This window comes from Mastigoproctus giganteus, chromosome 1 (assembly GCF_048544385.1).
Source record: "Mastigoproctus giganteus isolate SK-2022 chromosome 1, ASM4854438v1, whole genome shotgun sequence".
NCBI lineage: Eukaryota > Metazoa > Arthropoda > Arachnida > Uropygi > Thelyphonidae > Mastigoproctus > Mastigoproctus giganteus.
Window position 1 is genome coordinate 38550169 of NC_143575.1, and position 144179 is coordinate 38694347.

General features: G+C 37.3%; 1 protein-coding gene across 1 annotated transcript; it reads left to right on the top strand.

Annotated features, from left to right (window-relative positions):
* Positions 1-11351: 11351 nt before the first annotated feature.
* Positions 11352-117559, top strand: LOC150090716 (protein white-like). Its single transcript, XM_090370106.1, has 7 exons — positions 11352-11448; positions 36935-37170; positions 45707-45778; positions 65786-65884; positions 74925-75163; positions 96925-97027; positions 117458-117559. The coding sequence occupies exons 1-7, from the start codon at positions 11352-11354 to the stop codon at positions 117557-117559; spliced, it is 948 nt and encodes a 315-aa protein (XP_090226232.1).
* The last annotated feature ends 26620 nt before the right edge of the window (positions 117560-144179 follow it).

Consider the following 144179-nt stretch of genomic DNA (forward strand, 5'->3'; position numbering starts at 1 on the left):
ACTCCCACGTTCGAATTGAAGTCATCTAGATGCGTAGGATGTCCAGGAGCATTATCTAATAGAAGCAAAATATTGAAAGGAATGTCGTTGTCTTTACAATATTTTTCAACCTCGGGAATGAAGCAGCATTTAAACCAATCCTCAAAGAGAGATATTGTTATCCATGCTCTCTAGTTCGATCGAAAATGCACGGATAGAGTGGCTTTATTAATGTCCTTAAATGCATGATGATTTCTCGTTGTAATCTCCCGCTGCATAAGCCTCAAGCAAGAGCGTGTCCCTATCTTTTGATGCCCTGAAACCTGGCATTGTATTTTCCTCTTTGGCAATGTATGTTCGATCTGGCATTTTTTTCCAATACAGAACAGTCTCTTCAACGTAAAAAAATTGCTGCGCTGAATAGCTGCCTTTATCAATAATTTTTTCCAACACATCACAAAATTTCTCTGCAACTGCAGAATCGGCACTGGCGACTTCGCCTCATACTTTAACGTTGTGGAAACCAGCGCGATGCTTGAACCTATTAAACCATCCGTTGTTTGCCACGAACTTGGGTTGGGGTTCTCCGTACTTAACCTTAATATCTTTATAAATACTTGTTGCTTTTATTTGAATAGCCATTGGACTCAGGGGCACTCGCTTCTGAATCTGATTTTCCATCCATATTATGAACAGCTGTTCCATCTTCGATATAGCACCTGTACGCTGTTTTGTAATCACTGTTGAACTTAAGTGTGTTGATCCTTTAACATGTTCTTTTATACATGCACTGCCCTTTTAAATAGTATTCAAGCAATATGGCCTTAGTTGCTAATGCTCCTAAATAACAACACCACCACCAACAACAATAGTATTCACTGTTGAAGCAGCGATACCGAATTCCCTTGCAATAGATGACAAACTTTGTCCTGCTTCGTAATTCTTAATCATTTTCATCATTTCTAAATCAATTTTGTTTCGTTTCCAGGCACTCTCACCACTTGCACTTTCCGTTGGTCGCTTTTCCTTCATCAATTTAAGACGTAAATAGGAATGAAGAGAAGTTTCTGAAAATTTGTTTTTTATATGATTGAAGATTTCATTGAAGGGGAACACATTTCACAATAATAGCTTAAAATCCACACAATCGCAGTTATCGGTATTATCGCAAATGCAATAAGATCGAGTTTACTACCCGTTTATAATTAGATGCATTAACAGAAAAGCTCAAAAAATCGGAAAGTGCAAATTGTTTTTATTGTTTTTTGGTGGTGATCTCCAGAAACGTGCTTTAGAAAAACATCACAAAGGCGTTCAAAATTGATACTTATAACGGGAACATATGATAACGATGAAAGGGTAGTGCAATTTCCATTATAGATATGACCTTTTAGAGAGATAAACAGCTTAGTAATATAACGAAATTTTCAACTTCCAAGGACTTGGAACGAATTACAAAAAAAAAACAAAACAAAACAAAACAAAAAAAAAAAAAAAAACAGTGTTATTGGGTTCAAATTACGATATTTTCACGATACCTCCATTTATTCCTACGGGATGCAAAATACGTTTCCACGAATTTTTTAAGTTTGCACTGGCCGGCAAAAACTTACGTAAAGTCGAATTTCCGTAAGTCGAGTATTACGTTAGTCTGGTAGTTCCTGTATATGATATCAATATTCTTTTTTGCATCCAGTTTCTTGGTCACTGCATCATAGTAACCTCTCAGATTGGCTAGACAAGACTGCCCCTTAACAAATCTGTGCTGTAACTGCAGTATACCGCATTCCTGCCCAGATGGCGCTGTATTACTTTAGTGACTCAATTATTTTTCCTGGAACAAACGTTAAGTTAAAGATCAGTAATTACACATATCACCTTTTGATCCCCTTTATAAAATGGATATACATTCTCGGAAGGAGGCCAGGGCAGTACCTGGAATTCTTCCTCATGTTCCGCGAACCAGTCTTGAACAATCTGGGCGGTGTGGCATGGCGCATTGTCCTGCCGAAAGATGGCACTGCCAGAGGGGAAGACTGTTGCCATGAAAGGGTGTACCTGGTCAGCAATGATGTTTAGGTAGTAGTAGTAGTAGTAGTACAATTGCCCCTCTCAACATGAATTGCTGAGGAGGCTTCCATCCTCAGTGGGTTGATAATAGCTGCAGTTTAACTTTTTAGTAATACAATTAATGAGATTCTTCAACCCTGGGAGCCTAAGCAGGCTGCTTTTGATGTTTAGGTACAAAGTACAAAGTGTGAGGGTCAAACGGCACCGGGAATTTCTCCCATCTCCGCGAGTGTTCGCTGTATCGAGGGACAGTACTCTGTCAAGACCAGAGATTTAAAAGTGTGTGGATCATGTGTTGTGTAGTATGTTATGCCCATTGTTCTTCTGGCCTATTGGCTGTCGAGCCCCTGATGGGACCCGACGTTGTCCATACTGTGCCAACGAGGAGGCCGGCGAGGTGTACCTTGAAATTTATTATACTCTGGCAGGTCCCACTGCCTAATTTCCAGGGATTTCAGCAGCTGGGTCCTAAAAAAAAAAAAAGAAGTTAATTGCGGTGGTATTGTTGCAAGATCGCTATTAAGAGATAGTATGTGGGGTTTGTTCGCTGAAATAACCATGAGTTGTATGCTAAAATGATAAGTTCTAGAGGCCTAATGGAGCGGGCAATAATTTTGGTATTTATTTAAATTTGGATTTGTGGGGATTTTGTGGTGTATAGTCAAGAGAAGGGTAGGGAGACTGAAGGCTGGGGGAAAAGAAAGAGAAGTGAGGGGCCGATAGGGTAGATGGCCCCTGCAATCAGTGGGGCATGCCCATACCTCACCAGAGGGAAAGAGGGGATGGCAAGAGGAGGAGAAGACAACAAGCCATCTCCTCCCCCGCCAAGGAATAGGAGTGAAAGCAGGCTGGTCAAAGTTACCAGCTCAGATCGCCATTTGGCTAGGTGGCAGCAATGTGCTGCAGTCATTTCTCTAAGTCCTTGCATGGTGGTCTTGTTGTCTTGATCAGGTTGTCAATGCCTTTGCTGGATGGGGTTGTCACAGTGTGATTTCTTTTTTTTTGAGTTGGTCACTTCCAGGTCAGGTCCAGTTACCTTATTCACGTCATGTTGATGTGTTGAATGAGATTGTCACGTCAAGTGGATACATCTGTGGGTTGTCATAGAGATTGTCACTTCAGGTAGACTCAGTTGTGAGGTTTAATTCCGTGGTTGTTTTACCCTGGTGTCAGTTCATCATCTGGGTCGGTTTCCGTGGTTGTGTAAACTTTCTGCTGGTCTGCACGGCATGGTTGTTTACTGCAGTGGTTGAGGCTGTCGGAGTGTCCTTCTTGTGAAGAGGTCCTGGGCCAGCTGCGCGAACGCCTTCTGTGTGTCAACTTCAGTTATGGCGAGGTCTTCTTGATTATGGAGGTTAAGCTGTGTTCTAGTGATGAACTTGCAATAGAGGTCCTCGTATAGTGGGCAACTGTACATTAGGTGCTCCCACGTTTCATGTTCACCACAGAGGCAAAAACGGCATATCACTCAGTCCAAATCCTTGTAGTTTGTCTCTAATGGCCCTGTGTCCCATCAACAGGTAGGTGGTGTAGAGTCCTGGTGAGAGCCATGGTGGATAATCCGGGTATTCCAGCCGTATGTTGGGTAGAAATTTTCTAGTTATTGCATCTTTGCTGGAGGTCTCCCAGTGGGCTTGCCAAGTTTGTTAGAGGTAAGCAGAGGGACGGTTCCTTTTTACTTTGGGATCATTTGACAGATCTGTGGTGTAGTCGAGGCATGTTGCCGTTCTGCCTTTGGTCAGTTGATAGAGTAGCCCATGCTTAACAATCTCCAGGTCCAGAGGGAGGGATCCCGTTAGGGTCTGGAGTGCATGGGTACTTACAGTGTTACATGCTCTCGAGATGGTTATGAGTATGTGTCGCTGCGTAGTCTCTGATTTTTACCGGTTCACCGCAGTGGTAGCCTTGCGATACCATATTCCAGCATGTTTAGGTAGGTGGTAGACGTCAGAGTGCCCAGCACATGGATGACTGGACTCAGGGTATCCCAGCAGATCATCGCCCAAAGCATGACGCTGCCGCCACTGGCTTGTTTTCATCCCACTGTGCATCCAGGTGCCATCACTTCCCCAGGTAAATGATGCAGACGTACCCGGCTGTCCACATGGTGCAACAGGATACGTGATTCATTGGACCAGACGACCTTCTTCCAATCACTCAAGGTCCAGTTTCGATGCTCGCTTGCCCATTATAGGCACTGTCACTGGTGAATCATGGTTAGCATGGGCATTCAGAGTGGCCCGTGGCTACTCAGCCCCAGTTTCAGCAGGGTTTGATGTACTGTGTGTTGTGACACATTACTCCCGTTACCAGCATTCCAGTTACGGGCGAGTTGTGCCACAGTCACCCTTCCGTTGCCACATACCATCCAGGAGAGCCTTCGCTCACATCGAGCATTGATGAGCCGTGGTCGTCCAACACCTAGCTAGCAGTTCATGGGTTCCCCCTCCTTGGATCACTTTCGGTAGGTACTAACCATGGCTTACCATGAGCATCCCACCAGCCTTGCCATTTCGTATGTGCTCTGACGCAGTCATGTGGCCATTACAATTTGGCCTTTGTCAAATTCGCTTAAAGTCCGCTGCCTTTCCCATTTGAAGAACAAGAGTAACACTGATTAACGGAGCCTGTATCAGGTGTTTTCCATACCATGTCCCGATCCGTGCATGATCCATAATTCATCTGCAGTTGTTCGATTTGCATAACAACTCGCTGGTCATAATTTTGGCTCATCAGTGTACCTATTTAGTTTGTCAGCAATCTGAGCAGGGTCATCAACAGAACCCATTGACATGAAGTGGCCAAAGTGATTCAATCCCTACTTTTTATTGTTAATATAAGCATAGAAGTCTTTGTTGCTTTTCTTTGTATTCTTTGCTAGAGACTTCTCATAATCTGCCTTACCTTGCCTAACCTCCTTTTGTGACTTGATTACAGACTAATTTATATCTACTAACCTGGTCCTGTTCCATATGTGATAAGTGGAACAAGACCAGCGTATGTGTGCCAAGGGCAAAGATTGATGACATTGTAGAGCAGATATCATCTTTTAATGGCACAAAGAGTGATATTGTTGTACACTTTGGCACTAATGATATTAAGAGTAGGAGACCGGCTGAATTACTTAACAAGTACAGGTCAATGTTGAAAAAAAGGAGTGAGTTAGGGTTGAATGTGGAAGTGTCAGCAATTCTGCCCAAACACGATAGGAGGGAGTATATGATGAGAGCCTTGTCGATCAGTTTGGCCTTGGAGAGATTGTGCAAGGCCCAAGGTGTAGAATTTTTCTCAGCCTGGTCTGTGCTTGTTAACAGGAGAGACTGCTTCTACAGGGATGGGATGGGTCGGAAAACTGCTATCTTGGGGGATACACGGACTAATAGATTAACAGTAGCCGTTGGCAGAGAAGAAATTGATTCTTGCACTGCTTCTGTTGAAATGCAATTGAGCAGCAGCCTGGACAGCAAGGTAATGGGGATTTCCAGGATTGCTGGGAGTCATATTGGAACAAGTAAATACATGGATTGTGTTGGGGTAACTAAGAGTAGAAACAGGTGCATGTACACCAATGCTAGGAGTATAGTTAATAAATTTGATGAGCTTGAAGTGCTAGTCAAGACATCAAAATAGATATTGTTGGGATATAAGAGATGTGGTGTCACAGAGACATAAGCGGTGCAGAATTTGAATTTGAGGAATACTATGTGTACAGAAAGGATAGACAGGACAGGAAGGGAGCAGGGGGTTATGCTGTTAGTTACAAATCACATAAAATCTAAGGAAGTGCATTCAATTGATGTTGGTGGACAATGCAATGTTGAGTCTGTTTGGTGTGACATAAGCACTGGGAAAGGAAAAATGAGAGTAGGTGTGTGTTATAGGCCTAATGAATCTGATGAGTATAATGAGCAATTATGCAGAGAAATAGAGTGAGCTAGTAAATCAGAGTGTCTTATAATGGGGATTTTAATTTCCCAGTGATTGACTGGAATTTATGGGTTAGTCACTCGCACACACTAGCAAGGCTTTTGTGGATGTATTGGATGATTGTTTTCTACAGCAGCATGTTCGGGAGGCAACTACAGGGAGTAATACTCTTGATCTGATTATCTCTAGTGATTCTTCATGCATTAAGAATCTGCAGATAAAGGAACCACTAAGTGGCAGTGATCACAGTGTGCTGAAGTGGGATTTACTCAAAGAGGTAACTTCCATCAGAGGTAAAAGGAAGGTTTTTGCTTTTGCAAGGGTGACTATGGTGGTCTGAGACAGTATTTAAATTCTATGCGGTGGGACCAACTGAAGATGTTACGAACAGCAAATTCAAAATGGGAAGCATTCAAAGAATTAATCTTGGAAGCTACTAGGCTTTTCATACCAACTAAGAAATACTGTTCAAGAATTAGGCCTAAATGGATGTAAGATGAACTAATTAGACATGTGGCAGAGAAGAAAAATGCATGGGAGGTCGCCGTAGCCTAGTGGTCAGGCGTGCAGGTGCCTAAGCATACGTGCCTTGAGTGACCGGGGTTCAAGCCTGTGACTATTGAATACGGTGCTGTTTCTTGTATTCAATCTATCATGTGAACTCCTCTGACCGTTTGGTCATCCCGGAGTATAAACAGAAAATTTATTTATTATATATAAATTAACAGGTGACACAGAAGTCTATGATAGATATAAGCTAGTCTGTAATCAAGTTACAAAGGAGGTTAGGCAGGCAAAGGCAGATTAAGAGAAATCTTTGGCAAAAGATGCAAAGAAAAACAGCAAAGCGTTCTTTACTTATGTAAACTCTAGAAGGAAGGGGATGAATCAGATTGGTCCACTTGATATCGATGGTTCAACTGTTAATGATCCTGCTCAGGTAGCTAACAAGCTAAATGAATATTTTGCATCTACATTCACACATGAGGAGTTATTAAGGAAGGAAAATGCCAGAAGTTTATCAAATTGTACCAGGGTGCTTAATGAATTTGTAATAACTGAGAGCAAAGTGAAGGATAAATTGTCGAAGTTAAACATAAGAAAGGCACCTGGGGGTGGATGGAATCTATCCACTTATATTAAAGGAGGCAGCAAAGGAAGTAAGCAAACCCTTAGCCATAATTATTGAGAGCTTCCTTGACTCAGAGAAGGTACTTAAGGACTGGAAATGTGCAAATGTGTCCCCAAACCACAAAGGAGGATCAAAGGGAGACACAGGCAATTACAGACCTGTTAGTTTAATTTCTATTCCAGGGAAATTAACGGAGGCACTGGTTAAAGAAGCATTGCAGAATCATCTAGTCAAGACTTCAGTTATAGCTCGGACACAGCATGTGTTTGTTAAGGGGAAGTCTTGTCTGACAAATTTGATTGGATACTATGATGTAGTCACAAAGGAACTGGATGTAAAGAATAATTTTGATATAATTTATTTGGGTCTTAGAAAGGCTTTTGATACTGTTGCACATGGAACACTCCTGCACAAATTGGAGCAGTGTGGTATTGGAGGCAAATTGCTGCTATGGATAAAAGGATGGCTGAGTGGGAGAAAGTAGAGAGTGGTAATCAATGGACACTGCTCTTCGTGGATTAATGTTATTAGTGCAGTCCCCCAGGGTTCAGTGTTGGGTCTATTGTTGTTTTCTGTATTCATTAATGATACTGATGATGGTATATCAAGCTTAATGTCCAAGGTTGCAGACAATACGAAGGTCGGCAGGGTTATTAATGACACTAATGACAGTACACTGCTGCAACTGTATCTAGAAAAGTTGAGCAGATGGTCTGAGAGCTGGCAACTGAAGTTTAACATTGGCAAATGTAAAGTACTGCATATGGAAAGCAGTAACCCCAGAGTAACGTATCAACTGTGTGGTACTACACTGACAGCAGTAGAGAGTGAAAAGGACCTGGGGGTAATTGTGTAGGTAGATATGAAGTTTTCTGAGCAGTGTGGACGGTCTGCAAGAATAGCTCATGGTGTCTTGTTAATGATGTACAGGAATTTTCTAACAGGGATAAGAAGGTGATTATCCCCTTGTATAAGCAACGGTCAGGCCACACCTTGGGTACAGTATACAGGTCTGGAGGCCTCATTTTAAGAAGGATGTCGAGCTGTTGGAACGAGTATAGAGAAGGGCAACTAGATTAGTGAATGGAACGAAGTGTTGCTCTTACGAAGAAAGGCTTAAATTTTGCAGATTAGTGTCTGGAGACCAGGCACCTGCGAGGTGATCTGGAGATGTATAAAGCCTTGAATGGTTTGAGCATGCTCAATTCTGATGGGATTCTTCCTCTTGCTCAGAATAATCACCTGAGAGGTCATAAATTCAAATTGAGGAAAAACAGTTGTACGTTAGATGTGCTGAAGTTTGCCTTTAGCCAGCGGGTGGTTGATTGCTGGAACAAACTTCCATCTCTCGTTGTAGAAGCTTAAACAGATTCAAGGTAGAACTAGACAAACATTTGGAGTAAGTGGGTGGGTGAAACGAGAAGGGGGTGGTGTTTTTTTTTTTTTGGCTGATTCTATATAAGCTTGCTTTTTTGCATCATGTGCTAATGCTACCTTAGGCTTCCATATATCACCTGATAATTTATATGCATTCCATGCACTTTTCTTCTGTGCCGTGGTCTCAGTAGTTCTGTGTATCTTGGAAACTCCTCTGATGGTGTGGTCATCCTGGAGCATAAACAGAAAATGTATTTATTTTTAATATTATGAACTTCACTAAGATCGCATTCAGAAGGTTTGACTGATTGATATTTGAATAACATTGTAATTGTCTCGATCAGTATGATATGTTATACGATATTAATTTATTTCAGTATTTTTTTTTTCTTACTATAGTGATATGTTAATAAAATTCTATAGAAATTTTTAACTTTTTCGAATTTCTTCCCTCCCAAATGTGGGTCCCTTGGCCACTCCTAGTGTGACTATGGGGAAACGAAGGATTCTACTCCTCTTCGAGAATTCATAATTGTTGATAATAAATAGAAGACACTTCTCCGATTTCGTGTATCGAGGTGCTGCGGGTGCAACCGGTTGTCACGGCTAAAGGCGGCTGCAATGATATATCAGGTGGTCATAATGTTTTGGCTCACGAGTATAGGATATTGACGTAGTAGTAGTGGCATGTGATGCAAGAAAGCCAGTGTATGAGCTTATGCAGCATCAGCAAAAAAAAAAAAAAAAAAAAATCACACCATTCCCTCCAAATGTCTGTCCAGTTCCTCCTTAAATTTATTTAACCTATCAACTTCCACAACGACAGATGGAAGTTTGTTCCAGCAATTAACCACCCGCTGGCTAAAGGCAAATTTCCACCCGTCTATTCTACATCTGTCTTTTCCTTAATTTGAATTTATGCCCCCTTAGGTTCGTAATCTGAACAAGTGGAAGGATCCCATCAGAATTCAGCGTGCTCAGCCCATTCAAGGCCTTATACACCTCAATCAGATCTCCACGCAGGTGCCTAGTCTCCAGCCATTGCAATTTGCAGAACTTAAGCCCCTCTTTGTAAGAGGATCCCTTCATTCCCCTCACCAATCTTGTTGCCCTTCTCTGTACACGCTCAAGAAAACCTACATACTTCCTAAAATGAGGCCTCCAGACCTGTACGCAGTCCTCAAGGCGTGGCCCGACCATTGCCTTATACAGAGGGACAATCACCTCCTTTTCCTCCCTTTTCCATGTCTCATAGTCTTAGTTGCTTTGGTGTTTAACCTTAACCTAACACCTAATCCATGCTTTGAAAAAATTTCCTAGATAATCAGTGCCGAATACTGTCTGGCATTTTACAACATGAAAAAATTTCCCTTTTATTATTATTATTATTATTAGCTATATGGTGCAAGGAAGCCTGAGGCTTATATTACACTAGCCAAAAAAAAAAAAAAAAAATTTCAATAATCCCTAGAGAGAGAGAGAGACAGAGTCAGAAGTAGAAGGGAATCTGGGACCCTGGGTGTGCCAAGCCCATACTCACCATATGTGAGCACCTGGGGTTGTCCCGAAACTGAGGCTTAAGCCATATCCACACCTGAGCATTCTGATATAACATTTACAAGAACTGTACGACAAGTTCTCAAGTGTGGTCGGTGAAACTATACCACGCCCCCTGCCTCCCCATTCAATTTGCTCTGTAATCTATCTGCATTTTTATCGTTTTTTTTTTTTTTAACGAAACTTTAATGGATGTTATATAAATATGCTAGAATGAACAGCAATTGGCAGTTTTGAGTCGAACAATACTTTTGAAAATTTAAACGCAGATGTTCTCAACAGTTCTTTAATAATTTTTTTACAGTGAAGTTAAATAATTAAAATGGAGTGGAGCAATGAAATAACTTTTCATTTCACTGAACTGTTCACATAACTTTTCATTGAACTGTATAAAGGCTTAATGAACTGTAAAGAACACCATATTTTACTTTTACACCATACAACTGATTGATCACAAGCACGTACTTTTGAATTCTCACAGTGTTAAAACACTTCATGATTATAGTGTGCATAGTGTTAGGGGAAGGTACCTTTGGTCGTTTCCCACATCTGCACCACATGCATTCTGTGGAGCCAAACAGTATCACTCTGAAAGCTAGAAAAAGTGTTATGTGAAGTATTGTGTTGGGTTCTGTTATCTGTTCTGGCTTTTGGCCTTAGGGCCCCTGGTGGGACCCCACGTTTCCCGTGCACACACACACACACACACATACACACACACACCACTAGGAAGTAGCCAGGCTACCTATAATTCTCTGGCTAGTCTCCACCAGGATTGCCTGAGCTTCCTGGACAGAGACCAAGTAAAATAAAAAATAAAAAAATTGCGTGTGTACCCTATATGTATAAAAGATGTTTTATGTGTAAACATCTTTGGCGACACCTACTAAATTTTGAACAGCTAGAACAGAAATCACGAACAATGTAATTTACGCTCACACCTGCTACTTACTCCAACGATCAATGTTAGTGATAAATAGGATACATACACCCGGTGCTTACTCTACTGAATCAATGTTTGGAAGAGGTTAGGCCAATAGCTTAATTACCCATCTGATTGTAGCCATTTGTTGAATTGTATGATTGCAGCAATACAAATATTTATATTGTTATCATACTGTCATGTTACTCTGCCATGGTTTGTTGAAAATTACACATGCAGTGCTAATGAGATCTGCAAGAAATGACAGCATCCACACATAATATGCTATTGAAACTATGGCTTGGCTCAGGATCTCAACGAATACAAATGCGAGATGGTAACGCTGCACATTTCCATTTTGCAGTGAGGAAGCAGATGCTGTCAGAGATGACATTTGTCAAGATTTATGATGACAATGAAGAGCTCATTGTAGATCGTAAATTGTGTGAATCGGACTTGGATATTCACAAAACAATTGAAATATGTAAGATGATGGGTCAAGACAATGATGATGGTGACCCTGACGAAGCATGAGGAAGCATGTAACGTGTCTGTGAGAAGACCCCCTTTGAAACTTTTGCAATTATTCAAACAGCAAGTTAAATGAGGATCTAAAGCTTGCCACGCTCAATCGACTTGGCGAAATTGCAAAGAAATGTGATAACTTGATGACCAACAAGGACTTCTGCAACTTAATAAGAATGGTCAATTACAAGCAAAAGATTCTACTCATTCATGTAAAATGGAGTCTGTTATCTCCCAGTTGTGAACCGATTCAAATATTCTTGACCAGCCCAGTTGGTTGTGGAAAAACATTTATGATTCGCCTCTTGATGGAAATATACAACCACTTTTGTAAAAAAAACAATACCGTAATGCATACATTACATACGCTTCAACTGGCAAGGCTGAAGCGCATGTAATGATCTTTGATGGGTTTTTTTTTTTTTTTTTTTTTTGTTAGCATATCGGCTTCTGTGGCCATAATGCACCTCCCAAAGTTTTTGCATTTTACTCTGATCCAAGCCCGAGGCGGGATTTGAACCTGCGACCTTTGGGTCGCCAGGCAGGCACTTTACCCACCTGGCTAGCCTGGTCGGCAATCTTTGATGTGCTCAGAGCTGGTTTATGCTAGCTCTGAGCATATCCACGATCACTGCCCTCAAGATATCCATTTCTCTGGTTACCAAAAGGTTTCTGCCACAAGTGGCAATGGTTGGCCCAAAGCCACCAAAGTGGTATGCCCCAAATCATAAACTTTTTTCTGCAACCAGCTGGTTTGCGTCAGCTCTGAGCACATCCATGATCACCTCCCATGATCCTTTGCATGATCTTGCTGGTGAATCATAAATGGAAAAATGTTTATGATTTGCCTCTTGACGGAAATGTACAACTACTTCAGTAATACAGACGGGTACTGTAACACCTACATTACATGTGCTCCAACTGGTAAGGCTGCCGTTGCGATAGGCGGAACTGCTGTGCACATTGCCCTTAAGATAATCATTTCTCTGGTTACCAAAAGGTTTCTGCTGTGGGTAGCAATGGTTAGTCCAAAGCCACCTAAGTGGTATGCCCTGAATCGTAAACATTTCTCTGCAACCAGCTGGTTTATGCTAGCTGTGAGCACATCCAAAATCACCTCCCATGAACCTTTGCACTATCTCTTTGCGTGAAAGTAAAAAAAAAAAAAAAAAAAATTAAATAATAAAATAAATAAATAAATAAAAAAGGAATAATAAATAAATAACATAAAAGATAAAAATTAAATAAATTAAAATAAAATTAAAAGAAAAAAAAAACAGTATTATAGGGGATGTACACTGAAAGGGCAGAATTCATGGGATATCTGGTTCATGGCCAACGTGATGCTGTCACCCCTCTTGCTAGTGGACGAACACGCTGCTTGGCAGGTATATAGGTACACTGCATCACTGGATTCATGTAGACGGTAATTCGATGTCAGCATGGATAAACATCATGAGTTAACCAACTTTGAAAGAGGGATGATAGTGGGTGCCCGACACACTGGTTACTCTATAATAAATAAAAAAACTTGTTATGGAGTGAATTTATAGCCACTTTTGTACTTTTTGTACATAATCATGTACAAAATTATTTCTACATAATCAAAGAATATACGGCTGAAACAGCATATTACAACTTTTTGAGTGACATTTTTATGATCAGCTTAGTCAAAAGTAGCTTATTTTAAAATATATTACTGAAAAAAAATTATTAACGTTTAATAACAACAAAAAAAAATAAATAACCCTTTAGGGCCAACTTGATTATAAGAATGAAATAATTTATATTATTTGGCGCTACTTGATAGCGCCAATCATACCAACCATTTGTGGTCTTCCAAATCTTTGTATCGGCAGCAGATTCAGTGTTACGATAGTTCCCCACCCTGCAGTACTTGTACAGGGAACTTCAGTCCTGTGTAAGTTACCAAAGTGTGGGTTTCATCAACTTAGGGGTGCTGCTATTCTGTTCAAATTTTATTTCATTTTTTCATCAATTTTATTTCATCCATTTCATAAATTTTATTTTAATCTTTGAGATTAAATGTATTGAAACATATATTAATTTAGAATGAGAAATTGTTGAAGTTAAATGTAAGAAAGGCACCTGGTGTGGATGGGATCTATCCAGTTATATTAAAGGAGGCAGCATAGGAAGTAAGCAAACCCTTAGCCATAATTATGAGAGCATCCTTGGATTCAGGGGAAGTCCCCACAGACTGGAGATGTGCAGATGTATCCTCAATTCATAAAGGGGGGATCAAAGGGTGACACAAGTAATTACAGACCTGTTAGTTTAACTTCTGTTCCGGGGAAAATAATGGAGTCACTGGTTAAAGAAGTATTGCAGGATCATCTGGACAAGACCTTAGTTATAGTTCAGACAGATCATGGGTTTGTTAAGGGGATATCTTGTCTGACCAGTTAGATTGGATACTACAATATAGTCACAAAGGAACTGGATGCCAAAAATAATTTTAATATCATATACAGTCTGGATATGGATAAAAGGATGGTCGAGTACAAGAAGACAGAGAGTGGTAATCAATGAATACTGCTCATCGTGGACTAATGTTATTATTATCATTATTAGCCATATGGTTCAAGGAAGTCTGAGCTTATGCTGCACCAGCCAAAAAAAAATTCCCGAGTTACCCTGAGAGAGAGAAAGAGAGAGTGAGACGTAGAATGGCATCACCAAGAAAGAGAAGAATGATGATATCCAGCTCAGGATCCTGGGTGTGAATTTGACATTATGTGATTGATGTAAAATTCGCATATATAGTATTCAGAGTCAAAATTCATGAACTTAATATTAAATTCATTATAGTTCATTATTTACATAATATATATAGACAACTGAGTCCTGCCTTAGGAAAATACTGAAAATTCCAGAAATAATTATTTCCTTTATTCAGGCAGTTTCAATATTGGAGAAGGCACAGTTTCGCTCCCAAAATATGTTATCCTCCTTTTTAATAGACCTCTGTAGTTTAAAAGCCATTAATGAGAATTATGATCAATATATCATATATCATAGCATAATGTATCGTAGTATTTCCATAATATACTACTTTAATCATTATTGAGAGAGTTAATGCAGTTAAATGAAAACTATTAACTGTGATTTTGAAATTACCCAATCTGCAAAGTAAATTTTTATCATATACTGTACTTGAATTTTATTTAATAAAATTCATATGTGAACTTCAAGGGGTTGTGGCTTCAGGGATTCTTAATTAAGCCAAAGATCACTAATTTTTTTTTTTATAACATAATTATAATGTTTTCCTTTTTAATATGTAATATTTTGTTTCTTTTTCCCCATTTTATTAATATAAATAAAAATAAATAAATTTATATATATTATTTATGTATTATGTGAGTTGTTATGAAAAAGTTTGGAGTTTGACTTTGACCTGAAATTACAATGCCATAGCAAGTTGCAATTTATGTGTTAGTGTGACATTGTTAATGTGAGACTAAGACACTGATAAATATGTAAGTAACCTATGTTAATTTTAATCAAGCTAAACATTTATGACTAGTTGACATGAAATGAGTACAAGAGGATTGTTTTAACTGGTATGACAGTTGAATCATGTCAACTCGCCATGAGTGTCCCATTTTTTTTGTTTTATAAATCTGGCCACCCTATTATAGGTCTAATGATTGTGATAAGTATACCAAACAGCTATACAGAGAAATAGTGGGCAAGCAAATAAGAATGTCTCATAATGGAGGATTTTAACTATCCAGATTTGACTGAAATTTGTGGGTTGGTTACTCTTACACTAGCAAGGCCTTTGTGGATTTCTTCAATGATTGTTTTCTACCACAGCATCTTAGAGAGGCAACAAGAGGAATTAATGCTCTTGATTTGGTTATCAGCAGTGATTCTTTATGCATTAAGAATCTGCAGGTAAAAACCTACTGGGTGGCAGCAGCGATAACAGTGTACTGATGTGGAATTTAATTAAAGATTTAATTTAATTTAATTAACTACTCTCAAGGGTAAAGGAAAATTCTTTTGCTTTCATAAGAGTGATGTGACTACGGTAGTCTCAGACAATTTTTAAATTCTGTGCATTGGGACCAATTGATGATGTTACCAACAGCAAATTCTAAATGGTTAGTATTCAGGGAAGTAATCAAAGAAGCTACTAAGCTTTTTATACCAACGAAGAAATACTGTTCAAGGTTTAGACCTAAATGGATGTCAGATGAAGTATTGAGACACATGGCAGAGAAGAAAAGTGAATGGGATATATATAAATTATCAGGTGATACAGAAGCCTATGGTCGATATAAATTAGTCTGTAATGAAGTCAAAAAGGAGGATAGGCAAGCTAAAGCAGATTATGAGACGTCTCTGGCAAAGAACACAAAGAAAAACAGCAAAGGCTTCTGTGCTTATATTAACAGTAGAAGGAAGGGGTTGAATCATATTGGGCCACATGATGTCGACGGGTTAACTATTTCTGACTCTGCTCAGGTTACGGACAAATTGAATGGACATTGTGCATCTACACATGAGGAATTCTTTGGGGAAGGGGATGCCAGAAGTTTATCAAATTCTAATGAGGAGCTAAATGACTTTGTGATAACTGAAAGGAAAGTCATGCAGAAAATGTATAATGACTATTACGTATGAATATTATGTTTAAGCAAACTGTTAGCCATAATTATGAGAGCATCCTTGGATTCAGGGGAGGAACCTGTGGATAGGAGATCTATGAATATATTCATAAAGGGAGATCAAAATGCGACACGATTAATTGCAGACCTGTTAGCTTAACATCTGTTCCAGGAAAAATAATAGAATCACTGGTTAAAGAAGTCATGCAGAACCATCTGGACAAGCATGCAATTATACTGCAATCGCAGCATGGATTTGTTAAGGGGCAGTCTTGTTTACCCACTCTGATAGGTTACTACAATGCAGTGACCAAGGACTTGAATGCAAAAAATAATTTTGCCATCATATACTTTGATTTCAGGAAGGCTTTTGATACTGTCGCAAATAAAAGACTGCTGTACAAACTGGAGCAATGTGGCATTAAGGTAGGGCAAGTAACTACTATGTATAAAGGGATGGTTAAGTGGAAGAAGATAGAAAGTGGTTTATTAATGGGCACTGCTCTTCGTAGACTAATGTTATTAGTGGAATTCCCCAGGGCTCAGTGCTGGGCCCATTGTTGTTTTCAATATTTATCAATGATATTGATGAATATCATTGATAAATATCAGGCTGAATGTAAGTAGGTCTGGAGGCCTCTCTTTAGGAAGGATGTTGATTTGCTGGAATGGTTGTAGAGAAGGGCAACCAGATTGGTGAAGGGTACAAAAGGGTGCTCCTACCTAGAAAGGCTTCAGTTCTGCAAATTGCAGCGTCTCGAGACTAGGCACCTGCAGGTAGATCTGACTGATGTGTTTAAAGCCTTTGAATGGATTGAGTAAGCTGAAAGTTAATGGCATTCTTCCACTTGCTGCTGAGACTACTCACATGAGGGGGCATAAATTCAAGTTGAGTAAGGATGGTTGCAGGATAGATGTGTGGAAGTTTGCCTTCAGCCAGCGGGTGGTTGATTGTTGGAACTGGCTTTCATCTATTGTTGTGGAAGTGGATGGTTTGAATAAATTCAAGGACGAACTAGAGAAATTCTTGGAGGGTATGGATGGGTGGATCATGTGTATTTTTTTTTTTTTTTTGCTGATGTTAGATGGGTGGTACCACACTTGGTGGTGGAGACTGAATGAGACCTAGAGGTAATTGTACATTCCAACATGATATATAAGCTTGTTTTTTTTGCATTATTTGCCATCACTACTACTACTGCTACTTCTACTACTACTACTACTGTGAACAGCTCTTATAGGGTTTCCACCATAAAATGTATAATGAATTTATTATAGGAGAAAACAGGATGGACATAAAGACTTCTAAAGAGGTAACAGCATCCCACAGTAGTTTCAAAATGTAGAAATGTGAGGCGGTCACCCAATCAGAGGGTAACATCTTGAGCATATGTGAATTTTTAATGTAAAAAAGAAATGAAGAAATATAATGAATAAGTTGAGATTGTTTGAATACTTTAAACTAGTAAAAAATTTTAAAATTCTTTACCTTAGTAAGCAAACATTGAAGTTCTGAATGCAATCATATTTATGGAGTTTTGGAAAAAAACATTAATAGAAAATAATAATAATTATTATTAAATTATTTGTAGATATATAAATTAAGAGTTTTTTAATGATTTATAATTTACCCATCCAAAAATACAATATAATTTGTATTATTTTCAGTAATATCATATGTAATTTTATAATCCAAAAATTTTTGAACTGTTTGGAGAACTAATCTCTTATACATTCAAATGGAATCCTTGAGAGAGAGAGAGAGAGAGAGAGAGAGAGAGAGAGAGAGAGAGAGAGAGAGAGACTAAACTGATTTGGTGTCTGGCCATTATCTGATGAAATGAGAATACTATTAAAACAGCTGATATGATGACGTTACTACATCTCTCTCTCTCTCTCTCTCTCTCCCCCACTCAAGGATTCCATTTGAATGTATAAGAGATTAGTTCTCCAAACAGTTCAAAAATTTTTGAACTCAAGGATTCCATTTGAATGTATAAGAGATTAGTTCTCCAAACAGTTCAAAAATTTTTGAACTGTTTGGAGAACTAATCTCTTATACATTCAAATGGAATCCTTGAGAGAGAGAGAGAGAGAGAGAGAGAGAGAGATGTAGTAACGTCATCATATCAGCTGTTTTGATGGTATTCTCATTTCATCAGATAATGGCCAGACACCAAATCAGTTTAGTCTCTCTCTCTCTCTCTCTCTCTCTCTCTCTCTCTCTCTCTCTCTCTCTGTCCACCACCCTTTCTGCTTTTCTCTCTCCCTGTATCAAACTGCTAACTTTTTTTTTTTTTTTTTTTTTATCAGCACTCATTTAATTTGAACCCTATCACATTGTCCTGGAACAATTTCATGGTTTTTAGAAGGGATCATCCAGAGAAATGGTTTTCACGGTTATTTGCAAACACAGCACCACAGCACAAAAGGATAATAAAAGGAGGTAGGTACACTATTTACTGAGGGGGAAAAATTTAAATTCTAGTCATTTTGCCATTCTGTTATTTGCATTATTAGGCTTAGTTTCAATATTTTTAATTTTGGAAAGATGTCAGTACAGTAAAATCTCATTTTTCAGAATGCATTGGGATCAAGTTTTCATCCATAAAAATGGGTTTATGTAAGAAGTAAAACTGACACTCAAATACGTTATGTGAATAATGATAATAAGAAATAAAATATTCTTCAGTTTCAATTTTTCTCATTTATTAACGAATTAGCATATACAGATAACCCTCATATAACACGGTAGTTACGTTCCTATAAAATCTTGTGTAGTGCGAAACTGTGTTATACGGACTAAGAATTAGTACAAAAATGGGGGGGGCTACATTTCAAAAGCTAACAAAACCTCCAATGCCATTTCCACCAAATCCCTTTTGTCAGCTTCATTTTCTGCCAGTAATTCTTGAATATCTTCAGTAGTCATATCATCAAAACCTTCCTCTCCTACTGACTTAACAAGTTCTACAATCCCACTGATTCCATTTTCTGCTGGTTTGACCATATTTCCTGAATGAACTGACTCTGGTCAGTTCATTCAGGAAATATGGTCAGGATATTCTGGCCATACATTTTTCCAACACACATTTAATGGTGACGGTTTTACTTTTTGAGTGATAAAGCTATGATTCCGATAGTAATAAAACTTTGAAATCTAGATTTTTTCACTTTAGTTTTTTACAGCTGGCACAAAACAATTTAGAAACCATTCTTTAAATAAATTGGCAGTTACCCAAGCTTTTTTATTTGCTTTCCAATATAACACATTTTTATTTACACCTTCCATTGCACGAGGATTAGAGGATCCATAAACTAGCATAGGTTTTATCATGTAATCTCCTGATGCATTACTGCACATAAAAACCAATACACATATTTTAGAGGTGACAAAACGAGTCAAAGGAACTGCGGAGTGAGCAGTGCCTATTTGTACTGCTACAACAAGACCTAGAAAAATTAGGCAGATGGGCTGAGAAGTGACAATTGAGATTTCACATTGATAAATATGAGGTATTGCATATAGTAATAATATTTGCCATATGTCCAAGGAAGCCACAGGCTTTTGTTGCCCTGACCAGAAAAAAACAAAAAAAAACAAAAACAAGTATCTAAGAAAATGCAAATTATGTGCTTCCCTCCTCACATAGGTAACTATCCAGTTGACCTTTGAATTTATTCAAACTGTCAGCCTCAACTACCTGCAAAGGCAACTTAAAAGAAAGCTTCCTACAATGTAGTCTAACCCTCTTCCCCAGTAATTTGAATTTATAGCCTCTAGTTCTGGTATACTTTATAACATTGAAAATTGTGCCTTCATTCATTTCACTAACCCCTCTCAAAGCCTTATAAATTGCAATCAGGTCACCTCTGAGGTGCCTAGTTGCCAAGCTCTGTAGCCCACATATCAGTGTCTTTATTCATATGGTCACCCTTTTGCCAATCTCACCACGTGAGTTGCTCATCTTTGGACTCTTTCAAGAAGCTCAATGTCTATTTTCAGATGAGGTTTCCATACTTGAACACAGTATTCCAAATGTGCTCTTACAGTGTGGGTAGCAGTAAAACCAGAGTAATGTACCAATTGGGTGGTACCACACTTGGTGGTGCAGACTGAAAGAGACCTAGAGGTAATTGTACATTCCAACATGAAGTTCTCTGAGCAGTGGAAATAGGCTGCTAGGATAGCTCCTGAGGTTCCATATGATGTACAGAAATTTTGTCAGCAGAAATAAGGAGGTGATTATCCAATTTTATAGGCAATGGCTAGGCTACATTTTGAGTACTGCATGTAGGCTTGAAAGCCTCATTTTAAGAAGAATGTGGATATGTTGAATGAGTGCAGAGAAGAGCAGCAGTATTAGTTAATGACAACCAGGGGGGAACTCTTACCGTGAAACACTTTAGTTCTGCAAATTGCACTGCTTGGAAACTAGGCACCTGCAAATAGATCTGATTGAAGCATTTAAGGCTCTAAATGGCTTTCTCTCATAACAAATAGGGGAACATAAATTGAAAAAAGGATATCTGCACAATAGATGTTTGAAAATTTGCTTTCAGCGAGAGAGTAAATATCGTTGGAAAAAACCTCTGCCTGACATTTATGTGGTTAGAATTGAAAAAAATTTAAGGAAGAATTAGACAAGTTGTTAGAGGGGGATAGAGAGGTGAGGTAGTTTTTTTTTTTTTTTTTTTTGGCTGTTGCTGTATAAGTTTGCTTTCTTGCATCATTTCCTACTTCTAATATTAACATAGCAGATTCTTTGAATTGAGCACCATTGGGATTGAGAGGTGCTGGATTTTAGAGAGGTATACAGTGATTGAGCAACTTTAGAAAAGAACATTTCTGTGAATATATTAACTAGTTGGTCAAAAGTGTTGGTCATATACTGTAATGTCAAAATGTTTTATCATCCACACCCTCAGCTTAAGAAAGTAAACTCACATGACATCTCTTTGATACCACTTTTTTTTTTTTAATTATAACAAATTAATTTTTAGCTTTTTTTACTGAATTGAAAAAAGATATGATTGAGGTGTTTAAGGCTTTGAATGGATTTAGTAAGCTCAATGCTGATGGCATCCTTCTCACTGCTCAGACCATACATACAATGGTGTATAAATTCAAATTTAGGAAGGATGGTTGCCTGATAGATGTGTAGATATTTGCTTTAATCTAGTGGGTAGTTGATTGTTGGAACAAACTTCTATCTGGTGTTATAGAAGTGAGTAGTTTGAATAAATTCTGGAAAGAACAGATAAAGTACTGTATTAGAGGCGATTGACATGTGATAATAGGAAATTTTTTTTTTTTCTTTTTTTTTTTTTTCCGGTTAATGCACTGGATAACCTTACTTTCTTGCATCATTTATCACTACTAATTTAATACTAATACTTTTAACCTTTTGGCAAGATCACCTGTTTGAAAGTAGTGCAATACCAGGAAAACTCTTTGCAAAGGCAAGGGTTTATGTGCTATTTCAATTTGATCTGCTGTGAGACTTAAGATCATTGCATTATCTATGTAATTTAAATCCTGTTGGCAGCAAAAAGAGATTATAGGACAAGGTAGTCCTCAAAACGTCTTGTAAAAAAAGAAACGTTACCCTTTTTGCATAGATTCTTAAAGACAAATTCAATTGTTCATATGAATGCTGGGCTGCTTTCTTAATATTTACAGATTGTGAAATATTGATTTTTTTGTAAAATGTGCCTGATTTTAAAGAATTCCAGATTGTAAAGGGCCAGGTTATACAGAGTTTACTGTACTAATAAATAGCCAAATGTAGCAGAAAATTGTGTGCCCATCATTTTAAATTGGAGCTCTCATTGGCCAGAGGTCTTACAGTTTCACAAAATAGCCTGTTGATCATAGAGTGCAGAGCACAGCAATAGGGACACTGAACTGTGCACTGAGTTCTGTTCTTTGTTGACTCAGGATTCAGTGTGAACAGTGAAACTTGATATAATGTGGATAGAATGTGGTACACAATATCGACCCTCGGACACATGGGAAAAGGACAGTTTTGGAGGTAGGGAAATAATGGTAAGAGAGTGGTATCACCATTAGTGGGCACATAGAACTTCATGTCTCTGAGGGTAGAACATTGACTGCTTACCAATATTGAAATGAAACCTTAGTGTGCTATTTGAAGTAGTAGTCAGGGGCATATTCAGGGGTGGGTAGAGGGGACATATTATAGGAGGCATTCAAAAAAAACAACTCAAAAGCCTGGTTGCCATGCCCCCTTTTACGATAATACTTGGACCTAGTTGCTATGCCCCTCCCCTTTACAATCATACCTGGATATTCCACTGGTGGTAGCAGTAGTAGTAGTAGAGGCATGTGATGCAAGAAAGCAAGCTTATGTAGCATCAGCCAAAAAAAAAATCCCATTTTGCATATCTATTCCCTCTAAAAATTTGTCCAATTCCTCCTTGAATTTATTTAAACTATCAACTTCCACAATGACAGATGGAAATTTGTTCCAGCAATCAACTACCTGCTGGCTAAAGGCAAATTTCTGCACATCTATTCTACAACCATCTTTCCCCAATTTGAATTTATGCCCCCTCAGGTTCATAATCTGAGCAAGAGGAAGAATCTTATCAGAATCGAGCCTGCTCAACCCATTCAAGGCCTTATACACCTCAATCAGATCACCTCCCAGGTGCCTAGTCTCCATATGCTGCAATTTGCAGAACTTAAACCTTTCTTGGTAAGAGTACCCCTTCGTTCCCCTTACCAGTCTTGTTTCCCTTCTCTGTATTCACTCAAGCAACTCTACATCAAGTGTTCTGATTTGCAGTTGTTCCTTGATTCTTTTTTTATGGATGCTTCTCCATAGGGCTTAGTCAATTGATGAAATTCTTGAAAGTAAATTATTCAGAAATATAGTTGACCTGCCAGATCCCCAGAATTGATCCCTATAAAACATGTCCATGAAACTTTGGAAAGTAAGCTGCAAGGTGCCATCCTTACTTAAGAACTCTTCATGAGTTAAAATCTTCTCAAAGAGGACTGGGATTTATTGCCTGCTGAGTTCCTAAATAACCTTGTTGGCAGCATGAGGGCTTGGTGTGAGTTGTATGGTGATAACACCCTATCTTCCATTGATCCTTTTGTAATGCTTTATTCATAGTATGAAATTTGTACAATTTTAATTAGTTGATTATTATTTTATCACAATGTGAGTTATTCATTTATAGATGCCTACACTAAATTTTAATGAAATCTGGACAAGTGTGATGAAAAATTTCATCACACTTGTCAAGTTGTAAAAGTTAATAAAGTTGTACATGAGTATTTGTTTCTGTTTTCGACCTGTGGAAACGTAGCTTATCTTTTGCTCACATACACCCAGTTCCATAACTAGGGTAGGGCAGACTGGGCATTTCCCTTGGGTTTCAGTAAAGTCTGCCATAACTGTCCACATAAAAATATAGCTAGAAGCATTCTATAACTGGGAAGGGATGATACATATTTTGTATTTGGTCTTTTGTCTCAGTTGCAGAAATACCTAGTTATGCTGCTGTATATATAAGATATGTCCCAAAGGTTCCAGGACCGATTTTTTTTTTTTTAATTGATAGTTATTCATGTAATGTATGTGCAGCATGCCCAGTTCCCTACTTCCATGCAAATTCTGTATATTTATTTACTCATGATTTTGAGTGGTATGGTTGTTTTCATTATGGAAGAGGGAGTGTGAAATGTACCCAGCTCGGGCATGTTCAGATGCAAACGCTGGATCGATAGGATCAATCAGAAAATTTTTAAGATCAGTAGGAGCTGGGTATTTTTGCAGTGTGATCACTGAGTAATAGTTTGGGATGCTAGCAGATGAAGTTAATATAAACAAAAACAGTTCTCACTAAATTTTGAAAGGAGGATTTGGAAAAAAGAAAAATTGTGTGTGAAGTTGATACCACATAACCTGACACCAAGCAAAGGAAATGTAGTCTGCAATTTGTGCAGACCTTTTTCAAACTTCACATAATGGCATCACCATTATTACTTCTATTATTGCTGGAGATGAAACTTGCTGCTTCCAGTATGATTCTTCTATGAAAAAACAGATTCAAGAATGGAGAGAAACCAAATCACCTCCCTCAAAAAGTTTGTGCTCAAAAGTTGAAAGTGAAATCTCTCTCAATCACTTTTTTTGATGCATTTTACACAAGGAATTTGCCCTTGAAGGTGTAACTGTTATTCAAGAATTTTGCAAGTGTTCTAAGCACTAATTCATGAATTAACCCCAGGGGCTCACATCTGGTGAGTATGGGCTTGCACACCCAGGGTCCTGAGTTGGATATCATCATTCTTCTCTTCCTTGGTGATTCCCTTTTATCTCTCTCTCTCTCTCTCTCTAGGTAGTTCAGAAATTTTTTTTTTGGCTGGTGCAGCATAAGCCTCAGGCATCCTTGCACCATATGGCTAATAATAATAATAATAATAATAATAATAATATTCATTGCCATTACTCTAAGATATGGTAATCTGGAAATTGCTTCCTCTTGTATGGTAATTCATGCCAATACACAGCACTGTCTGTCCAACCATTTTTGATAAAAAGAGAGGTTACTCATCTATCTCATCAATCATATTTTCTGGGTTTGTCACCACACTGAACATAACTTCTAAAATGCTTCAACAGCTTCCAGTGATTTTGACAACATTGCATTGATGCAAAAGGAGATATTACTACATTTACTACTTTTGCATTGATGCAAAAGTAGTAAAATGAATAAAGGCAAAATTTTCACTCAATGAGTCTAGAACTAGGGACTATAAATTCAAAGGTGCAAAAATTCATATAGGAAAGAGATTTAGACTGGATTATGGGAAGTTTTCTTTGCCATCAAGTTGTTAATTACTTGAATAAGTTATTTCCATCGGTAGTTGAGGCCGAGAGTTTGGGAAAATTCAAAGATCAGCTGGATGAGGATCACCTACATGAGGAGGGAAACACCTAGGTTGTTAATTTTTTATTTATTATTTTGTGTATTTAGTTTTTATTTTTATTATTTATTTTTATATATATTTAAAATTTTTATTTAGTTATTTATTTATTTTTATTATTATTTTTTTGGCTAGTGCAGCAAAAGCCTCTGACTTCTTTGCACTCTTTGCCTGATACTAACAGTAATTTTTTTGCTGGAAATTTGATTTACCACAATTTTATAAATAATAATAATACTAATTTCAGCTAGTTCTGAAAATTCAGCTCTTGTTTCTATCTGATCTGCTGTTATAAACTGGGGGACAAAGAAGCTGTATAATCTTTTTCATATTTAAGATATCAGATATGTTGGTTTGGCAGTTACTGTACGGAATTTTATCATAAGAGGCTATATCTTAATTTTTTATTTGACAATTAGCCCGAATAATGCTTCTAATGCAGGGGGACAAGTGTTGTTTGTTGGCATGCAGTTTCCAATACCTTGAATCATCCTCAGTGATATATCATAGCTGCTTTTGAAATGTGCATGCATTCAAATACTGTGAGCTCCTGTTTACGAACACCAAATTTATTTACAAATTTTTGATTTTACAAAGAAAAATTTTTGACATCTGAAATTCAATTTATGAACATGTATAAACTTTTCTGTAACTTCATAAAGCATCACCTCTTGAAAGCCGACCGGGCTAGCCGAGTGGGTAAGGTACCTGCCCGGCAACCCAAAGGTCGCGGGTTCGATTCCCGCCTTGGGCTTGGATCAAAGTACTGCAAAAACCTTGGGAGGTGCAATATGGCCACAGAAGCCGATGCGCCAACAACTACCAAATCAAAAAAAAAAAAAAAAAAAAAACCTCTTGAAAGTCAAATGGATAAGAATGAAATATATTCAGCTTTTATTACTGTGTTTAAAATATTGCATTAGCATTAGTAGAGGCATATGATGCAAGAAAGCAAGCTTATATAGCATCAACCAACCAAAAAAAAAAAACTCTTCCCATTTCACCCATCCATTAACTTCAAATGTTTGTCTAGTTTTACCTTGAATTTATTTAAGCTGTCAAATTCTACAATGACAGATGGAAGTTTATTTCAGCAATCAACCACCCACTAGCTAAAGGCAAATTTCCGAACATCTATTCTACAACTGTCTTTCCCCAATTTGAATTTATGTCCCCTCAGATGAGTAATCTGTGCAAGCTTGCTCAAACCATTCAAGGCCTTATACATCTCAATTAGATCACCTCGCAGGTGCCTAGTCTCCAGACATTGCAATTTGCAGAACTTAAGTCTTTCCTTGTAAGAGCAACCCTGTGTTCCATTCACCAATCTCTTTGCCCTTCTCTGTACTCATTCAAGCAGCTCAACATCCTTCCTAAAATGAGGCCTCCAGACCTGTATATAGTACTCAAGGTGTGGCCTGACCATTGCCTTATATATGGGGATAATCACCTCCTTATCCCTGCTAGAAAAATTCCTGTATATCATTGACAAGACACCATGATCTACTCTTGCAGACTGTCTGCACTGCTCAGAAAACTTCATATCTGACTGCATAATTACCCCCAGGTCTTTTTCATTCTCTACCACCCTGAGTGTAGTACCACACAGTTGATACATTACTTGGGGTTACTGCTATCCATATGTGGTACTTTACATTTGTCAAAGTTAAACTTCAGTTGCCACCTCTCAGCCCATCTGCTCAACTTTTCTAGACCCTGTTGCAGTAGCATCCTGTCATTAGTGTCATTAATAACCCTGCCAATCTTCATATTGTCTGCAAACTTGGACATTGGACATATTGAACATTTATCATATACTCTATATATAATTAATTATAGCCTGCTATTTAAAGTATATAGCAGGCTATAACTAATAATTTTTTGGGAAATATACTCTAAACCACTGAAGTGCATATTACCAACAGTGTCTCCTGTTAGATAAAAGTAATTTCTGCTTAGGATGGTTCAATTAATTATAGCCCAGGAAAACTGTCATATATTACTTCTGAAGTTATTTCAGTCTAGTGAATTAATGAATAAACAAGCAGCTTTTAGATAATTTCAGTGTAGGCATATAGAATGCAGAGTTTTCATTAGGTTAGCCACTGTAGTTTGAACCTTACAGGAGATCCAGGGGTTAAACCAGCTGATGGTGTAAGCATGAGTTAGAAAAGTGTTACTTCTTCAATTGTTTATATATATTTAAATTGTACAGTTATGACTGTTCTCTACACATAACTCCAAAGCTGATGTGCTAAACTGTACTGCTATAGTGATTTTTGTTAAGCAAAAGTGTACTTGTGTACTCATCAGGGGTGTCAACCTAGAAGTGCTTTGGGGGTGCACAAGCAGAATGCAGTTCATGAGGAGCTAGCAAGTCTCACAAACAGTTCTTGTGGGACTAGCATGCCGTACTAAAATTAGTGTATCTCCTTCAGATATCATCATTTACCATTATAAGGCGCCTCCTATTGTCTTCACCATTTTCATGAAATTTTATATTTGGTTCTTTTAGAATGACTTGTTGAGCCATTCCAAATTTCATTAAATGGAACAAATATAAATTCAGCAATCATTATTTATTTTTTCTTGCACATCATAGGGGGTTGTCATGTACTGAAGTGCTGGATATTATGTTTATTGATGTGCTCTGATTTAAGGAACGAAAGGGCAATATTATTATTATTATTACTCTTATATTATTTCTCCCTGATTGAGGGATTCCACTCATGATGGGTACTGCTACCAAGTACACAGGGTGGTTGTAATGTCTGGTGTTACTGTTGGTCGAGGAAATCTCTGACTATCCTATAGGTGTTCAGGATTGCGATTTTCTGGAGTTCCTTGTAGGTGTTCTCTGGGAGACCTATTGCTGCTAGGCTGCTATGTAGAGTCTTTGGCACCATACCAGTGGTTGATATGATGATTGGGATGGTCGATACTTCTTGCATATGCCACATCTCCTTGACCTCATGTCTCAGGTTCATGTACTTCCTAATTTTTTCCTCATGGGTTTTCTGGACATTGCTAGTGTTGGGCACTGCTATGTCAATCAGGTAGGTAACCTTTTTCCATCTAGATCATAAGGGTTATGTCCGATCTGTTGTGCGGGATGGTCTTATCCGTTATTATGGCACGGTCCCAGTACAGCTTGTGGGTTTGGGTCTCTAGTACTGCCTGGGGTTCGTACTTGTAGTATGGTACACTTTCTTTGGTCAACTGGTATTTCCTTGCTAGCTTCTGATGTATTATCTTGGCTACCTGGTCGTGTCTATGAGTGTACTCAGTCTGGGTGATCACCTTGCACCCGCAGCAATGTGTTGGATTGTTTCTGAGGCCAGGTGGCATCGTCAACATGTGTCATCTAACATTCCAGGCTCCTTTGCAATGTATTTTCTATAGTTTCTGGTGTTGATTACCTGATCTTGGATGGCCAGCATGAATCCTTCAGTCTCGGGGAAGAGTGTCCCACTTGTGAGCCATGCATTGGAAGCAATGTTATCGATGTGATCTTGATGAAGGTCATTGTAGTGTCTGCCACAGAGTGTCTTCTTTGCCCATCTTTCTAGCTTCGTTTCTTGTGCTTTCTGGGGGTTCCTCGCTTAGGTTGAGTGGGGTATACCACTTATCTATCTTCCTTATGGCCTGGTGGAGTTGTGCTGTGTTGTTCCTGAAGTAATCCTTCAGGTTAATTATTGCTATTTTCTATTGCTCTATCATGCCCCTTCCTCCCTCTTTCTGAGCTATTGTTAGTCTCTCCACTGCTGACTTCAGGTGGTGTGTTGGCGACTCTTGGTCATATCGTTGTCCTTGTCTTTTGCATGATATCGTCTAGCTCGGTGTCAGTACAGTCTATGACCCTGAAGGTGTATGTTAGTACTGGAGCTGCATAGGTGTTTATGGCTTTAACTGTGTTCCCTCTGTTCAATTTTGCTTTCAGCAGGCTTCTGAGTCTCTGAAGACATTTTCAGTAAGGCACTTCTTGATTTCCTTGTGCTCTAACTGCTGAGCCTGTATGATCCCTAGGTATTTGTAGCGCTCTCCTTCTGTCAAAGCCTCTATCTCTTTACCAGTCAACAGCTGATAGTTTTGGCCAACTAATTTTCCCTGGTGCAGTGTGTGGGTCTTGCATTTGTCTAGACCAAATTCGATCCTGATGTCCTTGCTGAATTCTTTGGTGATTCGGAATAGTTGCAGGAGTGCTTCTTGGTTGCTGTGTAGAGCTTGATGTCATCCATGTACATCAGGTGGGTGAGGGTGTACAGGTTCTTTCTTCCTTCTTTGAGGTTATATCCATACTTGCTGCCGTTAAGCATGGTGGATAGCGGGTTGAGTCCTAGACAGAACCACAGTGGGATCAGAGCATCTCCCTGAAAGATTCCTCTTCTGATGGGGATTGGCCTGGTTGTGATGTTCTTGACCTTAATGGTGGTACTTCATTTTGCCATTGTTGCTCCTAGGAAGTTTGCCACTATCGGATTAACCTTGTAGATCTTTAGGGTCTCTATTAGCTTGCTATGAGGTACGGAGTTGAATTCCTTGCGGTAATCGATGTAGGCCGTGTATAGGTTGTGGTGCTTCTTGTAGGCATGCTCAATAACTGTGGCATCTGTCATTAATTGTTCCTCCGCTTGCATCCTTTGCTTCTCCTCTTGCATCCTTTGCTTCTCCTCTTGCATCCTTTCTGCTGTTTGGCCATTATGTTCTGACTCTCTAAGTGGTCTGATATCTTCTTGGTTATGCAGCTGGTCAGGATCTTGTACATTGTTGGGAGGCAGGTGATTGGCCTGTATTTAGCCGGGTTTCTTGTATCTTCATCTTTAGGCTTCAGATATGTGACTCCTTCAGTGAGAAACTTCTGGATTGTCTCCGTGTGCTTTATCATTCGACTGAACTGCTCTGATAGGTGCTTGTGTGTGTGCAGGTGAGCTTCTTGTATCAGTAGTTGTGGATGTTATCACTTCTTGGGATTCGCCAATTGTGGGTGTTCCTGATTGACTGTTTTACTTCTCGAATCTCCCACTCTCTCATCTCTTATATGTCCTTGGTTTTCTTCCGTTCTACTTCTATCCAGGGTGCTCTGTTGTTATATCTTACTTCACTGCTCCAGATATTTCCCCAGAACTCCTCGATCGTCTTCTTCTTGGATGATCCATTTCCTGCTTTCTCATCTTCACCCAGTTTCCTGTAGAAGGCTCTTTGGTATTAATCGAAGATTCGGTTGTTTATTTTCCCAGAGATTAATAAACAACCGAATTGTTGTTATTATTATTATTAGTAGTAGTAGTAGTAGTAGCCATATGGTGCAAGAAAGCCTGAGGCTTATGCTGCACCAGCCAAAAAATTTCTGAGTTTTGAAATTTTAATGATAATTGAAATATATGTTATATTTCAATTGTTATTAAAATACAGGAGTAAATAAGTAAAGTATATTGCAAAAATGTTGACTGCATATTACAATCTGAGATACATATTGCTTTTGTTTATTTAATTAAATTACAGAAGATCCAAGAAATACACGTTGCATTTCAAACTTTTAATAAAAACCAGGAGGTAATAAGTAAAAGTATTACAAAAAGTTGAGTGAATATTATGTTATAAGGTATGTGCATCATGCATTACATTTCAGACACATTCGATTTTTATTTCTTTAATTAATTGGTATCATTATTGTAGTAAATAAAAATCAAGCGTGCCTGAAATATAATGCATTGTATACATTACTTATTTTCTGTATATATCAGTGTAAAAACACCATAGACAACTCTTAAAGGAAAAACTACAATTGTAGTGTAAAGGGCATCATTTCAACTGTGTCTCGTATTGTGCTCATACTTCACAACGAGTTACCATGTATTGCACTACCTCGAATAAGTAACACTTCATTAATAGAGAAGACTATTGTTACTTATTGTTAGACTATTGTCACTAATAGAGAAGTTTATTGTTACATGGCAACCCGTGAAGTATGAGCACAATATGAGATACAGTTTGAAATGATGCCCTTTACACTACTATTGTAGTTTTTCCTTTAAGAATTGTCTATAGTGTTTTTACACCAATATTATATAGTATGAATCAGAGCTGTAATACTCAATATGTTCTACGTTGATAATAATATTAGTAAATTAATAAGAGGAGTTTACCTCAATATAGTACGTGGAACACTTCCGTATGATACCCTCCAGAAATTAAAACGGAAAAAACGAAAAAATCGACAACTTACCGGTACATTAAAGTAAAATATAAATAATTAAAGTAAAATATAAATAATTAAATAATCAATTTAACACAATTCAAAATCAATTCAAAACAATTAAAATTCAAATTAATGCAATTAAAAGAATCTAACGAAAAGGAAGGAAAATCGTTTTGAATATTTTCGTTAGATTCTTTTAATTGCGTTAATTTGAATTTTAATTGTTTTGAATTGATTTTGAATTGTGTTAAATTGATTATTTAATTATTTATATTTTACTTTAATGTACCGGTAAGTTGTCGATTTTTTCGTTTTTTCCGTTTTAATTTCTGGAGGGTATCATACGGAAGTGTTCCACGTACTATATTGAGGTAAACTCCTCTTATTAATTTACTAACACCAATATTATATACATAATTATAACTTTTAAAATATTATGCCCAGTTGCATTTAGTCATTCTTAAACATTACCTATTTTCATATAGATTTCACACCGTTAATGCGTGCAGCATTGGTCATAAGGTTGCCAGTTTCGTGTCTACTTTAACTCATAAATATAAGTGCTCTAATATAATCCACTCCTGCTGTATTTTATAAAAAGAATAGTATTATTTTAAAATCCTATTGCTATAAAAGTTTTAATTTTTTTTGCCAGGACATATACATAAATCTTATGGTTGTCATATTTTTGGGAGTGAACATTTTATTTTTTGGAATACATCCTCTCATTATATGGGTTTTTCTAGATAAAGCTTTTTCATCTAAGCTTCAACAATAATTTCTGTCATTTCTATGGCTGATGTTTTCAGTAAAAAGCAGAATTTTATAGATTATATTTGTTCAAAAAATGGTATTCTCAAATTACTATACAAAATCTGTTGTGTCCTTGAGGTTGTCAGACTTTCTCTCAGATATGCCAGACAAGCTGTACCTGGGAGTCTAAAACGCTGATGGAACTGATATTCGAGTGATATTCAAGTCAAGTGGACCCAATTTCGGCGAAGTCGGGATGGTCTGTGACAGCCAAATCCTCTGCTTGCACCTTCACGATGGTGGGACTGTTAGTAATCCTGGGTATAACCTCCATGCACAAGTACATGGTGGGTGACCACCCAGGTGTGAACCAACATAAGCAGGAGTCGAGGTGTGGCGCCCACACCACATGGAGGAACGCCGCCCCTCTATGTTACTAGGTAATACTAGGTGGTAGATGACCCTCATCAACCGGTGAAATACCACCACTTTGCTTATTGGAGGCTTGAAGTGGTGAAACCCATGTTTAGTCTCCAGGACTAAGTTCCGGTCAACCCTTCCCCATCTCTTCCATCATGCAGTACGACGGATGACTTTTGAGGTTGTGATGAACATCATGTCGAGATCCAATCTTCCTTACATTTCGAGGGTACAGCTCTAAAATGGTGTTCGCAGGCCGGCTGCTAGTTAGTACACCGGACCGAACCTATTGGTAACTCTCTAGGAGGTTTCCGGATCAGCTAGTGTATAATCTTGCTACCTCTACTCTGCCAGATAGTGACTGGAGGGAGTCCGAGTAGTGTGTATGCAGACGGCATTGTCGAGGCCACGCTATGTCAAGGATCTGGATATATTCTTACCACATGTATGCCATATCCAAAAATTTCATTACTTCATACAGCACGTCCCACCCACTTTTTCTTACTATTGAATACACCATGAATTGTCAAACTAATAGAGCAAGCTTATCTGTGAAAAGATCTAAACCTCCCAAGGACTTCCTAATTCATTTCACAAATATACGTGTTCTCAATTCTAATCTCAACCATATCCATTTCCATTTGTAGTCTGCCAAACTACATGTACTTTTTGTGACAGAATTTCAGTTATCGGTTGATTCAACTACTGCTCATATCAGTTGCCCAAATTATTCATTGTATGATTCCTTTCACCTCAAAGGTGGTACTTGTGCATATGTCCATTCCGATATTCCCTGTTAGAGATTTGATAATTTGGAATCTCCCCTTTTTGATCTTCTCTGGCTTAAAATATCTCTACCTCATTATGTCAAATTCATCCGTTGTCTCTATAGTTCTCCCTACTCCACTAATCACTTGGAGCTCTTTGACTTCCTCTCTTTGCAACTTGACTTCCTCTCTTTGTAACAGGTGCCTCTGTAGCCAGGTGAGAAGCAGTAGCAGTGCGTAGCACACGCTTCTTGATTAGACCGGGGTTTGGGCCCGTCACCACCAAATACGGAGGATGCGGAAAGGTCAAGGCATGACCACTGCATATTCCCATAGCAATATGGCCTTAGTTGCTAATGCTCCTAAAAACCAAATAATAATAACAACAACAACAATAACAATCTCTTTGCAACTTGACGTCTCCAGTCCAACTTTCCTAACAGTGAGGTAATTTTCTCTGGTGATTTTAATGTTCACAACTCCAGAGGGCTTCCGTTTTCTAGTCACACTGACCAAGCTGGCCGAGATGCTGAGGCTTTTGCAATTACTAATGACCTTGCACAGATTGTTCATTTACCTAGACCAATACCGGACAATCCTAACCATGCAGCCAACATGCTTCATCTTTTTCTCATAAACAATCCTTCTAAGTACACTGTCGAAGTGAGTGGTCCTTTAGGCACCTCAGATCACAATTTGCTGATTATCTCTTCTCCAATGGAACTTTTATCTCATGGCTATTATCAACCTCATGTTGTTTGCCATTACAAGAATGCAAAATGAGATGAACTGCGAGATTTCTTTTCTTCTTTTCCTTGGTTGGATTACTGTTCCAAAACAATGATGTCATTGTTTGCTCAGATCATGTCAGTGAAATTATTCTTGTAGGAATGGAATCCTTTATTTCACACTCCACTTTAAAATCTTGTTCTTGATCTAAACTTTGATTTTCCAATAAATGTGCTAAGGCTGTTCAAGAGAAGAACGTTGCATATCGTAATTGGCTTGTTTCCAATTCTTCAGTTTCATTTTCTGCCTACACCAAAGCTCGCAACAATTATAAAGCAGTTATTAATCAATACAAACTAGATTTTGAACAGGCTAAGAGTAGAAAACTTACTTTTTCTCTAACGGTAGCCAAGCATTCTGGTCTTTTGCCAAAGCTATTGGCCGCAAGTTTTGCACATCTCTGCTTCCACCTCTGTCAAAACCAGATGGTTCTGTTGTCACTTCAGCTAAGGATAAAGCTGACCTGCTATCATCCCATTTTTCTTCCAACTCATGTATTAATGATCTTTGTAAAACACCTCCCACCATTCCCAACATACTCCATTCAATGCCTCCTGTGGTCTTCCGTCAAAAGGATATCCGAAGGATTTTGACGAACTTCTGCTTGGAAATTTGCTCATATCCAGCCAGTTCCTAAAAAGGGTGACAAGTTCCTCCCATCCAATTATCGTCCCATTGCAATTACTTCTACTCTTTCTAATGTAATGGAGAAATCAGTTAACCACCAATTCTTAAACTACCTAGAATCCTTTCCTCTGGTCAACGATCGCCAGTATTGATTCCGTCAGTGTTGATCCACTGGTGATATTCTGGCTTATGTTACCCATTTATGGACAAATTCAATGGAAAAGTTCAGGGAAACACATGCAGTTGCTCTTGACATCTCAAAGGCTTTTGATTGTGTGTGTGTGGCATAAAGGTCTTCTAAACAAGTTTCCCTCTTATGGTTTGCCAACTGTTTTTAGTAATTGGTTATCCAGTTTTCTCTCTGATCGCTCACTTGGGGCTCTGTCTTCTAACTTCTCCACTAATGCTGGTGTCCCCCAAGGTTCAGTTCTTTCGCCCACTCTTTTCATCTTGTATATTAATGACTTTCTACCATTGACTGGAAATCCTATCCATAGTTTTGCCGAAGATAGTACATTGCATTTCCCTTTCCATTTTGAGAAACCTTGCCCCGCTAAACCAGCTTCAACTTCTCGAATATCCACCACCAATTCCTTAAATGCCAATCTCCAGGTAATTCTGCAGTGGGGCAAAGACAACTTAGTTTATTTCAATCCTTCTAAAACTTAGTCTTGTCTTTTATCTCACAAAAATGTTTCTCCTGCTCCTATACTTATCTTTGGTGACACTCTGATTTCTAGGCAAGTTGATATATCTCTTTTGGGGATTACCCTTACTTCTAATCTCTCTTGGCTCAAGCACATTACAAATATTGCTTCCTCTGCATCTAAAAAACTTGGTTTTCTCTTTCGCTCTCAGCATTACTTTTCTTTCAAACAGAACCCCGGGGGCTCACATCTAGTGAGTATGGGCTTGGCAAACCCAGGGTCCTGAACTGGATATCATCATTCTTCTCTTTCTTGGTGATTCCTTTCTACTTCTCTCTCTCTCTCTGAGGGTAACTCTTTGGGAAATTTTTTTTTTGGCTGGTGCAGCATAAGCCCCAGGCTTCCTTGTACCATGTGGCTAATAATAATAATAATAATAATAATCTGTTCACTCTGTACAAATCACAAATCTGCCCTACTGTGGAATATTGTTCCCACATCTGGGGCGGTGCCCCCAAAACCTCTCTCAGGCTTCTAGATTCCATTCAGAAGAGGGCAGTTAGGTTAATTAATGACTCCTCTCTAACAGAGTCTCTCCCCAGGGTGCCTCCATAGCCAGGTGGGCAGGAGCAGCAGTGCGTAGCACACGTTTCTTAATTAGACCAGGGTTCGAACCCATGCCCACCAAATACGGAGGATGTGGAAAGGTCCAGGAATGACCACCGCATATCCCCGGAGCAATATGGCCTTAGTTGCTAATGCTCCTAAAAACCAAATAACAACAACAACAACAACAGTGTCTCCACTCGCTGTGTCATAGACATACTGATTCTTCTGCATGCCTTTACTACAGATACTTCCATGGGCGCTGTTCTTTTGAATTGGCTTCTATTATCCCCGCTCTCTCTTTCAAAACAGTCCCAAGACGTGCCCCCACCAGCCAACATCCATTTGCTGTCCAACTTCAAACTCACAGGAGCAACTTTTCATCTTCCTCATTTATTCATTCCACTGCTGTTGTCTGGAACAGCCTTCCTTCGTATGTATTTCCTGAAAATTACAGTCTACAGAAGTTCAAGTCTAATGTCAACAAATATTTCTTTCGTCTTCTCAACCTCCAACCCAAGCACGGTACCAAGTACTATAGGTTCTAATACCTCTTGTGTTTGTGGTTTTCATAAAAGAAAAGAAAAAAGTTTCATCAAAAAAATTAACTTTTGTGTCTGTGCAACCAAAATAACACTTTTCAAAAATTCTAGACATTCCAGGTTATAAAATAAAATAAAAAATTTGTCTTATTCCATATGCAGCTATTTTTAACAAATTCAGTCCTGGAATTTTTTTTTTTCCTGTCTTGTTTGTATGAACAATATATTTTTAGGTTTTGAATTTGTTAACTATTTCCTATTCAGTATACACAAAAGTCCAGAGTATTTCATTAAAATCAGTTATTGGCCTTTCTGTTATTTTAAAATTTATTACAGCTTTGCCCAGAAATCTGATAGATCTGAGATATTCATAGTATATATTTTTCATATACTTTATTAATTATGATGTATTTTAATATTCAGGTTTCTTGTTTTATAAAATAGACATTTTAAAACTGCATGCTAATGTGAAAATATATTTTTTACATAGTTGATGGTATTGTGAAACCTGGACAGTTGTTGGCTATATTGGGACCTAGTGGATCTGGGAAAACAACATTTATGAATGCTCTTGCTTTTCGCAACCGGAAAAATTTAGTTGTTACTGGAACAGTTTTTGTTAATGGTAGGAATATTGGAAGAGGGATAACCGAGATATCTGGATATGTTGAACAAGATTATATGTTTATTGAAAATTTGACTGTGTTAGAGCATTTAATTTTCCAGGTAACTTTAAATAGCAGTAATTATATATTTTACTATTACTGTTTTACTGAATATAGCATGCATCGTATTCCTCTTTGCCTTGTTTATTTTTAGTATAGCTGTCCTTGAATAAAGTACATATATTGTGCTTTATTCATATATATATGAACATATGTGCTTTATTCATATATATATGAATATATGTGCTTTATTCATATATATATATATATATATATATATGAATAAAGCACATCAAGTATATATATATTGTGCTTTTATCATACATGCATATATGGTATAAAATATCTTAAATATCATGTGTATTACCTATAGATCTATGATATATATCATGTATTCTACCCTCCAAGCAGTGTCTGGACACATGTAGGGTTTCATATTTCTGTCACTTCCACTCACTTTGGTGGAATGTCAGTCCCTTTGGCAGCTATGATATATATACCATCCCTCTGGATAGGCCTTCCACTTAATGAAGGATAAACTGAGTGGGCATAAATCCCATTCTTCCTACAGAACAGTAATCAGTTAAGCTACTGATGTGGTATGTGTTGGTCTAGTCCTCGCCCAATGTTCCAGTTCATCCATACGGTTCAAATCAAGATGCTGTGCTAGCCAATGCAATTTTTGTATGACCTTGTCCACAAACCATTTTTTAACAGCACCAGTATAGCTTGGGGTATATTATCTTGTTGAAACACAGCAGTTTATACTAAAGAACTGCCACATCATAGGCAGCATGGAATTGTCCAAAATATTAAGGCAGATGTTGGCATTTGTGGTTCCCCTACAACAGTGTTTCCTAACTTTTTTTTTGCTATGTGGCCCAACCAGCTTTTGGCCTGACATGTCATGGCCTAGTGGGGATCATAGCTGAGCAATTTTTTGAAACCAAAGAAATGTCAATAACAACCACAACTTAGTTCAATTTAAAAGTATTTAATGGAACAGTGTTTCTCATTTGAACAATTTCTATGTGAAAACAAAACATTGCAGGCATCTGCTGAATGAAAAAAAAACTCAAACCAGTTTAAACTGAAGCTACTTTAATGAGAGATGTTCTGAATATTCTGCGCCAGTTTCCCAATCCTAGGTTCTGTTGTAGAAAGTTCACATCTAAGATCTGCCTCACATTCAGGGCATTTCAGAGCCTTTGTCTTTAGCTTCACCAATGTTGAGAAGCCCGTTGCAAAGGGGCTTCAGAAGAAGCTTCCGAAGGCATTCCTTTGCATCATTTTTGGCCAAAACTTATAGATAGAAGGAAGCTTCAAAGACATCTCTGCACCCAGAATCATTTTGAAGCTCATCACCAGTTCATTTTGCAGGTCATCCTGGACATCACTGATTTAACAAGAACAGGATTCCTCATGAGCACCAGTCCTTCTCTCCCAATTTCTGGAAAGTACTACAGAAATTCTTCTCGGAGACAGCTGAGGTGTGTCACAACATTCTAATATGATGCCATTAATCTGATCTGAGACTCCTAATTTTCTATCTATACAGTTGGACCTCTATATAATGAAATCGATTGTTCCCTTGAAAAAATTCATTAAACAGAAATTTCATTATAAAGAAATATGACCTTTTCAACAAGGGAAAAATACTGTAAATTCAGAAATATAGTAAAAGATGGGAAATAAATCAGAAATAAGTGGGAATGAATAAATTTTATAACATTTTAAAACAATTAATTTATTAATACATACATATTAAGAAATAACTACTTATATGATGCGCACAATGTATTAGTACGCTTTTAAGAATTATGTTGTAAAATATTTGGTTATTTTTTGTTGTACACTGGATTCTACTGCACACCATTCATAAAAATGTTTGCATTTGTTTAAATACATGAATATATTTTCTGTTACATTTTCTTCCCACTCGCTGAAGGCCTTGATGCAAAGTTTCAAATGCTGCCAACGTTTCTTGTTTGGAAGGTTTAATATTTCTGTTGCCCTCATTTTCATCCAACTCATCGTTATTATCGTCGCTAGTTCTTCAAATAAACTCCAAAATGTTGGAGTCACTCAGTTATTTGGCTACTATGACATCATCAACTCTTAAAAATTCGTCAAGAACAATTTCTCCACTGATCAAACCTCGCTTGGAATTCTTCCCAAGATTGCTCAGTGTTCATCGTTGTTGACTGGCATTTTAGCAAAACCTGCTTTTACAAAACAATTCTTAATCGTTGTTTCTCTCACATCTTGACTTCACACTTTCGCCAACTCTGATATGCACAAGTGCAAATATATAACAGAATCTATAGGTTGGTTTCTATTCTCAGTATAATTTTTTTTCGGTATGCACCTTCGGTAGTGCATTTTCAAATCCTTGCAGTTTAGATGAGGTATTCAGAGGGAAGGAAACAAGCTTCACCTTCACACTTGTAAGTTTTGATGGCCCTGATATCGGTATGTTTTGGTCCCGAATCAACTTCATCCACTTAAATACTGCATCATCAACATCTTTGTACAGGCATAATTTTGCACATTTCCCATTGGGTCCCGTTTCATCAAATAGTTGGAAAATCAAAACAGTTTTTCAGAATGGTTAACACACTATTGGCAGGAATACCAAATTTTAAAGCAATTTCTTTCTTTTTACGCCTCGATCTACACTATTAAGAACTTCCACTTTTTCACACTTCACTCAAGGATTTCCTTTAGACATTGTAAGGTTACTTTGCACAGCAGCTAAAACAAAGCTGAAAATCACTTGTACCTACCATGTAAACAGAGACAGGTGAAATTTAGTGAAAGTGTGGATGACTCATTTCTTCGAAACAACACATGAATTTCTGAGGTATAAAGGAAAATCACTCTTTCTTAATTCTCTAATGGGATGCTTGCAGTAGAAAACAGGTTGATCAGATCCAATGTCGGCAATAGGCCTCAATCTTTGCCAATGGCTGTGGACACATAGATGACAGCTGACCAGCGTGACTTCTTGGTGCAGTAGTGTATAGGATGTATAGGTTTTACTTATTTTTAGCCATTGCTGACCCAATGCTGGGCAAAGGCCTCTCCCAAAAACTTCCATCTTTTTCTGCCCCACGCCGTGGTTGGCCAGTTTCTTCCTGCAGGGTTTTACAGGCACCCCTAAATTGTAAAATGTTTTAGTCTTAATTCTTAATCCTTTTAGCTTTTAATTCATGCTTTCTAGCCTCAGCTCTATTGCCTAAAGGCCAGAGGTGCGAACAATGTGTACCTCGGTCTCTCAAAATCAGTTTGTTATATGGCAATTTTCTTCGTTATATGGAAACTATTTTCAATGTAATGACCAAGGGAAAATCAAAAACGTTTGCTACATAGAAAAATTTGCTAGTTCGTTAAAGTTCGTTAAAGAGAGGTCTGACTGTATTTATATGTATATATATATATATATATGTGTGTGTGTGTGTGTGTATATAACTAAAAGCAAATTTAAAATAAAAACACGTAGATGGTAGCTGTCTAGCATGACTTCTCCTCAGTACAGTAGTGTATAGGATGTAAAGCATGTTTAGGGTCAAACGGCACAGGGGTTTCCCACATCTCCTCGTTCTTTTCATTGTGGGTGAACTAGTTCGCTGGAAAATGCCAGAGATTTAAAGGTGTATGGATATTGTATATGTGTAGTGTCGTGTACCATTGTTTATCTGGTTGTTTAGCCGCTGGACCCCTGCTGAGGTCCAACGTTGCCCTACTTTCGCCCCGTAAAGTAGGCGGCTAGGACCTAAAAAAAAAAAGAAGAAAAAAAAAATTTTTTTTTGGTAAATTCGATGAGGAATAATGCTAAATTTCTGAAAGGCCGAGTGTATTGGCGAAAAACGTAATTTGGAGATGATTAAATCAATTCCGACGTGTAGGGCATTTGCTTGCGTATGTGCAGATAGAGTGGGTGGGGAGACTGAAGTCTGGGAGAAAAGACAGAAGTATGGAGTCAAGAGAGGAGGCAACCCCAAGTCTCAGTGGGGCATGCCCATGCCCCACTAGAAGGGAAAGTGGGAATAGCAAAGAGGGAAGAAGACAGTAAGACCATCTCCTCCCCCCTGCCAGGGATATAGGGGTATTAAAGATGAAGGAGTCTAGGGTGCCCTCTTCAAGTCGCCAAATGGCATTTGGCAGCTGCACTGCGTTGTCTCTTTTCTTCAGTGTTGAGTTGATTTCAGTCCAGTCGCTCATGGGGTAAGCCCCATCCTTGTGTTTTCACTTTCTTGTCTTAGGGTTTTTCTCTGTAGTAACTCCATTAGATAGTATTTTATGGTCTTGTACAGTTTAACTTGTGGTGGTCTTTCGTCAGACACGATTTATGGTAATTAGCAGTTTTATCCTCTCAAAGAGGTCCTGCGCATATTGAGAAAGTGCTCTGTATTCCTCTTCTGTGTTAATGAAGTGGGATTAGGTTTTACTTCTTTTTGGCTATTGCTGAACCACTGCTGGGCAAATGCCTCTCCCAAAACCTTCCATCTTTTTCTATCCCATGCCGTGGTTGGCCAGTTTCCTCCTGCAGAGTTTTACGGGTACCACTAATTGCTTTATTTCTGATGATTGCTTTATTTCTTTTAATTTCTTTTACTACTGTTTTCAACTATTTTCTTTCACTACCTTTTTTCAACTATTTTCTTTCACTACCTTTTTTCAACTATTTTCTTTCACTACCTTTTTTTCAACTATTTTCTTTCACTACCTTTTTTCAACTATATTTCATTATTCAAATACTGTATAAGTATACATATACAGTATTACATATACATGTACATATAAGACAGAAAGTATTGTAGAAGTTATGCTCCAAAGAATTTACAATAAAAAATCGAATTAGATAAAATTTAGCAGTGCCTCTAGCAGCACCAGGTCCAAATTACATGAAATATCGCCATTAACAGAGTCAAAAACCAACTACAATACAAAATTAAACTAAATAAACAAAAATAGACTGACCATTATGCCTCATCTCGTTGGAGGACCACAATGCCATTAATGGTCAGAGAATCACAACATTTCGAACACTGGACAAATTGGTGCAGAGATCAGCCCCCCTATCTGATCTGTTTTTGTTTATTTAGTTTAATTTTCTATTATAGTTGGTTTCTGACTCTGTTAATAGTGATATTTCATGCAATTTGGACCTGATACTGCTGGGGGCATTGCTAAATTTCTAAATTTTTTAGAGCGTAACTTCTACAATACTTTCTGTCTTACTACCTTCCCCCTTCCTCCCCACTGTTTGCATTTACGCCTTTAGTTTAAATCTATTTTTTGCTCTATTGGTTTGCCATACTGCTGGCTTAAGTTTTATTATTACTATTATTTTTCCTGTTTTATACAACATGCTGAGGATTATGCTATTTTGCTGCCTCTGATGCTTGCCTTATCAATTTTATTTCTTATTCTTTATTTTTACCTATTTTTATGTTAATTAGTTTGTTACATCTACACACACACACACACACACACACACACACACACACACACACACACACACACACACACACACACACACACACACACACACACACACACACAAATACAATTTGGACCCAATACACAACAATTACATAATGATATTTATTCCACCTTGAGAATGCCACGTGGTGGGGTAGCTAATAGGGAAGAGGGATGATGTGGTACAAGTGGGCAGGGCAATTACGTCACTACAAATGCATAGGTAAATAATTGCATAGATCACTTCTTGATTAGATATCGATCAGTGCATTTTGACAGATGTGTCCTTTACGTAGAAAAGATTTAACTTACTCTATCATACCTCTACATTTTACATAGAAAAGCATGTGCAGGGGATGGCAAGCAAAGCAAGCGGGGGGCAAAGCTCCCTGGTATATATATTAAAAAAAAGTACCGAAGAAATAAAACTGTAAATATATATAGTAAGAGGATAGATCATATATATATATATTAGAGAGAGACAAAGAGAGAGAGAGAGAGAGAGAGAGAGAGAGAGAGAGAAAGAGAGAGAGAGAGAGAGAGACAGACAGACAGAAAAGGAGGACTTAAAAAAGTATATGGGAGAAGTGTTTTATTTATTTGCTTTTTTTTTTTTAGGAGCATTAGCAACTAAGGCCATATTGCTCCGGGGATATGTGGTGGTCATTCCCTGACCTTTCCGCATCCTCTGTATTTGGTGGTCACGAGCTTGAACCCCGGTCTAATCAAGAAGCGTGTGCTATGCACTGCCGCTCCTGCCCACCTGGCTACGGAGGCGCCTAGAGAAGTGTGATAAATATATACACACACACACACACACATATATATATATACGTTGTATATATAGTTGTATATAAGTTATATATACAGGGTGATTCACTACCAGTGCGACAAACTTGCAGGAGGTGTAGGGGGCACAAAGACAAATCGGAATCACATAGCATTGCAGGGTCTGAAATGCCTTCGTCATGCGGGAGGTCGCGTGAACTAAGAAGCAAAGAAAAAGAACAGAAACAGCAACTTTTTGTGTAACAGAAATCATTTTAGTGACAAGTTTTACATTGGCAAAAAGCCATGATAAAGAAGGTGTTCAAAAGTTCGACCAGAAGCAGTCACACAGGCTTCACAGTGCCGCCGCATGGAATCCCTAATATTCTGGAAGATTCCTGTCGTGTCTTGAATCTCCCCGGAAGCTACAGAGATGCGAGCGACGAGGTCTTCAACTGAATCAACGGGGATCTTGTACATCAATGTCTTCATTTGACCCCAGCAGAAGAAGTCCAGGCATGATAGGTCCGGCGATCTAGCAGGCCAATGAACCGGACCACCACGACCTATCCAATGCTGTCCAAATGTAACGTTTAGGTGTTGGCAGACAACATTGGTGTATTGTGGGGGAGCCCCATCACACTGGAACCACATTGAGCAGCGTAACGACTGAGGAACATGTGCTTCTTCAATAAGTTTGGGCAGGACTTGCTGTAGAAAGATCAAGTATGCCTTACCGTCTAGACGAGGGGGCAGAAGGTACGGGCCAATGAGGTGGTCTCCAACAATGCCGGCCCAAGCATTGACAGAGAAACGGTGTTGAGTTGCACGTGTTCGCGTACCATGGGGGTTCTCCAAAGCCCACAAATGGGCATTATGTTGATTGAAGGTTCCCTCTCTTGTGAAACTTGCCTCATCCGTGAACAATACGGATGCAGCAAATGCGCTGTCTGCTGCACTCTGTTGAAGAAACCAAGTAGCAAAAGTCCTCCGGAGTGGATAATCCGCAGGCTCCAGTGATTGGACGCATTGCAGTTGGTATGAACTCATTTGGTTTGTTGACAGTATCCTCCATACAGTGGATTGGGAAATACCCAATCATTGGCCTATCGCTCGAGTACTCGTACTCGGATTGCCTTCTGCAAGACATAGGACATTTTCCTCATTGTCTGGCGTCCTCGTCGTTCGCTCTCGATTCATGGTACCTCTCGTGAAACAACCAGTCTCACATAACCTTCTGTGCACACGTGCGAAAATCGTATAATGAGGAGCACGCCTGTGGGGGTGGTGCCTCCATAGCCAGGTGAGCAGGAGCAGCAGTGCGTAGCACATGCTTCTTGATTAGACCGGGGTTTGAGCCTGTGACGACCAAATACGGAGGATGCAGAAAGGTCAGGGAATGACCACCGCTTATCTCCGGAGCAATATGGCCTTAGTTGCTAATGCTCCTAAAAACCCAATAACAAACAAACAAACAAACAAACAAGCCTGTGTGGGGAAACGTTCCTGGCAAAGCGCAGAGCGGCGCGCCCGTTAAAGTTCACAGCTCCATACGCGAGGTGCATGTCGGCCAGTTCAACGTTTAAATACTCGTCCATCCTACTGCCTCTGGAACTGGTTCGCAAATGCTGACTTCCATCGGAATCGCTGTTCACACGACCTCCCGTTCAACGTCCTCTACCACATGACGAAGGCATTTCGGACCCTGCAATGCTATGTGATTCGATTCGTCTTTGTGCTCCCTACACCTCCCGCAAGTTTGTCGCACTGGTAGTGAATCACCCTGTATGTATATATATATATATTTATATATATATATATATATATATATATATATGTATGTATGTACACACACACACACACACACATATATATATATATATATGTTGTTCTCTCCCCCCATCCCAATCATGTTCATGTTCTTTGTTACCTTTTGGTTGCTGAACAAGCAGCATTGAATGTTTGGCATTGAGTTCATCTCCTATATTAGCTATATAAGTTTATAAGATTTCATGATTTCAAGTGTAATTGGAGCTGACAAGAGAGGGTCTGCCTCTTAAAGTTCCTCTGTGACATATACAGGTGTTCAAGTGATTTTATCACTTTTATACTATATTTATTTTATTTCATTTTATATATGTTTTTACAGTATTTGTACTTACCATAATACAGTGGTATTAAAATAATGTTAGTATATTTTAAGTTTATTCATCTCTGTAAGTTGGTTGATACAAGAATCTCTGATATTATGTTTCTTGAAAATTTGGTGGTGTTTTTGAATTTTTTGGTAACACTATAATTGCACACAAATTGTTAAAATTTTTTTGCATGTTTTTTGGCAGGCAACATTACGTCTGAGTTCATCTTATTCATATAAGGAGAGACTAGCTCGTGTCCATGATATGCTATTGGAGGTAAAATTAAAACATAATATTTGTAACATAAAACTTTAAATTAAACTGAGTTGTTAAATTTCCTTTTGTCATTATATTTTTACACTAGAAGTGATATAATGGTGTGATGAAAATAAATATTACAAAAGAGTTCCAAGTGCTTGCCTTAAAATTTTTTTCTGTGGTAGCTTTCCATTGTTTAACTTAGTTTTGTTGTAAGCATCCATGACATATATAAAACAAAAAATATACCAATACAATACAAATATACCAATTTATGTGATACTCATGCGTTTTTATGCATATTTGCATATAGCATTAGCAAAGGCACGTGATGCAAGAAATCAAGCTTATATAGCATCAGCCAAAAAAAAAAAAAAAACCACACACCCTTCTCATTTCACTCATCCACTCGCGCCAAATGTTTGTCTAGTTCTGCATTGAATCAATTTAAGCTATCAACTTCTACAAACACAGATGGAAGTTTGTTCCAGCAATCAACCACCCATGGCTAAAGGCAAACTTCCACACATCTATCCTACAACTGTCTTTCCTCAATTTTAATTTATGCCCTCTCAGGTGATTATTCTGAGAAAGAGGAAGAATCCCATCAGCACTAATCATGCTCAAACCATTCAATACTTTTTATACACCTCAATCAGATCACCTCACAGGTGCCTATTCTCCAGACACTATAATTTGCAAAACTTAAGCCTTTCTTCATAAGAGCAACCCTTGTTCCATTCACTAATCTTGTTGCCCTTCTCTGTACTTGCTCCAACAGTTCTACATTCTTCTTAAAATGAGGCCTCCAGACCTGTATGCAGTACTCAAGGTGTGGCCTGACCATTGCCTTATACAAGGGGATAATTACCTCCTTATCCCTGCTAGAAAAATTCCTGTATATCATTGACAAGACACCATGACATACTTTTGCAGACTGTCTGCACTGCTCAGAAAACTTCATATCTCCCTGCACAATTACCCCTAGTTCCTTTTCACTCTCTACCACTGTCAGTGTAGCACTACACACAGTTGATACATTACTTTGAGGTTACTGCTTCCCATATGCAGTACTTTACATTTGTCAATGATAAACTTCATTTGTCATCTCTCAGCCCACGTGCTCAACTTTTCTGGATTTAACAACCCTGCTCACCTTCATTTCATCTGCAAACTTGGACATTAAGCCTTATATACTATCATCAATATCATTAATAAATACAGAAAACAACAATAGACCCAACACTGAAACCTGGGTGACTCCACTAATAACATTAGTTCATGAAGAGCAGTGTCCATTGATTGTCACTCTCTGTCTTTTCTCACTCAACCATCACTTTATCCATAGAAGCAATTTGACTCCAATGCCATACTACTCCAATTTGTTCAGCAGTCTTCCATGTGCAACAGTATCAAAAGCCTTTCTAAGATCCAAATATATGATATCAAAATTATTCTTTGCATCCAGTTCCTTTCTGACCACATCATAGTATCCAATCAAATTGGTCAGACAAGACTTCCCCTTAACAAACCCATGCTGTGTCTGAGCTATAACTGAAGTCTTGTCTAGATGATCCTGCAGTGCTTCTTTAACCAGTGCCTCCATTAATTTCCCTGGAACTGAAGTTAAACTAACAAGTCTGCAATTACCGGTCTCCCTTTGATCCTGTTTTTTTGTGGATTGGGTTCACATTTGCACATCTACATTCCAAGGGCACCTTTCCTCGTTGGTCCTTGAGGTTGTCACAGACATTCTCTCAGATATGCCAGACAAGCTGTACTTGCTACCTGGGAGTCTAAAACGCTGATGGAACTGATATTCGGGTGACACTCAAGTCAAGTGGACCCAATTTAGGCGAAGTCCGGATGGTCTGTGACAGCCAAATCCTCTGCTTGTACCTTTGTGATGGTGGGACTGTTAGTAATCCTGGGTATAACTTCCATGCACAAGTACATGGTGGGTGACCACCCAGCTGTGAACCAACGTAAGCAGGGGTCGAGGTGTGGCGCCCACACCACATGGAGAAACGCCGACCTTCTATGTTACCAGGCAGTACTAGGTGGTAGATGACTCATCAACCGGTGCAATACCACCACTTTGCTTATTGGAGGCTTGAAGTGGTGGAACCCAGGTTTAGTCTCTAGAGCTAAGTTCCGGTCAACCCTTCCCTATCTCTTCCCTTATGCAGTATGATTGATGACTTTTGAGGTTATGATGACATCGTGGAGAGATCCAATATTCCTTACATTTCGAGGGTACAGCTCTAAAATGGTGTTCGCAGGCCGGCGGCTAGTTAATACACCGGACCAAACCTATTGGTAACTCTCTAGGAGGCTTCTGGATCAGCTAGTGTATAATCTTGCTACCTCTACTCTACTAGATAGTGACTGGAGGGAGTCCGAGTAGTGTGTGTGTGCGAGGGGCACTGTCGAGGCCAAGTTATGTCGAGGATCTGGGTCTATTCTTACCATGTGTACGCCATATCCAAAAATTTCATTACTTCATTCAGCATGTCCCACTCACTTTTTCTTACTATTGAATACACCATGAATTGTCAAACTAATAGAGTAAGCTTATCTGCAAAAAGATCTAAACCTCCCAAGCACTTCCGGCGACTCCGTAGCCAGGTGGGGAGGAGCAGCAGTGCATAGCACACGCTTCTTGATTAGACCGGGGTTCGAGCCCGTCACCACCAAATACGGAGGATGCAGAAAGGTCAGGGAATGACCACTGCATATCCCGGAGCAATATGGCCTTAGTTGCTAATGCTCCTAAAAATAACATAACATAACATAACATAACCAAGCACTTCCTAATTCATTTCACAAATATACGTGTTCTCAATTGTAATATCAACGATGTCCATTTCCGCTTTCAGTCTGCCAAACCCCATGTACTTTTTGTGACAGAATCTCAGATATTGGTTGATTCAACTGCTGCTCAACTCAGTTGCCCAAATTATTTACTGTATGATTCCTTTTGTCTAAAAGATGGTACTTGTGCATATGTCTGTTCCGATATTCCCTGTCAGAGACTTGGTAATTTGGAATCTCCTCTTTTCGATCTTCCCTGTCTTAAAATCTCTCTACCTCATTGTTTCAAATTCATCAGTTGTCTCGACCATTCTATCAACTCCACTAATCACTTGAAGCTCTTTGACTTCCTCTCTTTGTAACTTGACTTTTTTCAGTCCAACTTTCCTAACAGTGAGGTAATTTTCCTTGGTGGTTTTAATGTTCACAACTCCAGCTTGCTTCCATTTTCTGGTCACACCGACCCAGCTGGTCGAGATGCTGAGGCTTTTGCAATTACTACTGACCTTGCACAGATTGTTCATTTACCTTCAAGAATACCAGACAAACCTAAGCATACAGCCAACACGCTTCATCTTTTTCTCACAAACAACCCTTCTGAGTACATGGTCCTTTAGGCACCTCAGATCACAACTTGGTGATTGTCTCTTCTCCAGTGGAGCCTTTATCTCATAGCTATTTCCAACCTCTTATTGTTTGGCATTAAATGAATGCAAAATGGGATGACCCGCGAGACTTGTTTTCTTTTTTTCCTTGGTCAGATTACTGTTTCAAAACTTCTGATGTCAACGTTTGCTCAGATAGTGTCAGTGAAATTATTCTTGCAGGAATGGAATCCTTTATTCCACACTCCACTTTAAAATCTCGTCATTTATCTAAACCTTGGTTTTCCAATAAATGTGCTAAGGCTGCTCAAGAGAAGAATGTTGCATATCGTAATTGGCTTGTTTCTAATTCTTCAGTTTCATTTTCTGCCTACACCAAAGCTCGCAACAATTGTAAAGCAGTTATTAATCAGTCCAAACTAGATTTTGCAGAGGCTAAGAGTAGAAAACTTGCTTCTTGCCCTAATGGTAGCCGAGCATTCTGGACTCTTGCCAAAGCTATTGGCCGCAACTTTTGCCCATCTGTGTCAAAACCAGATGGTTCTGTTGTCACTTCAGCCAAGGATAAAGCTGACCTGCTAACATCCCATATTTCTTCCAATTTTCCTTGTAAAAGGCAACTCACGAGTGGTTGTAGAGCAAAGATCAAATGCCGCTCTCTTGCAGCTGCAGGAGTGGGCACAAATGCACATGCTCAAAATATCGCCTGAAAAAACCAAACAAATACTTCTAAAAGGTAATTTGGACATAAGAAGACATCCACAAATCAAAATTAACACAATCACTATAAAAATGGTAACAGAACTAAAATATCTTGGAGTGGTCTTTGATTCAAAATTAACTTTTTACCCCCATTTGATCTACTGGCGAAGAAAGTGCGAAATTATGCAGGTATGATTGCCAGGATCAGTCGAGCAGACTGGGGACTCAAAAGAAAGACCTTGGCAATCATATACCGTGCAATGTTCCTACCTGTTATCACCTATGGAGCCGGTGCGTGGTTCATCCGCTCGGCCATAGTAAGAAATAGGAATAAATTAGAATCGATACAAAGGACAATACTACTCACTATTACCAGAGCATGTCGCACAGTAAGCACACCTGCACTACAGTTGCTGGCCGGAACTCTGCCACTTTACCTGGAAGTAGCCAAAAAAGGCTTATATTATAGATTTAAAAAGGGCATACCCACAGAATTTCTGGGGATAGCCCTTGACACAACCAATACCTTCAATGATGAAAGAAAAAGAATAGCCACAAAGCTCCACGAGCTATGGCAAACAAAGTGGGAGCAGGAAACCAGAGGTCTGGTCACCAAACGGTTTCTGCCACTGGTGTCAATGGTCAGCCCAAAGCCACCTAAGTGGTATGCCCCTGGACTTTTTACATCATTTATATTGACAGGGCACGGCTCCCTAAAGGCGAAACTAACCTCCTTAGGCCTGACCGATGACCCAAACTGCACCTGTGGCGAAAGTGAAGACTGGGCACACATTCTCTATGAATGTATAATATATGACATCCCCAGAACAGAGCTAATAGCACAGATTGGTCCCCTTCCCAGGGGAGAAGAACATCTCTTCATCATAGAAGAGCAAAATTATAAAGCTTTTACATCTTTCACACAGAAAGTTTTCGAAATGCGCAGAGCAATGCAAAGAATGGCAATTCAGCCCCCCAGCAATTAAACAATAATCAATAGTAAAATTGCCCAAGTTTCCCACCACGCCCAGATGATGACTTAAAAACTGTTAGGGTAGCAGAGTTCTGCACCCTGACAGAAACTTGACATAACAAAACTCCCCATGACTACCATGCCATGTGTAGGAACCTGGGGCCCCAAACCAGTGTAGGGGAGGGGGATGGGAATGCATGCAGAGAAAGTGAATGGGAATGAGCAGAAGAGCAAATGTAATTGGCCAAAAGAATACAAAGTTAAAAATAACTTACATTACTTTATATATATTGTACCAACAAACATTTACAAACCACATAAACACTATCACTGCATTCTCCCCTGGCCTGCAAAAAAAAAAAAAAAAAACCTTGCAGCTAGGCCTGCACCACAACTGAAGAATAACAGTAAGTTGCGGTGCCCAGAGAGTGCAGTGCAGAAAGAAAGAGTCGAATAAATGAGATGAGAGCTAGAAGAATGAATAAAAGTGCAAGCGTGAGAGACAAGAACACAAACCACAAATGCTAAGTTAAGTACACACTAACCCTGGTTTTAATTAGTATTTAAATTTACGTTACCCATCATTGCATCCCCTCCTGGTGTGTGAGAAAAAGATGAATGAGTTGAGTGAAATAATAAAAAAAAAAAATAAAATAAAATAAATAAATAAATAAATAAATTAAAAAAAAAAAAAAAAATATATATATATATATATATATATATATATATATAATAAAAAAAAAAATTATAAAATAAGAAAAAAGTATAATAAAAAAAAAAAAAAAATTATAAAATAAGAAAAAAGTATAAAAAAAAAAAAAAAAAAATTATAAAATAAGAAAAAAGTATAAAAAAAAAAAAAAAGAATGCAAGTAGAGTGAGAATGCACATTACGAATGAAGTAAATGTGTGTGTGTCCCCCCCTTCACCTGGTAGGTTCCCCACTGCCAGCTAACATATCCCACCCCCAGAGCGGGATGGGCAGCTGGACCTTCATACCGGATTCGACACTCCTTGGACATGACACCGACGAAGGCATTTTGCGGCTTTGCTGCCAACACGCCATTGGCGATCCGAACTGGGTACTCTAACCTGGTTCCCTTTAAAACCCCATCCCCAGGCAGGGAATGGAGGAGACAGATCTCTGTCTCCTCTCTTCCCTGCCTACCCCCCATATTTCGCCTGGTGGGGCTCGTCTCCACTGACCTCTTTGGGGATGCCTACTCTATCCGTCCCTATTCTTCTATCTGTTTCCTCCCCAGTCTTCAATCTCCCCCCCCCTCTCTCTCTCTCTCTCTCTCTCACTAAATCGACCTAGTACACCCCTTAACAATGCCGCCAAATTATAACCAACGTCTAAATTCTACCGGTTTTGTGCAAATCTCTAAGATATCTAACACTATCAGCTTTTATCTAGCGTTACATGTCTAAATTTAATAACATCAAAATTTTGCCCGACCTATTTGGCCTTTAACACATCTCTTTAGTGTTCAACCCTAACCAGCGATTTCCTAACAGCAATCCCATTAAGCATTAATGTCAAATGCATAAAATTTTTTTTTTTTTTTTTTAAATAGGCCCTAGCCACTGAAATCCCAGGAAACTAGGTGGCAGGACCTGCCAGAGCAAATTGTTGTGATACTGGATACACCCGGCTAGCCTCCACGTGGCAGGGTATGGGCAACATCGGGCCCCACTAGGGGCCTGGCGGCCAATTAGCCGGATAAACAATGGGCACAACATATCACACTGCACAGACACGACCCACACACTTTCAAGTCTCTGGCTTGACAGTGTACTGTCCTCGATACAGTGAAACACACGCGGAGATGGGAGAAATCCCAGGTGCCGTCTGACACGAACATACCTTATACCTTATACCTTATACCTTATTTCTTCCAACTCATATATTAATGATCTTGGTAAAACACCCCCCACCATTCCCAACACGCTTCATTCAATGCCTCCTGTGGTCTTCCATCAAAAGGATATCAGAAGGATTTTGACAAACATTGATGCTCAGAAAGCTCCAGGTCCTGATGGGATTTCTCCACTTGTTCTTAAAACCTGTGCTCCTGAATTTAATGGAAAACCGGCAAAGAACAGTTGCTCCTGTTCTTTGTCAATTTTTTTCACTTTCTTATTCCAGAGGTGCTTTTTCTTCTGCTTGGAAATTTGCTCATATCTAGCCAGGTCCTAAAAATGGTGACAAATCCCTCCCATTGAATTATCGCCTCATTGCAATTACTTCTACCCTTTCTAAAGTAATGGAGAAATCAATTAACCGCCAACTCTGAAACTACCTAGAAACCTTCCCTCTGATCAACGATCACCAGTATGGATTCCATCAATGTCAATCCACTGGTGATATTCTGGCTTATGTTACCCATTTATGGACAAATTCAATGGAAAAGTTTGGTGAAAAACAAGCAGTTGCTCTTGACATCTCAAAGGCTTTTGATCATGTTTGGCATAAAGGTCTTCTAAACAAGCTTCCATCTTATGGTTTGTCAACTGTTTTTTGTAATTGGTTATCCAGTTTTCTCTCCAATCGCTCACTCAGGGTGATGGCAGATGGCTCTCTGTCTTCTAACTTCTCCACTAATTCTGTTGTCCCCCAAGGTTCAGTTCTTTCCCCCCACTCTTTTCATCTTGTATATTAATGACTTTCTACCATTGACTGGAACTCCTATCCATAGTTTTGCCAAAGATAGCACATTGCATTCCACTTTCCATTTTGAGAAACCTTGCCCTGCTCAATCAGCTTCAAATTCTCAAATATCTGCTACCATAAGATGGAAGCTTGTTTAGAAGACCTTAAATGCCAATCTCCAGGTAATTCTGCAGTGGGGCAAAGACAACTTAGTTAATTTCAATCCTTCTAAAACTGAGTCTTGTCTTATATCTCACAAAAAGGATTCTTCTGCTTCTATGCTTATCTTTGGTGACACTCCAATTTCTAGACAAGACGATATATCTCTTTTGGGGATTACCTTGACTTTTAATCTCTCTTGGCACAAGCATATTACAAATAGTGCTTCCTCTGCATCTAAGAAACTTGGTTTTCTCTTTTGCTCTCAGTATTACTTTTCTTCCAAACAGCCGCTCACTCTGTATAAATCACAAATCCACCCTACCATGGAATATTGTTCCCACATCTGGGATGGTGCCCCCAAAACGTTTCTCAGGCTTCTAGATGCTATTGAGAAGAGGGCAGTTAGGTTAATTAATGACTCCTCTCTAACGGAGTCTCTCCACTCGCTCTGTCATAGACGTACTGTTTCTGCTGCATGCCTTTTCTATAGATACGTCCATGGGCACTGTTCTTCTGATTTGGCTTCAATAATTCCCGCTCCCTCTTTCAAAACAGTCGGAATATGTGCCATCCTCAGCCAACATCCATTTACTGTCCAACTTCAAACTCACAGAACCAACTTTTCATCTTGCTCGTTTATTCATTCAACTGCCATTTTCTGGCAGTTGAATGAATTGAACAACCTTCCTTCATATGTATATCCTGGCTGTTGAACAACCTTCCTTCATACGTATATCCTGAAAATTACAGTCTACAGAAGTTCAAGTCTAATGTCAACAAATATCTTCTTTCATCTTCTCAACCTCCAAACCAAGCACGGTACTAAGTACTAAGTACTAATACTTGGTTCTAATACCTCTGAAAAAAAAAAAAACCTGGAACTTAGTTGTCAAAACTTCATATTGTAAATTACAGGAATTATATGATGGGAATAGTATTTTTATATAAAAGAAATTGTAGTACAATAGGCTGTACCTGTATTTCATCATGTCTCCTTAAGTTAGATTTCTGTGGTGATTTTTTTTTTTTAATAAAATGTTAGGCTGTCCCAAAGATATTAGGCCATTTTTTCAAATGTCCTAATATTGTTTTTTTGTAATGGGCATGTGTTGTTTTTATGAAGTATTTTTTAAATGAAATATGGAGAAACCATCCCCCTAACCCAAGTATGAAATGCATTTTATTTCACTCTTTGAAATTAAATGTATTGAAATACATATTAATTTATAAAAGTATGTATACTAATAACTAAATTTCATGTCAAATCTATTTATTTGCACTTATTATGGAAGGTGTTGTGTGATATTTATGGAACATACTAGGGGGGAACACGAGATATAAAAGTTTGGTGACATTTGATCTGCAAAAGATGTGTGTAGTGAAGATGGTCTAAAGCCAAAAAAAAAAAAGATGGCTTAGAATACATGACTGATAACTACAGATTAACCACTGAAATGGATTCAGGTTAACTTGTTCCAATTATTAATGACACAGTGATATCCACCATAGGGGCAACTTATTGAAATGATTAACAACTTGATGGCTAAAAGAATATTTCCTGTAATCCAATCTGTAATTTTTCCCCCTAGTTTGAATTTATGCTCTCTGTTTCTAATATCAGCAACTCTTCATCCATTAAAAATCTGCAGATAAAGGAAAGCCTAACTGACAGTGATCACAGTGTACTTGTGGGATTTGCTTAAAGATGTAACTATTGTCAAGGGCAAATGGAAGGACTTTTTCTTTTGGAAAGGTGGTTACGGTGGTCTCAGGCAGTTTTTAAATTGTACATAGTGGGACCAGCTGATGATGTTACTAACAGCAAATTCTAAATAGAAAGCATTCAGGGACATTATCAGAGAAGCTACTAGGTGTTTTACACCAACTAAGAGATGCTATTCAAAGCTTAGACTTAAATGGATGTCAGATGAGCTGATAAGACTTGTGTAAGAGAAAAAAAAAATTTCTTGGGATGTATATAAATTATCCGATGATGCAGAAACCTATTGTAGATATAAAGTAGTCTGCAAACTAAGGAGGCTAGGCAATTTAAGGGCAAATTACAAGAAGTCTCTGGCAAAGAATAAAAAGAAAAGCATCAAAGACTTCCTTACCTATAAACACTAGAAGGTAGAGAATGAATCATTTTGTTTCACTAGATATGATTTAACAGTTGAAGGTCCTTCTCAAGTTGCTGACAAACTGAATAGATATTTTGCATATGTTAGCATTAGCATTAGTAGAGGCATACAATGCAAGAAAGCAAGCTTATGCAGCATCAGCCAGAAAAAAAAAAAAAAAAAAACTCCTATTTCAGCCCTCCATTCGTTCCAAATCTGCCCAGCTCGGCCTTAAATTTTTTTAGGCTATCAACTTCCACAACAAAAGATGAACGTCTCTTTCACCAATCAACTAACTTCTGGCTAAAGACAAATTTCCGCACATCTATTCTACAACTGTCTTTCCTCAGTTTGAATCCATGCCCCCTCAGGTTCTCAATCTGAGCAAGCGGAAGTATCCCATCAGTATTCAGCTTGCTCAACCCATTCAAGGCCTTATACACCTTAATCAGATCACCTCACATGTGCCTACTCTCCAGGTGCTGCAATTTGCAGAACTTAAAGCCTTTCTTGATAAGAGCACCCATTTATTCCCCTCATCAATTGTGTTGCCCTTCTTTGTACTCATTCTAGCATCTCTTCATCCTTTCTAAAATGAGGCTTCCTGACCTGTACACAGTACCCAAGGTGTGACCTGACCATTGCCTTGTACAGTGGGATAATCACCTCCCTGTCCCTGCTAGCAAATATCTATATATTATTGACAAGACTTCATGACCTGCCCTGGCAGCCCACCTGCACTGCTCAGTGAACTTCATATCTGACTGCACAATTACCCCCAGGTCTTTTTCACTCTGTACTTCTCTGAATGTAGTACCACACAGTTGGTATGTTTCTCTTGGGTTATTGCTACCCATATGCAGTACTTTGCATTTGGAAGTGTATCAAATTCTAACACTGAGATGATTTTTTGATAACTGGAAGGAAAGTGGAAGAGAAACTGTTGAAGTTAAACTTAAATAAGACATCTGAAGTTGATGAGATCTATCCACTTATATTAAGAGAGGTAGAACAAAGGTAAGCATAACTTTAGCCATAATTATGGGAGTTGTTAGATTTAGAGAGGTCCCTATGGACCGGAGATGTACAAATGTATCCCCAATTCACAAAAGTGGATCAAAGGATGAGGTGACTACTTAACAGAGCTTGACTTTTTGTTCTAGGGAAAATAATGGAGTAACTGTACTTTAAAGAAGTAAACCAGGACTATGTGGACAGGAATGCAGTTATACTGCAGTCACAACATGGATTTGTTAAGGAACAGTCTTGTCTGAACAATGTGATTGTATATTATGATGCAGCAGCAAAAAAGAATGAGATGCAAAATAATTCTGACATTATAAATTTAGATTTCAGAAAAGCTTTTGACACTGTTCCACATAAAAGACTACTACTGTTACTGCTATGAATAAAGGGATGGATGGTTGGGAGAAGACAAGGAGTAGTTATCAATGGGCACTGCTCTTCTTGGACTACTATTATTAGTGGAGTTTCCCAGGTTTCAGTGATGGGCTACTGTTGTTTTCAGTTTTTATTAATGGAATTGATGAAGGCATATCAAGATTAATGTCTAAGGTTGTAGATGATATGAAGGTTGGCAATGTGGTTAATGACATTAATCATGGAATGCTATTGCAGCAAGATCTAGAAAAATTAAGCATATGGACTGAGATGTGGTACTACACAGTTGGTACTACCAGCTGTGTAGTACCACACCGAGGATAGCAGAGAATGAAAAGGTCTGGTGGATAATTGTGTAGTCAGAGACATGAAGTTGTTTGCATAATGCAGATGGGCTGCTGAGACAGCTCATTGGGATTTTGTCAATGATATGCAGGAATCTTTCCAGCAGGGACATGGGGTGATTATCCCATTGTACAAGGCACTGGTTAGGCCACATCTTGAGTACTGAATACTGAGTACTTGAGTACTCAAGATGTGGCTGGAAGCAGTTTGGAAGCTTCATTTGTTGCAAGATGTGGATCTGTTGAAACAAGTGCAGAGAAGGCCAATGAGATCAGTGAGATGAACAAAAGAGTGTTGTTACCAAGAAAGGTTTCAGTTCTGAAAATTGCAGCATCTGGAAACCAGGCACCTTTGAGGAGATCTGATTGAGGTCTTTAGGGCTTTGAATGGATTGAATACTTTAAATGCTGATGGCGTCCTTCCTTTTGCTCAGACAACACTTATGAGTGGGCATAAATTTAAATTGAGGAAGGATAGATGTGCAAAAATTGCTTTCAGGCAGCAGATTGGAACAAATTTCATTCTGATGTCGTGAAAGTGAGTAGTCTGAATAAATTCAAAGCAGAAGTAGGCAATTTATTTTGAGGGGTGCACAGATGATGTGGGGAATTTTTATTTCTTTGCTGATGGTGTATAAGTTTCCTTTTTTTTGTGTCATTTTCACTACTAATGCTGATACTAATTTTGCTTTTCATACCTGGACACAGTATTTCAAGTGCAGCCTCAGAGTTCCCTTATGCAATGGAATTATAACCTCCCTTTACCACATGAACTTTTTAATTACTTTATCGGAATTAAAGGGAAATTGATATGTTTAGATCCAGTCAGTCTCAATAGCTAAATAAAGCTGTCTGCATTTCAGACTTTGTATCAATTTGTCCTTTCATACCAATAAACTAATTAGTCAATAAGCAATCTGTTGATAAATTGTTAATAGGATACCATGGGCCCTCCTTATAGCTTATCTGCACGGCACAGAAAACTCTTCATCTGCTTGTATCACAATCACAACTTGCAAATTCCTTTCTTTAGTGAATTTATTTCTTCATTTGTTTTAGCTCCTATGAATAACATCTTATTCATATCAGATCTCAGATTTCTTTTCTTTTCTTTTCTTTCTCAACAATTTTTAATTCATCCACCCCCCTCTAATTTTATAAGTTTCCAAACTGTAAAACTGCATTTTGCAGCATTAAAATATAGCTGTCACTTTCCACACTATCTGTGAAGACTGTTCAAGTCATCCTGAAGGAGTGCTTGATGCTTGTGGAGAATGATTCGGAATCACTCTCCAAATCTTGAAATCATATGCAAATTTTGACATCATTCTCTATATCATTCTTCAGTGTCATTTAAGAAAATGAGAAACTGAAGTTGTCCAAGCACTGATTCCTGAGGAATCCCATTTCTGACCCTAGCTCATTCCAAAGACTGTATATACTAGGGCTTGCATAAAACCGAGTTTAACCGAAGTTTACTCTTAAAACCAGTTTTAAAACCGATTTTCTCAGACTTAGGGAAAATAATTAAAAGCTTATAACACCAAGTATTTATTTTATCTTGGGTAGATTGTACAAATCGTAATCAAATCTTTTAAACAAAATCTATCACCTCTTATAGTAAAAAAAAAAATTAAAATGCTCCAAAAAGGTAACCAGCTTGAGATTATATAAAATTACAAATTGTATTCAAATCCTTTGAATAAAAACTATCTTCTTGTATAGTAAACAAAAAAATAATAAGTCCTATAATAATAATAATAAATAAATAAAAATAATGTGAAAAAAAACAGCTTGGGGAAATTACTTTACTATTTATTGCTCAGCTTTTTTCTGAAAATGATCCTTTAAAAAACACAGTATATTAAGCATTTTTCCTGATAGACTTGACCTTATTTTTGTGTTAAAGAGACCAGTGATCAAAAACACTCTCTCAGATTGGACACTTGTTGGTTTAATGGTCAGCAGTGCTCTATAAACTTTCTCCAGCTTTTCACTTCTAATGCTGGTTGCCTCCAAAATTTTAAATTCTTTGCTGATTTCCAATTCACTCTGATATTTTGAAGGCTCTTCAGTTAATCTCTTTATTACACTGTCATACTCTCGCATGAGTGTATCTCCGACATCGGAACTAGATGAGTCTTTGTTTTCTTCTAAAAGAACAGTTCGTTTATTTTCACTTTCTTCATTCAACGCTAAGACTCTTTCGGAATGTTTTGCAAATAATCTCTGATAAATCTCTTCAGCATGCTTTTTCAAAACTTGCTTACTTGGAAAATCAAAAGTTCTTGAACCTGAATCTTCTTTCCTAAACTTTTTGAGGTTGTGTAGATAGCTCAGCAAAGCCACAGTTTGGCAATTTCGTCTTGCATTGTAACGTGCAAAAGGCTTTGGTGAAACTTTAAAGCAAATGGATTTTCTGCTGAATCAAGCTTAGCAAGCAGAAATTCTTTTGAAGACTCTGCTTTAAGTAAGTCTGTATCTTCTGAGGTTATAGCCTTCAGAATCATTTCAACTGGTCGCAAAGTTTCACATAGCAATTCAAGTGTTTTCCAGTCATCGTCAGACACAGCTTCGGTTGACAGTACTGCACATAGAGCATTTGGAATGCAATTTTTCAATTTCAAAAATCTCTCAATCATATAGAATGTGCTATCCCATCTAGTCTTGCAATCCAATATAAGTTTATATTCTTTCCCATTAAATTTTGCTTTAACAAAATTTTGTAATATGTCATTTTTGGTAGGCGATTTTCGAAAAAGCTTGCAAATTTTTCTGACTTTGTTAATAGTTTGTGCAATAATGGCCATTGGATTGAAGAAATAAATGAGCTCATCGGTAAAGTCGGTTTGATAAAGCATGCCTTGTTGTCTTTCTTCAACTTCTTCATCATCACTACTTTCTTCATTATTTTCATTTTCTTCATTATCTTTGGGAGACTCAGAGACTGTGCCACCATAATTGATTGCTTTTTCATAAAGTACATTATAACTGACAGATGTATACAATGGGCTATACATTGTTGATGATTAGGCGTAATTTGCTTGCCAAACTTAATCATCATTGCTGCTCCATTGGTGGTGCAGGCAACAATATCCTCATCCAAGTTCAAACCAAATTCCTTCAAGTGCCCATTCACAGTTTGCTCAGTTCTTCTGCTATCAAGTGAACCATTAATCTCAATAAGACCTGTTTGTTTGTTGTTTGTTATTTGGTTTTTAGGAGCATTAGCAACTAAGGCCATATTGCTCCGGGATGTGCGGTGGTCATTCCCTGACCTTTCCGCATCCTCCGTATTTGGTGGTGACGGGCTCGAACCCTGGTCTAATCAAGAAGCGAATAAGACCTAACAACCAATGATTGTCTTTTCAATGCACATTTATATTCATATACCTTTTATTTTGTATAGACGTGTATTCGTCTAGAGTCAGTGAATACCGTGCACCCAAAACCAATGAATTTTTGAAATGCTGAATGAGTTCTTCTTTCTTAGTTTTATAATAATTCAGAGCCATATTTTTAATTCCATTCACCGAGGCTGGTGGTAATTTATCGTATTTATTTCTCTGAAGGTGAAGGCTTGCTTGTATAAACTCACTCTTGGCAATTGAATTAAAAGAAAATCCATCTAAAGCAACTAATTTTGAAATCTCTTCTTCCATAGATTTTTTAACGATAAAGTTTTCTAATGTTCTTACCATTTTTATGGGAGGTTCACTGTTATCTTGTTTAATGTCAATCTGATGCATTTTCTTTAGATCCTCCAGACGACTTCATTATCTTCTGACATTTCGAACATTGTGCTTCATCTTTGCTTTTTCGAGCAAAATAATTCCATACATTTGATTTCATCTTAGACATATTAAGAGTAATAAATATTAATTAGTAGGAATTTATATCACCGACAATTTTAAATAAAAATATTGAAGATAACAAAGGCACAATACTATGCATCACTCCTGCAAGCACTGAATGACGAGTAAATGAGGCAAGTTTCAAAAGATACAAGTGGGAAGATAAAAGGTACCCCTCCTAGATTTGGGCCACTTGCCCATGAGATTCGTACCTAAACATAAAATAAAATAAAATAAAAAACATGTTTAAAACATAAAGCAGTTGAACGATCCAGACAAATGAACAAACAAAAGAAAATGTGCATAACAAAAAACTATATTCGAGGGCTAACTAAAAATATATTCGAATCCGGTTTTAGAAGCTCGGTTTCAGTTTTAACAACTCAATATGAAAACCGGATTTAACCACTGTAAGAAAAACACACTGTAAGAAAGCTAATGAATAAAATAAAGTAGATGGATCAAGCCATTTTGCTTACTGACTTCCAGTGAGGTCATTGTATAATGCCATATTAGCAATAAGTCTGTTAGTACCACAGCAGCTAAACTTCAGTACCCTAGATCAATGGTGGGTGATGTAATTAGGATAGGGAAACATCATGGTGCTATTGTAGCGAGGAAATATTTGAGTAGACTGCCAAAATTGTTGGAAAGAGACTGAAAAGCACTCAAAGAGTAGTATATAGAGTTTGTCAGTCCTTATCGAGTACTGTTAACTAGGAGTTTAGAGAGGTCACAGGAATTGATATTAGTACGAAGATGATATATAGGGAACTGCATATCATCAGATTTTATGGAGAGTTGCAGGTAGCATGCAATGTGCAGAATCAGCTTGCCTGGTACCCAAACCATCGTAATTACTCTCTGGAACATTGAAATGCTGTATTATATAAGGCGTGATGAATTATGATGCATGGTTTCCTAATCTGATGGCTGTGTTTGGATCTAGCAGATAAGAGAATATTATTTGCTAGAGTGTACTATCATGGTTTTGAAGTTTGGTGGAGGTGCTGTCACTGTTGGTGTGTTTCTCTTGCTTTGGGTTTAGATCATTAATTGTTTTTCCTGTAATGGGTGCCATGCAGTTCATTGACATTATGGATAATTCTGTACTTACTGCCTATACTATGATAACAGTGTGGGAAGGTCCTTTGCTGTTTCAGCATGACAGTGCACTGTCATATTTCTCAAAATGTAGAGACTTTAGTTTTCAAGAGCTTCATTGGCCTGGCTGAGCTCCAAACTTAACTCCATTGTCTTAATGGGATTAAGATTAGGTCTTAACCCCTTTGGCTTCAGGTCGGCTAATACACTCACAGTCATTAGTTGAATTGACTGCTACATTGAAAGAAGAATGAACCAAAATACTGCTTTCCTGTTATTAAAAACTAGTCTGGAGTCTATCAACAAGAATACAGAGTCTAATTAAGGCCAAAGGCGGGCTGATATGTTATTAAATATTGTATCAATAAAAGGTTCTTTTAAACATGTAGGTGCCTGTTTACTTTGGGAATATAATTTACATTAATGTATAATGTAAATTATACATTAATATTATATATATTATTATATAATAATATTATATATATATACACCGATGAGCCAAAACATTATGACCATCAAGTCATTATGCAAATCGGAGCAACTGCTGGTGAACTACGCTGCATGCACGGGTTGGGACACGGTATAAAACACCTGATACTGAGCTCCATTAATCAGTCTTACTCTTGTTCTTCAGATGGGAAAGTCAGCAGACTTAAGCAAGTTTGAAAAAGGCCAAATTGTAATGTCCAGATGACTGGGTTAGAGCATATTTGAAACGGCATGGCTGGTGGGATGCTCATGGTCAGCTGTGGTTAGGGGGAACCCACGAACCACCAGCGAGGTGTTGGATGCAGCTCATTGATGCTCGAGGTGAGTGAAGGCTGTTGGTCTGTCCATCTATTACCATGTAAAAACTTGGTAATAGATGGACATGGTAATATATATATATTAGCATTAACATTAGCAGAGGCATATGATGCGGCGCCTCCATAGCCAGGTGGGAAGGAGCAACAATGCGTAGCACACGCTTCTTGATTAGACCGGGATTCGAGCCCATCACCACCAAATACGGAAAGGTCAGGGAATGACCACCGCATATTCCCGGAGCAATATGGCCTTAGTTGCTAATGCTCCTAAAAACCAAAAACAAACAAACAACAAGCATATGATGCAAGAAAGCAAGCTTATACAGTATCAGCAAAAGGAATTTTTTATTCGTTCATTATTGAAATGATTATTGGAAATAGAGGAAGAGTATACTATGTGCGGGATCTGTTAATAAAAATATTCATTGTATTGCATTGTTTTTCACAAAATTTCATATAACTCCGTTGACTGTATATTTAGATTTAAAAAGCTGGGGTTGCTACAGTTCCGCAGTGCTTATCAACAAGCCACCTCTGCAAAACTCCATGAGCTGTCCTGACAGCCTGTCTGCATTGCTCAGAGAACTTCATATCTGACTGCACAATTACCCCAGGCCTTTTTCATTTTTCAGTACCCTGAGTGTAGTATTACACAGTTGGTATGTTATTCTAAGATTACTGCTACCATTCTTTGCATTTATCAATGTTAAACTTCAATTTCCATTTCTCAGCCCATCTGCCTAACTTTTCTAGGTCCTATTGTGGTAGCACACCATCATTTCTGTCATTAACCACCCTGCCAACATATTGGTCTTATTGTCATCTGCAAACTTGGACATTAAGCCACATTATATGAGCACTTTGCAGAGTTACAGTATTCCAGAACAAAAATTTACATTAGTGGGAACAATACATCAACCTAAAATTCACTTCTTTGCTTGAACAAAGATTTAAAATGTGAAATTTTCCTTTCTCGCATTCTATTTTTAAACTTTTTGTATTAAAATTTTTTATAAAGAGCTAATAATTGTGGTACTCACCTCTTGATCCTTAGAGTTAAGGAAGTGGATTCATTAAGATGAAGAGTGAAAGAAATTAAAAACTAAAACTATTAAAAACATGCCCTAAGGAAGAAAGAAGTGCATTGCTTTTTTCCAGGTTATCATTTATAATTGAATTGGAAATGTGTGATTAAAAACTGAGAGTCTGGATGCGAGACTTGAAATTCTCACCAGTTGATTTTATGGTGAAAGAAGTAGTTAAAGACATTTCATAGTAATCTCAACTCCCAGGATGCATTGCTATATCATGTGTAGGAGATTTTATGTGTTAAGTGCCATATTGGTGAGAGATTCATGGGTAATTTTACATTCAAAACTTCATATGGTGTGTTGTGTCAGAACCATTCAATGGCCAAATCTTCGTACTGTATTAATTTATAACTATAATTTAATTATAGTTATCACGGAATCTATTAAAGGAGTGTGATTACAAGATTGTAATAAATAAACTTTTTGTAATAAATACTTATGTGTTCTTTAAAAACCACATAAATTTGTTGTGGTTTTTAAGCATTTTGCAAGTTCTCACAGGTCTGTAAGAAATAATGCTACTCTTAACTCTGTGTTTGAAATGGATTTTATTTTGATCAGTATATACATCTGGATAATTTTCTGTAAATGCATGTAGCTAACCAAATAAAAGCATTAGCAGTCATCAAAAATTTTGCAAGATATTCCTCTCTTGCTTCTCTCAGTGAAATATTAAAAGGGACAGAAAAATGAGGCAAAGGATCAAAGAGTGATATTTAAAAACAATACTGAGTAAATTCCCTCAGCATGAATTGTTGAGGAGGCTTCCATCCTGCAGTGGGTTGATAGTGGCTGCACTTTACTTTTTTTTTTTTTTTACTGAGTAAATAAGTAAGTGAAAGCTGAGTACTAGGATAATTAAGTCAGCTAAGTGATTATTATTATTAGATATATGGTGCAAGGAAGCCTGAGGCTTATGCTGCACCAGCCAAAAAAAAAAAAAAAAAAATTCTGAATTACCCTGAGAGAGAGAGAGAGAGAGAGAGAGAGAGAGAGAGAAGTAGAAGGGAATCACCAAGAAAGAGAAGAAGTGAAGTTGATAAATTTATAACAGGGATGCACAATTTGCAGCCCATAGGCCGCATAAAACCTGTCCCCATCTTCTCTATTTTAACTTTCTAATTTTGAAAAACTCATTTGCTACTTTTAAAATTAAAAATCAGTATACACATTTCAAAATAGTAAAACATATGCTAAGTGAGAAGGCAAAAAAGTATTTTAAATGATAATATTATTGTGTGCCCCCTCCTCAAGCATGCAGTTTACAAAGCAAATACCATTTTTGCCTGTCACTGACTTTGAGTTGTGTACCCCTGATTTATCACCATCTCCTGAAAAAATGTTATTTATTTAGTGATTGATATAATAATGAGAAAAATATTTGTTTTTATGATAGGTAGATCTGAAAAAGTGTGAAAACACTATTATCGGACATGCAGGTTCTTCAAAAGGAATTTCAGGAGGAGAAAGGAGGAGATTGGCATTTGCAACCGAAGTAAGGGATGGCTTAAATCTAATATTGCATATTGTATGAGAAAAATTTAATATTATTTAATGAGCCGCATTACATTCATGCTAATAAATTACTATTCAGATTATGGGAATATGTAATTGTGTTTCATTATTATTTTCTGCCTTGTTTAATGTTAATTAATGCAGAAAATGAATTGTTGAGGAGACTTCTATCTTGCAGTGGGTTGATAATGGCTGCAGTTTACCTTTCTTTTTTTTTTTTTTTTTACATAGAAAAAGGGAAACTGAAAGATTGACAAGTGAAAAAGTGCTCCAGCATTTCCTTTAGTTACTCATAAAGAGAATATAAACTACAACTGGCACATAACTAATATTGAATAATAAATGAAATATTTTTTCTCTTCTATAAAGAGAAATAGATGATTCTAGTAATATACTAAATTTAAATCTGAGCTTAAAAATTCTGTATCACTCAACATATTCAAGGAAAAGGAAAGAGAGAACTTCATATCTGGAAAACTGCACATAGAACTTCATTTCTGACTGCACAGTTACTCCCAGGTCTTTTTCATTTTCCACTGCCCTGAATCTAATAGCACACAGTTGATACATTAATTTGAGATTACTGCCTCCTCATGCAGTACCTTGCATTGGTCAATGTTAAACTTCAATTGCCATTTCTAAACCGTTCTGCCTAATTTTTCTAGGTTCTATTGCTGTAACATACCTTGACTACTGTCATTAACCACTATGTCAATCTATCTATCATCTGGAAACTTAGACAATTCAGTCTAAATCTTTTTCCCTGTAATTTGAATTTGTGGCCTCTAGTTCTGGAGTCATTTTTAACATTGAAAATTTTTCCTTCATTCATTTTATGCCCACTCTTAGAACCTTATAGACCTGACTTGGGTCCTCTCCAAGATGCCTAGTTGTTAAGCTCTGTATCCAATATATCCAGTCTTTCCTTATATGCAGGAGCATGTTGCCAATTTGTTAACAAGGGGCTTGGTTGAAAAGAATTTCAGCTAAGGGCCATCACCAGTTAAAATAGTGTTAAATTTTATCAAACTAACTTTTTTAACAAGGGGCTTGGATAATCCAAAAAATTTTATCCAGGGAGGATGGGAGTTTTCATAAGCCCTAAGCCTCATCCATTATATCCCTGCATGTACATATATCCTTTTACAGATTCCACCAAACAAGTTACCCACCTTTGGATTTTCTCAAGAAGTTAAATATCTTTTTTTTTTTTTTTAGGTGTGGTCTCCATACTTGGACATGGTATTATAAGTGCAGCTTTACAATTTCCTTATACGGAATACTATGAGCCTTTCTTGCCACCTGTCTACACTGCTAGGAGTACTCCATGTTTGACTGTATCATAACTCCCAAACCCCTTTCTTTCTCTACTGTCTTTAATTCAATCCTACCTAGTGTATTAAGTTATTTTGTGGTTGTTCTTCCCAAGTGTAAGACCTTTTTTTGCTGTATTTGGGCCAAAAATTTTGAACTTATTATAAAATTGGACTAAGTATTACTTTTTAAATTTTAAGATTTCTAAATTGAAAATTTTCCTAATCCATTACAATTTTCTTAATGTGAAAATTGTTCTCCATCATTAATTTAATCCAAAAACTTCATTAGTAAAACTTCTGGAATAAGCACAAAACATTTTATTAAGAAGGGGAGAAAAAAAGACAGTGGTAGTAACATGGATGATGTGCCACAAATGGCCAAATATGTGCATGTTGGCAGAACATCGCATACAATGACTGCTTTTTTATTTTTCTTCAGGAACAACTTTCCCATTGAAAAAAGCAGTTCATTATTCAAAATTTTAATTTAGAAATTGTAAAATTTAAATAGTAATACTTTGTCTAATTTTAACACTAAATTCAAACATTTCATCCCAAATATGATAAAAAATATCCAAATGACAAAAAACCTAAACCAAAAAATAAGTGATATAAATCCCATTGCCTTTTAATTGAAACATCCTGTATATAGGATGCACATTTTTTTAGGCATCACAGCCTAAAAAAATGTGCAGCTTGTGAAATGTTTGCAGAACTCTCTGGAACAGGACATGATCTAGCCAAGGAGGATGTCTTTGGGTGTGCTAGGTGCAGAGAGTGTCAAAAAAGTTTGAAGAGTCAGGTAGATACCCTCGAAGGTATTAAAATGGGAGACCCATCAAGCCCTCAGCTGCACAACTCAGTGCCAGATCTCATTCTTGTGCATCAAACAATACAGTGGCAATCTCCAAGGCAAAATGCGCTGATCCCACAGGAGTTAGTTATTGTCGATTCCTCTATTATCAGGGAGATAGGTAATATATTGTGTAAAAAGCGTAGATGAAATAGGAGCAGAGTATGTTTGCCAGGGGCAAAAGTTGATGATGTTGTAGGAAAGATATCATCTTTTAGGAGCACAAGGTAGTACATGTTTATCACTGGCATTAGCATTAGTAGAGGCATATGATGCAAGAAAACAGGCTTATTTAGCATCAGCCAAAAAAAAAAAAAAAAAAAAAAAATTTTCACATTTCACCCATCATGTCACACCAAACAGACTCAACATTGCACTGTCCACCATGTTAACTAAATGAACTTTCTTAGATTTTGTGTTTCTGAACTAACAGCATAACCCCTCCTCCCTTTCTACCCTGTCAATCCTTTCTGTACACATTGAACTCCCCAAATTCAAATTCTGCACTGCTTATATCTGTGTGACACTATGTCTCTGATATCCCAACAATATCTGCCTTTGATGGCTTGATCAGCACTTCAAATTCATCATTTATTTACTATACTTCTAGCATTGGTGTACATGCAAGTATACATGCAGCACCTGTTCTTACTCTTAGTTACTCGAACACAGCCCATGGATTTACTTGTTCCATGATGACTCCCAGCAGCTCTTGAAATCCCCAGCAACTTGCTCTCTTCGCTGCTACCCATTACAATAGAAGCAGTGCAAGGATCACTTTCGCCTCTGCTTGTGGCTACTGTTAATCTTTTAGTCTGTGAATCCCCCCCCAAGAAAGCAGTTTTCTGACCCACCTAACACTGCCTGATAGCATCAGAAAATATTTTTGCACCCTTTCTATTTAAGTGTATCCCATCCTGTAGAAGCAGTCTCTCCTGTTAGCAAGCACAGACCATGCAAAAAAAAAAAAAATTCTACCCCATGAGCCTTGCACAGTCTTTCCAGGGCTGAATTGATTGACAAGGTTCTCATCATATCTCCCTCCTATTGTGTCTGGGCAGAATTGAGAGACACTTTCAAATTTAACCCTAAGTCACGACTTTTTTTCAGCATTCACCTGTACTTGTTAAGTAAATCTGTAGACCTCTTATTTTAAGGTCATTATTGCCAACATGTACAACAGTATCACCTTTTGTGCCCTTAAAGGATGATATCTGTTCTACAATGTCATCAGCTTTTGCTCCTAGCAGACATACCCTGGTCCTGTTCCACCTATCAATTAGATCACCTCGCAGGTGCTTAGCCTCCAGAAGCTGCAATTTGCAGAACTTAAGCCTTTCTTGGTAACACCAAACCTTTGTTCCACTCACGAATCTCATTGCCCTTCTCTGTACTCGTTCCAGAAGTTCTACATCTTTCCTAAAATGAGGCCTCCAGACCTGTATACAGTACTCAAGGTGTGGCCTAACCACTGAAGGCGCCTCCGTAGCCAGGTGGGAAGGAGCAGCAGTGCGTAGCACACGCTTCTTGATTAGACCGGGGTTCGAGCCCGTCACCACCAAATACGGAAGATGCGGAAAGGTCAGGGAATGACCACCGCATATCCCGGAGCAATATGGCCTTAGTTGCTAATGCTCCTAAAAACCCAAATAACAACAACAACCCCGCCTAACCACTGCCTTATACATGGAGACAATTAGCCCCGTATTCATGCTAGCAAAATTCTTGTATATCATTGACAAGACACCTTGAGCTACTCTTGCAGCCTTATAGCATTGCTCAGAAAACTTCATATATGACTGCACATACCCCAGGTCCTTTTCATTCTCCACTACACTGAGTGTAGTACCACCCAGTTGGTACGTTACTCTGGGGTTATTGCTACCGATACATAGTACTTTCCATTTGAACGTTAAACTTCAGTTGCTACCTCTCAACCCATCTGCTCAACTTTTCCAGATCTTGTTGCAGTAGCGTACTATCATTACTGTCATTAACAACCCTGCCAGCCTTTGTATCATCTGCAAACTTATACATTAACCCTGATATACCTTCATCAATATCACTGATAAATACCATAAACAACAATGAGCCCAATCGAACTGTGGGGGACTCCAGTAATAACATTAGTTCACGAAGAGTCGTGTCCATTGATAACCACTCTCTGTCTTCTCCCACTCAACCATCCTTTTATCCAGTGTTGCAACTTTCCCTTAATGCCATACTGCTCAAATTTGTACAGTAGTCTGTTAAGGGGTACAAGAGTACACGTGAACAGGCAAAGTTTTTACGGCTCCAGCTAATAAGAAGTTTTCTGAAATTTTTGCTTTTTTATTGACTTAAATTGGCATATTAATTTATTTTCTAGAGTTGCTTTGTATTCCTAGTAACAACACTTTAGTTTAATTTGAACTTAGATAGCGATTTGTAGGTTATTACTTAGTATCAGTAAGGGTACCTAATCCACATGTTGGACAAGTTTTGCAGCTCCCGCGAATGCTAAGTTTTTAATTATATTTAGCTGATTTATTGACTTAATTGTTAGATTAAATTATTTTCTATAAGAAGCTTATAGACCTAGTCAAGCTCCGTGGTTTATTTTGAATATAGATAGCACGATTGAAAATAATTAATACCAAATTACTTTTTAGTATTAATTTCTGCAATGGATAAAGGGATGGTTGAGTGGGAGAAGACAGAAAGTGGTAATCGATGGACACTGCTCTTCGTGGACTAATGTTATTAGTGGAGTTCCCCAGGGTTCAGTGTTGGTCCATTGTTGTTTTCTGTATTTATAAATGATACTGATGATGGTATATCAGGCTTAATGTCCAAGTTGCAGACGATACGAAGGTTAGCAGAAGGTTAACAAATGACACTAACTGTCATTAATGTCATTTGTTAATGACACTAATGACAGTACGCTGCTACAACAGGATCTAGAAAAGTTGAGCAGATGGGCCGAAAGGTGGCAACTGAAGTTTAACATTGACATATGTAAAGTACTGCATATAAGAAGCAGTAACCCTAGAGTAATGTATCAACTATGTGGTACTACACTGACAGTGGTAGAGATTCAGCAAGAATCCAAGCCAGAAGATCACAGATAGTTTGGCTGCCAGTAGCACTAGTTCATTTAGCATAACCCGGGGTACACCACTTCGATGGAGTACTCTTAAAAAGTAGTAAATAACCTAAATATTTGGGTGTTACTCTGGATATAATCCTGTCATATAAACAGCATTTAGAAAAGACTGCTGCAAAGATAAGAACTCGGAACAACATTCTTCAGAAATTATGTGGTTTGGCATGGGGATCCAGGTCAGAGACGCTTCGCTGTACTGCAATAGGCTTAGTGTTCTCTGCTGCAGAATACTGCAGCCCTGTTTGGATAAACAGTTCACATGTCAAATTAATCGACACCCAATTAAACTATACTATGCAGTTGATTACTGAGACAATAAGATCGACCCCGACTTTTTGGGTACCAATTCTAAGCCACATACCTCCTCCACATCTACGTAGATTTGCAGCTCTTCTCCGGGAATATAAAAGGATAATGGACATCCCAAGTTTACCAGTCCACAATGATTTTGCTGATACCATAATGAAAAGACTACCTTCTATGAAGCCTTCAGTTAGAAGAGCATTGAAATTGATAAGTGCAAATTTTGATCTGATTACTGAATGGAATTCCCACCGATCACTAGATATAGCAGAATTAACATGCATAACCAAGAAACCTGATGAATTTGATCTTCCTAGAAGAATATGGTCAAAAGTGAATGCATTGTATAAGTGGAAGTGGATTGATGCCCCGGGATGTGATTGTGGTGATGGAAGGCAGACCATCGAACACATCATACAGGACAGCCCCCTTAGGGCTTACCAAGGGGATCCGATAGACTTCCTGGAATTAACGCCCATGTCAATTGATTATATTTATAACTTGGACATACAATTATAGTAGACCATATATATTATACATAAATTTTGTACAAATGTTATACAGTTGATAATTTTTTTAATAATTTAATATTATAAATATGACTAATTGTGAACTTAAACAGAATTGAGTACATCAGTGTGGTTTCAGATGGGAGATATTGTAATTTCTTCTTGATTGATGGAGCGGTTCTTGTGAGATGTAAGAATTGCCATATGATAAATAAATAGTGGTAGAGAATGAAAAGGACCTGGGAGTAATTGTTCAGGCAGATATGAAGTTTTCTGAGCAGTGGAGATGGTCTGCAAGCATGGTGTCTTGTCAATGATATACAGGACCTTCCATTGACATACAGGATCTGACCATTGCCTTATACAAGGCAATGGTCAGATCACATCTTGAGTACTGTATACAGGTCTGTAGGCCTCATTTTAAGAAGGATATAGAGCTGTTGGAGTGAGTACAGTGAAGGGCAACAAGATTAGTGAATGGAACAAAGGGTTCCTCTTATGACGAAAGGCTTAAATTTTGCAAATTACAGTGTCTGGAGAGTAGGCACCTGCGAGGTGATCTGATTGAGGTGTATAAAGTCTTGAATGGTTTGAGCATGCTCAGTGCTGATGGGATTCTTCTTCTTGCTCAGAATAATTGCCTGAGAGGGCATAAATTCAAATTGAGGAAAGACAGTTTTAGGATAGATGTGCAGAAATTTGCCATTAGCCAGCAGGTGGTTGATTGCTGTAACAAACTTCCATCTGTCATAGAAGTTAAACAGATTGGTTAAACAGATTCACGGCAGAACTAGACAAACATTTGGAGTGAGTGGATGGGTGAAATGAGAAGGGTGTTAAATAATTAAACTTCACACCAACCAGTACTTGAAAATATTTTAATACTGTAACTAAAAACACTGTATTTACAATAAAATAATTAAAACTAGTTTAAAATATTTAAAATATATAAATAAAAACAATTAAAATATGACCGAAAACAGATATTAAAAAAAAAAAAATGTTAAAAATTTTAAATGTATACCATAACAACTGTAGCTTTTGGAGACAGCAGTCTCCTTTCTCAACAGCGTACATTTTGCTGTATGCCATATCCTTAAATAGCAGGTCCACGGCATTTGTCACATGGTTCCCCAGGAATATGATTGGTATTTCCCATTTGCACACCAGAACCGGAAATGGCTTGGGAGCGCACTACCCGAAACCGTTAATCTTGTCCCAAGACAACCGTTTCAAAGAGAGGGTGTAAACATACACCCTTATCTCTATTAATAGTATTACTGGCTGCCCCAATGCGTAAGCTCTTGAGCCATTTACGGTTCCAGAACCCCTGTGCATGATCTGTAATGACAGCATCCTCTGGGGAGATCTGATGTTGCTTTTCCCAGAAATGCTCTGCCACAGCAGACTTCCCGTAATTTGCAGTCTTTATTGCATTCGGTATGGGGTCTTTAACTCTTGATATCACTGTGTGCAACCTCCGTCCCGGTAGTTGCACACAGCGTATTTGACACCCCCGAACTATTCATGCAGTGCGTTCCATGAGGCCCAGATAGTAAGGAATGTATGCAGTGCCCACAGGGGGTAGACGGTTCACTACGGGGAGACATCACTCCCTTAATGAATCTATCTAAGACACTCTGGGGGTAACCACATTTCTTAAGGTCTGCTGTGACTCTGATAATCTCATTATCTTTATCCTCTGAGGTGGTATAGTGGGATCCCACCCTATCAATTAAAGCCTTGATTACACTGTTTTTGTGTTGGCTGGTCTGTGCCGAGTTGTAATGGGTATACTGACCCCGGCACATAGGCTTCCTATAAACATTAGTCTTAAGCCTAAATCCTTCTCTGACTGCCAACACGTCAAGAAATGGTAGGTAGGGTTCCCTCTGTCTCCACCTCTGAGGTGAATTGGATAAATGGGGAGAAGCTGTTAAGCACATTGAGTATTTGATCTTCTCTCCTCTTCTGAATAATGGTGAATTTGTCATCAACATATCTTTTCCATTTATATATGGGAAATTCCAAATCCTTAAAAATCCTCGATTACAACTCTTCCATGGCCAAGTTGGCCACAATGGCACTAATAGGGAAGCCCATGGCTGTGCCATGGACCTGCATATACATGACGTCTTGAAAGACCATGGTGGTACTAGACAAACAAAATTCCACACCTTCACAAATATCATTAACACTTAAAAGCGACCTATAAGGTCGCTTTTAAGTGTCAGGGCCAAATAGCCCTGAAATGGTGATGTCTGGGTGGTGGTATCCATCTGAGAATAAGTAACTTTAGTCTTCTCCTCAGGTGAAGCATTACTTATTCGAAGTAGTGCAGTATCGTGGCAACTCATTGTGAAGGTATTCACAATATGAGATATAACTTAAAATGATGCCGTTTTGCTAACATTCTGTTAATTCAGATTTGGCTATGTATTATTGATGCTTTTGCACTATACTTATACATAGTACAGCAGTCTTTTATATATATATATATATCCACTATATATATATATATATATGTGCCCAAATATTACAAAACACTGATAACCTTAAATGCATTTAAGGCATTTAATGGTTTTTAAATGCATTTAAATTTTAAATTTCTGTGTAAATTATTATTTACAGAAGAAATGAATTTTATGACAAAACAAAAGCAAAAGTGTACATTTTAATTGACCATCAGTTAGTTAGGAACTTAATGGTTTTTATTTTTGGTTAAGAGAAAAAATTTAAAGCTTTGTTTTGCAGAAAAAATTTAAAGCTTTGTTTTGCATTTCTGCCATCACGAAAAAATGTTTAAAGTTGTTTTACCCCAAACAAAATATTATTGGGTCAAATATTTCATCTGAGGTATAAATTTCCAATATTTCCTTTTTTCCTATCCATAGGTGCTGAATAACCCACCTTTGTTATTTTGTGATGAGCCAACATCTGGACTAGATACATTTATGGCACAGAGTGTTATTTCTGCATTGAGAAGTGCAACTGCTAAAGGAGCTGCTGTATTGTGTACTATTCATCAACCAACATCTGAAATTTCTGCAATGTTTGAACATGTACTATATTTAGCAGATGGTAACGTGGCATTTATGGGAGAGGCTATGTTTGCTGTTCCTTTTTTCTCCAGGTTTGTATAAAAAAATTACTTTAATACCTACCTATAGCAACCTCAGGGGTTCACATCTGGTGAGTATGGGCTTGGCACACCCAGGGTCCTGAGCTATATATCATTCTTCTCTCTTTTGGTGATTCCCTCCTAATTCTCTCTCTCTCTCTTTCTCTCTCTCTCTCTCTCTCTCTCTCTCTCTCTCTCTCTCTGGGTACTCAATTTTTTTTTTGGCTGGTGCAGCATAAGCCTCAGGTTTCCTTGCACCATATGGCTAATAATAATAATAATAATAATAATAAATAGAATTATTAATAATTATTAGTAATAATAATAATAATAATAATAATAATAAAAATAAAAATAATAGAATGAAGATTTCTAAGAATAAAAGGTAAAGAAAAAAGGAATCTTCATAAAAATAATCTAGGTATGTGCCCTTATACATAGTACAGCAGTCTTTTATATATATATATCCACTATATATATATATATATATGTCCAAATATTACAAAACAGATAACACAAAGATAACACAAACAAAAAAGATATTTTAATAATAATGGGAGACTTTAACGCAAAAGTTGGAGGCTTTTCAACAGATTTCAGTGATGTATTAGGAAAATTCGGGATCGGAAATAGAAATGAGCGAGGAGAAGAACTCTTGAACTTCTGCAAAGAAAATAAACTATTCATCACCAACACACTGTTCTACCACAGATCTCAACATTAGTATACATGGACATCACCAGATGGAAATACGAAAAACTGTATCAACTACATTTTAATAAATAACAACTGGAAATCATCCATTCAAAATGTTAAAACTCTTAGAAGTACAGATTTTGACACCAACCATGAACTGCTAGCAGCAACAATTAAATGGAAATTTAAAAATACGAAGCCAAAGAACAATAGAGTAACATTAAATATATCATGATTTGAAGAAGATAAAATAAAGGAAATTTATTGGAAAACACTACAAAAAAAATTAAAAGACATAAACTATTCATTATGTGCGGAAAATATATGGGAGAAAACCAAACAAATGACTAAAGATGCAGCCTTAGAAACCTTGGGAACAAAACCAAAACCAAATAATCCTTGGATTACAGCAGAAATTTTAGATGTATGGATGGAAAAAAGACAAATGAAAAACCTCCTGAACAAAGAAAATAGTCAAGACAAAAGGGAAAAATGTAAAGCCCTAAAAAACAAAATAGACAACCTATGTAAAGCTGCTAAAAGGAAATGGTTGGAAGACAAAGCAAAGTAGTGCGAAGAGGCAAATAAATGTCACGACTCTAAAACAACTTACCAAGTTATAAAGAAACTCTCTAAAACATACATCCCAAAAACACTGATGATGAAAAATAAAAACAATATAAAAACAGGAAACTCGCAAGAAATTTAAAAAATATGAAAAGAATATTACCAAACCCTGTTCAAAGGGGAAGGAAAAAACACTTTTGCCTTAGATAATAGAAGAGATAAAGAAGAAGTTCAGAAAGCAATTAGCCAAATGAAGAATGGCAAAGCACCCGGAAATGATGGTATCCAAGCAGAACTAAGGAAATTCGGAGACTATGTTAAATTCAGAGGATGCAATTTAACATTGCATCGTCTCCGAATTTAACACCTCGCACAATTGTTTAATCTAATTTTATTTTCAGGTGATATACTAGAAGACTGGAAAAGTGGAATAATAGTGCCTATACACAAAAAAGGAGATAAAGAAAATTGTCAGAATTATAGATCCATTACCCTTTTAAACCATATATATAAAATATATATAAGGATCTTACAAAATAGGATCTTAAAACATAAAGGAACAATAGGGGAAGAACAAGCAGGATTTAGAAAAGGCAGATCAACAATAGACCAAATATTCACACTAAACATCATTGCAGAAAAATATTGGAATAAGAAGAAACCTCTTTATCTGTGCTTTATCGATTTCAAGCAGGCATTTGACTCTGTAAACAAGACGATTTAATGAAGCAACTACAAAAACTCCCACTTGATCATGAAATAATCATGTTTGTAAATAATTTCTACAAAAATGCAAAGCAATAGTAAAATTCAACAACCTTAAAACAGAGAAATTTGAAATAGAGAAAGGAGTCATGCAGGGGTGCCCTTTATCTCCATATCTATTTAATATCTATCTAGAAGAACTAATGAAATCAATTGAAGAAAAAAGAGGCATAATAATAAATGGAAAAAAATATAAACCACATAAAATATGCAGATGATATTGTGATTTTAACAGAAACCAAAGAACAACTAAAAGAAATATTAACAACCATCGATAAAGCAGGCAACAATTATGGAATTAATATTAATATAAATAAAACCAAAGTAATGCAAATCGGAAAAAACATAGAAGACATAAACATCCAAAATCATCAAATAGAATAAGTAAAAAAATTTGTATATCTGGGCTCTCTAATAACCGGAAACCTAAGTAATATTGACCAAATTAATGACAGACTGAACATCGAATAGACAAACATGAACAAACTCAAAAACATATGGAAGAGCAATAAAATCTCAATTAGTTTAAAAATTAAACTATATGAAACTATCATCATACCCACAGCAACTTATGGATCAGAGAATTTTTTTTTTTTTTTATGTGAACCCCAAACACGAGAGGTATTAGAACCTATAGTACTTAGTACCGTGCTTGGGTTGGAGGTTGAGAAGACGAAAGAAGATATTTATTGACATTGGACTTGAACTTCTGCAGATTGTAATTTTCAGGAAATATGTATGAAGGAAGGTTGTTCCAGAAAACGGCAGTTGAATGAATAAATGAGGAAGATGAAAAGTTGGTTCTGTGGGTTTGAAGTTGGACAGTAAATGGATGTTGGCTGGCGGCGGCACGTGTTCGGACTGTTTTGAAAGAGAGAGCAGGAATTATAGAAGCCAATTCAGAAGAACAGTGCCCATGGAAGTATCTGTAAAAGAGGCATGCAGCAGAAACAGTGCATCTATGAGAAAGCGAGTGGAGAGACTCTGTTAGAGATGAATCATTAATTAACCTAACTGCCCTCTTCTGAATGGAATCAAGAAGCATGAGAGAGGTTTTGGGGGCACCACCCCAAATGTGGGAACAATATTCCATGGCAGGGCGGATTTGCGATTTATACAGAGTGAGCAGCTGTTTGGAAGAAAAGTAACGCCGAGAGCGAAAGAGAAAACCAAGTTTTTTAGATGCAGAGGAAGCAATATTTGTAATGTGCTTGTGCCAAGAGAGATTAGAAGTCAGGGTAATCCCCAAAAGAGATATATCCTTTTGCCTAGAAATTGGAGTGTCACTAAAGATAAGCATAGCAGCAGAAGAATCCTTTTTGCGAGATATAAGACAAGACTGAGTTTTAGAAGGGTTGAAATCAACTAAGTTGTCTTTGCCCCACTGGAGAATTACCTGAAGATCAGCATTTAAGGAATTGGTAGCAGATTTTCGAGAAATTGAAGCTGATTGAGCAGGACAAGATTTCTCAAAACGGAAAGTTGAATGCAATGTGCTATCATTGGCAAAACTATGGATAGGATTTCCAGTCATTGGAAGAAGGTCATTGATATACAAGAGGAAAAGAGTAGGGGAAAGAACTGAACCTTGGGGGACACCGGCATTAGTGGAGAAGTTAGAAGACAGAGAGCCATCTACCATCACCCTCAGTGAGCGATCAGAGAGAAAACTGGATAACCAATTACTAAAAATTGGATGGAAGCTTGTTCAGAAGACCTTTATGCCAAACACGATCAAAAGCCTTTGAGATGTCAAGAGCAACTACTTGTGTTTCACCGAACCTTTCCATTGAAGTAGTCCATAAATGGGTAACATAAGCCAGGATATCACCAGTGGATCGACACTGACGGAATCCATACTGGTGATCGTTGATCAGACGGAAGGTTTCTACGTAGTTTAAGAGTTGGCGGTTAATTGATTTCTCCATTACTTTAGAAAGAGTAGAAGTAATTGCAATGGGACGATAATTGGATGGGAGGGATTTGTCACCCTTTTTAGGAACTGGCTGGATATGAGCAAATTTCCAAGCAGAAGGAAAAACACCATTGGAATAAGAAAGTGAAAAAAGGCGGCAAAGAATAGGAGTAAGTTCAGGAGCACAGATTTTGAGAACAAGTGGAGAAATACCATCAGGACCTGGAGCTTTCTTAGCATCAAGATTCATCAAAATCCTTCTGATATCCTTTTGACGGAAGACCACAGGAGGCATTGAATGGACCGTGTTGGGAATGGTGGGAGGTGTTTTACCAAGTTCATTGATACATGAGCTGGAAGAAAAATGGGATGCTAGCAGGTCAGCTTTATCCTTGGATGAAGTGTCAACAGAACCATCTGGTTTGGACAGAGGTGGAAGCAGAGATGGGCAAAAGTTGCGGCCAATAGCTTTGGCAAGAGACCAGAATGCTCGGCTACCATTAGGGCAAGAAGCAAGTTTTCTACACTTAGCCTGTTCAAACTCTAGTTTGGACTGATTAATAACTGCTTTACAATTGTTCCGAGCTTTGGTGTAGGCAGAAAATGAAACTGGAGAATTAGAAACAAGCCAATTACGATATGCAACATTCTTCTCTTCAACAGCCTTAGCACATTTATTGGAAAACCAAGGTTTAGATAAAGGACGAGATTTTAAAGTGGAGTGTGGGATAAAGGATTCCATTCCTGCAAGAATAATTTCACTGACACGATCTGAGCAAACGTTGACATCAGGAGTTTTGAAACAGTAATCCGACCGAGGAAAAGAAGAAAAGAAGTCTCGCAGGTCATCCCATTTTGCTTTCTTGTAATGCCAAACAACACGAGGTTGGGAATAGCCATGAGATAAAGGTTCCATTGGAGAAGAGACAATCACCAAGTTGTGATCTGAAGTGCCTAAAGGCCCTCTCACTTCGACCATGTACTTAGAAGGTTGTTTGTGAGAAAAAGATCAAGCGTATTGGCTGTATGATTCGGATTGTCCGGTATTCTTGTAGGTAAATGAACAATCTGTGCTAGGTCATTAGTAATTGCAAAAGCCTCAGCATCTCAACCTGCTGTGTCGGTGTGACTAGAAAACCGAAGCCAGCTGAAGTTGTGAACATTAAAATCACCAAGGAAAATTACATCACTGTTAGGAAAGTTGGACTGAAGAAAGTCAAGTTGCAACGAGAGGAAGTCAAAGAGCTCCAAGTGATTAGTGGAGTTGGGAGAACGGTAGAGACAACAGATGAATTTGACACAATGAGGTAGAGAGAGAGATTTTAAGCCAGAGAAGATCAAAGAGAGGAGATTCCAAATTGCCAAGTCTTTGACAGGGAATATCAGAACGGACATATGCACAAGTACCACCTTTGAGGCGAAAGGAATCATACAGCGAATAATTTGGGCATCTCAGATGAGCAGTAGTTGAATCAACCGATAACTGAGATTCTGTCAGAAAAAGTACATGTGGTTTGGCAGACTGCAAGTGGAAATGGACATTGTTGAGATTAGAATTGAGACCACGTATATTTGTGAAATGAATTAGGAAGTCCTTGGGAGGTTTAGATCTTTTCGCAGATAAGCTTGTTTTATTAGTTTGACAATTCATGGTGTATTCAATAGTAAGAAAAAGTGGGTGGGACATGCTGTATGAAGTAATGAAATTTTTGGATATGGCGTACATGTGGTAAGAATATACCCAGATCCTTGACATAATGTGGCCTCGACAATGCTCCCCGCATACACACTACTCGGACTCCCTCCAGTCACTATCTGGCAGAGTAGAGGTAGCAAGATTATACACTAGCTGATCTGGAAGCCTCCTAGAGAGTTACCAATAGGTTCGGTCCGGTGTACTAACTAGCGGCCGGCCTGCGAAAACCGTTTTAGAGCTGTACCCTCGAAATGTAAGGAATATTGGATCTCGCCACAACGTTCATCATAATCTCAAAAGTCATCAATCATACTGCATGATGGAAGAGATAGGGAAGGGTTGACCGGAACTTAGCTCTAGAGACTAAACATGGGTTCCACCACTTCAAGCCTCCAATAAGCAAAGTGGTGGTATTTCACCGGTTGATGAGAGTCATCTACCACCTAGTACTGCCTGGTAATATAGAGGGGCGGCATTCCTCCATGTGGTGTGGGCGCCACACCTCGACCCCTGCTTACGTTGGTTCACACCTGGGTGGTCGCCCACCATGTGCTTGTGCATGGAGGTTATACCCAGGATTACTAACAGTCCCACCATCGTGAAGGTGAAAGCAGAGGATTTGGCTGTCACAGACCGTCCGGACTTCGCCGAAATTGGGTCCACTTAACTTGAGTGTCACCCGAATATCAGTTCCATCAGCGTTTTAGACTCCCAGGTAGCAAGTACAGCTTGTCTGGCATATCTGAGAGAATGTCTGTGACAACCCCAAGGACCAAAGAATAAATAAGAAAGAAAGGCAAAAATAATGTCATTTGAAATGAGATGTCTAAGGAAAATCAATAAAACAAATTGGAGAGAACATAAAACTAATGAACAAGTAAGGAGAGATCTAAATTTTGAATGCAGAATAATAGAGCAGATCTACAAAACACAACTTCAGTGGTTTGGACATGTGAACCAGATGAAACAACACAGGCTGCCTAATGTAGTACTGACAGGAAGAATTGGAGATAAGAGACCATCAGGAAGACCCAAAAGAGAATGGCTCCAATGCCTAAAGGAAAACACAGGCTTTCAGAGTTATTAACAGATGATGCAAGATTCATGAAATTGACAACAATGGAGGATGAGGTCTAAATAGGGACTCAACCTGTGCCAAACGGAAGAGTAGAATGATGAATAATAATAATAATAATAATAATATATCACCAACTTAATATTATTATATAGGAAAAAATCATATTGCAGTTCATGGCTTTGCCATTCACTGATTTGTTTATTTGCAGATATCACCAACTTAATATTACTATATAGGAAAATCTTGCAGTTCATGGCTTTGCCATTCACTGATTTGTTTATTTGCAGTTGAAGTTTTGAAAGTTTCCAGATCACAGGTAACTACTTTGCATACTCATGGTTTGATTGTACAGTGTGACCTTGAAATAACAAATCTCTTCATACCACAGTTTTGGATATACTGCAGGTATAATCGTATCCTCCAAAACAAATTATGAAAAAAAAATAGTGTTCAAAGAACTAGAAATTTCCTATTGAACCAGGAAAAAGTGTGTGTACTTATATCTATTGTACATCCTACTACCTTATTTCCAAGAGGGGAAATTAGCTAAAAATTAGCTGTATCTTTGCTTTGATATGTTCAGTGTTCAGTTGCAGACTAATTTTTGTGAAAACAGGACTCATCAAAGACTAATTATGTTAGACACTCAGTTTTTCCCCTCAGCCAGAGATGCAGTGAAAGATCAGTGGAATGCTACATCTGGAGGGGAATGTGGCTACTATTTGTTAAGTGCATTACATTAGTTACAAAGTAAATTTTTGTAAACAGCAGCATGTGTCATCCTTTCTTCGACTAGAAGTTGCATTTATGGCAGCAAAAACTGCTAAAGGCCTAACTAGACAAAAATATACACAATCTGACAAGTTATTTATGAGAAAATCACATGACTTCACTTTGGCACTATGATTGGACAGGCAGTTTGGTTTTGATTTAGTTTTCTCAAAACATGATAAATTCTAGGGCACCAGAAATAAATACATGGAAAAATTAGGAAATAAATAGGACTGAAGTACTGGCCACCAAAAGAAAAAATTATACAGTCGAAGAAAAGTTATATTGAAAAGATTATTAAAAGAGTTAAGAGCAGCAAAACAATATGCAATATATTTTGCTGTGGAATTCCAGAAGGAACGATCTGCAGTTAGAAGAAAGAGGAAGAAAAATTGTGTTCATTCATAGACTGTAGAAGAGTAAGTAGTCTTCCAAAAAAAGAAAACTAGCCTTTGTGAAAACAGTGATAGGGACCAATGCTTTAGCATTAGCAGAGGCATATGATGCAAGAAAGCAAGCTTCCATGCACCATCAGCCAAAAAAAAAAAAAAAAAAAAAAATCCGATTTCACCCCTCAATTCGTTCCAAATACCTGTCCAGCTCAGCCTTAAATTTATTTAGATTATCAACTTCCAACAAAAGATGGAAGTCTGTTCCACCAATCAACTACCCGCTGGCTAAAGGCAAACTTCCGCACATTTATCCTACAACTCTCTTTCCTCAATCTGAATTTATACCATCTCAGGTGATTATTCTGAGCAAGAGGAAGAATCCCATCAACATTGAGTATGCTCAAACCATTCAAGGCTTTATACACCTCAATCAGATCACCTCGTGGTTGCCTAGTCTCCAAACACTGTAATCTGCAAAACTTAAGCCTTTCTTCGTAAGAGCAACCCTTTGTTCCATCCACTAATCTTGTTGCTCTTCTCTGTACTCGTTCCAACAGCTCTACATCCTTCTTAAAATGAGGCCTCCAGACCTGTATACAGTACTCAAGGTGTGGCCTGACCATTGCCTTGTACAAGGAGATAATCACCTCCTTATCCCTGCTAGAAAAATTCCTGTATATCATTGACAGGACACTATGAGCTTCTCCTGCAGACCATCTGCACTGCTCAGAAAACTTCATATCTGCCTGCACAGTTACCCCCAGTTTCTTTTTCATTCTCTACCACTGTCAGTGTAGTACTACTTAGTTGACACATTACTCTGGGGTTATTGCTACCCATATGTAGTACTTCACATTTGTCAATGTTAAACTTCATTGCTTAAATCACCTTTTGACAAAAGGTGAAAAAAATACCTTTTGTTCCCTTAAAAGATGGTAGCTGCTCTACAATATCAACAACTTTAGCCTCTATCAGATATACTCTGGTCCTTTTCCATTTGCTCTTTTTGCACAACATGTTTCCAGTTTCCCTAATGGCCAATTCACCAACTATAGCTACTTCCTGTGAGACCAAGTATCTTTGCTGTGGAGAATGTCATTGTGGATTTGATGCTGGTGCATAGGCCCTAGCATTGGGCCAGGCAGCTGAGTGCCTAGGCCAATGCTGTGGGTTTCTCTTTTTAATCCTTCAAGGGCCGTCATATAAGCCCATCAGAATGCCGAATTTGTGCTTAATCTCCTCATGCTCTTTTGCAACGTAAAATACAAAGGCATCCCCTTTGGCTATATCATCTTCTTTTATCATGTTCTGTTACATGTTATGTTTGCAAAGAGGGAACAAGTGGAGCACATAATATAATCCTGATTTGTAGAAGAACTGCCCTCTGCAATTCCCCACAACCGAAGCATTTCTGCTAATTTGAGCCCATTGCTTTTCTCCTCTGGTGTGAGAGGGCGCCTCCTTAGCCAGGTGGGAAGGAGCAGCAGTGCGTAACACATGCTTCTTGATTAGACCGGGGTTCGAGTCCGTCACCACCAAATACGGAGGATGCGGAAAGGTCAGGGAATGACCACCGCATATCCCGGAGCAATATGGCCTTAGTTGCTAATGCTCCTAAAAACCAAATAACAACAACCTCTGGTGTGAGGCAAGATTTTTCTATAAATTTAGTTTAAAAATAACACACAAAACTAAGAGATACAAAAATAATAATGCTACTCTAATCCCTTATTTCTTAATAGATGCCAACACACATCCAGGGTTATTGTTGCAAGCTTAAACATGGTTTTAGAAATGTTGTATTCCATCCATCATTTAAAAGAGTGCTACAAGATGTGCCCTTGGGTGCTTCCCTGCTTACTCAGTGAGCAATACAGATGTCTGCATATGGAAATATCTTGCAATTATTTTCATATTCAAGAAAATTTTCATATCCAGTCTGTACTTACCCTTCCTTAATTTAAATACATGTTCTCTAGTGTATTGCTTGCTACCTGTAAGAGGATAAAAAATTATTTTGAAAATTGTATGTATCGACATTCAGTTTCCTATATATAAATTTTCATATTAACTCATTTCTTGGGTTGAACTCTCCAACTTTTACTACTTCAAAAAAAGATAATTCCATTATATAGTTTACTGAAACTTTTCAGTCTTAAAAACCTGGTCTCTTTTTCTCTCTCTCTCTCTCTCATTTTTTTATGCCAATAATGCATCCTATTTCTCTTTGCTATCCTTTTTCCATTAGATCCATATATATATATATTATTTTTTTTTTTTTTTTTTTTTTTTTGTGGGTTCAAGTGGCAACAGGTGTCTGTTGAGGGAAAAAGGTTTGCTGAGTGCTGATCTAGGATTACTATTACCCAGTTGTAAATCCTTTCATTTATCAAATATTATTTTAACTGTCATTTTTTAAGACCAACTGAATAATTTAACTTGGTCTTCTTGCAGCAGCATACCTTCATTACTCTTGTTTACATCCTCCCAACCTTTGTCTCATCAGCAGACTTTGAAATCAAACTCATTATTCCTTCATCATCATTAAAATATCAGAAAAAATAAGGGTATTAAATAGAACCTTGTGATGTGCCACTGACAATCCCAGTGCACTTTGAGCAATAGCCATTTATCATCACCCTTTGTCTCTTACCATTTAACTAATTGTTTATCACTGTAAGTACCTTCCTAGCAATGTATAATATTCCAGTGTATATATATAAATACTTTTAATTACCTGGATACAAACAAGAAAATGCCAATCCTCTCACCTGCATGAAAAGGTCTAAGTAATACTGTATTCATTTTGAAAGGTAACAGAGAATAGTTGCCCCATTACACATAAAGTTTGATCTAATAAAATTTATTTTGATGCCCCTTAGAGCTGGTTCCTGCATGCTCTCATTTGCAGGCTGCTGTCTTAACACAGCTCTGCATTATTCTATACTTTCTAAATTTCTAGTTTTCCAGCTTTCCAGAAGTTATGAAAATTTTGCCTTTCCCCAGTTTTTGGCAGTGTTTGTGATATGTATTTTTCTGTATAAACATGTTATATATTTGAAATGTGGTACTACTGAATTGGGTTTTGGGATCCATTTATATGGGCTTTGAGATCCATGTTGACTTTCACTGATTACGAAAATTTTTATTTTGTTTCTCAGAGCAAACTAAACTAGAATTACAATTAATAAGCTTTCGGCTGGGAGGCAGCCTTCTTCAGATTGAATACATGAATGGCAGTTGGAATAGAGATGTGCACTGCCAGGATGGTGCGTGAGGCGCGTGGTTAATTGTTTGTTGATGTTTGTGGCTGTGACATATGGTGGTGACATGGCCAGCGTTTATCTATGGATAGAATTACTGCCTCTGTGATGGGGTTAACTTGGCAACCACTGTTCCTATTCAAAGAGGCATCCGAGCATTTTATATTTAACGATTCCAACCAGGTGTGCTTTAGGTAATGGTGGGACCTGTCCACAACCACGACATCACTGTGTGGGTCGATGTCGTGGCGGGTTGTCCAGACATGCTCGGCGATAGCTGAGTGTTCTACATCTGCCAAACGGATCGCCCTTTTATGTTCTGAGAGACGTTTCTCAAGTCGACGTCCAGTCTCTCCAAAGTAGCAGCTGGTGCAGTCACGGCAAGAGATGCGATAGACCAAACCGCTCTGTAGAAGAGTGGGGACGGGTGTTTTTACGTTGGAGATAAGAGAACGCAGTTTCTTGCCTGGGAGTTGGATGCATTTTATCCCATATGATTTTAGGATTCTACCGATCTGTTGTGACAGGTTGGGGTAGTATGGGATAAATGCCCTCGTGGATGACTCGTCACTGTTGGCATTGCTGTTGGTCGTCACATTGTCGCGTGCCTGTAGATCACACCTGTCAAGGACGTCGATGGGATAGCCACACTTCGTAAGGTCTACTTTGACTCTGGTGATCTCTTTGCGTCTCTCATAAATATACTGATTACTATGTGGCTTTGGCTTTGATTTAGTATTGGTCAATATTGGTCAATATTGGCATCAGTATATTTACTGTAATTCTGCCTTGTATACTCTGACTTTTGATTAATTTTCCAATTTACCTGCACTTGAATAAGATACTGTATTTGAAACAGGCAACTTAATGAAGATTGATTTGTTACAATGAATATTGTTTTCTCTAAATATGTGAAGTGTCAAACAGCCATTCTGGAATAAAAAATTCTATTTCATATGTGGTGAAATTCAGAAGGATGATTCATCCTTCTGAATTTCACCTAATAGCCATTACAGCAATAGACGATAGTGTGGGTGCAAATTTGTTTAGGTTTTTTTGTCTTCTCTTTAACCGGTGGATGAATTTTGAACTATGCCAGAATTATTTTACATATTTCTTTGTCAAAAAACACACTACAGTGTCTTTGGTGATCATAATTTAACTCATTTAATAAATTTAACAAGTACATTAAATAACCATATATTTTGGAGGATTGTGTTTCTTTCTGTGGTAAAAAAAGAAAGAAAAAGTTAATGAAATGTTGAACCCAGATCATCTGAGAAGAGGTGCTGGAATTCAGTTCTGTTGTTCTAAATGAATGATGCCCAAGGGCCACTTAGTAGCCTTTGCTTTGCTGCTAGCCAACCCAATAATTTGGGAGGGGAAGAGAAAAGGCCCTGGAAGGCCATTGTGGTTGTACTGTGTTGACTGCATGATGGGTGAGCTTGTCTGTTTGTTTACAGGCAAGCTTACAAGTGATTTGAGGCTGGCTTGTTTATTCACTGGAGCCCTATCTCTTATGTGATTTTGTCTTTTCTGAAACAGGGTGAGCCATGCTGGAGAGATGGTCACTTTCCAGATGTTTCTGTTCACAGTATTTACAAAGTTTCTCTGAATGTGATAAGCTTCCATAAAGTCACATCTTTCCTGGTGGTAAGACCCACTGAGAACCCTTGCTTCCTTGTTGTTTAAACCTGTGGTTCTCAGTGATGGAGTGCTAGGTTATGTTGCTTTGTTGTATGTTCTTCCTTCTGGTGTGGTGGTCATGTTCATCTGTTCGCTTCTGTAGTTTAAAAAAGTATTGGCATATGTAGTACTTAACATTATCAGTAAGCAAAGGTATGGGAATTTTTCATTAGTAATGAGAGACTGCAACTATCTGCCAGGGAGCAGTAAACATCTAATATGGTAGTTGTAATAAGGGATATGTACAAGTCCCTGGCAGGAAGTTGCAGTTTCTCATTACTAATGTAAAAACTCCAGTGAAATTTGTATATTTATTTTAATAAAGTTCAATCAGTTGCATCAAGTAATTTTATTATTGATATGACCCTGCAATGCACAATCCTACTTACAATGATGAAGTCATAATGCATTTAGGTAATGGAAACACTCAGTATTGTGTACCTAGATTTTAGTAAAGCTTTTGATTCAGTAACTGTATGAGAGACTGCTGTACAAACTAGAGCATGCTAAAGTTAATGGGAAGATCCTTAAGTGGACTGTATCAGGGGCTGGCTTAATGGAAGGGGACAAAGGGTGTTAATTAATGGACTTTCTTCAGAGGGTACTAATCTGGTGAGCAGAGTAACCCCACCTTTTTTATATGAAAACATCTTTGGTGGCACCTACTAAATTGCAGACTGAAGTAAAACCAATTTGTCACAAAAACACGGCAGAAATAACGTAAATTATGTCACTTCTTAAATGACGTTACTTTACCAAATCAACATTAGTAAGTAGCAGACTGAAGTAATGTGGTAACAAGAAAATGCGAGACTGAAATGAGGCAAATGACATAATTTCTGTAAAAGTTACTAATCTTTGCTTTTTCTTTTAGATATTTTGATTTGTTAATATTAATTACAAAATAGAGCATTTGTATTGTAAATATTTTACTGATCATTCACAAATTTCTCTAATTTCAGCTGGAAGACAAAATACAATGGATATATTAGCCTAATAGACTAATTTCCCTGTCACTATAATCAAAGAATGACTAATCTATTGTGATTTCTGGGTAGACAAAGCCATTCAACTTGGATAGCTCTGAAATAGTGTTCTTAAGTGATCCTCTACAGCTATTATACACAAGAACCCCATTGATATCAACATCAGGAAATACAGTGCGTATCAATGGTAAAGGAACAAGGTAAATGTTGGAAGTTATCGCAAAATGGTATCGTGCATATTTGATATAGATGTAAGAAAAGAAATGAAAAAACTGGCTCGAGTAAATAATACAAAGATCTTTGAGATAATAGAAGAGGAGAAAAAACAGTATGTACTAGAACTTAAGAACAAGTTTGAGCTTCTGCAGACTTTTCAGGACAAAGATATCGATGAGGAATACAACAAATTTTTGAAAGTGATAAAACCTGAGAAACCTATAGGTAAAAAGAAATCCAAAGAAAGAAATGTTAGTCAAGAAATATTTGTGATGATGAACCAAGAATGACAAACAAAGAGCAAGATAAACACTGACAACGACAAAATTGAGTATACTGAGTTATGCAAAGCCATTAGAAAGAGACTGAGAGAGGACATAAGATGATTTAACACAAGAAAAGTAGAACAAGCATAAGGGAAAACAAAGGACTTAAATCAGCAGCCACGAGCAGTAAATCAGAAAGACAAATGATATTGAATCTGAAGAATAATGATGGTTTACTTATAAATAGCAGAGAAGGCATAATTCAGATAGTGGAAGCCTACTATAAAGTATTATATAAGGAGCAAGGAAATGATGCCAGCAGTGGGGAAGATGGATCAAAAATTTGCAACACATACAACGTACCTGATATCCTTCCTGATGAGATAGAACATGCATTAAAGAAAATGAAGAATCAGAAAGCCTTGGGAGAAGATGAAGTTATTGTAGAGTCATTAAAATTAGGAAAAAGAGACATGACACAGAAACTGGCAAGACTCTTCACAAAATACATTAGAAAAGGCATATCCCCCAAGAAGTGGAATAATGTAATCATAATTTTGCTGCATAAGAAAGGAGAGAAATCAGAAATTGGAAATTATAGACCAATTAGCTTGTCCCACATCTACAAGTTTTTCACAAGATTATCACTAACAGATTAGAAAGAATACTTGATGAGAATCAACTGATAGAGCAAGCTGGCTTTAGGACAGGATTCTCAACTATGGATCACTTTCACGTAATATCACAGCTAATGGAGAAAGCAAATGAATATAAAATACCATTATGCCTCGCATTTCTGGATAATGAAAAGGCATTTGACTCCATACAGCATAAGACAATGTTTCAGGCATTGGAAAGACAAGGCATAGACACCCCATACATTATGATTTTGAAGAAAATTTATAAGAATGCTACCTCCTTTATTAGACTAGACAAACGCAGTAGCAAATTTAAAACTAAGAAAGGAGTTTGATAAGGAGACACATTATCTCCAAAGTTGTTTACTGCTGCCCTTGAGGAAGCTTTCAGAAGATTACTTCTGAAGAAGTTGATAGCCTAAATAAATTTAAGGCTGAGCTGGACAGGTATTTGGATTGATCAGAGGGGTGAAATGGGAGCATTTTTTTTTTTTTTTTTTGGCTGATGCTGCATAAGCTGCTTTCTTGCATCATATGCCTCTACTAATGCTAATGCTATCCCTCTCTATTCCATTGCACTGGTCGCAAAAAGGAGTCAATGTGAATGGAGAGTATCTAAACCATTTACGATTTGCAGATGACATTGTGATTATAAATCATGATCCTGAAAAATTAGAGAAAAACCTTAATCAGTTATGCAGACTTAGTAAGGATTTTGCACAAAAGATGATTATATGGTTAAAACGTGTGCGATGACAGCTTTCCCGGATTCAGACATTTCACATGCTAGTATAGAGTCTGTATGGTGTGAGATAGTTGGAAACAAAGGTAAAATGCGAGTAGGAGTAATCTACAGACCAGATGATTGTGAAGATTATGACAAAAGCCTCTACATGCAAATGGAATGGGCAAGTAAGCATCAATGTCTTATTATGGGTGATTTCAATTTGCCTCTAATTGATTGGAGTAAATGGGAAGGAAACTCGACATGGGGAACAAAATTTTTAAATCAACTAGATGACTGTTATTTGTATCAGCATGTCAGGGAAAGTATTAGAGATAAGAATATCGTAGACCTCATCATCACACATGAATCAGATGACATAACAGGGCTGACAGTAGAGGAACCAGTAGCAGGAAGTGATCACGTAGTTCTACGGTGGATGATGACGAGAGAGGTAGCAGTAGTTAAAGGCAAAGGAATGAGTTTTAATTTCAGAAAAGTAAATTACGATGCCTTAAGGTACTACATGGCCTCTATTAACTGGGTAGATATCGCGCAGAGAATGAATACAATTGAACTGTGGTACGCTTTTAAAACATTAATCACAGATGCCTTGAATGCGTATATACCATTAAAAAAATACTCCACGAGAAGGGTTCCAAGTTGGATGAATAGTGAAGTTGCCACATTACTTGAGCAGAAAAAGGTTGCATGGAAAGGTTACAGAGCAATAAAAAGTACTGAAGCCTATAACAGCTACAAGGTGATGTGTAATAGAGCCACAGAAAAGGTTCGACAGGCAAAGGCAGTTTATGAGAAATCACTAGCAAACAGAGCAAAGAGGGGGGATAAAGAATTCTTCACATATATAAATGCCAAGAAGAGCAGGACAAACCAGATCGGACCTTTACATAAGGGAAATGGGATAGTAATAAATACACCAGCTGCCGTTGCAGATGAACTCAACAATTATTTTGCATCGATATTTACAAATGAAAAGCCTTTTGTGGCAATGGGAAATTGTGGGAGCAAAGTTAAAAAATATCTAATTAATGATATTGAAATTTCGCAAGATTATTTAATGAAAACTCTTTCGAGCCTACAGACCAGTAAGGCTCCTGAAGTTGATGGAATATACCCTATAATCTTAAGAGAGGCGGCAAGCGAGTGCATTGAACCATTGAGGCTAATTATGCGAGCATCACTAGACTCTAGGGAGATTCCCTTGGATTGGAAAAGTGCAAATGTATCTCCCATACATAAGGGTGGCTCTAAAAGTGAAGTTGGAAATTATCGACCTGTCAGTCTGACTTCAGTAGTAGGGAAAATCATGGAGGCAATGATCAAGGGTGGAATTCAGGATCATTTGGATCGAATTGAAATTATCAAGGATACTCAGCATGGTTTTGTAAAGGGAAAATCATGTTTAACAAATCTGGTTCGCTATTTCGAAAGGGTCACTCATGAGCTGGATTTAGGGAATAATTTCGACATTGTTTATTTAGATTTCAGCACAGCTTTTGACTCAGTCCCACATGAGCGGTTGCTTTATAAGCTGGAACAGGTTGGAATCACTGGGAAAATCCTTAGATGGATAGAAGGATGGCTTCAGGGCAGGAGGCAGAGGGTTGTGATAAATGGCTATTCCTCAGATTGGGTTGATGTAAGAAGTGGGGTTCCCCAAGGATCAGTATTAGGACCACTGTTTTAATTTTCATAAACGACATTGATGAAGGGATAGAGGGCGTGATGTCTAAATTTGCAGATGATGTTAAAATTGGTAGAGTAGTTAATGATCACTGTCAAGCTGAGCTTCTTCAGAGAGACCTAGATAGATTTCAGGAATGGTCAGAAAAATGGCAGCTGTGCTTTAATCCAACAAAGTGTAAGGTATTACACCTGGGAAACAGTAATCCCAAAATAACTTATTCACTTGGTGGAGTTCAACTAAACCCAGTACTGGAGGAAAGGGACTTGGGTGTTAAGATACGGTCAGACATGAAATTCTCTGATCATTGTAAACAGGTTGCAAGGAAGGCCCATGGTGTCCTATCGATGATCTATCGAACTTTTGCAAGTAGAGATAGGAACGTGATAATCCCATTACATAAGGCTTATGTTAGACCACACTTGGAATACTGTGTTCAAGTATGGAGACCGCACCTAAAGAAAGACATCGAGCTTCTTGAAAGGGTGCAAAGAAGGGTAACTCGCCTGGTGAGATCGGCAAAAGGGCGTCCTTATGATGAAAGACTTCGAATATGTGGGTTGCAGAGTTTGGAAACTAGACACCTTAGAGGAGATTTGATTGAGGTGTTTAAGGCTCTGAGAGGCATCAGTAAAATGAATGAGGACAAAATTTTCAAGATTGTGAATGATGCTAGAACTAGGGGACATAAATTCAAGTTATGGGGGGAAATGTTTAGATTGGACTGCAGGAAGTTTTATTTTAGCCAGCGAGTTATAAATTACTGGAATAAGTTGCCTTCGTGGGTGATGGAGGGCGACAGTTTGGGGAAATTCAAAGGTCATCTGGATAGTACTTTCGGGTAAGGGAAGCGCATAGGATGATAGGTTTAATTTCCTTTTTATTTATTTTTTATTTTATTTTTTTATTTATTAATTATTATTAATTAGTTATTTATTTTTTTTATCTATTTATTTTTTTTTTTTTTTGTTTTTATCATTGTTTTGTTCGGATTTTTTTTTTTTTTGGCTGGTGCAGCATAAGCCATAGGCTTTCTTGCACCATGCGGCTGTTACTAATACTAATACTAAAACAAAAGTAATGATGAACAAGTGTCCACAGAAAGGAATATAATTGTTGAAGGAGTAGAAATTGAAAAGGTGATTCATATGCTTATCTTGGACAAGTCATTAGCTGTAAAAATGATAAATGGCTGGAATTCAAGAGAAGAATAAATTTCGGATGGATAGCATTCACGAAATATAGTCATATACTGAAGAGCAATATCCCAATTTGTCTGAAATGTAAAATAATGAACCAATGTATACTCCCCACCATGACTTATGGAAGTGAAACTTGGGCAATGACCAATAGAATTGAAGAGAAGCTGAAAACTACACAGCAAAGAATGGAACGAATTATATTAGGAAATGGATTAGGCAGCAAACACAAGTAAAGGACATTCTTATCAAAGCTAAAGAACTGAAATGGACTTGTGCAAGACACATAGCTCAAAGACATGGTGACAGATGGACTAAGAAAATAACAGAATGGTACCCAAGAGGAACTAAAAGAAAACCTGGAAAACAACAACAGAGATGGACAGATGAAATTCAAGAGTTCATGGGTAGTAAATGGATGGCCATTGCACAAAACAGAAGGAACTGGAAAGTTTTTGGAGAGACCTTCATCTTGCAGCGGATTGAAAATGGCTGATGATGATGATGAACCTGAGTTGGGGGTCTTCATATGTAGGACAAGTAGACATGATGTGGTCCCAACATTATTCATCTCCACATGTACATTGAGGGAAATTCCTTTTTTTTCCCCCACCTTACCCATAGTTTGATTTTTTTCCTCACCCATAGTCTGTGGTTTTTATATTCTTTATATATTTATTATTATTTTTTATATTTTTATTATTTTTTTTTATTTATTTATTTTGTTTTTTGCTAGTACTCAGGATTGGGCACCCCGAGTAGTGGATGTAAGACTTTGTGCTATAGCACAGACTACTGGAACAGGCCCAGCTCCACATGCTGCCGGATGGGCACGAGGAATCAGCTCTTCGTGGGACAGCTGCTCCCTGGTGGCATAGCACACGCTTCTTGATTAGACCGGGGTTCGAGCCCTTCACCACCAAATACGGAGGATGCGGAAAGGTCAGGGAATGACCACCGCATATCCCAGAGCAATATGGCCTTAGTTGCTAATGTTCCTAAAAACCAAATAACAACAATACATACATTAATACTATGTCAGGCCCATTTTACAGATATTCTGTATTCCTTCACAGAGACATTACGTGGAGATAGACATATGCCTAGGGGCCACCATAGACAGGGAACACATGTACATAGAGGGTAATATTTTCAATCTGCAGCATTGTCAGTTTGAGCTTGAAAGGCCCATGTGCCATAAGGAAGAAGGTAATTTGTAGGCCTGGTGGATACCAGGGAGGAGACTTCAGACTAGTAAATGCAATTGATGGGATGAATTTCCTGGTAATGATACCCTTGCCAGAGTTTTCCCAACTCTCTTGCCAGATTCTGGTAAGATTTTTGGTGATTTTCTTCTTTTCATACTCAGGATCACTTGTGAGGTCAAGGGTATCAGCTGTAATATCAGCTATTGTTGTTGGAATGCCCCTCTCCAAGCATTGAAAGAGACCTCTGTGGATGGCTTCCAAGTAGAGGAGCAGGCAGCCTGCAAAGACCTGGAGTGCAGTGGTGCTAACTGTTGGGCACGCTCTGGTAACTGTAAGTACCATTGTTCTCTGGATGGAGTTTAGTTTACTGCAATTTCGTGAGAGTGTAGCCCTGGTGCACCAGACAACTGCATCATTGGAGATGATGGGGATGAAAATAGATTTGTAAATTAACATCAAGGTCCAACGCTCGATGTCCCAGTCCACTCAACTAATCTGGGTAATCACAGCAGAGCATGTCATACGTTAATCTTGTCAGCCAGGAACTTTAGATGAGAGTGAAAGGTGAGCTTCATATTAATAAGTACATGTATTCCCAAATACTTGACTTCTGGATAGAGCTTTACTGAAATATTGCTATTTTAATGACTGGTGGTTTAGTTAGCTGCAGTGTTCCTTTAAGCAATATTGATTTAGTTTTCTTGCCAAAGATGACTATCCAATGAGTAGCTGCCCACTTCTTTAGCTTTGAAAGGGCTCTGTTAGCATGAGTTTCCAGGCCAGCTCTTGTGTCAGCATTCACTATCAAGATAAGGTTATCAGCGAAAGTGAGAGACTCAACGTGCTCAAGGCCCATCCCAAAAAACTCACTCAATTGGTCATAATTTCGGTTTTAGCTGTTCGATTTTGAAACTGTTTTGATTTTTGCCAAAGATGTTTTCACATAACTTTTGGGCATATAGGGTACACATGCAGTTTTTTTTTATTTTCCTCAGTGATATTGATGAAGGTATTCTGGAAAAGCTATCAAAGTTTGCTAATGATTTAAAGGTATGTAGGATGATAAATAATCGGGATCAAGCTTTGCTGTTTTGGAGTGACTTAGATTGGTTACATACATGGTACAAAAGATGGCTACTGAAATTTAATCCTGCTAAATGTAAGGTTTTATCATTTGGGATAAGAAATCCAGAAATGATCTACAGACTAGGCAACATGAAATTAAAGTTGGTTTGAGATGAGAAAGATTTAAGAGTTCTGACAAGCATGTATGAATTTTTCTTGCAGTATAAACAGGTGGCCAGGAAGGCTCAGGATATGCTGTCAGTGATCTGTAGCATGTAGATGGATGCTATTATTCATCTTTATAAAATTATTGTGAGGCCACATTTGGAATATTGTATTCAGGTCTGGAGGTCTCATCTAAAAAAAGGACATAGAACTTTTAGAGAGGATAAAAAGAAGAGTAACTAGATTGGTTGAAAATGCTTAGGGGTTGTCCTTATGAGGAATGTCTAGAAGATGTGAACTGCAGAGGCTGGAGAATAGACACCTCAAGGATGGTCAGACAGAGATGTTTAAGGCACTTAAAGGAATAAGCAGAATAAATGAGGGGGGATGTTTTTGCATTTGCAAGTGAAACTAGAATAAGAGGACACAAATATAATATTTTGGGAAGCAACAGAAGATTAGATCTCATGACGTTCACATTTGCACTGTGTTTTGTTAATCATTGGAATAAGTTGCCTCCCAGGATAGTTGAGATAGAGAGCCTGACAAACAAAGTCCAAGACAGAATTGGATAGTTACTTTTCAGCAATAAGACAAATTGTGATTTTGACTCAGATTTTTTTGCTGAGGAAAAATATATTTGCTTCCTTTTATTATCTGTCTTAATATAAGGAATAATACAATGTATGACATAATGTTTAAAATCCACAATTTTTATGTAATTAATAATAATAAGCTTAAAATAGTAATTTATGATTTTTATTCTTAGTCTAGGATTTTCGTGCCCTTCAAACTATAGTCCTTCAGATTACTTCATCCAGATTTTATCAGTTATTCCTGGTAGAGAAGAAGAATCTTGCCACCGTATTAAGGTATGTTTTTCAATATTCAATTTTATAGAAAAATTTGACATTGTTTAGTAATAATAGTAGGAATTTTCTTCTTTGTCAATTCGTTCCCATTGAAGATATAACCTCAATTATTTCACTCCATTTCACCATTTTATATTCTTCTCTCTGATAATTTTTTTTAAACACTGCCAAAATATCCAATATTTTGTCAGCTAATGAATCATTATGGTATTGAAGATCTATTGATAGTTTATAATTTTATTCTATTGATAGTTTTTATAATAATATTAATTATTATTATTATAGATTATTTTTTATCATACTGTGTAACACTTCACTTATTTAACTGTTATTTGAATAGCAGTTGATTTAATTTAAGAAATCTCTTCATTTTTGAGTTCTTTAATAAATTTATATTTTTCGTGTAGTTTTCAGAAAATTTACCAGATTTTTCTTTGGATCACCCATAGTGTTATCTGTAAAAATAAAATTGTTTTCAGATGTTAACTCACAAAGTTGTTCTATGATGTAGATAGAGTTTTTATAGATTTTGTTAGAAGCTTTATATTTCTTAATTATAATTTAGTTCTGACTTTTAAATAATATGGTGTTAATTGATAATATATTTTTTATGAATAATAATATGTTATTAATTGAATTATATATGTAAATTACATTACACTAATCATATTTTCAATAATAAGTAAAAGTATTAATATAATTGATACTTTTAATTAATTAATAATTAATATTTTATGTAATTAATAATAAGAACATGTTAATATATTATTTTTTTAAAAACCCCAACACAAACATGATTACTTTTGTCCAGTGTTCGCATGCAGCTGTACTTTGTGTGCTACCAAGAGGAGTGGACCAACTATGGAGGAATTATGAGCCAGAGATATGCAGGCCAGTCAAGTGTTATTCACCATAGGGACAAGAGGTGGATTCGTCATGCTGTCTACCAAAAGAGATGTACCATACTGGAGTAATAAGTGACTGCATAGTATAATATGAGGGTGGCATGACCAGTTTCAGTGTGGACATTGGGACACAGAAATCAGTCATCCGATAAACCCACAAGTCATTTCTAGCATATGAGTGACCAAACCTCGAGTTCCAGTCAATATATGGAAAGTTAAAATCCCCATTATAAGACATTCTGATTTACTGGCCCACTTTATTTCTCTGTAGAGCTGTTCATTGTACTCATTAGAGTCATTAGGCCTATAACACATAACTACTCTAATTTTTGCTTTCCCAGTACTTATGTCACACCAAACTGACTCAACATTGCACTGGCCACCCATGTCAACTGGATGCACTGCCTTAGATTTTATGCAATTCTTAACTAGGAGCATAACCCCTCCCCTTCCATCCCCCTCTTATCCTGTCTATTCTTTCTGTATACATTTTACTTCCATATTTAAATTCTGCATCCCTTATATCTGTGTGACACCACATCTCTGATACCCCCACAATGTCTGCATTTGAAGACTTGACCAACACTGCAAATTCAAAAAATCAAATTTATTTACTATGTTCATAACATTGATGTACATTCAAGTATACTGTTACCTGTTCTTACTCTTAGTTATCTTAACACAGTTCATATATTTACTTGTTTTATTATGACTTATAGCAGGTCTTAAAATTCATGACACCTTCCTTTTCAGGCTGCTTCATTTTTTTTCTATCACCTCTATCTTTGGCTATTGTTAATCTGTTAGTATATGTCCCCTATACAGCTTGGGAGGATACATATATCCCCCCAAGTTAGCAGTTTTTCGAACCACCTAACACTTCCTCGATAGCATCAGCAAATATCCTTGCACCCTTTCTATTTAAATGTATTCCATCCCTGTAGAAGCAGGCTCTCCTGCTAACAAGCATAAACCATGCTGTGAAAAATTAAACCCCATGAGCCCTGCACAATCTCTTCAGGGCGAAACTGATTGACAAGGCTCTCATTATATACTCTCTCCTATCTTGTCTAGCCAGAATTGCATACACTTTAATTTAACTGTAACTCAAAACTTTTTCTCAACATTGCCCTGTACTTGTTAAGAAAGTCTGCAGATCTTCTACCAGGTCTGATGCTAGGGTTTTTGGCATCCCTATGCAGAATTGTATTAGGTGCCCTTGGAGATTGTAATGAATAATACAGTTTTAAATAAATAGAAATTAAAATATATTTTTGATTAATTTTATTTACATCCTCACTTTACGTGCTTTAATATTGCAGTAGAGGGGTACTGGCCATTTGAACTGATTTTAATTGTTGCCATCCACGCTAGCTAGGATGCCACTTGTTTGTCGGAAGTTTGAACCGATTTTGTCTCTCATTATCCTTTAAAATTTGCTAGTGGGTGGCACCACAGGATTTTTTCATAGAAGTAATTTTGGTGAGATTCAAACTGACATCTGTATACTTTACAGATAAGTGCCCTAAACATTGGGCTTGTGAGACATTTACTCACGAAACTCAAAATATGGTATTAGAATGTACTTTGAACACAGTTTTTTAAAAAAAATTAATAGTGCTAAATGAATGGAATTAGAAAGTAAGTTGAAAACAATTTTTTTAAATTAATTATTTTAATAGCATTAGCATTAGTAGGGGATATGGTGCAAGAAAGCAAGCTTATATAGAATTAGCCAAACAAAAACACCCTTCCCATTTCACCCATCCATTCACTCCAAATATTTGTCTAGTTATACCTTGAACTTATTTAAGTTGCTGACCTTCACTACAACAGATGGAAGATTGTTCCAAGTATCAACCACCTGCTGGCTAAAGGCGAATTTCCGCACATCTAATCTACAATTATCTTTCCTAAATTTGAATTTATGCCCCCTCAGGTGAGTAATCTGAGTGATAGTCAGAATTCCATTAGCGTTGAGCTTACTCAATCCATTCAAGGCCTTATACACCTCAATTATTATTATTATTATTATTATTATTAGCCATATGGTGCAAGGAAGCCTGAGGCTTATGTTGCACCAGCCAAAAAAACTTCCCAAGCTACCCTGAGAGAGAGAGAGAGAGAGAGAGAGAAAAAAGAAAGAAATCACCAAGAAAAAGAAGAATGATGATATCCAGCTCAGGACCCTACATGTGTTGCAGGTGCCTAGTCTCCAGAAACTGCAATTTACAGAACTTAAGCCTTTCTTGGTAGCACCAACTCTTTGTTCCACTCACGAAACCCGTTGCCCTTCTCTGTACTTGTTCCAGCAGCTTTACATCATTCCTAAAATGAGACCTCCAGACCTGTATACAGTACTCAAGGTGTGGCTTAGCCATTGCCTTATACAAGGGGACAATCACCCCCTTATCCCTGCTAGCAAAATTCCTGTATATCATTGACAAGACACCATGAACAACTCTTGTAGATTTTTTTGCACTGCTCAGAAAACTTCATATCTGACTGCACAATTACCTCCAGGTCCTTTTCATTCTCCACTATACTGAGTATAGTACCACCCATTTGGTACGTTACTCTAGGGTTACTGTTACCGATACATAGTACTTTCCATTTGTCAATGTTAAACTTCAGTTGCCACCTCTCAGCCCATCTGCTCAACTTTTCCAAATCCTGTTGCAGTAGCATACTGTCATTACTGTCATTAACAACCCTGCCAACCTTCATATTGTCTGCAAACTTAGACATTAATCCTGATATACCTTCATCAATATCGTTGATAAATACTGAAAACAACAATAGGCCCAACACCGAACCCTGGGGGACTCCACTAATAACATTAGTCCATGAAGAGCAGTGTCCATTGATAACCACTCTCTGTGTTCTCCCACTCAACCACCTTTTATCCACTGTAGCAAATTAATGCTATACTGCTCCAATTTGTATAGTAGTCTTCCATGTGCCACAGTATCAAAAGCTTTCCTAAATCCAAGTATATGATATCAAAATTATTTTTGCATCCAATTCTTTTGTGACCTCACATCATAGTATCCAATCATATTTGTCAGACAAGACTTCCCCTTAACAAACCAATGCTGTGTCTGAAATATAACCGAAGTCTTGTCTAGATGATCCTGCATCGTTTCCTTAACCAGTGACTCCATTATTTTCCCTGGGACAGAAGTTAGACTAACAGGGCTGTAATTACCCATGTCACCCTTTGATCCTCTTTGTGAATTAGAGACACATTTGCACATCTCCAGTCCAAGGGGACTTCCCCTGAGTCCAAGAAAGCTTCCATAATTATGTCTAAGGGTTTGTTTACTTCATTTGCTGCCTCCTTTAATATAACTGGATGGATCCCATCGACCCCAGGTGCCTTCCTTATGTTTAACTTCAACAATTTCTCCTCCACTTTTCTCTCAGCAATAGTGCTTAATTAGCGGTTTTTAGAATGTAATTTGAACATAATTATTTTTAATTAATATTGTTTAATGAACAAAATAATATTTCCCCAATTGAGTGTTTTTAAAAAGTATTCATGAATTTAAGTTTTCACATTAGTGCTGAATAAACAAATTAATTATTTTTAATCAACAAATTAATTATTTTTAATAGTGCTTAATGAACAAAAGAATATTTTCCCAGATTAAAATATAAAGTGTGATTTTTAAAAAAAGTATTCACGAATTTAAGTTTTCACATGTGCTTAATCAACAAATCGCTCAACAATAGCTCATGGTGTCTTGTCAATGATATACAGGAATTTTTCTAGCAGGGATAAGGTGATTATTCCCTTGTATAAGGTCAGGCCACACCTTGAGTATTGTATACAGGTCTGGAGGCCTCATTTCAAGAAAGATGTAGAGCTGCTGGAACGAGTACAGAGAAGGGCAACATGATTAGTGAATGGAACAAAGGGTTGCTGTACGAAGAAAGGCCTAAATTTTGCAAATTACAGTGTCTAGAGACTAGGCACCGGCAAGGTGATCTGATAGAGGTGTATAAAGCCTTGAATGGTTTGAGCATGCTCAATGCTGATGGGATTCTTCCTCTTGCTCAGAATAATCACCTGAGAGGGCATAACTTCAAATTGAGGAAAGACAGATGTAGGACAGATGTGCGGAAATTTGCCTTTAGCCAGCGGGTAGTTGGTTGGTGGAACAGACTTCCATCCCTTGTTGTGGAAGTTGATTGCCTAAATAAATTTAAGGCTCAGCTGGACAGGTATTTTGAAAGAATGGAGGGGTGAAGTGGAAGTTTTTTTTTTTTTTTTTTGGCTGATGCTGCATAAGCTTGCTTTCTTGCATCATATGCCTCTGCTAATGCTAAATCAATTATTTTTAATCAACAAATTTTAATAGTGCTTAATCAACAAATTAAATATTTTTAATTAATAGTACTTAATAAACAAAATATTTCCCAAACTGAAAATACAGTGTTTTTTTAAAAAGCATTAATTAATTATAAGTAAATATTTAATTTCACTAAGAAACACAGATTTTTTATGATTTCAAGTTTTTTATTGAAAGCTATTTACAGAGGAATCTAATATTAAAAATATGCACAAGTCTTACAATTTATGCATGTGCCTAAGCTGTGAATAGACATAGGGCACTATTTCACTAAACAATCCAATAATAGTTTATGTTTCTATATTGAGATTAAAGTCATTATTTACTGACTTTAACTGAGATACTTTTATTAAATATTATTATAATAAAAATTGTGAATTTTGCACCCACAGATGTTGGTGCTCCTATGCCCTGCATACTAGGCTTACCATGTTCTGCTGGCCTTGTCTTCTTCTCAATGTTAGTGTCAGTGTATACAACAGTGTATGCCCATAAAAGGTGATATCTGCTCTACAATTATAATGTCATCTGATTTTGCTCCTAGCAATCATACTCTGGTCCTGTTCAACCTATCCTTTTTGCACAATATATTTTCCACTCCCCTGACAATAGAGTCACTGACAATAAATACCTTCTGTGGGACCACAGTCTGCATTGGGGATTGGTGATGGGGGATTTGCCTGATGCACAAATGTCAGTTCAGGCATTGAGTTGCATAGCTAAGAGCGTGATTATCCCCACTTTAGTTTCTTCAAGAGCATCCATCCTACACTTCAAGCTCTCAAAAATACCCATCAGAATGCTGAGTTGGCATCTAATTTTTTCATACTCTCTGCACCAAACACACACACAAAGCCCTTGGCTGTATCATGTCCTGTTCCAGAAAGGTCTGCATTTCACAAGTTGCACATTTCTTTAGGCTGTGATTCATAGGAGAATCACCACCTTCAGTTCTTCCCCAAGCCACAGCATTCCTGCTAATTTGAGCCCATTGCTTTGCTGCTTCTAGTCTGGGGCTTAATTTACTTTTAAATTCAAAAATATAATTGTGAATACTATGCTAAACTAATATACTTAAATGTAATAATAACACTGCTCTATTTACCAGTTATGCAGCAATAATACATATTATGCTTTTGGGAGAACGAGAGTAGCCTTGGGCAGGCAAAGTTTTTACTGCTCCTGGAATAGAGAAGTTTTTTCTGTTTTATTAGCTTAAATTGGCATATTAACTTATTTTCTAGAGTAGCTTTATATTCCTAGTTATGATACTTAGTTTAAAGTTTAACTTAGATAGATAGAGATTTTGTAGGTATTACTTAGTATCAGTAAGGGTATCAAATCCACGTGTTACAAGTTGCAGCTCCACTGAACGAGAAGTTTTTAGCCATATTTAGCCACTTTATTGACCAATTGTTATATTAAATTATTTTCTATTAGTAGCTTATAGACCTAGTCAGGATCCTTAGTTTATTCTGAATTGAGCAAGATTTGGAAATTAATTAATACTTAAGTGTCCGTAGATTTACTTTTCATAACTTGCCGCCATTGTTATACGATACAACGTTATATCCCAAACTAGATAGCGTAAGCTTAGTATAGTATAGTACAGTATATAATATAATATTTTCAATTAATCAGTAAAATCTATTAATCTTGTTAAACTTCATTGTCAATTAAATTGTACTTTTTAACTAAATACATATAATGACTTAGATTACAAACGTAACATAATTAATTAATACATAACTTGATACGGAAGTTATATAAACGGAAATCGTAGATAATACTCGATACTAAAAAATATATATAGCATTATAACTGTGTTGGGATACAAGTTTAGGGTTATAATTTTGTACTGAAATTGAAATTTTATTGAAATTAAATCGAAATCATGACTCAGACCAGAGCAGCAAAGCAAAAGGCTGAAGCTAATGGGAGTGCTGTGGCTCAGGGGAGAACTGAGGGGGGGCAGTTACTCTCTGAATCACAGCCTTTTAAAATGCACTGCTTGCTTGATGTTTGTGGAGCAATCGAGTATGGGACATGATATTGCCATGGGGGATGTCTTTGTGTGCGCGCGATTTGAGGAGTGTAAGGAAATCAGGCGACAACTCAGTGTTGTTATGGGCCTATATGAGAGCTTGAAGGACAGGGGATGTCCTCAAAGGATCTAAATTGAGGGGCCCATCAAGCTCTCAGCTGCCCATATCAATGCCAGAGCTTACAACCCCCAAGGCAGAATGCACTGGTCGCATTCTGCCTTGGGGGAATGCACTGGTCGCGCAGGAACTAGTTGTTGGTGACTCTATTGTCAGGGAAACGGGGAACATGCTTTGTAAAAAGGATAGGTGGAACAGGACCAGGGTATGTCTGCCAAGGGCAAAGGTTGATGACGTTGTAGAGAGGATATCATCTTTTAAGGGTACAAAAGGTGATATAGTTGTACACATTGGCACTAATGATATTAAGAGTAGGAGATCGGCGGAAAATTACTTAACAAGTACAGGTCACTGTTGAAAAAAAGCCGTGAATTAGGGTTGCATTTGAAAGTGTCTGCAATTCTGCCCAGACACGATAGGAGGGAGTATATGATGAGAGCCTTGTCGATCAATTCAGCCCTGGAAAGATTGTGCAAGGCTCAAGGGGTAGAATTTTTTTCAGCCTGGTCTGTACTTGTTAACAGGAGAGGCTCCTTCTACAGGGATGGGATACACTTAAATAGAAAGGGTGCAAGAATATTTGCTGATGCTATCGAGGCAGTGTTAGGTGGGTCGGAAATACTGCTAGCTTGGGGGGATACAAGGACTAATAGATTAACAGTAGCCGCTGGCAGAGGTGAAAGTGATTCTTGCACTGCTTCTATTGGAATGAGCAGCAGCCTGGAAAACAAGATGCAGGATATTTCAGAGACTGCTGGGAGTCATTGCGGTACAAGTAAACACATGGATTGTGTTTACTTGTACTGCAATAGGAACAGGTGCATGTATACTTGCATGTGCACCAATGCTAGAAGTTTGGTAAATAAATTTGATGAATTTGAGGTATTGCTCAAAACATCAAAGGCAGATATTATTGGGATATCAGAGATGTGGTGTCACACAGATATAAGGAATGCAGAACTGGAATTTGGGGAGTACAATGTGTACAGAAAGGATAGACAGGACAGGAAGGGAGGAGGGGTTATGCTATTAGTTAAGAAACACATGAAATCCAAGGAAGTGAAGCCAGTCGACATTGCTGGACAGTGCGAGTCAGTTTGGTGTGACATAAGCATTGGGAGATCAAAATTGAGAGTAGGAGTGTGCTATAGGCCTAATGACTCTGATGAGTATTATAAGAAACTGTACATGGAAATAGAGTGGGCCAGTAAATCGGAGAGTCTTATAATGGGGCGTTTTAATTTCCCAGATATTGACTGGAGTTTGTGGATTGGTCACTCACACACTAGCAAGGCTTTTGTGGTTTTATTGGATGATTGTTTTCTACATCAGCATGTTCGGGAGGCAACTATAGGGAATGATACTCTTGATATGATTATCAGTAGTGATTCTTCATGCATTAAGAATCAGGGCACCTCCGTAGCCAGGTGGGAAGGAGCAGCAGTGCGCAGCACACGCTTCTTGATTAGACTGGGGTTCCACCCTGTCACCACCAAATACGGAGGATGCGGAAAGGTCAGGGAATGACCACCGCATTTCCCGGAGCAATATGGCCTTAGTTGCTAATGCTCCTAAAAACCAAATAACAAACAAACAAGCATTAAGAATCTGCAGATAAAGGAACCACTAGTTGGCAGTGGCCACAGTGTGCTGAAGTGGGATTTACTCAAAGAGGTAACTACCATCAAGGGTAAAGGGAAGGGTTTTTGCTTTCGTAAAGGCAACTACGATGGTCTGAGACAGTATTTAAATTCTATACAGTGAGACCAACTGATGATGTTACCAACAGCAAATTCAAAATGGGAAGCATTCAAAGGACTTATCTTGGAAGCTACTAGGCTTTACATACTAACTAAGAAATATGGTTCAAGGTTTAGGCCTAAATGGATGTCAGATGAACTAATGAGACATATGGCAGAGAAGAAAAATGCATGGGTTACATATCAATTAATGTGTGGCATGGAAGCCTATGATAGATATAAGCTGCTGGTCTGTAACCAAGTCACAAAGGAGATTAGGCAGGCAAAGGCAGATTATGAGAAATCCTTGGCAAAGTATGCAAAGAAAAACAGAAAAGAGTTCTTTACCTATGTAAACTGTAGAAGGAAAGGAATGAATCAGATTGGTCCACTGGATATTGATGGTTCAACAGTTGAGGATCCTGCTCAAGTGGCTAACAAACTAAACAAGTATTTTGCATCTCCATTCACACATGAGGAGTTATTCAGGAAGGGGAATGCCAGAGGTGAAGTAAATTCTGGCAGTGAGCTAGATGATTTTGTAATAACTGAGAGGAAAGTGGAGGAGAAATTGTTGAGGACAAACATAAAAAAGGCACCAGGGGTGGATGGGATCTATCCAGTTAAATTAAAGGAGGCAGCAAAGGAAGTAAGCAAACCCTTAGCCATAATTATGAGAGCTTCTTTGGACTTAGGGAAGATACCCATAGACTGGAGATGTGCAAATGTGACCCCAATTCACAAAGGAGGATCGAAGGGCAACATAAGTAATTATATACCTGTGAGTTTAACTTCTGTTCCAGGAAAATTAATGGAGGCACTGGTTAAAGAAGCACTGCAGGATCATCTAGACAAGATTTCAGTTATAGTTGGGACACAGCATGGTTTTGTTAAGGGAAAGTCTTGTCTGACCAATTTGATTGGATACTTTGATGCAGTCACAAAAGAACTGGATGCAGGGAATAACTTTGATATTATATATTTGGATCTTAGAAATCCTTTTGATAATGTTGCATGTGGAAGACTGCTGCACAAATTGGAGCAGTGTGGCATTGGAGGCAAATTGCTGCTATGGATAAATGGATGGTTGAGAGGGGAGAAGACAGAGAGTGGTAATGAATGGACACTGCTCGTCGTGGACTAATGTTATTAGTGGAGTACCTCACTAATAACATTAGTCAACTAATGGGTCCATTGTTGTTTTCTGTATTTATAAATGCTATTGATAATGGTATATCAAGCTTAATGTCCAAATTGCAGATGATACAAAGGTTGGCAGGGTTGTTAAGGACACTACTGAAGCTATGCTGTTGCAACAGGATTTGGAAAGGTTGAGCAAATGGGCTGAGAGGTGGCAAATGAAGTGTAACATTGACAAATGTAAAGTACTACATATGGGAAACAGTAACCCCAGAACAACGTATCAACTCTGTGGTACTACACTGACAGTGGAAGAGAATGAAAAGGACCTGGGGGTAATTGTGAGGGCAGATATGAAGTTTTTTGAGTAGTGCAGACGGACTGCAAGAGTAGCTCATGACGTCTTGTCAATGATATACAGGAATTTTTCTAGTAGGGATAAGGAGGTGATTATCCCCTTGTATAAGGCAATGGTCAGGCCACACCTTGAGTACTGTATACAGGTCTGGAGGCCTCATTTCAAGAAGGATGTAGAGTTGCTGGAACGAGTACAGAGAAGGGCAACAAGATTAGTGAATGGAACAAAGGGTTGCGCTTACGAAGAAAGGCTTAAGTTTTGCAAATTACAGTGTCTGGAGACTAGGCACCGGTGAGGTGATCTGATAGAGGTGTATAAAGTCTTGAATGGTTTGAGCATGCTCAATGCTGATGGGATTCTTCCTCTTGCTCAGAATAATCACCTGAAAGGGCTTAAATTCAAATTCAGGAAAGATAGATGTAGGATAAATGGCGGAAATTTGCCTTTAGCCAGCGGATAGTTGGTTGGTTTAACAGACTTCCACTCCTTGTTGTGGAAGTTGATAGCCTAAATAAATTTAAGGCTCAGCTGGACAGGTATTTCGAACGAACAGAGGGGTGAAATGGAAATGGTTTTTTTTTTTTCGCTGATGCTGCATAAGCTTGCTTTCTTGCATCATATGCCTCTACTAATGCTAATTGTAATACCTCCCGAATTCTGGAGTGTGCCTTTCCACAACTACTGAGCCAATGAATGCGACGCTTGAAGATCTTCCAAATATATTTTTAGAAGTTGCTTATTTAGGGATTTAGAATAAAATGGTTGATGACTTTAACATCTTAACGATATCCTATAATTTCTTTTTGATTTTTCATTTGTGAACACAAGGCCTCAATATGAATCAAACAGTGATAATGCATACAAGTTTACTCAGATCAATTTTGTGCACTGTGAGGAATTTCATGTGTGTCATATCCATCTTTTCCAGTTGTATGATCTAAGCGGGAAAATAGCCAAAAAATCTTCTTCACAGCTGCCATCATGTTGAATCAATAACAAAGCACATGAATTGTGATATGCCCGAAACATCAGTCTACTTCAAGTGGCAGTGAAAAAAAATACACAACTTTCGATTTTACCTAATAATTCATTGAATATTACATCTGCCATTTTATGAACTTGATCTGAAACTGTATCAAAGAAATATTTTTGGCCAAGCTAATCAAGGTAGCTTTCTGTTTTTTTTTTTTTGGTAAGACACTAGCAAGCACTTCTAATGATGATACTACACAATTTGTTATTATTTCACCACTATTGTAAGGCAGTGAATTCTTTGCAATTATATTTGATAAAATAAATGAAATTTCATTCACTAACACTTTATTACTATTAGCTTGATCTAAATTTAAAATATTTTTCTGTCTTTCAAGTTTTTTTTTTGATTCTTGTGAAGTTTTGCTTTCCCCAAATATCCCTAAATTTGGGAAAAATTTCATGAAAATTCCTATGGCATGTTTGATAGGCTTTCACAATTTGACTTCCAATAGCCAGCCAAACACACCTGACATAATAAGCAAATTACACCAGTTCCACTACTATTATCTACTATACAATAATCATATTCCCAAGAAGACTGAAATGCATATTTTTTATTTATTTATTTTTTTTTTTTTTGTTTCTTTGCATTTTAAATGTGTTAAGTCTAAATCAGACAACTGCGAAGGTAGTGTCAGTGCATTATTTTTTTTTTCATCATGTTCGTTTCAGTTTCTTTTTAAAAACTTATCCATTTTGAAATTCTGAAGGATACTCAGCATTGTTTTGTAAAGGAAAAATCATGTTTAATTAATCTGGTTAGCAATTTTGACAGAGCCACTCAAGAACTGGCCTTAGGGAATAATTTCAACATTGTTTATTTGGATTTCAGCAAAGCATTTGACTTAGTCCCACATGAGCAGTTACTTTATGAACTGGAACAGGTTGGAATCACAGGAAAAATCCTTAGATGGATAGCTGGATGGCTTCAGGGCAGGAGGCTGAGGGTTGTGATAAATGGTTATTCCTCAGATTGGGTTGATGTAAGTGGGGTTCCCCAAGGATCAGTATTAGGACCATTCTTGTTTTTGATTTTCATAAATGACATCGATGAAGGGATGAGGGCATGATGTCTAAATTTGCAGATGATGTTAAAATTGGTAGAGTAGTTAACGATCACCGCCAAGCAGAGCTTCTTCAGAGTGACCTAGATAGACTTCAGGGATGGTCAGAAAAATGGCAGCTATCCTTTAATCCAGCAAAGTGTTACACCTGGGGAACAGTAACCCCAAAATAACTTATACACTTGGTGGAGTTGAACTAAAGCCAGTAGTGGAGGAAAGGACTTGGGTGTTATGATATAGTGAGCCATGAAGTTGTCCAAGCATTGTAGAAAGGTTGCAAGAAAGGCCCATGCCGCGTCCTGTCAATGATTTATCGAACAGTAACGAATGGGCCTGGAGTACTGGGGTCCATAGTTCAAATACAGATATATACAGTTATACCCAGTTATTTATTAACAAATAAAGTACAAATAAAAGTACAAAACCAGTAGCTTTCGGAACGCGTGTCCCTTTATCAACCGATAAGTTAATATAAAATTTGAATACATTACAAGCAAATGTGGCACGTTAATCATGCGTCATTGTTGTAGCACGGACGTGTGCTGCTTTACGCCAGTGATCATCCATCAATAAAACGGTTGTTTCTAGGATGGGATGTAGACGCATGCCTTTCTGGCGATTTAATGCCTTAGGATTGTTTATTATGTTTAGTGACTCTAGCCATAGGCGGTGGTGAAAGTGTCGCGCGTGGTCCACTATCTCAAAGTCGCGCTTGGGGTCAAGATCGTGGTTGGTAGCCCAAAAATGTTCTGCGACCGCGAGACGTCTCCAGGATCGCCTCACGGAACACGACAGAGCAATCCGGCTTGCCGAAACTGACCAGTCCGCAGTCGCAGAACATTTTTGGGCTACCAACCACGATCTTGACCCCAAGCGCGACTTTGAGATAGTGGACCACGCGCGACACTTTCGCCACCGCCTATGGCTAGAGTCACTAAACATAATAAACAATCCTAAGGCATTAAATCGCCAGAAAGGCATGCGTCTACATCCCATCCTAGAAACAACCGTTTTATTGATGGATGATCACTGGCGTAAAGCAGCACACGTCCGTGCTACAACAATGACGCATGATTAACGTGCCACATTTGCTTGTAATGTATTCAAATTTTATATTAACTTATCAGTTGATAAAGGGACATGCGTTCCGAAAGCTACTGGTTTTGTACTTTTATTTGTACTTTATTTGTTAATAAATAACTGGGTATAACTGTATATATCTGTATTTATCGAACAATTGCTAGTAGAGATAAGGATGTTATAATCTCATTATATAAGACTATTGTTAGACCACACTTGGAATACTGTGTTCAAGTATGGAGACCGGACCTAAAGAAAGATATTGTGCTTCTTGAAAGGATCCAATGACGGTAACTCGCCTAGTGAGATCGGCAAAAGGGCATCCATATGAGGAAAGACTTCGAATATGTGGGTTGCAGAGCTTGGACACTAGGCACCTTAGAGGAGACTTGATTGAAGTGTTTAAGGCTCTGAGAGGCAAAAGTAAAAAGAATGAGGACGAAATTTTCACGTTTATAAATGATTTTAGAACTAGGGGACACAAATTCAAGTTACAGGGGGAGATGTTTAGACTGGATTGCAGGAAGTTTTATTTTAGCCAGCGGGTTATAAATTACTGGAATAAGTTACCTACATGGGTGGTAGAGGCTGACAGTTTGGGGAGATTCAAAGGTCAGCTGGATAATTACCTACAGGTGGAGGGAAACACATAGGTTGTCTATTTCCTTTTCTTTTATTAATTATTATTATTTTTTTAATTTTCTTCTTCTTATTATTTTTTTGTTATTTTATTTTATTTATTTAATTTTTTATTTTATTTTTTATTTCTTTTAAATAGTTATAAAATATATAGTAAATTGAATTTATAAGAAAATGAAGAGGTATATTAAAGTATTGTGATATTATTCTCTTCTCATCCTCTCAATTAACTTATAAAATGTATAGTATATAGAAGGAAAAGAAAGAAAGTGACAAAGATAAGTGTCTCGTGAACTTGGGCTACTGATAGACAGAAAGAACCGAATGACCATAATGAATATAAGACAAGAAATGTTACAAATAAAAATAGAAAGGTATATTGTCATATAACACCGGGTTGTGCATTGTTTTTTTGTTTTTTTTTTTTTTTTAATTTGGCTGATGCTCTATAAGCTTGCTTTCTTGCATCATATGCATCATATGCTATAAAAATAGAAAATACTTTTCTATTTTTATTTTTATGTTTTTTTTTGTGTATGCTGTGATTTCTTTCATTCCTTTACTTTTTTTCATCTATTTCTTTACTTGCTTTTTCTCTATCTCTTCACTCTGTTACTTGTATTTCTTGTCTTATATGCATAGCCATGGGATCCTTGAGAAAAGATGCAAACACTTTTCATGGCTATATTGGTTCTTTTTTTTTTTTTTTTTTTTTTTAATGAAAACCCCAAATGAGAAGTATTAGAACCTATAGTACTTTGTACTATGCATGGGTTGAAGGTTGAGAATATGAAAAAAGAGACTTGTTGAGATTAAATTTTTTAGATTGTAATTTTCAGCAAAATATATATGAAGGGAAATTATTCCAGAAAACGGAAGTTGAATAAATAAATGAGGGAGAAGAAAAGTTGGTTCTGTGAGTTTGAATTTGGACAGTAAAAGGATGTTGACTGGTTGTAGCATGTGTTCTGACTGCTTTGGAAGAGAGAGCGGGAATTATAGAAGCCAGTTCAGAAGAACAGTGCCCATGGAAGTATCTATAGAAAAGGCATGCAGCAGAAACAGAACATCTACGAAACAGAGAGTGGTGAGACCCTTAGAGATGAGTCATTAATTAACCTAACTGCCCTCTTTTGAATGGAATTCAAAAGAGGGCAGTTAGGTTTTTTAATGACTGAGAGAGGTTTCTGAAGGACAATTCCAGATGTGAAAACGATATTCCATGATTGGGCGGATTTGGATTTGTACAGAGTGAACAGCTGTTTGATAGAAAAATAATCCCAAGAGCAAAAGAAAAACCCAGTTTTTTAGATGCAGATAATAGTATTTGTAATGTGCTTATGCTGAGCAGAATTAGAAGTCAGGATATTCCCAATAGAGATATAGGATCTTGCTTAGAAATCAGAGTGTCATCGAAGATAAGCATTGGAGCAGAAGAATCCTTTTTATGAGATATAAGATAGGACTGAGTTTTAGAAGGATTGAAATCAACTAAGTTGTCTTTGACCCATTGGAGAATTACCTGGAGATCACCATTTAAGGAATTGGTGGTAGATATTTGAGAAGTTGAATCTGTTTGTGCAGGGCAAGGTTTCTCAAACTGGAAGATGGAATGCAATTTGCTATCATCGGCAAAACTATAGATAGGATTTCTGGTCAATGGAAAAAAGTCATTAATATACAAGAGGTAGAGAGCGGAAGAAAGAACTGAAACTTGTGGAACACCTGCATCATTGGAGAAATTAGAAGACAGAGAGCCATTTCCATTACCCACAGTGAGTGGTCAGAGAGAAAACTGGAAACTGAATTACAAAAAATAGTTAGCAATCCATTAAATGGAAACTTATTTAGAAGATCTTTATGCCAAACATGATCAAATCCCTTTGAAATGTCAAGAGCAACTACTTGAGTTTCACCAGACTTTTCCATTGAATTTGTCCGTAAATGGGTAACACAAGCCAGAATATCACCAGTGGATCAACACTGATGGAATCCATATTAGTAATCATTGATCAGGTGCAAGGTTTCTAGAGGGTTTAAGAGTTGGCGGTTAATTGATTTCTCCATTGCTTTAGAAAGAGTAGTAGTAAGTGCAATGGGACAATAATTTGGTCGGAGGGATTTGTCACACTTTTTAGGAACTGCCTGGATGCGAGCAAATTTCCAAGCAGAAGGGAAAACACCTTTGGAATAAGAAAGTGAAGAAAGGCAACATAGAACAGGAGTAAGTTCGGGAGCGCAGGTTTTGAGAACAAGTGCAGAAATACCATCAGCTTTGAGCTTTCTTAGTATCAAGATTGTTCAAAATCCTTCTGAAATCCTTTTGATGGAAGACCACAGGAGGTATTGAATGGAGTGTACTGGAAATGGTAGAAGGTGGTTTAGCCTTCTGGTCTCTTGCCAATAGCTTTGGCAAGAGACCAGAATGCTTGACTACCATTTGAACAAGTATCAAGTTTTCTACTCTCAGCCTGTTTGAAATCTTGTTTGGACTGATTAATAACTGCTTTAGAATTGTGAGCTTCAGAGTTGGCAGGAAATGAACTTGGAGATTTGGTTTCAAGCCAGTTGCAATATGCAGCATCCTTATCTTATCTTGAACAGCCTTAGCACATTTATTGGAAAACCAAGCCAGAGTGTGGAATAAAGGATTTCATCTCTACAAGAATAATTTCACCTAATGATCTAAGCATACATTGACATCTGAAGATTTGAAACAGTAATCCAACCAAGAAAAAGAAGAAAAGAAATCTCACAGATCATCTTATTTTGTATTCTTGTAATACCAAACAACATAAGGTTGAGAATGGCTATGAGAAAAAGACTGCATTGGAGAAGAGATCACCACCACCAAGTTGTGATCCGAAGTGCCTAGAGGTCCACTCACTTTGACCATGCACCTAGGCGCCTCCGTAGCCAGGTGGGAAGGAGCAGCAGTGCGTAGCACACGCTTCTTGATTAGACCGGGGTTCGAGCCCGTCACCACCAAATACGGAGGATGCGGAAAGGTCAGGGAATGACCACCGCACCGGAGCAATATGGCCTTAGTTGCTAATGCTCCTAAAAACCAAATAACAACATAACCATGCACTTAAAAGGATCATTTGTGATAAAAAGATCAAGTGTGCTGGCTGTATGATTAGAATTGTCTGGTATTCTGGTAGGTAAATGAACAATCTGTGTGAACAATTACAAGAATACAAAATGAGATGATCTGTGAGATTTCTTTTCTTCTTTTCCTTGGTTGGATTACTGTTTCAAATCGTCTGATGTCATTAGGAATTGCAAAGGCCTCAAAATCTCAACGGACTGGGTCTATGTTTCTAGAAATGGAAGCTAGCTGGAGTTGTGAATATTAAAATCACCAAGGAAAATTACCTCACTGTTAGGAAAGTTGAATCAGAGAAAGTCAAGTTTCAAAGAGTCCCAAGTGGCTAGTGGAGTTGGGAGAATGATAGAGGTAATGGATGAATTTGATAGAATGTGGTAGAGAGATTTTAAGCCAAAGGAGATCAAAAACAGGAGATTTCAAATTACAAAGCTCTGGCAAGGAATATCAATGTAGACATATGCACAAGTACCTTTGAAGTGAAAGGAATCATAGGGCTAATAATTTGGACAACTGAGATGAGCAGTGGTTGAATCAACTGATAACTGGGATTCTGTCAGGAAAAGTAAATGGAGTTTGGCAGGCTGTAAGTGGAAATGGACATCATTGAGATTGGAACTGAGAACACGTATATTTGAGAAATGAACGAGGAAGTTTTTGGGTGGGGGGGATTAAATCTTTTTGCAGATAAGTTTGTTCTATTAGTTTTACAATTAATGATGTATTCAGTTAAGTAATAAAATGTGCAAGGACAAGTAATGAAGTTTTTGGATATGACATATACATGGCAAGAATATACCCAGCTTTTTGACATAATGTGGCCACGACAATGCTCTCCCGCAAACACACTACTCAGACTCCCTCTAATCACTATTTAGTGGAGTAAAGGCGAGATTATACACTAAGTCCGGAAGCTTCCTAGAGAGTTACCAATAGGTTCGGTCTGGTGGCCTATCTAGCAGCCACACTGTGAACATTGTTTTAGAGCCTTCGAAAAGTAAAGAAGTTTGGATTTCACCTTGATATCCATCATAACCTCAAAAGACATCAACCATACAGCATGATGGAAGAGATGGGAGTTGCTAGAACTTTGCTCTGGAAGCTAAACATGGGTTCCACCACTTCAAGCCTCCAATAAGTGGCGGTATTGCACTAGTTAATATAGGTCACATATCACCTAGTATTGCCTGGTAACACAGAGGGGCAGCATTCCTCTGTGTGGCATGGGTGCCACACCTCTACCTCTGCTTATGTTGGTTTTCACATGGGGATTATACTCAGTGTAATTAATAGTCCCACCATTGTGAAGGTGTAAACAGAGAATTTTTCTGTTACAGACTGACCAGACTTCTTCGAAATTAGGTCCACTTGACTTGAATGTCACCCGAATATCAGTTCCATCAGCGTTTTAAACTCCGAGGTAGCAAGCCCAGCTTGGCATACCTGAGAGAATGTCTGTGACAGCCTCATTAAACACATAAGACAGGAGTTTATTATTGAAGCAAAAGTATATTCAGCATTGTTTCTTAGATATTGACAAAATTTCTTTGTCATTGTTAGTCAGGGTTTGTTGCATCTGCATTTTGTAAAGAAATAGTTTTGGGTGTTGAACAATTTTAAAAAAACATCTGAAAATAATAAACCCTAAAGTAGTACTGCACAAATTTGCATTTATATCTCTGATAGCCTGCAATCAGTGAATGGAACACTATAGTGTCAAGAAGTGTAGATTGACTTACACAGTAACCATTGATTTAATGGACCCCGATATAACAGATCTCGGATTTAACAGACCAGAAAATAATAATATAGTAATGTACATATTAATAGTAGTAGTAGTAGTAGTGGCATGTGATGCAAGAAAGCAACTGTATGAGCTTATGCAGCATCAGCCAAAAAAAAATAAAAAAAATAAAAATAAAATAATAAAAAAATAAAATAAAAAAAATCACACCATTCCCTCCAAATGCCTGTCCAGTTCCTCCTTAAATTTATTTAACCTCAACTTCCAATCTCGGCCATATTATTTTTTTTACGTTATACAAAACTTCAGTGTTATTATTAATTAAAAATTAATAATAATTACCTATTTCCATTATTGTTTTGATAATTACCTACTTTTATTTTTATAATCAAATTCAGGAAATTTTTTTTTATTCTTTCTGAAAACATGTTCAAATAGCTGTTTTCCCAGATTACAGATGACAGATAAGAGCAGGCAGTGACTTGCGAGCTGAACGTGACTCGGGACACTAAATTACAGGTCTGCCGACTCGCTTTGTTTCAGTCTCTGTCTTCCTCAAGCTATCGTGTGGTCAGGTTGTATACAGAGTGTTTCTGTGATTTCTGAATTGTGACTTTATTTATTAAATAATTTTGCAATCCTTACAATTTAAAATGGCATCAAGTGATAGAGGAGTTAAAAGAAAGCATGCGAACTTAAATCTGGCACAGAAATTAGAGCTAATTGAGAAATTAGAACAAGGCGTCTCAGTAACAAGTGTTTGTGAAATTTATAGTGTAAAAAAACAGTTTCTGATATCCATAAATCAAAGGCCAAATTGCAACATAATTTTATATTGTACAGTACTGTTTATTGTATTAAAGCTTTTTTTTTACATTAAGAACAATAAAAAATGTCCCCCCCCCCCAGGTTACATTCGATTTAATGGACTTTCGGCAATAACAGACACTCCTTCTCCCCTATTAGTCCGTTAAATCGAAGGTTTACTGTACTTCTCATATAAATTTAGTAATAATCACTAATAATATTTTTAATTTTATTTGTAACATAAATAGTTCATCTTAGTAATATGAAGTTAACTTTTCATTATTTTCTTATAGAGAATTAGACAGAAATATGCTAATGAACAAGATCAGTATATGAATAACGAAATATCAGAAAGTGGTAGTGATTCAAAAGTGAGTAGAATTAGAAATCAATAAACTTTTATCCATTAATAATAGTTTTCATTAATAGTGCAAAATAGTGCAGCAGTTCCTTGCTTAAATGCAAAAAATAGATTGATGAATTGTCTTAAGCTAATAAAGATTGAACCATTTACGAAATAATAAATAAATAAATATTTATTTATTAGCAAATGAATAAGTACAAAATGGATAGTCAGATTTACTTAATCTGGAAGGCAACAGCCCAAAGGGAATTAACAGAGGCTATTACTGTTTAATGGTTTTGTAGTGTATCAGCATCTTGTTGTGTCAGTATTATTAGTATAGTGAGAAAATGGTGAAAAGGAGCAAGCTTATACAACATCAGCCAAACAAAAAAATAAACTGCTATTTGATTTGTCCCATCCCTTCTAATAATTTGTCCAATTTTTCTAAAAATTTATTCAACCTACCTACTTCTATAACTCTCTCTCTCTCTCTCTCTCTCTCTCTCTCTCTCTCTCTCTCTCTCTCTCTCTCTCTCTCTCTCTCACTCTCTCACACAGGGTAACTTGGGAATTTTTTATTTTGGCAGGTGTAGCATAAGCCTCAGGCTTCCTTGCACCATATGGCTAATAATAATAATAACAATAATATATCAGAGAAAAGGAGAAAAGGGGCACGATGGCCCAATGGTTAAGACACTGGACTACCAGCCTAATGGACCCAGATTCGAATTCCACCTTGGTGGAAGCGAACGCAGCTCTATTATGTTGGAAGACCAATATAATAATAATATTGAATTATGATAATGATAATAAAAAAAAAACATTGTGAAAGTTACTCCATTGGACTTACCTTCTCCAAGGTCAGAGTGATGGCTGAGGCAGATAGTGGTGCTGTCTAGTGTCACTCATGAGAACTAAAAATAATTAAAATAAAAAACCACTGACATAAGCCGATATTAAACAAGTCCACCTTCATAGATGGATGATGTTGCAGAGAAATATTATTCATACTACATTGAGTGTGGCGCAGGATAAAGTCACTCGCATTCAGGCCTTAGGCAGAGAGGTTGGTTCGAAAAGTTTGAGGAAGACGGTGGTGCTGTCTTCCTCAAACTTTTCCTGAAGAGAAGGGCAAGACCATCCAGCCCCACCAACTGGAAGTGCTTCCTGCACAACTGTGCTAGTGACTACCCAGAAAGAAAGAAAATGCCAACGCATGAAGTGGAGCATTGAAATGAATACATACATCATGCGAGCATACTATGCAATAATCAGGCTAGAGAACGATATGACAGTGTACAGGTCATGACTACATAAGAGGTCCTCGAGGTTGTCACAGAAATTCTCTCAGATATACCAGACAAGCTGTACTTGCTACCTGGTGGTCTAAAACGCTGATGGAACTGATATTCGGGTGACACATTCAAGTCAAGTGGACCCAATTTCAGCGAAGTCCGGACAGTCTGTGACAGCCAAACCCCTCTGCTTGCACCTTCACAATGGTGGGACCGTTAGTAACCCTGGGTATAACCTACATGCACAAGTACATGGTGGGTGACCGCCCAGGGGTGAACCAATGTAAGCAGGGGTCGACGTGTGGCACCGACACCACATGGAGGAATGCCGCCCCTCTATGTTACGAGGCAGTACTAGGTGGTAGATGACTCTCATCAACCGGTGCAATACAACCACTTTCCTTATTGGAGGCTTGAAGTGGTGGAACCCATATTTAGTCTCTAGAGCTAAGTTCCGATCTACCCTTCCCCATCTGTTATTGTTATTGTTATTTGGTTTTTAGGAGCATTAGCAACTAAGGCCATATTGCTCAGGGATATGCGGTGGTCATTCCCTGACCTTTCCGCATCCTCCGTATATGGTGGTGACGTGCTCGAACCCCGGTCTAATCAAGAAGCGTGTGCTACGCACTGCTGCTCCTTCCCACCTGGCTACGGAGGCGCCCCCTTCCCCATCTCATCCATCCTGCAGTATGATTGATGATGAACAGGTTATGATGAACATTGTGGTGAGATCCATTATTCCTTACATTTCGAGGGTACAGCTCTAAAATGGTGTTCACAGGCTGGCTGCTAGTTAGTACACGGACCAAACCTATTGGTAACTAACTCTCTAGGAGGCTTCCAGATCAGCTAGTGTATAATCTTGCTACCTCTACTCTGCCAGATAGCGACCGGAGGGAGTCCGAGTAGTGTGGGTGCGGGGGGACATTGTCATGGCCTGTTATGTCAAGGATTTGGGTATATTCTTACCATGTGTATGCCATATCCAAAAATTTCATTCCTTCATACAGCATGTCCCACCCACTTTTTCTTACTATTGAATACACATTGAATTGTCAAACTAATAGAGCAAGCTTATCTGCGAAAAGATCTAAACCTTCCAAACACTTCCTAATTCATTTCACAAATGTTAGTGGTCTCAATTCTAATCTCAATGATGTCCATTTCCACTTGCAGTCTGACAAATCCCATGTACTTTTTCTGAGAGAATCTCAGTTATCGGTTGATTCAACTACTGCTCATCTCAGATGCCCAAATTATTTGCTATATGATTCCTTTCGCCTCAAATGTGGTACTTGTGCACATGTCCGTTCTGATTTTCCCTGTCACTTCATACAGCATGTCCCACCCACTTTTTCTTACTATTGAATACACATTGAATTGTCAAACTAATAGAGCAAGCTTATCTGCGAAAAGATCTAAACCTTCCAAACACTTCCTAATTCATTTCACAAATGTTAGTGGTCTCAATTCTAATCTCAACGATGTCCATTTCCACTTGCAGTCTGACAAACCCCATGTACTTTTTCTGAGAGAATCTCAGTTATCGGTTGATTCAACTACTGCTCATCCCAGATGCCCAAATTATTTGCTATATGATTCCTTTCGCCTCAAATGTGGTACTTGTGCATACGTCCGTTCTGATTTTCCCTGTCAGAGACTTGGTAATTTGGAATCTCCTCTTTTCGATCTTCACTCTCTGCCTCATTGTGTCATATTCATCTGTTCTCCCAACTCCACTAATCACTTGGAGCTCTTTGACTTCCTCTCTTTGCAACTTGACTTTCTGCAGTCCAACTTTCGTAACAGTGAGGTAATTTTCCTTGGTGATTTTAATGTTCACAACTCCAGCTGGCTTCCGTTTTCTAGTCACACCAACCCAGCTGGTCGAGATGCTGAAGCTTTTGCAATTACTAATGACCTTGCACAGATTGTTCATTTACCTTCAAGAATACCAGACAATCCTAATCATACAGCTAACACACTTGATCTTTTTTTCATAGACAGCCCTTCTAAGTACACGGTCGAAGTGAGAGGCACTTTAGGTACTTCAGATCACAACTTGGTGATTGTCTCTTCTCCAAGAATATTGTCTCTTCTCTCTTCTTACAAGAATGCAAAATGGGATGACCTCCAAGATTTCTTTTCTTCTTTTCCTTGGTTGGATTATTGTTTCAAAACTTCTGATGTCAACATTTGCTCAGATCGTGTCAGTGAAATTATTTTTGCAGGAATGGAATCCTTTATCCCACACTTGACTTTCAAATCTCGTTCTTTATCTAAACCTTGGTTTTCCAATAAATGTGCTAAGGCTGTTCAAGAGAAGAACATTGCATATCATAATCGGCTTGTTTCTAATTCTTCAGTTTCATTTTTTTTTCCTACACGAAAGCTTGCAACAATTGTAGAGCAGTCATTAATCAGTCCAAACTAGAGTTTGAACAGGCTAACAGTAGAAAACTTGCTTCTTACCCTAATGGTAGCCGAGCATTCTGGTCTCTTGCCAAAGCTATTGGCCGCAACTTTTGCCCATCTCTGCTCCCACTTCTGTCCAAACCAGATGGTTCTGTTGTCACTTCAGCCAAGGATAAAGCTGACCTGCTAGCATCCCATTTTTCTTCCAACTCATATATTAAAATCTTGGCAAAACACCTCCCACCATTCCCAACATGCTCCATTCAATGCCTCGTGTGGTCTTCCATCAAAAGGATTTTGACGAACCTTGATGCTAAGAAAGCTCCAAGTCCCAATGGTATTTCTCACTTGTTCTCAAAATCTGTGCTCCTGAACTTATTCCTGTTCTTTGCTGCCTTTTTTCACTTTCTTATTCCAAAGGTGTTTTTCCTTCTGCTTGGAAATTTGCTAAACTCCTATCCATATTTTTGCCGATGATAGCACATTGCATTCCCCTTTCCATTTTGAGAAATCTTGCCCTGCTCCATCAGCTTCAATTTCTTGAAAATCTGCTGACAATTCCTTAAATGCCGATCTTCAGGTAATTCTCCAGTGGGGCAAAGGACTGATTTCAATCCTTCTAAAACTCAGTCTCGTCTTATATCTCACAAAAAGGATTCTTTTGCTCCTATGCTTATCTTTGATGACACTCCGATTTCTAGGCAAAATGATATATCTCTTTTGGGGATTACTCTGACTTCTAATCTCTCTTGGCACAAGCACATTACAAATATTGCTTCCTCTGCATCTAAAAAACTTGGTTTTCTCTTTCTCTCTCGGCATTACTTTTCTTCCACACAGCTGCTCACTCTGTATAAATCGCAAATCCGCCCTACCATGGAATATTGTTTTCTATAACAACCTTCCTTCATACGTATTTCCTGACAATAACAGTCTACGGAAGTTCAAGTCGAATATCAACAAATATCTTCTCTGGGGTGGTGTCCCCAAAATGTCTCTCAGGCGTCTTGATTCCATTCCGAAGAGGGCAGTTAGGTTAATTAATGATTCATCTCTAACAGAGTCTCTTCACTCGCTGTCTCATAGACGTACTGTTTCTGCTGCATGCCTCTTCTACAGATATTTCCATGGGCACTGTTTTTCTGAATTGGCCTCTATAATTCCCGCTCTCTCTTTCATCTTCCTCGTTTATTCATTCAACTGGCGTTTTCTGTAACAACCTTTCTTCATATGTATTTCCTGACAATAACAGTCTATAGAAGTTCAAGTCCAATATCAACAAATATCTTCTTTCATCTTCTCAACCTCCAACCCAAGCACGGTACTAAGTACTATAGGTTCTAATACCTCTTGTGTTTTGGGTTTACAGAAAAAAAAAAAAAACCGCAGTGGTTGGAATTATTCCCGGATATTCGGGTCCCCGAACAGCGATTAGCAAACCAAAGAAGGACCATCATCACAAAGAACCTGTGCCATCTTGGAAAAAATCAAACAGGAGGTCAGCGATCAACTAGAAAGCACAAAGAGTATGGTCAATATGGAATTAGAGGAGGAAGAGCAAGAAGAAATACAACCCAGAGTAGCTGAAGTGGAAAGAGACAAAGTCATGATATCCAGAATAGAAGACGAGTGGAAGAAGGCCTAACAGAATTCGAACGAATGGACCCCACAAGAATCCACGTGATACCCAAGCAGAGGCCAAATAAAATCCTGTGGAGAGTAACAGACCATCAGTCTCAGCAATCGGCAATAATACAACATTACCTTGACAACAATGACACAAGTAATTATAGACCCGTGAATTTAACTTCTGTTCCAGGAAAATTAATGGAGGCACTGGTTAAAGAAGCACTGTGGAATCATCTAGACAAGACTTCAGTTATGGCTCGGACACAGCATGGTTTTATTAAGGGAAAGTCTAGCCTGACCAATTTGATTGGATACTATGATGCTGTCACAAAAGAACTGGATGCAGGGAATACCTTTGATATTATATATTTGGATCTTAGAAAGGCTTTTGATACTGTTGTACATGGAAGACTGCTGCACAAATTGGAGCAGTGTGGCATTGGAGGCAAATTGCTGTTATGGATAAAGGGATGGTTGAGGGAGAGAAGACAGAGAGTGGTAATCAATGGACACTGCTCATCGTGGACTAATGTTATTAGTGGAGTCCCTCAGGGTTCAGTATTGGGTCCTTTATTGTTTTCTGTATTTATAAATGATATTGATGATGGTATATCAAGCTTAATGTCCAAGTTTGCAGACGATACAAATGTTGGCAGGGTTGTCAAGGACACTACTGACACTATGCTGCTGCTGAGAGGTGGCAAATGAAGTTTAACATTGACAAATGTAAAGTACTACATATGGGAAACAGCAACCCCAGAGCAACGTATCAACTCTGTGGTACTACACTGACAGTGGTAGAGAATGAAAGGGACCTGGGGGTAATTGTGCAGGCAGATATGAAGTTCTCCGAGCAGTGCAGATGGGCTGCAAGAGTAGCTCATGGTGTCTTGTCAATGATATACAGGAATTTGTCTAGCAGGGATAAGGATGTGATTATTCCCTTGTATAAGGCAATGGTCAGGCCACACCTTGAGTACCGTATACAGCTCCAGAGGCCTCATTTCAAGAAGGATATAGAGCTGCTGGAATGAGTACAGAGAAGGGCAATAAGATTAGTGAATGGAACAAAGGGTTGCTCTTACGAAGAAAGGCTTAAGTTTTGCAAATTATAGTGTCTGGAGACTAGGCACCGGCAAGGTGATCTGATAGAGGTGTATAAAGCCTTGAATGGTTTTAGCATGCTTAATGCCGATTGGATTCTTCCTCTTGCTCAGAATAATCACCTGAGAGGGCATAAATTCAGATTGAGGAAAGACAGATGTAGGATAGATGTGTGGAAATTTGCCTTATAATGGTTGGTGGAACAGACTTCCATCCCTTGTTGTGGAAGTTGATAGCCTTAATAAATTTATGGCTCAGCTGGACAGGTATTTTGAACGAACGGAGGAGTGAAATGAAAGTGTTTTTTTTTTTTTTTTTTTTTTTGGCTGATACTGCATAAGCTAGTTTTCTTGCATCATATGCCTCTACTAATGCTAATCTACATTCACATGTAGAGGTGTGTGTAGGGATATACAGGGTGATTCACTACCAGTGCGACAAACCTGCAGGAGGTGTAGGGGGCACAAAGACGAATCGGAATCACATAGCATTGCAGGGTCCGAAATGCCTTTGTCGTGCGGTAGAGGGCATTGAATGGGAGGTCGCGTGAACAGCGATCCCACTGAAAGTCAGCATTTGCGAACCGTTTCTGTTGAAGAAACCAAGTAGCAAAAGTCCTCCGGAGTGGACGCATGATTGGACGCGTTGCAGATGGTATGAACTCATTTGGTTTGTTGACAGTATCCTCCATACAGTGGATTGGGAAATACCCAATCGTTGGCCTATCGCTCGAGTACTCGTACTCAGATTGCCTTCTTCAAGACATAGGACATTCTCCTCATTGTCTGGCGTCCTCGTCGTTCGCTCTTGATTCATGGTACCTTGCGTGAAACAGCCAGTCTCACATAACCTTCTGTGCACACTTGCGAAAATTGTATGATGAGTAGCACGCCTGTGCAGGAAACGTTCCTGGTACAAGCGCAGAGCGGCACGCCCGTTACAGTCCGCAGCTCCAAATGCAAGGTGCATGTCGGCCAGTTCAACGTTTGAATACTCATCCATTCTACTGCCTCTGGGACCGGTTCGCAAATGCTGACTTGCAGGGGGGATCGCTGTTCACGCAACCTCCCATTCAACATCCTCTACCGCATGACGAAGGCATTTCGGACCCTGCAATGCTATGTGATTCCGATTTGTTTTTGTGCCCCCTACACCTCCTACAAGTTTGTCGCACTGGTAGTGAATCACCCTGTATATGTACCTGATATAGAGTTAAATGGCTTTATAATAACTGAAAGTAGACAAGGCACCTGTGGCTAATGAAACCTATCCATATATACTGAAAGAAGTAGCAAAAGAGGTAATCAGACCTCTAGCTCTAATAATGAGGTATCTTTGAATTCAGAGTAAATCTGTGGATTGGAAATATGCAAATGTATTACATATTCACAAGGGTGATTCAAAGGGTGAAGTGAGAACAATAATTACAGACATGTGACTTCTGCGCCAGGAAAAATAATGGAGTTACTAACTAAAGAAATAATACAAGATCATCTCAGTAGAAACAAGGCAATCAGCATAGATTTGTTTAGGTAAGAACATGCTGTTCAATCTGAGTAGCTGCTATGAGGTTGCCACAATGGGATGCAGAATAAAAGATGACATTGTCTATGGCAAGCCTTGCCACTCACAAAGCGAAAGAGCTAATCAGAACATTGAAAATATGCTGTGTACGTGGATGCAAGATGAAAAAACTGACCGATGGAGTGAGGGACTACATTTTGTGCAACTTATGAAGAACAAGGCATTTCATTCTGGGATTAAGAGAACACCATATGAAGCTCTCTTTGGCTGCAAAGCTAAAGTGGGTCTCACAACGTCTTCCTTACCTCAAGATGTTTTACAAGGCATACAGACTGAGGAGCAACTGGAAAAAATGATGGAAAACGTTCAAACAATACAAGAAGAAACAGATCACGCTATCCAAGAGAAAGAGTCTATTGCATAAAACACAGACGAGGCTGTAGTCAACGATGGAAGAAATGAAAGTGGCGATGAATACATGTTTACTGAAGAGGTTTCCTGTTCTGCTACCTGCTTCACCCTTCAAACAGAAGGAAACCAGTGGTGCCCATACATGCAGAAACTGTCACCGAAACGTTCATGCCGCCTGTGGACATGAGAGTAAAGATGATGAAAGTGAGAAAATAGAAGGTTATGTTGTTAATATTTTGTGTACTCTTTGCTTCAATATTGAGAATGCTGTTGAAGGTAAAATTCGATCTAAATTGAATCTGGAAATACAGGCCAAAAAAATGAAAATGGATTCCAACAAAAAATTTCCTCCTGCATCTTTCGGGGCCACTGTGCGAGTTCCTATCCCAGACGTCGACAAGGGACAGGGCTACTCGCGCAATCTGCTGGTGGATTGCTGGTGGTGTGACAGACGATGGTTTTTACTGACTTGGAACTGCTGAAGGAATTTTAAACCAACTCTATGCCAGATCACAATTCACTTTATGTCCTAAGGACTTACTAAGAGTTGGAGACGTTCCTGACCATGAAATAGCTCTCCGGTCAGCCGCTTGCACTCAGTCCACAGGTAAGTGGCCAAGGGTTCGTGAGGTATACTTGCAAGACCAAGTGCCGAAATTTGAAGTGCTTCTGTATGAAAAAGGCAGTTAAGTGCAATTTAAAATGCCATTCCAGTCTACCTTGTAGCAACAAGTAGTTCAGCACTGGTCTTTTTCTCTTTCTGTAGAAAAATCCCATATCTTACATTTTCACATGCATCTTTTCAATAAAAGCCTTTTTCATACTTTGCCGAAATAGGTATTCTATACAATTCCTAGGGAAAATATTATGTAAAATATTAAAATAAAACAGACATTTCATACTTTGCTTAAAACGTACTTTGCCTAAAAACATATAGCTTATCTTAAATATATATTTACTTTGCCACATTGTATATATTTAAGATATATATTAGATATGGAACACCAATTCTATAAACATTAGCTCCATACATAATACACTTTTCTGCATTAAACTAAGTGTACTCAAAGCCAAAAACAGAAAAACTAATAATTATGACTTTAGATCTATCACCTAATACACAACATACAAATACAGATACAAATTCAGAATCAAAATTTTACATACCAACAAACAATTTGGGATATATTTAAGATAAGATATATATATATATATATATATATATTTATTTATTTAAGATATATAAAGTATGGGACACCAATTCTATAAACATTAGCCCCATACATAATACACTTTTCATCATTAAACTCAGTGTACTCAAAGCCCTAAACAGAAAAACTAATAATTATGACTTTCGATCTAGTCACCTAATACACAACATACAAGACATTAACAAATTCAGAATCAAAATTTTACATACCAACAAACAAACAACTGTAAAATACTATACTCATCTTAAATTTTCAAAACAAAATAATGATGGATAATTTAAATATCCATAAAAAAATTAACCTACATAATGATCTACCTATTAATAACATAAAAATTATTGTTAGATTTAAACATGCTATACCATTCAATTTAAGAGCATGTAATTACAAAATAACAGCTACTGACCTTCACAATATCGGCAGTTGACTGGATCTATGTGTTTGCCGCAGGCCTTCTTTACGTAGCAGATACGTAGACCCTGATCATAATCAGGTTATAACCGGTGGTTTAAATACAATACCATACCCTGAGCTTGGGGATATTTTATCACTTGATTTCAAATTTCGATCCAACTTAACAATAAATAAATTGGCATTCAAAAAACAGTTATACCATGATTTATTAAGATACTGTATAAATTCCTTATACAAATATGATATTCTGGTAGAGGCTAATAATATTCACAATATTAAACGTAATCAGTAACAAATATGTCCATTTGCAAATTAGATATGACAAACAACGTAATATTAAATTAATAAATACGCAACTTAAAGAAATACATCCTAACTTTGTTATTACACCAGTTGACAAAGCCACCTGTTAATTACACAGTTATATGTAAAGCCTATTATATAGAAATTATTATTAAGAATGAACTAACACTATAGTAACATGTACAAATACATAACATCCTCCACTAAAGTAATAACCAAAAAACTAATAGCATTACATAAAAAATTAAAATTAAACTATAATAGCTTAAAATTTCCATTTATTTACTGTATTCTAAAATTTCATAAATCACCTATTGCATTTACTCATAACTTCATGTAAAGACAGTTATGCCAAAGCTCCAGGTACCACATTAGAAAAATCACTAATATTTATACTAAATAATATAAATAAAAGTAACATCATATACAACAATTCACCTATAATTAATGCTATAAAAACAATACTATAACACAGATACAAACATTTTACCTTAAAAATCTATTCACTAGTATTAATCTGGACAGTTTAAAAGTTGTTCTTAATAGACTATAAATGGAACACAAAAAGGCTATAAACCTAGACTTAACTCACTGGGATACGCTAATTAACTCATGTATTTTTAACAACTACATATATGATGGAACTTCATTATACCTACAAGTGAAAGCATCCCTAGGAAATCATCTTGTATAATAGCAAACCTATATCTATATTCAGCTGAAAAATCATTTCCAGATGACCTATTACTATTCATATATTATTATTATTGTGTGTGAGAGAGAGAGAGAGAGAGAGAGAGAGAGAGATTGTTTGTTTGTTTGTTTTGGTTTTATTGGCGCATTAGCTACTAAGGCTATAATGCGCCAAGAGAGAGAGAGAGAGAGAGAGAGATAGAGAGAGAAAATGATTATGGCAACTAACACCTCAGATAACATGGCCGATTACTTGGATTTATAAATATAAATCTCTGTCAATACAAAAGATATAAATATTTATAACAAAGGAGATGCATTTAATTTCACTGTAGTCAGCCTTACACACTGGGGCAACCAATACCTCAGGATTTCTTCCATCTGCATTACAAGTTCAACCTGTATAACTAACATCAAAGCCTTATATAATAAACTGGGCTGTAGTAATTTCCCTATCCCATATCTAAAATATCACTTCAGAAGGTTCATAAATATTATAAACTAAAATAACAGGTTTTAGATTCAGAACAGGTCCTAGACTATGTATATAATGTATATAATATACATTATGCTTTCTTGGTGTATTATGGTCTGAAAAACTTGTACTGACCAGCTAGCAACCTATAGTTGTACCGACCAACCTAGCAATCTAAACAATCCATTTATTTTTTGGCTACCACAGTAAGGTCCACATATGATTCTTTTGCTTGGACATGGTAAATCTGCTTAAAGCACATGCTTTATTTGCTTTTAACTTTATATCCTTCGTTCTCTATCAGGTCAGTGGTGATCAATGTGTGCTATGCATTATATAAATTCAAAAAAAATCTTAATTTCTATTATATTTTTATATAATCCTAAATTCTATTATTTGTTATATCAGAATTTATTTTGCCATAGTGCATATTGATCATTTCAAAAACAGAGAATCCCTTATTGTTTTTCCTTTCAATTTCTGGCTGATCCCAGAAGGAGTCGCCCAAATTGTAGGTGTACAGTGATAAGTTTTTGTATATTATCCTATGTGTATATGTAACATACTTCACATATGCATTCTTCATAGATTTATCTAGGTATGTCTTTTATGATAATTTTCCCCATAAACTAATACATATATTTAACAAAACAGGTTTGAAAACCTCATTTTAAGAAATATGTAGATAAGTTGGAAAGGGTGTAGAGAAGAGCAGCCAGATTTTATGGGGTGAGCACAAAATGGCAATCTAATTGAAGTGTTTAAGGGTTGAGTAACCTAATTGCTGATGTCTTATTTACTCTTTCTGAGATGACAGCACAAGAGTCAAATTTTAAAATTGAAAATGGATGGTTTCAGAATAGATATGCAGAAATTTGTCTTAAACCATAGGGTAATCAATTGTTGGAATAAAGTTCCACTCAGCGTTGTCGAAGTGGGTACTTGAAAGATTGGATAATTGTTTAAAGAGATTGACAAATGAAGTGGGCAAAGTTTTTTTTTTTTTTTTTTTTTACCCTGTAGTGTCATTTTTCCAATCGTAATATTAAAATGGATAGTAGCTTAGTCACAGACTTACAAGTTTCACTGTTGTATATCATTCTTACTTCAACTGTCTTTGAAAGATAATGTACAGTTTTATAGGTATGTTTTTTATTACTGTTATTTCACTAAATATTAAATTAGTCTAAATTTCAATTAACAAAATTAAAATACACTAGTTACTTTAAACAACACTACTCAGTCAAATGTGAATGTGGAGAAGCAATTCTTCTCTATTAATCATAACAATTTGTTTATACAAGTATTTTCGTATTGCTTTTTTATATAAATTTACATGAAATTAGTGAACAAAATAAAAGGAATACTAAACATAGATTTCAATAATTTTGCTGGTGAAACTACTTTTTTAGAAAAATTTTATTTCATAAGTAATGTATTCCATTATAGCCCCCTACCCACCTTTAATTACATCATTTTTAACATAATTTCACTTTTAATAACTCTTAATATTTCACTTTTAAAACATATCTCTGTGAAATACATATGGTTTTTATTTTTGACAATATTATTGATAGATGATGTAAAATTAAGTACTCTTTCATTTGCTAAAAGTGGATATTACTATATAATTTTTTTTTTTTTTTTTAGTACTATATTTGGATTACAATTGCTACCACTTTTAATGTAATATGTTTACTTTTTTTCCAGCCTGTGAAATCAAGTGATAAGTATGTATACTTGAACATTTTTTATCTTAAAAAGGCCTTGGAATCCGGTATTCATGATAAGATTAAAATTACTGTTTAAACCGGACAAACGGAAAACAAATATATTGTAGTTAGAACTCTTTAATAAGGTAAACTAAAGCAAAAAACAAAACAATTAAAACAAATTAGTACAAAAGCTTTCAAGTCAAGGAGACTCTTCATCAGCTGATTATACGTTATTACGAAAACAAAGAATGCCTAGTTGTGGTCATGTGAGGTAAAGTGTGGCATGAGTGCAAGCAACAATTACTGGTTGGAGCTAGACGTTTGTAGCTGCGATTGAAAAGTGCCGCATACATGGGGTGCATTGCCAGCATTCATTGCCCTGGAGGATAACTGCCTCCATAATAGGATGAATACGTGCTTATGTTTTATCTTAATTTTTTTCTTGCATTTTTTTTAAAAATTAGGGATAAAAAAAATGCTATGATTTCAACGAGTCCAAAAATATAATATTTGATCCATTTTAAAATTTTTAGGAACAGAACGATGAGATTTGATAGAAAGAAAAATTCTAGACAAATAGAGAATATATGTTAAATTATCAAAAAAGTATGAGGATGCCACAGGATAATCATATGATGTGTATTAATATTGACTATATTAATGATGTAGAGGGTGTCATAGTAGCATATAGTTATAAATTGAACTGCAAAATGCACATTGTTCAAATTTAAAGTGGAATGTTATATGCAGTGAAGCTCAGTGAGCTTAAATGTAGACAAATGGTTGGGTGTCATATTTTAAGACTTCATGTTGGTTGGATATTGTGAAATTTCCACAGACCCCCCCCCCACATATCAAGCATCACACAGAAGCAGAAAATGAAAGATGCCAAAGCCAAATCACAGAGGCTGACTCTTTCCATACAGAGAGGCCTCAGAATGGCCAAACTAGTTGACAAACAGATTTGTCATACAGCTGTGGCAAAACCATTCAGTACATCCACAGACATACAAGAGAGAGACAGTTGCTGTATGCTGAGCATTGCATCAGGATGGTTTTTATGGATGAACTGTGGGGCACAAACCCATGATTACAAAAGTCAGTACTGAAAAATGGGTACAGTGGAGCCATTCTAACAGAAACTAGACACTGGTGAAATATAAATGTAATTTCTCTCTCTCTAATGATAAATCACAGTGTATGCTATTTCAATCTGATTGAAGAATCTGGTGTGGCAAAGCTAGGAGAATGCTTCCATACAGCTTGCATCGATTCAGCTGTGATGGCATGGTGATGCTTTTTGTGGTATGGCATTGGACTGCTGATTTTTAGGTGATACAATGGGGCAATACAGTGAATGGATTGCCCTACTGCGGTATTCTAGAGAATGCTGTGCTACCGTGTGTTGATGGAATTTGCAGTGAAGGACCATACATATTTCAGCAGGGTAATGCTATCTGTTTAACATGCTTGCTGCTTCTAACACATGTAAGCATTCAAAAAATATCCAAGTGCTATGCTGTAATGCATATAGGCAGTCATTCTTAAGCTGTCAATAAATGAGTGCTGTGAAAGTAAAGGCACATGAAATTAACAGTGCTTGATTCTGTTAGAACACCAATTGAACTCTGAGCTGTTAACAGCATTGCTTGGTTTATATTTATAGCTTGGTACAAGTTTTTGTTTTTTGCTTGTTTTGAGGTTAGTTTATATATACTAAAATATTTTTATTAAATTCTGAAGTTTTTTTCTGATTTACAGCCCAAAAATAAGTGTTTGCTTTTAGCTATGATTTCCAGACTTTTACTTATCAATCATTAATTATGAATTTTTAGAATTTTGAGTATTTTGAAATGTTGTTGCTTCTCAACATTCTGAAAATTGCAGCACATTAGATGCGCTCTTGAATATAGATGGATATGAATGTGTTAAAACACAATAAATGGTGACCTAACTTGAAGAGAACAACACTGAGCTCAGTGTTTCAGCTGGCTCAATGAGGTTTAAATTCAGGACTCAAGCCCTGAATTTAAACCTTATTGGGTACACATCTCTCCATGGGTTGAACTGGAGGAAGAGAGTATTCAAAATCAGCTATGGAAGCAAATTTCACATACTATGTTAATAGATTTCTGCATGAGGAATGGCAAAGTATTTCCATTGAAACTTGCCCAAAATTAAGTGGAAAGTTTGCTGTATAGGCTATCTTCCGTATTAAAGGCCAAAGGTGGACCAACACCATATTACAATTTTGTTTTTAGTCACTTATATGAATGCTCTCTTGGTATTCTAATGCTTTTTATAATGTAGTTTTGTATGTATGTCTGTACATTAGCAAACACAGGCCCTAATAAACTGTCAAAAATAAGGCATAATAGTAAAAATTATCCATAAATTACATAAGTTCTTTATTAAAATTATCTATATTATCAAAAGAATTAAGTAAACTTTTTAGTGTGACATCATATTAAAAAATTAAAATATAGTAGAACCTCATAAATCTAATGTCGTCAGGGGGGTCCACACATGCTGCATTTTTGGAAATTCCAGTTTTTTCTGAAGGTTATGTACATATCCTAAATATTCGGGTGGTAATTTATTATTTTTATTAGATAATACTGATCCCTGTAATCTCCACAGAAGTCACCAGCATTATGCCAAAGCACTAACCTATACTGCCAGATCCAGTGAGTAATGTACCTGTCTAAGGAATATAGGTTGCACATTTGAATGCTTCTTCTGATACAGGTGTTGAGGTTGCCCAATAATTTTTAATATGAGGTATAAATAGTGTGATGTGATTTCAGCAATTGAATTCCATTAAAAACTAAATACATAATTAATTAAACTCAAGTGAGTTTAATTAATTATGTTTTAATTAATTAATTAATTAATTAATTAATTTTAATTAATTAAACTTTAATTAATTAAAGTTTAATTAATTAATTAAACTAAAAGTGGAAAGTTTGCTGTATAGGCTATCTTCCGTATTAAAGGCCAAAGGTGGACCAACACCATATTACAATTTTGTTTTTAGTCACTTATATGAATGCTCTCTTGGTATTCTAATGCTTTTTATAATGTAGTTTTGTATGTATGTCTGTACATTAGCAAACACAGGCCCTAATAAACTGTCAAAAATAAGGCATAATAGTAAAAATTATCCATAAATTACATAAGTTCTTTATTAAAATTATCTATATTATCAAAAGAATTAAGTAAACTTTTTAGTGTGACATCATATTAAAAAATTAAAATATAGTAGAACCTCATAAATCTAATGTCGTCAGGGGGGTCCACACATGCTGCATTTTTGGAAATTCCAGTTTTTTCTGAAGGTTATGTACATATCCTAAATATTCGGGTGGTAATTTATTATTTTTATTAGATAATACTGATCCCTGTAATCTCCACAGAAGTCACCAGCATTATGCCAAAGCACTAACCTATACTGCCAGATCCAGTGAGTAATGTACCTGTCTAAGGAATATAGGTTGCACATTTGAATGCTTCTTCTGATACAGGTGTTGAGGTTGCCCAATAATTTTTAATATGAGGTATAAATAGTGTGATGTGATTTCAGCAATTGAATTCCATTAAAAACTAAATACATAATTAATTAAACTCAAGAACAACATTACATGTAGTAGGTCTGGAGGCCTCATTTTAGGAAGGATGTAGATTTGCTTGAGTGTGTACAGAGAAGGGCAACAAGATTGGTGAGGGGAATGACGGGATCCTCTTACCAGGAGAGGCTTAAGTTCTGCAAATTGCAGCAGCTTGTGACTAGACACCTGCGAGGTGATCTGATTGAGGTGTATAAGGCCTTGAATGGGTTGAGCACGCTGAATTCTGATGGGATTCTTCCACTTGTTCAGATTACAAACCTGAGGGAGCATAAATTGAAATTGAGGAAGGACAGATGTAGAATAGATGTGCGGAAATTTGCCTTTAGCCAGCGGGCGGTTAATTGCTGGAACAAACTTCCATCTGTCGTGGAAGTTGATAGGTTAAATAAATTTAAGGAGGAACTGGACAAATATTTAGAGGGGATTGTTTTGTATTTTTTTTTTTTTAATTAATTTTTGGCTGATGCTGCATAAGCTCATACACTTGCTTTCTTGCATCACATGCCACTACTACTACTAATTAAGAAAGATTTAATAATGACACTTTTTCCTATGAAGTATTTTGATTAGTTTATTGGTATACAAAAGGAACTTGGTACAGTTAGACTGAAAACAATCTCAATAACTAAGTGAAACTGGCTAAGTTTCAGATTTCATTATTGAAATCCATCTTCAGGCTTGGATTCTTGGGTTCTATAAAATTATGTACAAAGAGAAGTTAAGAAGTTCATATATAATTTTATAGAACTCAAAAATCCAGGCCTAAAGACATCTTGATATAGAAATCCAAAACCAACAATTTTTATTTCCTGCCATAACCACCTCACAGAGTAAAATGCACCCATAATTTAGCTAAGATTATTTACGAAACAAAATAACATTTTTGAGGAATTGATTCATTTTATTGTACATACCACTTCTAATTCTCTTAAAACAAAAGCATTTTATTATACATATGGCTATTTTAATAATACCATACATACTGAGTTGAGCCTAAAATATTTTAATAATCTTAGAATTCATATACGAAAATATTATTCTAATTCATTTTTAAAGAAAAGAAAATGGGACAATAAAAGAAAAAAGCAAGTTTTTATTCACCTTCAAAATCCAGAAATCCATCACTGCTGTAATCCTCATCATGATGATCATAACACTCCTTATCCTCATAGTGAACTGTCATTCTCATGAAATAGAATATCATCTTCTGCACCATTCAAGGCATTGCTGATGTCACACTTCTTAAATGACTTCACAACTATCTTGGTCTTTACTGCATCTTAGGAATTTTTTGCTCATTGGCACACCCGAGAAATTGTTGGTCTCTTCATACAACTAGTAGGTGTTAAGTTGTTTTGTGGTGCCTTCATCCATTTAGTCCTTTCTTCTTTCATGTAAGCTTTAAAATACTTTTTAATAGAAACATCCAGTGGTTGTAGTTGACCAGTAAGCCCACCTGGAATTACATCAAATTGTGTTTTTAACTTTTCCACCACCCTCTTCGTGGCCTTTGTTTTATGTGCATGAAATTGGTCCCATATCCAGCCATAGGATGGACATGGACAAAAATACCTGGTAGAATTTTTTCCTTTGTCAATTTTTCTGTAGAATACAAGGAGAGGTGGAAGTTTTGCTTCATCAGCACAACAAGCCAAAACAGGACTGTAGTGTGTCTTTTTATCACTGAATGTCTTCACAGTTACTGTTTTTATACCTTTAACACCCATACTTCTATTTAAGGATACATCAAGTCGTAAAGGTACTTCATCCTAATTACCAGTTTGGACATGCTTGTATAATTTGTGTGCTTCCTAGCATTAATTTTGAATCAATGAAATTCCAGGATTAGGTTTTCATGTTGTTCTGGCATTTTTTTGAACTATCCTTGTTTGTGTTCTCATAACTAAGCTGTTTTGCTTTGTGAATCTGTAGCACCAACTTGTTGTGCCACCAAAATTGTTAAGTCCTTTTGCTGCTGCCCTGACTTTTGCTTCAAAAATGATTGTTTTTGTTGACCCATGCATTACCCATGCATAAATAAATTCCTTCAAGCTTTCTATTCTTAGCTCATTTAAAATCTGGTTTGGATGGATTAATAACTGCTTTAGAATTGTTGCAAGCTTTCGTGTAGGCAGAAAATGAATCTGGAGATGCAGATATAAGCCAATTGCGATATTGAGGAGATTCCAAGTTAAGTTTCTGACAGGGAATATGAGATTGAACATATTAGCATTAGTTGAGGCATATGATACAAGAAACCAAGCTTATACAGCATCAGTCAAAAAAAAACCTTCCCAGTTGTTTGTCTAGTTCAACCTTAAATTATTTAAGCTATCCACTTCAACATCAACAGGTGGAAGTCTGTTCCAACACTCAACTACCCGCTGGCTAAAGGCAGACTTCCGCACATCTATTCTACAACTGTCTTTCCTCAATTTGAATCTATTCCCCCCTCAGGTTTTTAATCTGAGCAAGTGGAAGTATCCCAGCAGCATTGAGCCTGCTTAAACCATTCAAGGCCTTATACATCTCAATCAGATCACCTTGCAGGTGTCTAGTCTCCAGATGCTGCAACTTGCAAAACTGAAGCTTCTCTTGGTAAGAGCAACCCTTTGTTCCTCTCACCAATCTTGTTGCCCTTCTCTATACTCGTTCTAGCAACTCTACATCCTTTCTAAAACGAGGCCTCCAGACCCGTACACAGTACTCAAGGTGTGCCCTGACCATTGCCTTATACAAGGGAATAATCACCTCCTTGCACAAGTACCACCTTTGAAGTGAAAGGAAGTGTCAACCAAACTATGAGTGTGAAAGGAAGTGAGAATCAACCAAATATTGGGATTCTGTCAGAAAAAGCAAGTGGGGCTTGGCAGATTGTAAGTGGACGTAGACATTTTTCAGATTCGAACTGAGAACATGTATATTTGTGAAATTATGAGGAAGTATTGTAAACTGTTTTAATAAACTTTGTTTGGGGAAAATATTTTTTTGTTAAAAAATTTTTTTAATAAACCAAAGTTTGTACATACCTATTTGTGTATAGTTTGTAACAGTTGACAAATGGTTTATGATTTCTTCTAATACCATTATGTATTAGGCTCTGTAACTTTTTTTTTTTTTTTTTTTTATGTAAACCCCAAACACGAGAGGTATTAGAACCTATAGTACTTAGTACCGTGCTTGGGTGGAGGTTGAGAAGACGAAAGAAGATATTTGTCGACATTGGACTTGAACTTCTGTAGACTAATTTTCAGGAAATACGTATGAAGGAAGGTTGTTCCAGAAAACGGCAGTGCAGTTGAATGAATAAACGAGGACGATGAAAAGTTGGTTCTGTGAGTTTGAAGTTGGACAGTAAATGGATGTTGGCTGGTGGCAGCACGTGTTCGGACTGTTTTGAAAGAGAGAGTGGGAATTATAGAAGCCAATTCAGAAGAACAGTGCCCATGGAAGTATCTGTAGAAGAGGCATGCAGCAGAAACAGTACGTCTATGAGAGAGCGAGTGGAGACTCTGTTAGAGATGAATCATTAATTAACCTAACTGCCCTCTTCTGAATGGAATCAAGAAGCCTGAGAGAGGTTTTGGGGACACCATCCCAGATGTGGGAACAATATTCCATGGCAGGGCGGATTTGCGATTTATGCAGAGTGAGCAGCTGTTTGGAAGAAAAGTAACGCCGAGAGCGAAAGAGAAAACCATGTTTTTTAGATGCAGAGGAAACAATATTTGTAATGTGTTTGTGCCAAAACAGATTAGAAGTCAGGGTAATCCCCAAAAGAGATATATCATTTTTCCTAGAAATCGGAGTGTCACTAAAGATAAGCATATTAGCAGAAGAATCCTTTTTGCAAGATATAAGACAAGACTGAGTTTTAGAAGTGTTGAAATCAACTAAGTTGTCTTTACCCCACTGGAGAATTACCTGAAGATCGGCATTTAAGGAATTGTTAGCAGATTTTCAAGAAATTGAAGCTGATTGAGCAGGATAAGGTTTCTCAAAATGAAAAGTGGAATGCAATGTGCTATCATCGGCAAAACAATGGATAGAATTTCCAGTCAATGGAAGAAGGTCATAAATACACAAGAGGAAAAGAGTGGGGGAAAGAACTGAACCTTGGGTGACACCGGCATTAGTGGAGAAGTTAGAAGACAGAGAGCCATGTACCATCACCCTCAGTGAGCAATCAGAAAGAAAACTGGATAACCAATTACTAAAAACAGTTGGCAAACCATAAGATGGAAGCTTGTTTAAAAGACCTTTATGCCAAACATGATCGAAAGCCTTTGAGATGTCAAGAGCAACTACTTGTATTTCACTGAACCTTTCCATTGAATTAGTCCATAAATGGGTAACATAAGCCAGAATATCACCAGTGGATCGACACTGACGGAATCCATGCTGGCGATCGTTGATCAGATGCAAGGTTTCTAGGTGGTTTAAGAGTTGGCGGTTAATTGATTTCTCCATTCTTTAGAAAGAGTACAAGTAATTGCAATGGGATGATAATTGGATGGGAGGGATTTGTCACCCTTTTTAGGAACTGGCTGGATATGAGCAAATTTCCAAGCAGAAGGAAAAACACATTTGGAATAATAAAGTGAAAAAAGGTGGCAAAGAATAGGAGTAAGTTCAGGAGCACAGGTTTTGAGAACAAATGGAGAAATACCATCTGTACCTGGAGCTTTCTTAGCATCAAGATTCGTCAAAATCCTTCTGACATCCTTTTGACGGAAGACCACAGGAGGCATTGGATGGAGTGTGTTAGGAATGGTGGGATGTGTTTTGCCAAGATCTTTAATATATGAGTTGGAAGAAAAATGGAATGCTAGCAGGTCAGCTTTATCCTTGGCTGAAGTGACAACAGAACCATCTGGTTTGGACAGAAGTGGGAGCAGAGATTGACAAAAAGTTGCAGCCAATAGCTTTGGCAAGAGACCAGAATGCTCGGCTACCATTAGGGCAAGAAGCAAGTTTTCGACTCTTAGCCTGTTCAAACTCTACTTTGGACTGATTAATAACTGCTTTACAATTGTTGCGAGCTTTGATGTAGGCAGAAAATGAAACCGGAGAATTAGAAGCAAGCCAATTACGATATGCAACATTCTTCTCTTCAACAGCCTTAGCACATTTATTGGAAAACCAAGGTTTAGATAAAGGATGAGATTTTAAAGTGGAGTGTGGGATAAAGGATTCCATTCCTGCAAGAATAATTTCACTGACACGATCTGAGCAAACGTTGACATCAGAAGTTTTGAAACAGTAATCCGACCAAGGAAAAGAAGAAAAGAAGTTTCGCAGGTCATCCCATTTTGCATTCTTGTAATGCCAAACAACACGAGGTTGGGAATAGCCATGAGATAAAGGTTCCATTGGAGAAGAGACAAACACCAAGTTGTGATCTGAAGTGCCTAAAGGACCTCTCGCTTCGACCGTGTACTTAGAAGGGTTGTTTATGAGAAAAAGATCAAGCGTATTGGCTGTATGATTAGGATTGTCCGGTATTCTTGTAGGTAAATGAATAATCTGTGCAAGGTCATTAGTAATTGCAAAAGCCTCAGCATCTCGACCAGCTGGGTCGGTGTGACTAGAAAACGGAAACCAGCTGGAGTTGTGAACATTAAAATAACCAAGGAAAATTACCTCACTGTTAGGAAAATTGGACTGGAGAAAGTCAAGTTGCAAAGAGAGGAAGTCAAAGAGCTCCAAGTGATTAGTGGAATTGGAAGAATGGTAGAGACAACAGATGAATTTGACACAATGAGGTAGAGAGATTTTAAGATAGAGAAGATCAAAGAGAGGAGATTCCAAATTGCCAAGTCTCTGACAAGGAATATCAGAATGGACATATGCACAAGTACCACCTTTGAGGCAAAAGGAATCATACAGCAAATAATTTGGGCATCTGAGATGAGCAGTAGTTGAATCAACTGATAACTGCGATTCTGTCAGAAAAAGTACATGGGGTTTGGCAGACTGCAAGTGGAAATGGACATCGTTGAGATTAGAATTGAGACCACATATATTTGTGAAATGAATTAGGAAGTGCTTGGAAGGTTTAGATCTTTTCGCAGATTAGCTTGCTCTATTAGTTTGACAATTCATGGTGTATTCAATAGTAAGAAAAAGTGGGTGGGACATGCTGTATGAAGTAATGAAATTTTTGGATATGGTGTACATATGATAAGAATATACCCAGATCCTTGACATAACGTGGCCTCGACAATGCTCTCCGCATACACACTACTCGGACTCCCTCCAGTCACTATCTGGCAGAGTAGAGGTAGCAAGATTATACACTAGCTGATCCAGAAGCCTCCTAGAGAGTTACCAATAGGTTCGGTCCAGTGTACTAACGAGCCGCCGGCCTGCAAACACCGTTTTAGAGCTGTACCCTCGAAATGTAAAGAATATTGGATCTTGCCACGATGTTCATCATAACCTCAAAAGTCATCAATCATACTGCATGATGGAAGAGATAGGGAAGGGTCGACCGGAACTTCTATTCTATGTTCTATTCTGTGTTGGCCAATATAACCATTATCAATCTTACTTGAGTCATTGTCTTCCTATAATAGATAGCATTTAGTCTTACTAATGATCTTATTTACTCTATTATTTAGTACTATTTATTACTCTAAAACTTGACAGATTTGTGCCCTGGACTTTCATGATGTCAGTGAAGATCCAGGACATGAATCCATCAGTTTCATGTTCATTTTTTTTTTTTTTTTTTTGTTAATCTTTTTCCTTGTGTCTACAAAGGACAGTGTTATACATCTGCACAGATACAGTTTATTGTGTGGATTATATCAAATAGCTATATGTCTAATACAGGGAGGACCCACTTAATATTTCAAAGTTACATTGTTCAAGAATTTCACCCAGGGCATTAGGTAATATTGCTGCAGTTTTGAAATTTCATAAATTTTGTAGATACCAGGGTTGGTTGCTATCTGCAAAATGTGAATTCCTACTGGGCATCTTAGTAATGCTGTTTATTATTACTGAGATGTATAATAATAAACATTAGTACTAAGAAGCCCATTAATAATAAACATTAATGAATAAATTAAAGTGCAGTGGAGCCTCCCCATTTAAAGATGCTTAAATATATTTGTTTTCAATGTGACTGAATTGTTATTAGTCAAATTTCCAAGGGAACCATTTCCATTTATCAACAAACACTTTTTTCATAGCTTAAAAAAATTACAAGTATAATGGCAGAAACTGTACACATGACTTACTGTATAATATTTCATAAATAATTACATCACTGGGATTCAACGTCCTAATGATCATTCATTACATAATTTTATTTTCAGCTTATAAAAATAAGCCGAAATCAATTTACTTTGGGCTTTTTCATTTGATATTGCTAAAAAAAAAAAAAGAAGTCAAATCCAGGCTTTTATTAGCAATAAATTTATTTTATATTAAAATAAACTGCTATACAGTACTATAATTAAAATAAACTTCATATATTATTTTCCATTGGTTCTTAATCTGGTAGTTGTGCCTTGAATCACTGTAATTTGATTTTTTTGAATCCTGCAGTTCAACAGACAAAATTTTAATTTAGAAATCATAAAATGTAAATGGTAATACTTAGTCCATACAGTAAATACTTTCTGTAAAGTTATAATCTGGGTAATTAATTGATAAGGAGTAACTATATTTACTTTTCACTTCTGTTAATCACAGAAAAATAACAAAAATTCAATTAATTTACAAAAAAATAAAATCAAACATGCCTAAAATGTAACACACTGCATACATTAACAAACTTCTTTTTAAAAATTATCCTCAAAGGGATCAAATGAGTAAGCCAGTGCTAATAACACAAAGAGGGTGGATAGCCATCAGAAAAGCTTTTCATTAGAAACTAAATTGGACATTCTAAAGAAAGGCTGCTATTTATTTATTCAGTTTAACATTAACATTATCTCACGCTATTACTGTAAATACAGTATACATATAAGGTTCTGTTAATTTAAAATAAGTTTTCTTGCATATTCTTGAATATACTGTACATATGTATTGATTAGTCTTCTCCATTGATGAAGCGTTACTTATTTGGGGTAGTGCAATATCATGGCAACTTGTTATGAAAGTTTTCACAATATGAGATATAATTAAAACGATTCCAATTTATCTATTTTGATAGTTCATTATGTACAAAAATGAATCATTGACACTAACCTGTCTGTTTACTGTACATATGTTTTATTGCATAATTTATATATTTGAAGTTTATAGTTTAAATGTTTCTGCTACATGTAATATTGTTATGTAGAGAAATAGTACCTTAAAATCAGCAGAAACACTGGTCACACCAAGCACTTAAAATTATTTACATTATTTCTTGTGGATAAATCTCCCCTGTTTAACACAGATTCATTTAGCACTCTGTTTTCATGGCTCCAATTAAGAGCACTAAGCAGGGCATGCCTGTATATATATACAACCCAGATCTCCCTCTCTCTGTCAGGGTAACTAGGAAATTTTTTTTGGCCGGTGCAGCATAAGCCTCGGGCTTCCTTGCACCATATGGCTAATAATAATAATAATAATAATAATAATAATATATATATATATATATATATTTTTTTTTTTTTTTTTTGGAAAGTACCAGTGAGATGTAGTGTAACTACTAAGCACAAATAGTTGCAAAGAATGCAACACCTCAGACACTTTTACATGGTTACTCTGCAAAAAAATATAAACTTTTAATTCAAAAACTAGTCCAGTAAAACTATCTTTATATTTAGGAATGTAGAAAAGGTTTCAGTCATTAACCTTAAATCGGTAACTTTTGTGCAAAGATTCTTTTCACGACTGACCTATGAGTACTATATTATGTAGCCACTGCCATGTTAATTACAGAATTGAATATCCAGTTCTAAATTGTGCAATTAAATAACTCTTACTTTTATAGAAATATTAAGTGTTAATATTATGCAATATGATTTAAAATAAATTTACTTAAATATGGTCAGTGTGGAGTATGGACAACAAAGTCTATCAAAGGTTTACCCCATACATGAATTAAGAGAATACAGCCCTCTCATTCACCTTAGGAGGGAAGAATACTGTCCTTCTCCCTAGTTGGCCCTTGGAACGGATTTAAAGTGGTAAATAGCTTTCAACATGCAAAATACCACACCTCTGTTTTTTAGCATTTATATAATTGGTAATTTTTTTGTGTGCATTATGATTGTATTTGTTCACAATATATGCTTTCATTCAGTTTCCAAGAACATAATTTTCGTTTATAACACAGATACAGGAAAATCTGAGGCTTCCTGATATACTTTTTTAACCCTCATATTCAATGCATTATTTCTCTTATTTTGGAGATATATAGATGATATCTATCAAATATTTAAAATTTTTGGCATATTTAAATAACAATTATTCTAATATTAGTCTGCATTATATTACAGTAAGTATGTAGCTTCATGGACAACACAAATGAAGATATTGATGTGGCGATCATATCTGATATTGAAAAGAGAAAAATCTATAACATACATAAAATTTTTACAGACTGTGGTAAGTATCTATTTTGTAGTTTTTGTGCCTAAAAATTATATAACACATACTAACCTTAGAGTTGGCAACAAAATCAAAAGGGCTCATAAATATGAGGTGAGGTGAACATTTCAGAGATTAGGCCTTTGAACTGTTAATTTCTTTAAATGGGAAAGAACTGGAGTATTAAAATTTAATAATATGAATTATTGGCATAATCAACAATGGTGGTTGATGATGTCAGAAACATATTATTTTGATATATAATGAATGTGCAGTTTAAATATGATATGTGAAAGGAAAGGAAATATGAT

Bases quoted from the DNA above. Each gene is read 5' to 3' on its own strand.
- LOC150090716 (XM_090370106.1), top strand. From the start codon at position 11,352: ATGACATTTGTCAAGATTTATGATGACAATGAAGAGCTCATTGTAGAT. The intron at 11,449-36,934 runs GTAAGATGATGG...TTTTTTACATAG, and splicing joins TCACAAAACAATTGAAATAT to TTGATGGTATTGTGAAACCT. The intron at 65,885-74,924 runs GTAAGGGATGGC...TCCTATCCATAG, and splicing joins GATTGGCATTTGCAACCGAA to GTGCTGAATAACCCACCTTT.